The 123,663-nt window shown below is 42.8% G+C and overlaps 4 protein-coding genes across 6 annotated transcripts; 2 read left to right on the forward strand and 2 right to left on the reverse strand.

Moving 5' to 3' along the window:
* Window positions 1-3,065: 3,065 nt before the first annotated feature.
* LOC121553762 (TATA-binding protein-associated factor 172-like) lies at window positions 3,066-64,820 on the reverse strand. Of its 2 annotated transcripts, none has more exons than XM_045211523.1 (39): window positions 64,419-64,820; window positions 62,993-63,116; window positions 62,213-62,327; window positions 61,418-61,561; window positions 59,948-60,162; window positions 49,724-49,857; window positions 49,360-49,489; window positions 49,109-49,177; window positions 46,157-46,246; window positions 45,964-46,059; window positions 45,175-45,351; window positions 44,530-44,670; window positions 38,748-38,872; window positions 38,286-38,406; window positions 37,880-37,984; window positions 35,558-35,707; window positions 35,191-35,336; window positions 28,006-28,180; window positions 27,541-27,744; window positions 25,916-26,092; window positions 24,107-24,350; window positions 23,678-23,862; window positions 23,429-23,585; window positions 23,070-23,179; window positions 22,447-22,648; window positions 22,024-22,172; window positions 21,112-21,264; window positions 14,793-14,914; window positions 8,311-8,478; window positions 8,090-8,167; window positions 7,871-8,000; window positions 7,206-7,347; window positions 6,880-7,010; window positions 6,396-6,518; window positions 5,630-5,782; window positions 5,163-5,371; window positions 4,638-4,797; window positions 4,222-4,392; window positions 3,066-4,056 (listed from the first exon to the last, which is right to left on the reverse strand). In XM_045211523.1, exons 1-39 carry the CDS (start codon window positions 64,430-64,432, stop codon window positions 3,919-3,921), a joined length of 5,577 nt encoding a protein of 1,858 aa, XP_045067458.1. In that variant the 5' UTR covers window positions 64,433-64,820; the 3' UTR covers window positions 3,066-3,918. The 2 variants fall into 2 exon arrangements, with proteins under 2 accessions (XP_045067458.1, XP_041723073.2); XM_041867139.2 differs by having other exon boundaries at window positions 3,066-4,065.
* Window positions 64,821-65,369: 549 nt separating this feature from the next.
* Window positions 65,370-88,750, forward strand: LOC121553535 (protein CC2D2B). 2 transcript variants are annotated; one of them, XM_041866716.1, is made up of 34 exons: window positions 65,370-65,450; window positions 66,035-66,181; window positions 66,279-66,352; window positions 66,437-66,514; window positions 66,687-66,779; window positions 68,083-68,206; window positions 68,366-68,502; window positions 68,976-69,104; window positions 69,288-69,497; window positions 69,608-69,699; window positions 69,790-69,930; window positions 72,362-72,422; window positions 72,537-72,751; window positions 72,934-73,111; window positions 73,294-73,447; window positions 73,678-73,822; window positions 74,016-74,118; window positions 74,321-74,524; window positions 74,780-74,866; window positions 75,036-75,130; window positions 75,667-75,828; window positions 76,275-76,362; window positions 76,608-76,717; window positions 76,854-76,950; window positions 77,112-77,210; window positions 81,072-81,098; window positions 81,208-81,417; window positions 83,989-84,078; window positions 84,270-84,383; window positions 86,026-86,160; window positions 86,630-86,743; window positions 86,979-87,037; window positions 87,172-87,349; window positions 88,041-88,750. In XM_041866716.1, exons 2-34 carry the CDS (start codon window positions 66,121-66,123, stop codon window positions 88,263-88,265), a joined length of 4,089 nt encoding a protein of 1,362 aa, XP_041722650.1. In that variant the 5' UTR covers window positions 65,370-65,450; window positions 66,035-66,120; the 3' UTR covers window positions 88,266-88,750. The 2 variants fall into 2 exon arrangements, 1 of the variants encoding a protein (XP_041722650.1); XR_005997542.1 differs by lacking the exon at window positions 86,979-87,037 and having other exon boundaries at window positions 88,041-88,127.
* ccnj (cyclin J) lies at window positions 88,749-104,805 on the reverse strand. Its single transcript, XM_041866718.1, has 6 exons — window positions 104,642-104,805; window positions 103,656-103,746; window positions 98,368-98,578; window positions 97,959-98,258; window positions 90,122-90,281; window positions 88,749-89,830 (listed from the first exon to the last, which is right to left on the reverse strand). The coding sequence occupies exons 2-6, from the start codon at window positions 103,722-103,724 to the stop codon at window positions 89,482-89,484; spliced, it is 1,089 nt and encodes a 362-aa protein (XP_041722652.1). The 5' UTR covers window positions 103,725-103,746; window positions 104,642-104,805; the 3' UTR covers window positions 88,749-89,481.
* Window positions 104,806-112,165: 7,360 nt separating this feature from the next.
* Window positions 112,166-118,476, forward strand: LOC121553572 (zinc finger protein 518A-like). The gene is made up of 3 exons (XM_041866798.2): window positions 112,166-112,419; window positions 113,563-116,178; window positions 116,392-118,476. Exons 2-3 carry the CDS (start codon window positions 113,577-113,579, stop codon window positions 117,153-117,155), a joined length of 3,366 nt encoding a protein of 1,121 aa, XP_041722732.2. The 5' UTR covers window positions 112,166-112,419; window positions 113,563-113,576; the 3' UTR covers window positions 117,156-118,476.
* Window positions 118,477-123,663: the final 5,187 nt, after the last annotated feature.

Here is a 123,663-nt window from a genome sequence, read left to right on the forward strand (position 1 = left end):
CACCTTACTTTTCCCTTTTCTGTACTAGTAACAAGCAAATCTTATTAAACGTAGTTGTATGATGCTGTGAAACATTGTCGTCTTTTGCATGGCCTCCTTTTGCACCTCTTCTCCCATCCCTTGTATTTCCTCCTGGAATAAGGTGCTCGACTGTGTGTGACTGGAATGGAAAGATGTGAAGTGAGAAAAGAAACGTATCAAGATAACTATACTGAACAAAAATATAAATGCAACAATTTCAAAGATTTGATTGAGTTACAGTTCATTTAAGGAAATCCGTCAATTGAAATACATTTATTAGGCCATAATCTATGGTTTCACATGACTGGGCAGGGGTGCCACCATGGGTGGGCCTGGGAGGCAAATACGCTTTTTGTGCGAATGGAACATTTCTGGGATCATTTCAACATGGGACCAACACTGTTGCATTTATATTTTTGTTCAGTATAAATTCAATTTCTAAAGAATTATGTTACATTAGGATTACTGAAGCAATGTAGGCTTATCAGTATACTTCAAGTAAGAAGAGGGATTATGTTTAGGTCAATAGGGTTTTAGCAGCATTTACAATGTGCATGCAAGTTAAACCTTAGTTGTGCCTTTGTCACAAGCGTCTACTAATGTGATATGTTATATCACAAGTCTTAAAGGGTTGACCAACTTGCACTATTGTACTTGACAACTCTTCTTCCAAGCACTCCCTTTTCCATGTTTGTGCATGTTCAGTGATCCATAATCTATAACTGTCCCGCCATGCAGCAGAACCCATCATGCTACATATAAACTCAGCAAAAAAAGAAACATCCCTTTTTCAGGACCCTGTCTTTCAAAGATAATTTGTAAAAATCCAAATAACTTCACAGATCTTCATTGTAAAGGGTTTAAACACTTTAATATAATATGCCATTTAGCAGACGCTTTTCCCATGCTTGTTCAATGAACCATAAACAATTCATGAACATGCACCTGTGGAATTGTCGTTAAGACACTAACAGCGGTAGGCAATTAAGGTCACAGTTATGAAAACGTAGGACTCTAAAGAGGCCTTTCTACTGACTCTGAAAACCACCAAAAGAAAGATGCCCAGGGTCCCTGCTCATCTGCGTGAACGTGCCTTAGGCATGCTGCAAGGAGGCATGAGGACTGCAGATGTGGCCAGGGCAATAAATTGCAATGTCTGTACTGTGAGACGCCTAAGACAGCGCTACAGGGAGACAGGATGGACAGCTGATCATCCTCGCAGTAGCACACCACGTGTAACAACACCTGCACAGGATCGGTACATCCGAACATCACACCTGCGGGACAGGTACAGGATGGCAACAACAACTGCCCGAGTTACACCAGGAATGCACAATCCCTCCATCAGTGCTCAGACTGTCCGCGAGAGGCTGGACTGAGGGCTTGTAGGCCTGTTGTAAGGCAGGTCCTCACCAGACATCACCGGCAACAACGTCGCTTATGGGCACAAACCCACCGTCGCTGGACCAGACAGGACTGGCTGCTCTTCACTGAGTCGCGGTTTTGTCTCACCAGGGGTGATGATCGGATTCGCGTTTATCGTCGAAGGAATGAGTGTTATTCCGAGGCCTGTACTCTGGAACGGGATCGATTTGGAGGTGGAGGGTCTGTCACGGTCTGGTGCAGTGTGTCACAGCATCATCGGACCGAGCGTGGTACCCTTCCTGCAGTCTCATCCTGACATGACCCTCCAGCATGACAATGCCATACTGCTCGTTCTGTGCGTGATTTCCTGCAAGACAGGAATGTCAGTGTTCTGCCATGGCCAGCGAAGAGCCCGGATCTCAATCCCATTGAGCACATCTGGGACCTGTTGGATCGGAGGGTGAGGGCTAGGGTCATTCCCCCCAGAAATGTCCAGGAACTTGCAGGTGCCTTGGTGGAAAAGTGGGGTAACATCTCACAGCAAGAACTGGCAAATCTGGTGCATTCCATGAGGAGATGCACTACAGTACTTAATGCAGGTGGTGGCCAAACCAGATACTGACTTACTTTTGATTTTGACCCCCCCCTTTGTTCAGGGACACATTATTCAATTTATGTTAGTCACAGGTCTGTGGAACTTGTTCAGTTTATGTCTCAGTTGTTGAATCTTGTTATGTTCATACAAATATTTACACATGTTAAGTCTGCTGAAAATAAACGCAGTTGACAGTGAGAAGACGTTTCTTTTTTTGCTAAATTTAGGTGTCTGAGGAAAGGTACCACACCCAACCTGCTTCAACAGATAAATCATTGAGAAGTACAGCCTTATTCCCTTGCAGGTAAGGGGCTGATGCAGCAACTGAAGCCCTGTTTATACCTTATGACAAGCGTCCTTTTTCCTGATCTTGTCCACATTTTGACAGGTGTAGACGATTAAAATACATTGATCTGATCTTCATGACCCCCTCTGGATGTAGTCGGGATGCATTGTGTCTGGATATCTTACAAGCGTAGATGGATCTGGGCCCGGTTTCCCAAAAGCATCTTTGGGCTAAACTCATCGTTCGAACCGTCGTAGGAACATTGTTAAATCTCCGAGCTGTTTCCCAAAACCATTGTTACCAAAATTTCACTTGTTACTGCCTCAGACCACTCATGGAACAGCTAAGTGCGTCATTAGATGCTTTCTTGCACTTCCGCGTCACTTTCGTCAAGTTTGTATTTGCCCTCTAAAAAGTAAGGTTATGATGCAGATGATATGGCCTATGGTGCCTTTTGAGAGTAAAGGGAATCTGGATTCACAAGGTAGTTTGTTCTCCCTACCAGATGTGTAGCAGCAATGTGTCTGAAAGGTTTGGGAGTCAGTAGTTAATGTAAGCAATTGCACTAGTTTGCCCATCACCTGCTCAGACTAAAGCTCTACTATTACTGACAGTGTATAGTCATCTTTACTTTGTCCCGATAAACTGTTCATTCAGAGCTAATCTCAGTGCCATCATTCCTAAATGCAAGTACACACCCTCTACTGGCCATGTTCAAAGTTATAGACAGTGTTCTTCAATCAACATAGGAATGCAGTCTATGGGGACAACAGAGTACGCACAAAACAGGACGCCCACTGAAAGGTCTAGAATTTAATATAACTATCAGTTTAAACAAGAAGTAACAATTAAAGAAATATTTACAGGTCTGCATTTTCTTAAAACTCTGACAAGTCCCCTTGGGGGGCCAGTTTCAGTTTGGCCCCACGGTATAAGTCCCTGTGAGGCTGCTTCAGTGCAGTGCCATTTAGAGTAACATTTCACAAGGTTGGGGAGGAGCAGCACTGGCCATGGCCACAGCTTTTCCAATCCTGTGCCAGACCAGCCAACTGATCGATACAGAGTTCTATGTGGCGAGAAAGGTCAAGTGAATGTGCTTACACAGGACATGTGTGGGGGATGAGTCATCTATAGTCACAGGTATAAAACCCAAAACACCCCTACTAGCCGGTAGCAACAGTACAATCCAGTAACCAGCTATAAAGAGCCAGCACACTAGTGTGTGTGTGTGTGTTCCTATAGGATGGCTTACAACCATCCTTGCCCCCCCCCGTTCTTTCTTTCTTTCAGTCACACATCTTGTTTTTGGCTATAATGTCAATATAACACTGGTAGTCCTCTAAAAGTGGGTGTGGGAGTGCTTTAAGACTTCAGTTTAGAAGGCGGACCACCACAGGGCTGGAGTGGTCTCTGGGTAGTCCCAGCTTGCTGCTCCACTGTACAGGCAGTCTCAATGAGAGACTAGAGGACCCTGCTCCACTGTCCCCCTGGGACAGGAGGGCACACATGACTAAAGGTGGGAAGGCTGTCTAGTAAGTGGGCTTTGGGGTAGGAGAATACTGAGGGAGCCATAGGGATAACCAGCATCAGACGGGCAGATGGCACTGAACCCTGGATGGTTTAGTCTGGCTAGGTAAGAGGGGCTAGGAGGTTAGTGGAGCGAGTGCATGAAGCTGTCCAGGTTGTATTCGGTTTCGTACTGCTGCTGGTCCCACAGGTCCCCCAGGCCGTCCAGCACGTTCTTAATGGAGGCTTTCCCTCCGGAGGATGACGACTCACCCTTATCATCCTTACCATCCTAGACGGAGAGAGACAGGTTGGAGAGATCGAAACATGTAGAAGTAGAATGGCTAAGAAGACAAAGATAAATAAATAATGCACGTGTATGTGTGTGTGTGTGTGTGTGTGTGTGTGTGTGTGTGTGTGTGTGTGTATCCAAGTGAGTGCTACTGACCTTGTCCAGGGTGAAGAGGTTGAGGAGCTGGTCGGTGCCCATACTCTGCAGACTGGCGTTCTCCTGGCTGATGACCGTGTTGGCGATGCTCATCTTGAACTTCTGCAGGCCCATGATCTTCTCCTCCAGGGTGCCACGCGTGATCAGACGATACACGTTCACCACGCGTTTCTGCAAGAAGAGACACACCATTACAAAATGTGGCACTTCTCACTACGTTGACTGCCAACCGCCAAGCCTGTGCACGTTTGAGATGAACTACGTTGCAGTTGGATGAGTGATTCTGCGCCTCTGCTTACTCAAAACTGATCCACTCAAACATGCTATTGCCTGATTCCCACTATAGGGCTGAACCAAACCACACTGGCCTGGATATTTGATTTGACATTTGTGTCCATGCAGAGGCACTAGAGTACCTGTCCTATCCTGTGGGCGCGGTCCATGGCCTGTAGGTCTCTCATGGGGTTCCAGTCATGTTCCACAAACACCACCGTGTCGGCGCCGGTCAGGTTCAGACCCAGACCACCCACATGGGTGGTGAGCAGCAGCACATCAATGGAGGGGTCGTTGTTGAACCTGAGAGCGAGCGTGACGGAGCACAGTAGAGAGACAGCGACAGAAGGGCAGTGCCATTACATTCAGATGAGATTTGTGAGTGACATTTCAGCAAAGAACGCACTGACTGTGCCGGAGTCTGGTGCCCCTGACTACACATACACCCTGGTGACGTTGGTTCAAGCCTCAGCTCGGCCTACTATCTATGCCCAATACCGGTCCCTCAAACTACTTCCAAGTGGTCCCGTCATAAAAACAAATAACATGGAAGGAGTGCTGGCGTCACTACTAATGACAGTATTCCAGGCTTGATTGACACCAACGCCATTTATTTGCGTTGTCCCACACAGGACCCAAAGACTCCCTCCATGCTCCTCCCTTCTCACCTGGAGACGATGGCGTGGCGCTGGCCCGCCGGGACGCTGCCGTCCAGACGCAGGTAGGCGACGGTGGGCAGCTGGGGCTTGAGGAGGTCGTGCTCCACGATGTCCAGCATGCTCTTCAGCTGACAGAAGATCAGCACTCTGTGCGGGGCCACCACCGCCTCTGTGCCCTCCGCTGAGCCGCCGCTGCCCAGACCGCAGTCCAACAACAACTGGTCGAGGGGGAAGAAAAAAAGCTCAGTATAACAATTTACTCACTGGGTGTTTTTATCTGTAAGGGTTGAGTAGTATGGACCTCACTACTATCCCAATAACCGCCACTTCTGAAGCAGAGAAGATTGAGCGATAGTTATAGAATGGTACGTGAAGGCAGAGAGGGGATAGAGGTGGTGCGTGGCTGAGATTGGGTTTAGTGTAAGGACTGGGGAATGAGTGGCACCCAGAGGTGGGGTATAGGGGTAGAGTGGTACCTGTTTGAGGGCTGAGAGTTTGGGCGAGTGCTGGATGTCTCGGAGGCTGGAGTGTTGGGCTGCCAGCTGGTCTGTGATGCGCTTGTACTCTGGGTGCTGTGGCAGCAGTACCAGGCTTGGGTGGTTACACAGCTTCCTCAAGTACTGCAGAGCCTGGAGAGGGAAGAGGATGTAGATAACAAATTCCAAGTATGGTGTATACACACAAATGTATATTGTGTCCTATTTCACACATGTACGTTATACGCATGTGTGAATTGGAAATGTGTGCCGAGGCGGTGCAGCAGTCTAAGGCAGTGTTTCCCAAACTTGGTCCTTGGGCCCCCATAGGCGCATGTTTTGGTTTTTGCCCTAGCACTATAGACTGGATTCAAATAACTAACTCATCATCAAGCTTTGATTATTCCCCCGAGACACCCTCGGAGAGTGGGGTCACGGTCAGAGTCTGCCATTATCAACGGCGACCCTGGAGAAATTATGGTTAAGTTCCTTGCTCAAGTGCACAGACAGATTTTCCCCCTTGTCGGCTCTGGAATTCGAACTAGCAACCTTTCGGTCACTGACCCAACACTAACCGCTAGGCTACCTGCCGCCCTCTAGATATACCATATCAACCGGATCATGCATGACATATTGTTTCGATGCAGGTCACATGTGAGAAAAGTGGCAAAAAAAGGCCCCAGAGACAATCCCAAAACTAAAAAGAAAGCAGTTACATACATTGACGTGCGTCTGTGTCTGTGTGTGTGTGTGTGTGTGTGTGTACCTGGAACACGTGGCCCGTGGCCTTCAACTTGGGCTTCTCCTCCTCGTGGATGGAGGCTGTAGAGATGGTGTCCTCCACACTGACCTTGGCCCGGGACTTGGCAAAGTCCTCATACAGCTGAACCTGCAGACAGAGAGGGAGAGAGAGACGTGTGTTTGAGGGGATCAGTTTGAGCAAGGTAAGGCGCAGAATTGCTCATCTTAAATCATATAATGAGTAGTTATTATGTGATTTGTAGATCAGTGATTTCTGTCTGCAATGTAGTCAATCGCAAAATCGCACACAGATCAGGCTTTCATTTCATGGATTGTAACATGAACATTTGTTGCAGCAGCCTCAGATTTACTTGATATGGTGACTAGATATTGGAATAAACACAGGGTAGGCCATCACAAGACATAAGCTAATGCTGTCCTCTTCATATTAAAAGGCCATCTACATGACGTTATAACAGTGTTTCAGAGGTGGGTCCTCCATGGTGTACCTGTAGAGGGCTGAGGTTGCAGTAGTAGTCCTGGATGATCTTGGGGGGCAGGTCCTGCAGCACGTCCTTCTTCATTCTCCTCAAGAGGAAAGGCAGCACCTGGCGATGCAGCGCCTCCATGGCCAGCACCCCTGGAGTGGAGGAGCGCAACACCGTCGGCACAAGAAACAAAAACACAGTCAGATTTTTGTATTAATTTTTTTTGCCGTGAAAAATCAAGTGTCGCAATATCGTCAGACTGGTATTGTCACAACCCTAGTGACAAATGAACAAGACCCAGCTTCCGTGCACTCATTGTTAGGCCCTCGCGGAAAATCCGATCTTACCGGCCTCTTGCTCGCGTGACGAGCTCTTGGCGTCACGGCTGGCCAGGATGGGCTTGCCGTAGCGGGCAGCAAACTGGCGCTCTGTGCCCAGGAAGCCGGGCATGAGGAAGTCAAAGAGCGACCACAGCTCCAGAACATTATTCTGAGGAGAGGTGGTAGAGGGAGAGAAAGAAAGTGAGAGAGTTGTGTTAGACTGAAATAAATGCTGCGACTTGGAAGTGGTCTGACTGCTTGGACTGAACTCATCTATAAAAAGAAGTCTACAGCGGCAGACTGGACAATAGGCATTCACTGAATCTTAAGTACATCACCATTAATGTCACAGGCTTGGCATAATGTCCTTATTTCATTTCATCCACTAATACACCCATCAATGTAAAGACAATACTGCCAACCGCCCCACAGAGTGGAGGAACGAATCATTAGGCCAGAACAGATAAATGATTAGGCAACATTGATTTGATGCAGTGAGCACAGAACATTAACAGGCTCAAGAGGATCATGGTCTTACATTAAAGTTTAGTACAAAAGTGTCAAAACAAACACACACACTGCAACAGATGCATTCCACTGCAGATGCCTTTGTACATTTTAGTCCGTAAAAAAATGTGCAAAGTTTCACTCAGGAAAAAAGGCTCCTTATCGGCTGAAGAAAATGCCCCCACCTGGATGGGCGTTCCTGATAGGATGACTCGGAAGTTGGCTGCCAACTGCTTGATGGCCTTGGAGAGCTTGGTCTTCCCGTTCTTGATCACATGGCCCTCGTCAAGGATACAGTAGTTGAATTTTACATTCCTGAAAATGTAATATATTATTTATAAAATGACATCCACTATTCCAAATGAGAGATGGAGAAAACACATTTCATTTTTTTAAATAATCACCTAAAAAAGTCAATGTCGTTTCGTACAACATCGTACGAGGCAACTATTAGGTTGTGCTTTTTCACTTGATGCTGTAACCTGCAATAGAAAAAACAAGAACTCATGTATTATTTTAACCTCATAATAATTTAAACAAATGATGCTGTGTTCTCCTACGCAACCTCTCTGTGGTGGAATCACGTGTATGTTTGGGTGGGTAAGGGTCAGTCTAGGGGTCTTACCGTGCTCGCTCGTTGGGGGGTCCTGTGTAGTGCAGGGGGTTCAGGTACTCTTTGGTGCAGAACTTGCCCACCTCGTCCACCCAGTGGCCCGTCAGGGTGGGGGGGCACACCACCAGAGAGGGCAGGGGGGTGCTGTCTGCTGCCTTGGTCTTGGCATACTCCTGCGCCCTGCACACAATTAATATAACTCCTTCAACAACAGATGTGCTGACGGTGTATAGTTTAAAGTCAAAACAGTGGACACGTTCCAGGACGACTACATTGCAGTTGCCTGCCAGATTTCACAACGCCTGGATAGGTATTTAATCCAATCAAGCTTTATTTATATAGCACATTTCAGGCATGGATGCAACGTGCTTCACAGAAAAACAAAGGGAAAAAATAACTATTTACTACATACACCTTTTTTAAATGAAAGACTAAAAACCACCTTAATGAAAAGCAGCGCTAAAAAGGTGCGTTTTAAGATCCCTTTTAAATATGTCCACAGTTTCTGACCCCCTCAGGTTCTCTGGCAGACTATTCCAAAGGCTAGGGGCATAGTAACTAAAGGCTGCCTCTCCATGCCCTTGGCTTTGGGATAGTTAAAAGGCCAGTGCCAGAGGACCTGAGGGACCTACTGGGTACATAACTAAAAAGCATGTCTGACATGTATTGGGGTTCCACAAATGTGGATTGATTTAAAAACCAATAGAAGAATCTTAATTTATTCTACAACCTACAGGCAGCCAGTGCAGACACATTAAAACCGGTGTAATGTGTGCTCTCCATCTGGTCTTGGTCAGTACCGGTGCTGCAACATTCTGTATGTTTTGCAGTTGACCAATGGCTTTCTTGGGTTGACCAGACAGGAGAACATTACAGTAGTCAAGCCTGCTTGTAATTAAAGCTCTGTCGCAGCCGGCCGCGACCGGGAGACTCATGGGCGGCGCACAATTGGCCCAGCGTCGTCCAGGGTAGGGGAGGGAATGGCCGGCAGGGATGTAGCTCAGTTGATAGAGCATGGCGTTTGCAACGCCAGGGTTGTGGGTTCAATTCCCACAGGGGGCCAGTATAAAAAAATATATATATATATATATATATAATAATATGTATTCACTAACTGTAAGTCGCTCTGGATAAGAGCGTCTGCTAAATTACTTAAATGTAAAATGTAAATGAGTCTTTCTGTATCAGCCTGAGAGAGAAACGGCCGCAACTTGACAATGTTCCTCAGGTGGTAAAAAGCTATCTTGGTCACTCACACACGTGTGATTTGAAATAGAGTTCAGAATCTAAAGTTACACCTAGGTTTTTTACCTTTACTGTCCTGAATTAGAATGTGCGGCCAGATTCTCTCTCTATGCTTTGGCTCCAAGAATAAGTGCCTCGGTATTGTTTTGATTTAGCTGGAGGAGGTTGTGAGCCATCCAAGTATTTAAAATCACCAATACAGTCTAATAATTTATCTATGGAGCTAAAATCCACAGAAACTTAAATTTGTGTATCGTCTGCGTAGCAGTGGAAAGCAATGCTGTGCTTTCTTATAACGTTGCTAAGGGGTAACATACAGTGCATTCAGAAAGTATTCAGACCCCTTAACTTTTTCCACATTTTCTTACGTTACCTTATTCTAAAATGTATTAAATTATTTATTTGTATCAATCTACACACAAGACCCCATAATGACAACGTGAAAACAGGTTTAGAAATGTTTGCAAGTGTGTGTGTGTGTGTGTGTGTGTAATGTATACATACACAAAAAAAAAACTGAAATACCTTATTTACATAAGTATTCAGACCCTTTGCTATGAGACTCGAAATTGAACTCAGGTGCACCCTGTTTCCATTGATCATCCTTGATGTTTCTACAACTTGATTGGAGTCCACCTGTGGTGAATTAAATTGATTGGGCATGATTTGGAAAGGCACACACTTGTCTATATAAAGTCCCACAGTTGACAGTGCATGTCAGAGCAAAAACCAAGCCATGAGGTCGAAGGAATTGTCCGTAGAGCTCCGAGACAGGATTGTGTCGAGGCACAGATCTGGGGAATGGTACCAAAACATTTCTGCAGCATTGAAGGTCCCCAAGAACAGTGGCCTCCATCATTCTTAAATGGAAGACGTTTGGAACCACCAAGACTCTTCCTAGAGCTGGCCGCTGTTCTTGGGGACCTTCAATGCTGCAGAAATGTTTTGGTACCGTGGAAGTGACCAAGAACCGGATGGCCACTCTGACAGAGCTCCTCTGTGGAGATGGGAGAACCTTCCAGAAGGACAACCATCTCTGCAGCACTCCACCAAATCAGGCCTTTATGGTAGAGTGGCCAGACTGAAGCCACTGCCCAGTAAAAAAGGCACATGACAGCCCTCTTGGAGTTTGCCAAAAGGCACCTAAAGGACTCTCAGACCATGAGAAACAGGATTTTCTGGTCTGATGAAACCAAGATTGAACCCTTTGGCCTTAATGCCAAGTGTCACGTCTGGAGGAAATCTGGAACCATCCCTACGGTGAAGCATGGTGGTGGCAGCATCATGCTGTGGGGATGTTTTTCAGCGGCAGGGACTGGGAGACTAGTCAGGATCGAGGCAAAGATGAGCGGAGCAATGTACAGAGAGATCCTTGATGAAAACCTGCTCCAGAGCGCTCAGGACATCAGACTGGGGCGAAGGTTCACCTTCCAACAGGACAATGACCCTAAGCACACGGCAAAGACACTGCAGGAGTGGCTTCGGGACAAGCCTCAATGACCTTGAGTGGCCCAGCCAGAGCCCGGACCTGAACCCAATCTAACATCTCTGGAGAGACCACAAAATAGCTGTGCAGCGACGCTCCCCATCCAACATGACAGAGCTTGAGAGGCTCTGCAGAGAAGAATGGGAGAAACTCCCCAAATACAGGTGTGGCAAGCTTGTAGCGTCATACCAAAGACGACTCGAGGCTGTCGTCGCTGCCAAAGGTGCTTCAACAAAGTACTGAGTAAAGGGTCTGAATACTTACGTAAATGTGATATTTACGTTTTTCATAAATGTCTAAAAACCTGTTTTTGCTTTGTCATTATGGGGTATCGTGTGTAGATTCATGAGGGGAAAAAAACTACTTGATCTATTTTAGAATAAGGCTGTAACGTAACAAAATGTTAGAGGTCAAGGGATCTGAATACTTTCCGAATGCACTGTATATCAAAACTCATCAGGTCTTGCTTGACTGATACCCAGCCTAATGTTTGATCTTATCTCAAACTCATCACACTTAAGATGTGGAGGAAAGTTCAGAGACTTGCGGGGGTAGGATTTATCAGGCCATCAATGGTAGAGAAGAACACTCAAATTATTCTGATTATTAGTGATCAAGTTAGAAAAATGTACCCGTCTGGCATTTCTAATTGCCTTGGTATATATGCCAAGTTGCACTCTCAGAATATCATAATTGAACAGAAACTTTGACTTTCTCCACTTCCGCTCTGCAATTTCTTATTAATTGATTAGTTTCCTCACTCATCCAATGGGCTCTCTGTTTGGATGTGGCCTTTTTCAACCTTACTGGAGCTATGGCATCAATGGTTGCCCTTCATTTGCTATTAAAGTTAACTAAATCACCACAAGAGGAAAGCAGAATAGGTGATGGTGTATTGTTCATACACACAAAATCTGTAGCAACTTCAGAGGTAAGATAGCGTTTCTTAATAAGGTATTCAGTATTACTGGGCAGTGTAAGGGGCAACAAGGCAGTAAAAAATACACAGTGGTGATCAGATAAAGCAACATCAACAATAGAGGATATGTCAATAGAAAGCCTCTTGGTAATAACCAGGTCCAGAGTATGGCCACGGTTATGGGTGGGTCCAGTAGCATGTTGGATAATAATAATAAGCCATTTAGCAGACGCTTTTATCCAAAGCGACTTAGTCATATGTGCATACATTTTTACGTATGGGTGGTCCCGGGGATCGAACCAACTACCCTGGCATTACAAGCGCCATGCTCTACCAATTGAGCTACAGAGGACCACTTCAGAGGATAGAGCTCAAAAGATTCATCAATTCAATTGCCTTGGAGTCAGCCTCTGTCAACATGAATATTAAAATCACCCAACAATGATTTGATCATAGTTCAAGGACAATAGACTATAGTTCAAAGAAATCAGTAAATAAAGTGGGGGCAGTGCTTTGATGGCCAATGCAGGCTTATAGCCAGCACTGGTGGCTGACATTTAAACAGCAGAGCATGATGCTCAAAATACTTAGTCGCCAAACGACATGTCTTTACAGCTGAGAGCATTAGTAAAAATAGAGGCTGTCACCCCACCCTTTTCCCCTTTTCTGATAGAGTATGAAAAGCTGTAGTCGGGGGGGCTTCAGTAAGAGTAGCACTACAATCTGAAGCAGCCATGTTTCAGTGAGAAACATTTACATTTTAGTCATTTAGCAGACGCTCTTATCCTTACAGTTAAGTGAGTGCATACAGTTTTTAAAATATATATTTTTCATACTGGCCCCCCGTGGGAATCGAACGCACAACCCTGGCGTTGCAAGCGCCATGCTCTACCAACTGAGCTACACGGGGCCCAAAAACATGCAATCAACTTTGTGCTCTGTAATGAGGTCATTCACGAGAAAGGTTTTACTAGTGATTGCTCTAACATTTAAAAGCGGCATATTCAATGAGTGTGGGCCTCTCTGCCCCTGGGGCATCAGCCTCGAGGTAACCAATGGAACAACCACCAAATGATTAACGTTACAACCAGGTTTTCTGACAGTCTCCAATTTATCAGAATGGTAGGAGATGACAGTTTGTATAAACTCACTAGAAGGCAGCGTTAGAGGAACATAAATTAGGTTACTCACAATAACCATAGTGCCATTTCTATAGGAGTTGATATGGTTTCCAAGTCCTCTGTTGCTTATTCTGACAGGGAGGACTGGAGTACTACCAGACCCTGTCCATCAGTCTAAAACAGTTCGCGATATTGCTGGAAATAATCCTATAACCCCTGCGGTTAGGGTGAATCCAGTCTTTTAAAAGTGCTTGTTGCTCCCACAGCAAATCAAAGTTGTCACAAAAGGAGACATTCCTGTCCTTGCAAAGTTTCTTCAGGTACTCATTTAGGGCAACGAGTCGGCTGAAACGCTCCGAACCCCATCGATAGAACGGGAGGGGGCCAGAATTAATTATTCTCTTCCCTGTGCTAGCGAGGGTGTTACAATTTATTTTGTAGTACTCCCTCAGATCGCCTAAACGAAGGTAATTAAAACCTATGCGAGTGACGATGATGTCGAATAACAGCGTAGTTGGCCAGAACCGTAGGCAGGAGGGAGTTAATGTTATGGAAACAGGCTCCTGGGTCACCTTGGTCCACAGACTGTAGGCAGGCCAAAATCTCTCACCGTCGAGCTGCCCACAATGATGATGGTCGTGATGGAATCCGATGGTTAAGGAAGAGGGGGAGTGGGATGGGACTGCCTCAGGCAGGGGGGATGGAGACTTCGAGCCAGGCTAGCCTGATTCTTCGCACCAGCAACAGCGGATTGCGTCGGAAATCCCAGGAATGTGGTGGCTGGCCCGAGACCCTTCTGTCGTCTTGGGTCAGCAACCTGCTGAACTGTGGTGGCCATGTGGGAGGGTGCCACTGGGCGGCCACTGGCTGTTGGTATATTCCCATGATCCGTGCTGACTCCCGGGGCTGGTAGAACTGTCTCAAGCGGGGCAAAGCTGTTTGATAGCTGAATCGGATCTTCTCGGATAGATGAAGGGTGGCCAGACTGCCTCCCCGATCTCCTACGCCTTGCGAGATCCAGTCGCCCATGGGCCGCGGAGTTGAGCTTAACATCTGTCCGTTGGATTGGGACAGATCAACGCCGCCCGACTCAACGACAGCTTTGCTATAGGCATTTAAAACCGATTCGGTTTGCCTGGGCTACAGTAAGGTTGGTGTACTTAGAAAATAGGTCATCCTTTTCTCATAGCCAGAGGATCTCTTCCCTAAGCTGCTTGATGGTGGTGCATTTAGGGCAGACAAATCCCTGTCCAATTTTCAGTTCCACAATCTTGTGATTGTGTGGAAATCATCAAAACACCTAAAGCATTTGTGACCAGCCCTGGGAAAAAACACCAGTGGGCTTGCACTGCTAGCGTTAGCCTGCTCTGTTTTCATGACGGCTAGCAGCTAACTGCTACTTAAGAGGAATCCGGGACGCAAACTTGCAGTCCCAGTCGTAAAGGCTAAACGCATTGCAGAATCCAATAATAAAAATAAAAAACTAACTAGGATAAAGAAATATTTAATGAAAACGATTTCATAAAAAATGAACCGAGTGTAGACTGTAGACCGTTCTGTTGCGTGCTCTGAGGACGTCTGGTAACCACATATGCTATAGCAATCTGATGCTCGACTGCAGTCGATGACATGGCATGCAACCATTGGATGATGCAAACAGCGCAACTGCAATATAGTCGGCCTGGAACACGACCAGTGTGTGTGTGGTCATGCAGTTAAGTACCTGAGGTAGTGGTCCCCAGCAAGGATGCAGATGGACTGCAGGGTCTTGCCCAGGCCCATGTCGTCACACAGGATACCATGCAGCTTGTACTTGTTCAGGAAGGACAGCCAGTTCACTCCGTCCTGGAAAGATCAAAGTTATTGAAACGGTCCATCAAATTATTCATTTTAATAACCTTGTCAAACATTTTACATACTAGCTCTGGCAGAGAGGGACAACGATGTGATGCAAATGAGCTGTTGCACTGCATTTTATGCCACACCTTGTGAAGTGATGAGTGAAAGGGTTCATACACAAACATTGTCACTGTGCTGATATTTTGCGTATGACTACATCGCAGGCAGAATCACTGATCTACAAATCACTTTTCCATTAGAGAGAGATGGAGGTTGGGGACATAGCCCATCCATTTCACCACTTTAAAATGTGTTCTGTCCTAAAGCCATTTGTCAGCAGCAACCGCCCTCCCTGCAACATTTAAAGCAAACCCTATTTGTAGAGGCTGGCAGAAGACAATGAGACCGAAGATGAAGTGGAAAGTGCTGAATTGCTTGCAGAGTTCTTTAACTAGTTAGAGACAAGGCCATCCCTCATCCTTTAGTCCTGGAGCATATCTGAGGAGCAGTGGATGCCACACACATGCTTTCCAACCCTGTTCCTGGAGAGCTACTGTTCTGTAGATGTTCACTCCAACCCTAATCTACCGCTGCTGAATGCCTCTTGATTAGAGTTTAACCAAGAGGCATTCAGCCATGGCATTGTAAACACTCTTGTTTGGTTAGCTAGCTGCTAGCTAATGTTAGCATAACTAGCTAGCTCCTTCTGTGCAAATGATGTTTTTGCTGTTATCTAAAGAAACGCCCTGGAAATGTGTTTATGGTTGAACTTTATGTACGTTTTCCTTCAAAATTGTTGCTCAAAGCTACACGCATAATGGTTGTTTAAGCACCACAAGAGATAGACTGCTCTACACAGCTGCTAGCTGCTGAGACCGAGAGCACACTGCACAGCAGGGTTGTCACTAGTTACCACAGCCACAAAGTCAAAATTGGCTATATAGTAAAAATTCATGAAAACAAAAAATCCCTTTTTGGTCTTAATTTAAGGTTAGGGTTAGGCATAATGTTAGCAGTGTGGTTAAGGTTAGGGTTAAAATCAGATTAAGAAATTATAGCAAGGAGGTTGGCAGAGCCAAGCACGAGCTAGCGAGATCCTATTGGTGCGTTCTAGCATGCATCTGCATATTTCCGTTAGGGAACACCTCCTCCGTGAAGTGCACGTATACAAATATCGGTGAAATATTGGTCTCATTGTTCTATCTGTGGATAAGCCATAATTATTACTTTGTGCTTGTGGTAACTATGACAACCGCACAGCAGAGCTCGTTGTGTGTTGCGCTTAAAAGGGTCTGTGCAGAAACACTGACTTTCTGGTAAAGAAATTGAATTGTTTTAAGATGGTTATACCATGGATCCTTTAGCTATTTGACTTTGAATTTTAATGACCCCTTCAGGTATAAAAAAAATTATATATATTTTTAATAAAATAAAATATTGAATTTGGCCTACTACTATAGCCCATAGAAACGCATTGAATAACACATTCCTAAATGGCATAAAATAGTCAAAATAACTCATAAGGAATGCGATTTAAGCGTCTGTTCTATATCTAGGAGATATAAGAGAGCTCAGGAAATATTTTAGTTTTTTGGACACATATTTAACCCCTTATTTTTGTTGGCACAGAACTACCTCCATCCGTTTGTATGGGTTACCTTCAGACGAGTCCTGTGACACTTGTGGGGGTCGTAGAGCAAAACAGAGAACCCCATGACGTTTGTGAGAGTCCCCCCTTTCCATAGAGTCAAACCGTTCGGACACTACAGTTTGTGAGAAGACCGATTTTCGGGATGTCTCATGGTCTGACAAACACTGCTGTAGTTCTGCCACCTTCCATCGCAGATGTGGAAGGCCGACATCCCTAGCTCAAATATATATCTCTAGCTTAAACTGACGGATTTTGATGGGGATTTTTTTATTATTATGTTAAACAGGTGCGTCAATAGACTTAAGGATTAACCGATAGTCCCCACAAAATTATCGGTCTATAGGTTCATTTGTATAATTTTGTGGAATTAAATTGTGTCAGAATATAACAAATCTCGTCACTCAAAAAACTGGAACAGTGTTGGATACGACCAGAATTATTATTTTGACTAAAATTGTAATGTACAGTGAGTTTGAGTTAGAAAGTAGCTTGCGTAACGTCAACTAATGCTCAGTCTCTAGTCAGAGCGCGCTGCGAGCAGAAACCTGTTGCTAGGCAACTCAGACAGGCTGAAGCAGCCAGAGCAGGGTGCAATGGAGCAGAGACAGAAAGGAGAAGCATTCTAGTTGTTGCATGTTTAGATTTCCCCTCTTTCTACATTAACAGAGATATTCATCTCTGTCACATGAAACCATCTTTACATGGTCTGCTTCCTTACAGAAGTTGTACGTTCAATAATATGAGACGATCGGCTTCCTATTGTCCATGTTTTTAAAGCTCTTAATTTCCATTCCTTGTACCCATGCTAGGGTGTTAGGTCACGTGACAATCTTGACTGAGAATACTGCTGTTTCACTCTGGTGCTCACTTTATAAATCATATTTTGATCAACTGTGAATTTAAATAAATGTAAATCTTCCTTAATATGTTATGAATAATGTGTAAATGTCAATTGCTCCATCAGTGGGGCCAGAGCGGTTTTACGCTTCTTCTGACAACCACTTTTCGCGTTCTCCTGAAAATACTGCTTTCACATTCGTCCATTTTGGGAGGTGTTATCTTGTCCAATCATAAACGAGTTAAGTACCAACTCGAAGTATACAAGTTGACTGACGTCGAAGGAGGTTTGTAGAGAAAGCTAAAAAAATGCTTGAGTGAGAAGGAAGCAAGCTATTATCTACACTGTTTGACCATATAGATCAGATTCTTGGGAACATTTTGCTATGCTGCGGTCAAGATTTCATGCAATTTTACAATATCACCTTTGCTAGAGTAGCTATCAGGAAGGTTAGCCACCGCACACAGTTTTAGAGCAGGTGGGCAGAAGAAAAATAAGACGTTGAGTCAAATTACTGTTTCTGTTACAAGCACACTAAAACCCTAAAGGTATGACCTCTGGTTAGTACTGTAGCATATGTGTGTGACTAATTGCATTAGTAGGTCAAAATAAATAACTTAAGTGGAAAAATACTAATTGGTCAATGATTTATTGCATGCAACATGAAATGTATACATGTGCATACCGTAACACTTCAATTAATAGCCCAGGCTTTAATTTGCTTCAATCACTGGACACAACAGGCGCTTTCTAGAGACAGACTTCTATATTTCCTTAATGTACACAGCTTTTGTTCATTTGCATAGTTAATTGTTTATTTCCAGCATTCACTACCAGCATTTTAATCAATTTCTTCATTTCCTGCACTTATGTGTTATCATTTACACACTGTCACGTTTTTTTTTTGTCTTAGTATGCTTTAAAATAAAAAAAAATAAAAAGACAGAATAATTATCCTGACTGTGCATTTGTCAGTTCTTAATTTCACCACTAGACGGCGATCAGACGATTTCTTGGGGTCTGTATTCCCGAAGTTGTGTTTTTGTGCTTGCCAGTTAGCTAGCAGCCAAAAGCTAACAGTTACTTACTGCTGATAAAAATGGCTGATTGCCATAACTATTCCAAGTCACTACTGAATTATGTAATGTAACAAATTAAACATTCAACCTTGTAAACAATTAATGGTAACCTAATCAACATTTAATTTAGACAGGGCGTTTATTTAAAACAGGTGTTTATTTGCTGAAATGTGTGCCGTTGCCAGGCTACTGAAAAGGAACAGGTGGCTATTTGTGTTTAATTGAAGTTTCCCGGTATGTATACAGTGCATTCGGAAAGTATTCAGACCCATTGACTTTTTCCACATTTTACAGCCTTATTCTAAAATTGATTAAATACTTCCCTCAATCTACACACAATACCCCATAATGACAAAGTGAACTGGTTTTTAGAAATTTTTGCACAAGTATTCAGACCCATTGCTATGAGAAATTGAGCTCAGGTGCATCCTGTTTCCATTGATCATCCTTGAGATGTTTCTACAACTTGATTGGAGTCCACCTGTGGTTAATTCAATTGATTGGACATGATTTGGAAAGGCACACACCTGTCTATATAAAGATCCCACAGTTGACAGTGCATGTCAGAGCAAAAACCAAGCCATGAGTTCGAAGGAATTGTCCAAAGAGCTCAGAGACAGGATTGTGTCGAGGCACAGATCTGGGGAAGGCTACCAAAAAATGTCTGCAGCATTGAAGGTCCAAGAACACAGTGGCCTCCATTCTTAAATGGAAGAAGTTTGGAAGCACCAAGACTCTTCCTAGAGCTGGCTGCCCGGACAATCTGAGCAATTGGGGGAGAAGGGCCTTGGTCTGGGAGGTGACCAAGAACCCGATGGCTCCAGAGTTTCTCTGTGGAGATGGGAAAATCTTCCAGAAGGACAACCATCTCTGCAGCACCACCAATCAAGCCTTCATGGTAGAGTGGCCAGATGGAAGCCACTCCTCAGTAAAAGGCAGATGACAGCCCGCTTGCAGTTTGCCAAAAGGCACCTAAAGGACTCAGACCATGAGAAACAAGATTCTCTGGTCTGATGAAACACATATTTAACTCTTTGGCCTGAATGCCAAGCGTCACATCTGGAGGAAACCTGGCACCATCCCTATGGTGAAGCATGGTGGAGGCAGCATCTGGCTGTGGGGATGTTATTCAGCGGCAGGGACTGGGAGACTAGTCAGGATCGAGGGAAAGATGAACGGAGCAAAGTACAGACAGATCCTTGATGAAAACCTGCTCCAGAGCGCTCAGGACCTCAGACTGGAGCGAAGGACAACGCCCCTAAGCACACAGCCAAGATAACACAGGAGTGGCTTCGGGACAAGTCTCTGAATGTCCTTGAACCCGATCGAACATTTCTGGAGAGACCTGAAAATAGCTGCGCAGCGACGCTCCCCATCCAACCTGACAGAGCTTGAGAGGATCTGCAGAGAAGAATGGGAGAAACTCCCCAAATACAGGTGTGCCAAGCTTGTAGTGTCATACCCAAGAAGACTCGAGGCTGTAATCGCTGCCAAAGGTGCTTCAACAAAGTACTGGGTAAAGGGTCTGAATACTTACGTAAATGTGATATTTACGTTTTTCATAAATGTCTAAAAACCTGTTTTTGCTTTGTCATTATGGGGTATTGTGTGTAGGTTGATGAGGGAAAAAAACGATTGAATAAATTTTAGAATAAAGCTGTAACGTAACAATGTGGAAATAGTCAAGGGGTCTGAATACTTTCCAAATGCACTGTACATATTTAATTTTAACATGCTCATAATATGTATAACCCCTGAAAATGTCATGTTGATAGAACTTTCCTATCTTGAGATATTTTAGTTTCTGTATGTTAATCTGAATCTACCGGTGTCATTTTGGTGCCATTTTTGGAAAAGGCTTTGCCATTGACCGGTGCATTATCTCCTGCGACCTTTCGACCCAGAATTCGGTTACACAAATTGTAATATCTCAGCAATGGTAATGCCCACAGATATTAAACAAAGTGCACTGTGCTGAGAGTTGTATCATTTGGTATGCTCAGTTCAGCAATGCTATTTTACCCTCCTAACACCCTACCCATGCATAGTACTTTGTTGTCACCTCATTTTACTGTTTGGAACGAATGTAACCGTTTGTTAACCGATTAATGGAGGATGGTTTGTCGGCTGCAAAATTGACTGATATTTGCATCCCTACTTTAGCTGTAAGCTAGCTAGCAAAGTTAGCTTTATGTGAATGCTCAATGTTATTTTGCTAGCTACTAGCTAGCTAACGGTATCTTTCTTTGTGAAGTGCTCTAGCCTGTATGGACATTGCTTTTCCGAACTGTAAATTAATTTAGAGTTCAACATTTCTGCATTATTGAAGTGTGATAAATTATGTGCAGCATGAGTGGGTAGCAAGATCCAGCCTATAGGTTCCTCGATGAAAGGCTTAGTAGCAATGAGTGAGTTGTGCCGGCTGTAGCTTGCAGCAGTTTGACACAAGAGGCACAGTGCGCTCGCGCTATAAAGGGGATATCGGCTGCACCTATAGCCAAGGACTGTTAGCCGATAAGACTATGAAAGGGCTAATATCGGCCGAAAAATATCGGCCCGACCAATTGTTGGTAGAATTCTAACACCCACAAAATGTAAATGCACAAAGAAAAAAAAAGGCCATGTAAACACACACCTGCTGATACTTGCGGAGCTCAGCCTTGATGGGCACAGGGATCTTGTAGTTCTCCAACTTCCTGCTGTCCAGCAGCTGCTCCATGAAGTGACGCTCTCTGGCCTTCTGGCGAATCAGATCATCCGACATGGTGGGAGGATCCGGGATACCCGCCTGAAAAAATAAAAAGTTCAGACTCAAAACTCATACCTTTTTCACATCACTAAGCTGAACCAAGCCCAGCTGTACTTTGCTGGCCTGGTTTCACATCCACCATAGTTGCTGGAACCTTGCTGGAAATAATGAGAAAATAAAATATCTGAGCTCAATACAATTGGGGTCTGCATGATAGTGTGAAAAGGGTGTAAGACATCCAAACAAACATTACCAGCTGCAAAAGCCAAGCCTCCTAAATGTTTTATACGGGAGTCAACTGTGCGTGTCTCCGTATGGGAGGTAATTTGGCTGACATTGAGCCGTCCCGGTTCTGCAATGCGCCGATTTCATTACTCCCACTTAATCTTTCTGATTGAAGTGAACAAATAAACTGACAACACTTAACCGCTGACAGATGTCAATGTCGCCATCAATAAAAAATGCCCAACTTCATTAGAGCACACACACCCTCCAAATGACCATCACATAAAATACAGCCCCGCTATTCAGCATAGGAAAACAGTGAGATACTGCCCTCTACTGGGCAAAAGGCAAATAACCATATTGCACAGTAGGAAGTAACACTGCAGATAGCATGTATATGGCAGATATAGCGAGTGTTTGAAATCGACTACACTGCAGTCGGACTGCGCAGAATCACAGATCTACAAATTACCTGGCACCCAAAAAAGACTAAACTACACCCAAATAACTACTTGCTCAAACAAATCTCCTTAAAATATACTGACTGTGCTGTATTGTTGTGTGTGTGTTTACCTCAAGTGGCAGCAGGCGGATGAGGGTGGCGAAGCACTGCGTGGCCATGAAACGGACACTGTCACTGGGGTCACTCATGCGGCCCAGCACCGGCACCACCAGCAGCACAATGTACGGCACGATGTCCACATCCAACTGCTCCATCACACCTGGGGGGGTCAAGGGGTCAAGGACAACCAACCACACGACACCCACTCCCCTGGTTTCATTATTACACCCATTCTTTCAGTTACATCAGGTCTTGTGGGGTTATGGGTTCGATTCCCGCTGGGGTCACATATACAACAAATGCATTCATGCACTCAATGTACTGTTGGATAAAAGTGTCTACTCCATGGCATGTCATTTTTCTATCTTACATAAAAACATTGGTTGGTAGCCCATACATGGGAACATGTCTGACTGACATCGTATGAAGGATACAGGCCATGGCCTCGATGGCCCCCTCCTGCTTAGTGCCATCCTCGATGCACCCCAGCCAGGGCAGCACGCGCTCCAGGAACAGGTTCATGGTCTCCATGGTAGCGATCTTACTGAGCACGCCAACGCAGCGCGCCGCCATGTGACGCACGGCCGTGTACGGGTGCTGCAGACAGGTGAACAGGTGGGGCAGGTGCTCCAACAACTGAAACACACAGGGGAAGAACTTACTAGACAGACAATACACTCCAAAATCAAAGTGTCTGATGTTTTCATGTCAAAGTCCTCTGTTGAGATAAACACACGTACCAGGCCACATGGAGGTGTTTTGGATTGTGGCAGGTGATGTACATGCCACTATCCAAAACACCGCCACGTAATTTCCAGATACCGGTGCTCATCTTCACCATTAATTTGGGCTTGAGGCATATAGTTGGACCTACACAGCAGATGGTGAGGGATGTGGACTCATCTTGACCGACTACTTTTGAGGTTTGAAAACATTGGAGAAAGTTGTGTAATTTCCCTTTAAATGAAAGAGAGCTTTGAGAAGTCAATCTTTTACTGGGGTTTGGTAGATAGGGTGTTGGTGGTTCTACTAGTGAGACTCCTGCATGTTGTCTTACCAGAGGTTTGAGCTCGGGGGCCATGGCCCCAGCCGTGACCTCCAGCACCTGCAGAGAGTTGACCAGCTCCTGGGCCGCAGCATCCCCCCTCTCCAGCTGGAGCTTCCCATCTACAACACCACAGAGCAGAAATGCATCAATATCTCTTCATTGTTGACGACACACACAAGCGGTATATGAAGATGCCCATCTAGAAGTGGACAGCAAATAGCAATACATCTTGGTCATGTTCATTAGGCACCAAATGGACTGAAACTGGGAAGGGCTACCTTTCCTTGTCCAATAAGAAACGTTTGTTTTCAGTTACGGTGATCCCTAATGAAAATGACCCATATGATCTAATGAGTAGTGTAGCATACCGATGCCTTGGTTGTCCTCCACCACGGCCCTCAAAGGTCCCACCACAGACTCCCAGAGGTATGGCAGTGACCCCGTCAGCTCCTGGCCAAAGTGCCTGGCAACCGTTATCAGGGAGAACTCGGCCCCTCTTCTCTGGACGAGACATGGCTTTTTATTCTGAAACGGTCAAAAATAAACCATCTTCATCAAGAACAGTCAATACACAGGTAAATGTTCAGGTAAACGTTTGCTCCCTCTCAGTCACCCACCTCATCAGTGTCTGTGGTGATGGTGCTGCCGGGTGGCAGTTCAGTGGTGGGGGTCTTGGGGGTTTTGGGGGTAGGGCCCCTCTTGCTGGTGATGACGAATGCTGCCCTCTGGTGGCGGTACAGGGTGATGATGCCCTTAGTCTTATTGACCATGTGGTGCATGCATTCTTTCTCCGACATGCCAGCTAGGGGTGAGAGAGAAAGGAACAACAGAGTGAGTGTCAGAGGGTTCTATGTCAAATCTGTTTCTGGCAGCCACAACCTCGTTAGTGTTAATCTGGGTCATGTTCATAAGGCACCAAACGGAACAAATCTGACTGAAACAGGGAGGGACCATAAGATCTTCTCAATTTTGTCTACATTTCACTATGGTGTGCCCTAATGAACACGAACCAGGATTAAAACCTTGTTGTGTAACCCATCCCATACCTCTAGCAGTCTCCTGAATGGGGGGCACGGGGCAGGCCGCGGAGGGCGTGAGCAGGGGGTCCACACAGACCGACGAACACAGGTTCTTGACGATCTTGGAATTGGGACATGGCTGCCTACCAGCACACTGCTGCAGCAGCTTGGCGATGAAGGAGGCGGCGTAGCCCTGAACCAGGGTGTTCTCCTCCCGCTTAGCCGCCTCCATCAGCGGACGCACCACCGGGTTCAGCTTGTCTGGTAGCGCCTGCAGGTTGGGATGTGGGAAAATGAAAATGAGCGTTTGTTTCTTGGACAAGTCCAAATAGTCTGTTTGGTGCCTAATGAACACAACCCAGATTTAACGCTGTACATTTCAGTTTCCATATGACTCCATGTACTTCTCTGGCTAATATTGCTGATATCAATACTAATACTATGCATTTATACTGAACAAAAATATAAACGCAACAATTTCAAATATTTTACTGAGTTACAGTTCATATAAGGAAATCAGTTCAACTGAAATAAATAAATGAGTCCCTAATCTATGGATTTCACATGACTGGGCAGGGGCGCAACCATGGGTGGACCTGGGAGGGCATAGGCCCACCCACAGCGGGAGCCAGGCCAAGCCAATCAGAATGACTTTTTCCCCCACAAAAGGGCTTTATTACAGACAGAAATACTCCTCAGCACATTTCTGGGATTTTTTATTTCAGCTCTTGAAACATGGGGCCAACACTTTACATGTTGCGTTTATATTTTTGTTCAGTGTAAATGAGGATTAAAAATACATGAATACTGAATAAAACAGCAAATAGAGACAATGACCTAATCTGGAATGCCAAATAGGCCTTCAATTAAGAATATAATGCAAAACAATGCTTTGGCTAAACAGGTGAGCAGAGGGGGAAAAAAATACTTACAAAATGGTAAATCTACACTGAGTATTTTTATTTTATCTTTATTTAACTAGGCAAGTCAGTTAAGGACAAATTCTTATTTACAATGACGGCCTACACCGGCCAAACCCGGACGACGCTGGGCCAATTGTGCGCCACCCTATGGGACTCCCAATCATGGCCCGTTGTGATACAGCCTGGAATCGAACCAGGGGGTCTGTAGTGACGCCTCAAGCACTGAGATGCAGTGCCTTAGAACGCTGTGCCACTCGAGTATACCAAACATTAGGAACACTTTCCTAATATCGAGTTGTGCACCCCCCCTTTTGCCCTCAGAACAGCCTCAATTCGTCAGGGCATGGACTCTACAAGGTGTCGAAAGCGTTCCACAGGGATGCTGGCCCATGTTGACTCCAATGCTGCCCTCAGTTGTGTCAAGTTGGCTGGATGTCCTTTGTGTGGTGGACCAATCTATATTTACATTTTAGTCATTTCGCATGGGAAACTGTTGAGCGTGAAAAACCCAGCAGCGTTGCAATTCTTGACATAACCCGGTGCGCCTGGTACCTACTACCATACCCCGTTTAAAGGCACTTAAATCTTTGGTCTTGCCCATTCACTCTCTGAATGCCGAACATACACAATGTCTCAAGGCTTAAAAATCCTTCTTTAACTTGTCTCCTCCCCTTAAACTACACTGATTGAAGTGGATTTAAGTGACATCAATAAGGGATCATAGCTTTCACCTGGATAGTCTGTCATGGAAAGAGCAGGTGTTCTTAATATTTTGAACACAGTGTAATGTTTTAAAGTACAAAATATTTAAAACAATTTGAATAGGTGTCGATATCCGGAAAGCAAAGTATCGATAAAGAAATCAAGTTGCCAGTATCAGTCAGCAGTATTAGATGACGTTGGTGCGGACTACCTGCAGGTTGACCACGGCGCAGGCGGTAAACATGTGGACACGCAGGTGCAGCTGCTGCCACTCTACACCGGTCTCGCCCACCGTGGACTGGGCCTGCTGACGCTTGCTGTCCAGTGGCTGAAACTGTTTGGACTTCATATCCAGACCCACGGTGGACTCTGCGAAGATGGTGGTCACCTATGTATGGAGGGAATAGCAGAAGATGGAGAAGGTGAGTAATAACATTCCTAGGTTTGTCATCGTTCAATACAATTGAGTTTAGCCTCCATTAACCTCAATAGGGTCTATAGTTGAATTCCATTTCGGAGTTTAGGGAAATGGAACCGATAGAGAACGACAGATTCAGGGCAAATGGATCCGTTTACAAAACAATCATTCCATTACCAATGTTCCAACATAACAGATTAAAACCAGAGGTCCCAATAACACAGAATTCAGAGTTTTTCACGCAGATAAGATAAAACAGTAAATAATATATTGCTGTGTTTTTTTAACGCAGGCATTTTGTAAATCTAAAAATGGTTCTCATTGTTATTTCTGCTCGCTTCAGTCCATCAGTTGCACTTTTCCACTCGAATGAAAAATCTTGCTAGTCTTCAAACCAATAAAATTCCTGCATTCAGAAATGTGCTCTTGATCAGCAGACATTGCTCTGACTGACGTTGACTTTTCTCCGGTGGTTTTAGCAAGTTAAAATGCAAGATTAACTTCAAGCAAAACATTAGGAAATGACGCTGATGGTCATGCATCGTCTATGCAAAAGATACCGTGCTCTTTCATTGTTAGCTAATTTACTTATGCGTGGCTGCTAACCAAATAGCGTAGCACTTCTGTTGTCCTCTGAGGAAAACGAAGCTATATTCTCCCGAATGTTTAGTAGCATTAACGTTTAGAAAATGCAGGTTTCTGAAACCTAATGCAATCCCTGGAGAACATTAAATATTGAATCATAAACATGAGTAATGACTTCAGAGAGCTCAAAATGTATTCTGCTAAATGCTGCATTTAATCTGTGTTGAGAATGTATGTTATGAATCTATGAAGACTTAACTAACGTGGTAAAAACACGGGACTAGTACTCTTAGTATAAGCATCCTAAACTAGGATTGTTTTTTTCTCCCAGCATAGGAACAGTGACAGTTGAAGAGGACCAGAGAGAGTCAATATTAGTACACTACAAGTCTCAGCACACCCCTATGTTTCCGTGGCAGACGGGCACAGGGCCTTCTTCCCAGACAAGCGAACACACCACAGAGACAGCACAAAGCACTATAGTAATCTAACTTTGCGAAATGAGAGCATAAGGTGCCCCAGTTATGTTCTGTAAAATCAAACATGTCGAATATTATAAGTTATAGTAACTTGATCCCCACTGAGCTTAGACTGAACCATGGAGATGGAAAGTGGCCAGCAGGTGGCTCAGAGGTTAGAGAGGCGGACCTGTAGCCGGAGGATCGACGAATCGAATCCCGGAACAGGCAATAAAGAAACGCGGTCTGAACTGGCACGAGCAGAAAAATGACTGTTCTGACAAATAGACAATTTAAATCCACAATGTCATTGATTTGGCTGCCATTTCATCTCATAGGGATGCTACACAGATACAGTGTCAGTGTCGTCCTCACCAGTTCGTTGGCCTGGTCGATAGTGAACACGCTGCAGTTGAGGCGGTCGCGCACGTCGATCTGAGCGTCGGCCAGCAGGGCGATGAGCTGCTTACACTCGTTCTGCATGCGTGTGAAGGGAATGGCGATCTCATCATAGTACAGCTGCTCTGACAGGATGGCTAACAGGCGAGGCTGGACCATGGCTGACACCACCTGACACTCCTGGGGCGAGAGAGGGAGGAGGCAAGGTTTCATTTGACATTGGCCGGGATTCAATGAAACTACAGTTTGCTGATATCATGTTGGCTATCTACAGTCCACCTTGGACGTCGGCTCAAGCAGAAATTTTAAGTAAAATCGCCCTGCACAGGTAGTTTGTGTTTGTTTGAATCCCGGCCATAAAAGCCGCTCTAAAATAAATCCTGACAGAATTGTGGTGAACAAACAAAACAATCTGACGAACGAAAGAGACTGGGGCCTTACCTTCTGCACGGCGGCCCACTCACAGAGGACCAGGGCCACAGCGATGCGCTGCAGGGCAGACTTGGAGTTGAGGTGGAAGAGCAACAACTGGCCCAGAGACTCAGCCGGCCGGATGTCCTGGGAGGACGAGTTGAGCTGCGGGTCGCAAATGCACCTACACAGGGCCCCCAACAGTCTGAAGTAGAAAAATATTTTACAGGTTCATAATTTATGCAAATGTTGTAACTGGATTTGTCACAATTCCACCATAGTGTTTATTTTTTCCCTTGCCTTCTTTTGTCAAGAAAACAAGTTTCATACTGGTTAGTTCAATGAGGAAAACACGCTGGGATGTGTGAAACGTTTATCGCAGCCGCTGCTAAATCATTGCCACCACTCTCCAAATAATATGATTTAAAATTGTCTTTTTGAATAATTTATCATGATAGTAAAACGTTTTCAGTGTACACTTAAATTAATAAAGCCTGATATCAAGTATGTAGAAAAGCTATACATTTTTTTAATAACATCTTTGAGAACTAACAATCACCAAAATAAAAACCAGACAATCAGGGAGAACTTGTCATGGCATGGGGCCCCCATTGATTTTGTTATAAATGTTTGAGTCACTCAGATTAGCTTTAGGAACAGTGTTGTTCAATAAAATCCCAGGGAAAACACAATCAACATACCGTGCATTCGGGACGTATACAGACTCCTTGACTTTTTCCACACGTTAAAGCCTTATTCGAAAATGGGGATTAAATTGTCCCCCCCCCCCAATCAATCTACACATAATACCCCATAATGACAAAGCAAAAACAGGTTATTTGAAATTTTAGCAAATTTATTTAAAATGTAAAACTGAAATATCACATTTACATAAGTATTCAGACCTTTTACTCAGTCCTTTATTGAATCACCTTTGGCAGCGATTAGTCTCGAGTCGTCTTGGGTATGACGCTACAAGCTTGGCACACATTAATTTGGGGAGTTTCTCCCATTCTTCTCTGCAGATTCTCTCACACACACACACTCAGGTTGGATGGGGAGCGTTGCTGCACAGCTATTTTCAGGTCTCTCTAGAGATGTTCGATTGGGTTCAAGTCCGGGCTCTGGCTGGGCCACTCAAGGACATTCAGAGACTTGTCCCGAAGCTACTCCTACGTTTTATTGTGTGCTTAGGGTCGTTGTCCTGTTGGAAGGTGAACCATCGCCCCAGTCTGAGGTCCTGAGCAGGTTTTCATCAAGGATCTTTCTGTACTTTGCTCCATTAATCTTTCCTCTCGATCCTGACTAGTCTCCCAGTCCCTGCTGCTGAAAAACATCCCCACAACATGATGCTGCCACCACCATGCTTCACCGTAGGGATGGTGCCAGGTTTCCTCCAGGCGTGACACTTGGCATTCAGGCCAAATAGTTCAATCTTGGTTTCATCAGACCAGAGAATGTGGTTTCTCATGGTCTGAGTCCTTTAGGTGCCTTTTGGCAAACTCCAAGCGAGCTGTCATGTGCCTTTTACTAAAGGCGTGGCGTCCGTCTGGCCAGTCTACCATAAAGGCCTGATTGGTGGAGTGCTGCAGAGATGGATGTCCTTCTGGAAGGTTCTCCCATCTCAAGAGGAACTCTGGAGCTCTGTCAGTGACCATTGGGTTATTGGTCACCTCCCTGATCAAGGCCCTTCTCCCCTGATTGCTCAGTTTGGCTGGGTGGCCAGCTCAAGCCTCTTAAATGTAATGGCAAAATGTAGATTTCTGCCCAAATAGACATACCCAAAAATGACTGCTATTCATGTGTAATTACATGGTGGTAAAAAACGTGGTATATTCGGAAAGAAGACATCTGGGAGATGATGAGGAAATGATCAGAAGATAGATAGGATACATAGTTCAGAATACACAAGATCAAGCACACACAAAATAACCGTTTGTTTTATTTTGAAAGTCATCTTTCATTGACAAGCTAAATTCAGCAAAAAAAGAAAGGTTCCTTTTTCAGGACCCTGTCTTCCAAAGAATTCGTAATAATCCAAATAACTTCACAGATCTTCATTGTAAAGGGTTTAAACACTGTTTCCCATGCTTGTTCAATGAACCATAAACAATTAATGAACATGCACCTGTGGAATGGTCGTTAAGACACTAACAGCTTACAGACGGTAGGCAATTAAGGTCACAGTTATGAAAACTTAGGACACTAAAGAGGCCTTTCTACGGACTCTGAAAAACACCAAAAGAAAGATGCCCAGGATCCCTGCTCATCTGCGTGAACGTGCCTTAGGCATGCTGCAAGGAGACATAAGGACTGCAGATGTGGCCAGGGCAATAAATTGCAATGTTCGTACTGTGAGACGCCTAAGACAGCGCTACAAGGATACAGGACTGACAGCTGATCGTCCTCACAGTGGCAGACCACGTATAACACCTGCACAGGATCGGTACATCCGAACATCACACCTGCGGGACAGGTACAGGATGGCAACAACAACTGCCCGAGTTACACCAGGAATGCACAATCCCTCCATCAGTGCTCAGACTGTCCGCAATAAGCTGAGAGAGGCTGGACTGAGGGCTTGTAGGCCTGTTGTAAGGCAGGTCCTTACCAGACATCACCGGCAACAACGTCGCCTATGGGCACAAACCCACCGTCGCTGGACCAGACATGACTGGCAAAAAGTGCTCTTCACTGACGAGTCGCGGTTTTGTCTCACCCAGGGGTGATGGTCGGATTCGCGTTTATCGTCGAAGGAATGAGCGTTACACTGAGTACTCCTGTACTCTGGAGCGGGATTGATTTGGAGGTGGAGGGTCCGTCATGGTCTGGGGCGGTGTGTCACAGCATCATCGGACTGAGCTTGTTGTCATTGCAGGCAATCTCAACGCTGTGTGTTACAGAGAAGACATCCTCCTCCCTCATGTGGTACCCTTCCTGCAGGCTCATCTTGACATGACCCTCCAGCATGACAATGCCACCAGCCATACTGCTCGTTCTGTGCGTGATTTCCTGCAAGACAGGAATGTCAGTGTTCTGCCATGGCCAGCGAAGAGCCCGGATCTCAATCCCATTGAGCACGTCTAGGACCTGTTGGATCGGAGGGTGAGGGCTAGGGCCATTCCCCCAGAAATGTCTGGGAACTTGTAGGTGCCTAGGTGGAAGAGTGGGGTAACATCTCACAGCAAGAACTGGCAAATCTGGTGCAGTCCATGAGGAGGAGATGCACTGCAGTACTTAATGCAGCTTTTGACCCCTCCCTCCCTTCCCCTCCCCTTTGTTCAGGGACACATTATTCAATTTCTGTTAGTCACATGTCTGAGGCACCTGTTCAGTTTGTGTCTCAGTTGCTGAATCTTATGTTAAACGCAGTTGACAGTGAGAGGACGTTTATTTTTTTGCTGAGTTTATAAGTGAATTATTGACGACTAGAGCTGGAAACACTTCAGATGGCTTCCACAACATGTGAACAATATCAGGAAAATGGGATTGATAGACCTAACAACTAGAAATGGGCAGATGTTTTAGTAAGTGGTGTCAAGTGTGGTCACGGGACATTTCCTAGTGTTCCTAAACCTCTCCAAAGTGGCATATGTCTGTGAATTCCAGTGCTATTACATATTTGCAATCCCTAAATGCTATTTGTTCAGTATAAAAAACAATTTCTACCATATCAACCTCACAAACATTGTAGTGTTGTTATGGGTTATCAGGGTACATTCAAGTGTCCTTTCAACCTCTCCAAATTGTCAGAATGTGGTAATTGCACTGTTTTTGCACACTGGATGTGCCTAAAAGTGATTGTTCACTATAAAAACTAAATTTCTACAACACCAACCTCTCTCAAACATTGTGGTGGTGTCGTGGGACATACAGGGGATATCCAAGTGTTTTTTCAACCTCTCCAAAGTGCCTGAACGTTTAGCCTAGGCATATCCAATGTATTGGTCCCACATACAAATGAACTGTTCCCAAAAACAATATAAAAGCAACATATATTTTTATCTAGTTTTTTATGTATGTCTTATCAAACAAAATTGGTTACACACGTGTCCTTCACTAAAAAGGGTGAAAAAATAGAAATAAGCTGAACAATTTACAAATGGCATTAGTCTTCATTTACATCCCAGGTGTAGATGATTAGATTTCACTTTCACCATAGCTTGTGCATGTCGTGATAGTCTTTGAAGCAGTCCCTCTCTGCCAGGTAAACAAAAAGCGAACTGGCATTTCGGACAGAAGAACCGGCATTTCACCCTTTATTCCCCCCTGGGTTTTGGGTAATGCTTGCAGTTCTTCCTTTTGTCTTTTGGCATGTGTGTTGGATAGTGGCGCTCACCTTGAGTGGGGGGTCTTGTGATGGTTGTGAGGTTGCTTTGGTCCCCCAATTCAGCCATTTCCAACGCCAGCTGCTCTCGGAAGGCCAACTGGGAGAGAGGGGTTTGACCTTTTGCTTTGGCCATCTGCTTGTGGAGAATGAAAGCATTTACTGTAGCAATGTCCACAAAGTGGTAAAACAAAGTCTTATACCACTTCCTGGTCTTGTGGAGGACCTGGTAGTAGCCTATCAGAGCATCAGATAGGTCAACACCCCCTATGCTGGCATTGTAGTCCTTCACAGAAACTGGGACATTCTTCCTCACCCCCATTGGCATTTTTCACCCTCCTTGAGACATGGTTGTTATTGAATGCCTTATGCTGTGTTGTGAGCATGATTACTTCCCTAGTGTCCTTCCATTTCACAAAAAGCAGCTTGTTAGTCCTGATCCAACGTATGGTCCCCCTCTCTCCGGTCTTTGTCATGTGGTTTACCTTGGTCTTGGGGAAACCCATTCTGTTAGGACGAATTGTGCCACAAGCCCCCATTGTCTTTTTCAAGAGGTCTATGAAAAGCATTGGACTAGTATACAAATTGTCCATAAAGAGCTTGTAATCACTGCCAAGTAAGGGGAAGTCCATCAACTGCATGACAGTGTTATAACTAAGGCCCTTCCCAGTGGGTGTGATCGCCTTGCCTTCATAGATGAACAAGTTCCACGTGTAGGCAGAGGCTGAAACGACTAGCACAAAGAGCTTGTAGCCCCATTTGGTCGGCTTATTTTTCATATATTGCTTCAAGCCAATTCAAGCATGAGGCAACCATGCACTCATCTACAGATAGACTTTGAGCAGGCTGGAAGTAAGTTTTGCATGCCTCTACCATGTCATGATAAAAGGGGCTTGACTCTTGCAAGACGATCACACCCTGCAGTGCCCTTCTTCTGGTCATTCTCCTGATCCTTTTGTGGGTCACTCGTGAAGAGTACGGTTAACAGCCAAGAATCGGTTTTCACTCATGATGGAGGTGGGGAACTTGAACCGATAGAGTGGGGACTTGCTCCAGTTGTCAACTAGTCTTGATACCTTTACCAGTCCCATGTAAATCACCAAGGAAATGTAGTTGAGCATGTCACCCATGGTGACAGGTTTCCAGGACATCTTCCTTCCCCCCTGCTGCTTCTTGTCCCCATACTTGTTGGTATGACTAATTAGTGTTCCCAGTACAGAGGTGGTAAAGTAGAGCTGAAACAGCTGTAAGCGGGTGTATGTTTCATAATATAATTTAGAAGACGCTTTTGTCCAAAGCGACTTAGTCATGCGTGCATACATTCTTTTTAACGTATGGGTGGTCCTGGGGATCGAACCCACTACCCTGGCGTTACAAGCGCCATGCTCTACCAATTGAGCTACAGAGGACCGACTGGTCGTTTTGGTTTAAACCTAAATTGTTCTGGCTCCACATCATCTTCAAGGACCGTATGCCACCTGTCCTCAGTTTCATCTCCCTCTGTTGTGCTGCTTCCACTGCCTCTGCCTCTCCTCTGTAGAGGCCAAGATCTCCTCCCTGCCCCTGCACCTCCAGATGAACTGGCAGAGAGGGGAGTGGTGCCAGGGCCTGCAGTGGGGGTGGTTGAAGAGGAGTGGGGTGTTTGCGGAGTAGTGGATGTAGAACCATCAGACGGGGTGATTGACATAGCAGTGGGGGGTGAAGACCAGCGGGGCGAAATTGCTGGGGAGGGGTGGCTCCCAAACGTCATCATCCAAATCCTCCACTCTGTGGTGAATAAAATAAAGGGATATATTGTTGTAAGACACACAGAATTACAGTTGACTAAATCTACAAAACATTACTGTAAAGTAAAAACACCAAGCCTAAACTTTACCTGTACAGTGACTCACATCGGTGTGAAGCACACACACGATGCAAACTAACACTTTGCAGAGGTGAGAACCACAAAAACAATGGCCATGAGAGTTTAGTGGCCTCTCCAAAGTTACAAGGATGAAACTTAGAACAGCAAACTAATATGAAACACATAATTCCAAAGTAGTTATTTTCTAACATTGAAATTACTTGTTACATAGGCATATGTAAACTAAATCCAAAGCAACAAAAGCAGACAACTTATAAAATGAAATACATATAGTAAATTAGCTATATAAAGTGAATGAAAATAAATGTACTTACAGATCTAAAAGTGGATCCAATCCTTCCAGAAACCAATCTTTGTCGGCCGAGTCGAAATCGTCGTTGTCCAAATTGCTCCCCGATCCGACTCCAGTATTTTATTCAAAGCTTCTATGTCGGTATACTTATTCATGGTTGCTTTCTTTTTAGGTTCCTGTTCAATATTCATAGTTTTTCCCTTTACATTTTTTTATTGAGAAGCCATCTTTTATACTAAAGCGATTAAATTAAAGCGATGAAATCTGTTTACAATGTAATGTAGCGTGCTCAGTGAGTCTCGTCTGAGCCAGGTAGCAATAGTTCGCATTACGCATAAAAAGGTTCTAGGCCTTGCTTTGTCCCACCCAGGTCAACTGCATATCCCTGGAAAGCTTCTCATTGGCTACAAGACTGTCAAGGTGCCATAGTAGTCAACCCCCTGTGTAATGGATGCCTACAGCACGTAAGCAGGCAACATATTTTTGATGCACAAAGACAGTCACTCGGTGGACATTCAATGTTTTACATCGAAGTCATACATCATCAGATAACATTAGCAATAGGTTAGATTTGTTCCTACCAACCTAAGGATTAATTTGATACACCCCCCCTTTTAGTCTCTCAGGATCCAACCGCTGCCTTTTGTCCCAATTCTACCATTTAGTTATTTTTCTAAAATATCTCTAGGGATTAAAATTAGATGGAGAAATAGAAACAGGGAGACTAACTTGGCGGCCATGAGTCGAGCCCGTGTCACCACATAGTCCCGCGTCATTGGGTCCTCGGTCACAGTTTCTGTGCCGGCGATGTACTCCTGAACAGTCTCCTTCACCTGAACCAAGGCTCCCTGGCGAGGCTTCCCACCAGCCTTCTCCTGTCAAACGATATTAGAGAACATCTGCATCAGAAACCTGGGTTAAGTTCAGTGATTTTTTGTTGTTGTTGCCCAAAACGGACTGGTACCGTCAGAGGTTGTCCAATAAGAACAGTCACTTTTGTTTTCCATTGCAGAAAGTCTACAGTGTGCCCTAATGAACAGCGCCCTAGACTATTTCACATCATCATACCAGACAATATGAGTAACCATCCTCTCACCTTGCAGCGAGACTTGACTTCCAGCAGCATGTTGATGTCTATGGGGATGTGAGAGGCTTGCATCATCAGACAGAGCCAGGCACCCATCCAGGGACAGCTGGCTGCCACCACGTACTGCTGAGGGGCCTGGCGCAGCAGCTCTGTCCACACCTACAAGACACTCATTAAAAACAGCAGCCAGGATTTACGGTTGCAAAATCCCAGGAACTTCCAATAAATTCCCTGGTTTATTAAAAAATGTTGTGACGTCATTACGTCCCGCTGTTTTTATCGACACGATCGTTAAATGGAAATGCACCCAAGCAGGCAATAGTCGCATCAGTTTTCTATACGTCTACAAAAATAAAATAAAAATAAATAAAAAGATCACTGGACAAGTTAATGGAAACATGGCTAATGTCATATTACTAAATACTAAAATCCTGTCGAGACAATTGGAACCTGGGGATGATTAGGTGGCCATGATGGTATGAGGGCCAGATTGGGAATTTAGCCAGGACACTGGGGTTAACACCCCTACTCTTCCGATAAGTGCCATGGGATCTTTAGTGACCACAGAGAGTCAGGACACGTGTTTAACATCCCATCCTAAAGACGGCACCTTACACAGGGCAATGTCCCCAATCACTGCCCTGGGGCATTGGGATATAGATAGATATGAACCCTGTCTTTCAAAGATAATTAGTAAAAATCCAAATAACTTCACAGATCTTCATTGTAAAGGGTTTAAACACTGTTTCCCATGCTTGTTCAATGAACCATAAACAATTAATGAACATGCACCTGTGGAACGGTCGTTAAGACACGAACAGCTTGCAGACGGTAGGCAATTAAGGTCACAGATATGAAAACTTAAGACACTAAAAGAGGCCTTTCTACTGACTCTGAAAAACACCAAAAGAAAGATGCCCAGGATCCCTGCTCATCTGCGTGAACGTGCCTTAGGCATGCTGCAAGGAGGCATGAGGACTGCAGATGTGGCCAGGGCAATAAATTGCAGTGTCCGTACTGTGAGACCCCTAAGACAGTGCTACAGGGAGACAGGATTGACAGCTGATCGTCCTCGCAGTGGCAGACCACATGTAACAACACCTGCACAGGATCGGTACATCCGAACATCACACCTTCGAGAGAGGTACAGGATGGCAACAACAACTGCCCGAGTTACACCAAGAATGCACAATCCCTCCATCAGTGCTCAGACTGTCCACAATAGGCTGAGAGAGGCTGGACTGAGGGCTTGTAGGCCTGTTGTAAGGCAAGTCCTCACCAGACATCACCTGCAACAACGTCGCCTATGGGCACAAACCCACCGTCGCTGGACCAGACAGGACTGGCAAAAAAATGCTCTTCACTGACGAGTAGCGGTTTTGTCTCACCCAGGGGTGATGGTCGGATTCGCGTTTATCGTCGAAGGAATGAGGGTTACACCGAGGCCTGTACTCTGGAGCGGGATTGATTTGGATGTGGAGGGTCCATCATGGTCTGATGCAGTGTGTCACAGCATCATCGGACTGAGCTTGTTGTCATTGCAGGCAATCGCAATGCTGTACGTTACAGGGAAGACATCCTCCTCCCTCATGTGGTACCCTTCCTGCAGTCTCATCCTGACATGACCCTCCAGCATGACAATGCCACCAGCCATACTGCTCGTTCTGTGCGTGATTTCCTGCAAGACAGGAATGTCAGTGTTCTGCCATGGCCAGCGAAGAGCCCGGATCTCAATCCCATTGATCACGTCTGGGACCTGTTTGATCGGAGGGTGAGGGCTAGGGCCATTTCCCCCAGAAATGAACTGGCAAATCTGGTGCAGTACATGAGGAGGAGATGCACTGCAGTACCTAATGCAGCTGGTGATCCCCCCCCCCCCTCTGTTCAGGGACACATTATTCCATTTCTGTTAGTCACATGTCTGTGGAACTTGTTCAGTTTATGTCTCAGTTGTTGAATCTTGTTATGTTCATACAAATATTTACACATGTTAAGTTTGCTGAAAATAAACGCAGTTGACAGTGAGTGGACGTTTCTTTTTTTGCTAAAATTTATTTTAGGGGGACCAGAGGAAAGAGTGCCTCCTACTGGCCTTCCAACAGCATCTGATCTCCCATCGAGGGACCAACCCTGTTTAGCTTCAGAGGCAAGACAGCAGTGGGATGCATGGTGGTATACTGCTGGCAAATAGGATTCAATGTTTATTGATCTTTAGAAAACGTCTACTACATCTGCCGTTTCTATTACACATCAATCTTTCTTTGCAAAATTGCTTTTGTCTAATAAACCTGGGTCAATGGAAACCTGTCTAGTGTGGTGTGTGTCTCAAACCTTTTGGATGAGGTCCAGGATCTCCTGATTGCTCTCCAAGATGCAGGACTGGAAGATGTGTCGGAGCATGTCTTGCAGGACCTGGTTGAGCCATAATGCACAGCTCTGGAACAACACAAAACAGACTTCAGTTATGAAAACGAAGAGTTGTACTCATACATTAGCATTCCAAAAATTGGCCCAATCTCAAAATCGACTCCAAGACCCTAACGCCCCACGTGTGTTGTTGACCTGAGAGGATTCGATTGGTATAAGCAATATGGTTAAACCTCCACCTAGCCCATCAAGGGGCAAGGCAGAGCTATTACCTTAATGCTTACACCTATCAAAACCTCTCAGATCTACACTAGTGCATAGGGGTCTATTTAGGATTGGGCCATTGACATAGTTTTCTTTTAAAACCCACCTGGTCAGCTTTGGATAGTAGGGTGAAAAGGGTCTCTAGTGCGGCCCGTCTGACTGATGATATGGTGTGTCTAAGGAATGGCCAGACCCGAGGGACGAGGACCGTTAGGGACTGCTGCATGCTGGAGGGACAAAAGAGAGCATTGTTAGGCCTGTCAACCCTTGCAAAAGTTGTCCTCAGTACATGCAAAGCACACTAGACGTTTCATTGACAAAGGGAACTAAAAACAACAAATCTACACCTTGTTGTACTTAAAACAAAATAACCACAACAAAAAAAAACGTACTTGTTTGAACGTTTCTCAGCCATATAAAACACCATTGACTTTACAAGACATCTGCTCTTTACCACAACAATTGTTAGCAAAACTTTTTCTAACTGTAGATCTTCATCGGAATGTTCCTTCAAGTACATGATGAAGTGGGAGAGGTTATCTGTACAGACAGGAGAGGAGTCACTCACCTGCACTGTCGGACTTGGGGGTAAGTGAGCAGAGAGGACAGTAGGGTCATGATGCTGTTGGTGGAGGCAGTCAGGTCATCCAGCTCCAGGAGAGCGTCCCACAGGGAGTTCACTATGAACGGGACCTGAACAATACAGAGAAAAAAAACTGTTTTATGTAGATCATGACTGCAGAGACAACTGCTATGGTTCACACAGCACTGAATAAAACAGAGCAAATAAACTCAACCTGGGAAAACAAAAATGAGTGTTTCTTATTGCATACAGTGCCTTGCAAAAGTATTCACCCCCCTTGGCGTTTTGTCTATTTTGTTGCATTACAACCTGTAATTTAAATGGATTTTTATTTGGATTTCATGTAACAGACATACACAAAATAGTCCAAATTCGTGAAGTGCAATGAAAAAATGTATAACGGAAAAGTGGTGCGTACATATGTATTCACCCCCTTTGCTACGAAGCCACTAAATAAGATCTGGTGCAATCAATTACCTTCAGAAGTCACATAATTAGTTCAAGTCCACCTGATCTCAGTATACACACAGTTTTTCAACCACTCCACAAATGTCTTTTTAACAAACTATAGTTTTGTCAAGTCGGTTAGGACATCTAATTTGTGCATGACAAGTAATTTTTCCAACAATTGTATCACAATTACAGTGGGTCAGAAGTTGACTGTGCCTTTAAACAGCTTGGAAAATTCCAGAAAATGTCATGGCTTTAGAAGCTTCTGATACGCTAATTGACATCATTTGAGTCAATTGGAGGTGTACCTGTGGATGTATTTCAAGACCTACCTTCAAACTCAGTGCCTCTTTGCTTGACATCATGGGAAAATCAAAAGAAAATCAGCCAAGACCTCAGAAAAAGAATTGTAGACCTCCACAAGTCTGGTTCATCCTTGGGAGCAATTTCCAAATGCCTGAAGGTACCACGTTCATCTGTACAAACAATAGTACGCAAGTATAAACACCATGTGACCACGCAGCCGTCATACCGCTCAGGAAGGAGACGCGTTCTGTCTCCTAGAGATTAATGTACTTTGGTGCGAAAAGTGCAAATCAATCCCAGAACAACAGCAAAGGACCTTGTGAAGATGCTGGAGGAAACAGGTACAAAAGTATCTATTTCCACAGTAAAACAAGACCTATATCGACATAACCTGAAAGGCCGCTCAGCAAGGAAGAAGCCACTGCTCCAAAAACGCCATTAAAAAAGCCAGACTACGGTTTGCAACGGCACATGGGGACAAAGATCGTACTTTTTGGAGAAACGTCCTCTGGTCTGATGAAACAAAATAGAACTGCTTGGCCATAATGAACTTCGTTATGTTTGGAGGGAAAAGGGGAAGGCTTGCCAGCTGAAGAACACCATCCCAACCTTGAAGCACGGGGTGGCATCATCATGCTGTGGGGGTGCTTTGCGGCAGGAGGGACTGGTGCACTTCACAAAATAGATGGCATCATGACGAAGGAAAATGATGTGGATATATTGAAGCAACTTCTCAAGACAGTCAGGAAGTTAAAGCTTGGTTGCAAATGGGTCTTCCAAATGGACAATGACCCCAAGCATACTTCCAAACTTGTGGCAAAATGGATTAAGGACAACAAAGTCAAGGTATTGGAGTGGTCATCACAAAGCCCTGACCTCAATCCTATAGAAAATGTGTGGGCAGAACTGAAAAAGCAATGCTACCAAATACTAATTGAGTGTACAGTGAGGGAAAAAAGTATTTGATCCCCTGCTGATTTTGTACGTTTGCCCATTGACAAAGAAATGATCAGTCTATAATTTTAATGGTAGGTTTATTTGAACAGTGAGAGACAGAATTACAAAAAAATCCAGACAAACGCATGTCAAAAATGTTATAAATTGACTTGCATTTTAAATGAGGGAAATAAGTGTTTGACCCCTCTGCAAAACATGACTTAGTACTTGGTGGCAAAACCCTTGTTGGCAATCACAGAGGACAGACGTTTCTTGTAGTTGGCCACCAGGTTTGCACACATCTCAGGAGGGATTTTGTCCCACTCCTCTTTGCAGATCTTCTCCAAGTCATTAAGGTTTCGAGGGTGACGTTTGGCAACTCGAACCTTCAGCTCCCTCCACAGATTTTCTATGGGATTAAGGTCTGGAGACTGGCTAGGCCACTCCAGGACCTTAATGTGCTTCTTCTTGAGCCACTCCTTTGTTGCCTTGGCCGTATGTTTTGGGTCATTGTCATGCTGGAATACCCATCCACGACCCATTTTCAATGCCCTGGCTGAGGGAAGGAGGTTCTCACCCAAGATTTGACGGTACATGGCCCCATCCATCGTCCCTTTGATGCAGTGAAGTTGTCCTGTCCCCCCCAAGAATTGAACCCTGTGGCACCCCCATAGACTGCCATAGGTCCAGACAACAGGCCCTCCGATTTGACACATTGAACTCTATCTGAGAAGTAGTTGGTGAACCAGGCGAGGCAGTCATTTGAGAAACCAAGGCTATTTAGTCTGCCAATAAGAATGCGGTGGTTGACAGAGTCGAAAGCCTTGGCCAGGTCGATGAAGACGGCTGCACAGTACTGTCTATTATCGATCACGGTTATGATATCGTTTAGGACCTTGAGCGTGGCTGAGGTGCACCCATGACCAGCTTGGAAACCGGATTGCATAGCGGAGAAGGTACGGTGTGATTCGGGGGGTGGGGGGGGGGCATGGGCAAGTTGCAGCGGAGGGTGCAGAGCTGGTGGCCGGGGTAGTGGTAGCCAGGTGGAAAGCATGGCCAGCCGTAGCAAAATGCTTGTTGAAATTCTCGATTATTGTAGATTTATCAGTGGTGATAGTGTTTCCTAGCCTCAGTGCAGTGGGCAGCTGGGAGGAATTGCTCTTATTCTCCATGGACTTTACAGCGTCCCAAAACCTTTTGGAGTTAGTGCTACAGGATGCACATTTCTGTTTGAAAAAGCTAGCCTTTGCTTTCCTAACTGCTTGTGTATATTGGTTCCTAACTTCCCTGAAAGGTTGCATATTGCGGGGGCTATTCGATGCTAATGCAGTACGCCACAGAATGTTTTTGTGCTGGTCAAGGGCAGTCAAGTCTGAGGAGAACCAGGGGCTATATCTGTTCTTAGTTCTGAATTTTTTGAATGGGGCATGCTTATTTAAGATTGAGAGGAAAGCACTTTTAAAAGAACAACCAGGCATCCTCTACTGACGGAATGAGATCGATATCCAACCAGGATACCTGGGCCAGGTCAATTAGGAAGGCCTGCTCGCTAAAGTGTTTTAGGGAGCGTTTGACAGTGATGAGGGGTGGTCGTTTGACCGCGGACCTGTTACGGACGCAGGCAATAAGGCAGTGATTGCTGAGATCCTGGTTGAAGACAGCGGAGGTATATTTAGAGGGTAAGTTAGTCAGGATGATATCTATAAGGGTGCCCATGTTTACGGATTTAAAGGTTGTACCTGGTAGGTTCCTTGATAACTTGTGAGAGATTGAGGGCATCTAGTTTGGATTGTAGGATGGCCGGGGTGTTAAGCATATCCCAGTTTAGGTCACCAAGCAGTACGAACTCTGAGGATAGATGGGGGGCAATCAATTCACATATGGTGTCCAGGGCACAGCTGGGGACTGAGGGGAGTCTGTAGCAAGCGGCAACAGTGAGAGACTTATTTCTGGAAAGGTGGATTTTTAGAAGTAGAAGCTCAAACTGTTTGGGCACAGACCTGGATAGTATGATAGCCTGCAGAGCTCTATCTCTACAGTAGATTGCAACTCCGCCCCCTTTGGCAGTTCTATCTAGACAGAAAATGTTGTAGTTGGGGATGGACATTTCTGAATTTTTGGTGGCCTTCCTAAGCCAGGATTCAGACACTGCTAGAACATCAGGGTTGGTAGAGTGTGCTAACGCAGTGAATAACTCAAACTTAGGAAGGAGGCTTCTGATGTTAACATGCAAAAAAAACAATGCTTTTACGGTTACAGAAGTCAACAAATGATAGCTCCTGGGGAGTAGGAGTGATACTGGGGGCTGCAGGGCCTGGGTTAACCTCTACATCACCAGAGGAACAGAGGAGGACTAGAATAAGGATACGGCTATAGGCTTTAAGAACTGGTCTTCTAGTGCGTTGGGTACAGAGAGTAAAGAGGGCAGATTTCCGGGCGTTGTAGAATAGATTCAGGGCATTTGATACAGACAAGGATATGAGTACAGTGGAGGTAAACCTAAGCGTTGGGTAACAATGAAAGAGATAGCGTCACTGGACAGCAATATGAGTCAGAGAGCAGTTCGAATTGCTGCTACAGCACAGACTAGCAGGAAGCATGGCTGTTGTTTGCGTGTGCTAGCGGGCCGGGGTTAGCAGATGGATCATCGTGGTCGTCGCAACGGGAAGCCTGTTGAAACCACAGACGATTACGTCGGCAGACCAGTCGTGATGGATCGGCGGGGCTCCGTGTCGACTCTAGGAGGTCCCGTCCGGTTGACAGAGAGGTAGATAGCCGGGAGATGGGCCTGACACGAGGCTAGCTCAAGGCTGATTAGCCAACAACAACATCCATTTGGTTGCAGCTAGCTAGTTGCGATGATCCGGAGTTAAAGGTCCAGTGATTCCGGCAGAAAAACCGATATGTTCTGGGTCGATAACGCGCTGTGCAGACAGTGCAGACTGGCCGATAATAGTCCAGGCTAGAGCTGGCTGGTAGGTAGTGCAGGCCACAGACAATGGTGAAAAACTAGTTAGCTGCCTACTCTTGTCCGGTAGACAGAGCGGTAGATAGCCGGGATATGGGCCTGGCTCGAGGCTAGCTCAAGGCTAACTGGTGCTTGCTTCGGGGGCAGTGGTGATTAGCCAACAGCAACATCCATTCGGTTGCGGCTAGCTAGTTCCGATCCGGTGTTAATGTCCAGTGATTCAGTTATTCCGGCAGAAAATCCGATGTTCTGGGTGAAAACCGCTAACGGTGGCTAATAGCTAGTTAGCTGGCTAGCTAGTTTCAACTGGAGATTCTAGATAAAAGGTAAGTCAATAATAGAATCCGTTCCACATTGAGTGAGGCGGGTTGCAGGAAAGTATATTTAGTAGAAGGATGAAAAGTGAGATAGGGAAATATGTACGAAAAATACAAAAAACAGGCTATTTACACGGACACACACGACCGCACTGCTACGCCATCTTGGATGCAAAGTAGCTAGTAGTCTAGCTTACTGTTGGCGTTTTGAAATAGGAAACAACTGAACTAGGCCTATATGAGCTTGTTTCAGATCTGCATCCCTAAACTAATCCATCAAGTTAAGTCTGACTACTAGGCTACCATTTATTCAACATGCCTCGTTGACATTGGTGAACTGACTATTATCATGTCATTAGCAGCCTACTGTTGACATACAGCTATATCAAGAGGTCAGCTCAAGAACTGATTAATTAACATAGACTGTTAAAAGATTAGTAGGCCTAACATAACTGTTTGTTTCCATCCACGCAGTAGCACACACTGAACTACGATTAGTGCTATCCGGGATCAGAGAGCTAGAGATGCGTCAAAAACCAATGTGCCAACTAGAAGCCTATTTTTGCGTATTTGAGGGTAGTTTTTCGTACCAGCGTACTTCTACCTCAAATTGCGTGCATGGTGGGCAAAATGTGTGCAGGTTGGCAGGTCTGAAGAAGTATACAATGACAGCAAAGGCAAAGCCATGGGAGAGGCATGACTATGTGAGAGGTGAGGCTTGAGAGAGGCTAAAGGGCAGTTACGGTGACCAGATGTAAAGAGTGACTGTGGTGAGGAGCTCCTGTCTGACCTTGTTGGGGAGTAGCTGCACTAAGCCATCCACCACAGGGATGAGGGCCGAGGCCGCCACCGCTCTGACATCATCATCCAGGTCCTGTAGCCCCTCCGTGATGGCAGGGAGCACCCGTGGAAGCAGAGCGGATATCAGGTCCTGAGAGGAAAGGGGTGGGGGGGGGGGGGAGAAAGCAAGGGAGGGAGAAAGAAGGTTATAGAAAGACAATGAGTGTAGTCCAGGGATTCAGCCACAGGCCAATTTTTTTCTGGAGTGGCTGGTCGGGGCCCGGAACATAATTACTAATAATTTGTAGATTGCAAATTGACCATAAGAAGCCCAAACAGATAATATTTGACTAAACCATCATAATTTAAAACCTGAATGAAAATACTTTGGATTAGATTTCCAAAATTAAAATCACTTGGAGCCGATTTGCTGGTGTTTCTAGTCTTTACTGTCCCCCAATAAAACAAATCTAATATATATTATTATTTTTTGCTTAGAAAACTTGGGGGACCAAATAAATGAAACCGCGGGCCAAATTCGGCCAGTTGGGGAACCCTGGTCTAGTCTATACATGTATAAAACTGGATAACACACATCATGCATGGTGGGCAACAGAGGCAAGCAGACAGGACAGGAGCAGGTGGTTATTGGTACCTGTCGGACTGCCAGGCCATACTTGATGCCCAGAAGACCCCCGTGCCGGACCTCCCACTGGTCCTCCGTCAGCAGCTTCAGCAGGATGTCTACTGTCATGGCAACGGCGCAGTCAGTCATGTGGCGCAAGGCCACGCCCAGTGTCTGGGCACAGGTCTCTCTAACCGGTGCCACCACCTGACCAGAGAGTAGAGAGACAGCATGTTAGACATACAGCAAAGCCTGACTCGTAAGTGCCGTGAATAGGGTTGAACAATTCTGTAAACTCTTGCATTTTTTAAAACATTTATGCAATATTGTTACCTTACCCTAGAGCAGTGGTCACCAACCTTTGAGTAATTAGCTGATGTACGAAGGGCTATATAAAATAAAATTGATTGATTGATTAAAAAAATCTCATTAAAAAGATTGACATGACTTAACATAAGCCTATTCAACATTAACCAATTAAAAACAGTTCTGTAGCAATGAGGTTTGTGCAGTAGGCTATTGGCCCAATACATCACTGCATATTGGCCATGCTTGAATTGCTACAGAACTGCGCTACCCAGCGCTACGGCTGCTGAATCAAGTGCACCTACAACCAACAGCGCGAAACAAATACAAAAAATAGGAACGCAAAGCTTTTTCTTTTTACATTTACATTTGTTTAGTGATCGACTAGGAATTCCTTGGAGATCGACCGGTTGGTGACCACTGCCCCAGAGGGAGTAAATAATGAAGTCTTATTGAATTAAATTCAACCACCCCACTCAATAGCACGGTAGGGTGGTGTGCTACAAGACACACCTCATCAGAGACAAAATCTCCAAAACGGTCCAGAGCAAAGACACAGAGCAGCCGGATGACCACGTCCTCCAGCCACTCCTGGTGGTGCCGCGCCATCTGGAAAAGGTCAGACATCTATTGTGGTCAGATATATTATAGGTAAACTGAAATATTAATGTTTGGTTTGCATAGAGAGAAGAGTCAGATACAGTACCTGTTCTGCAGTGCATCCGACCAGCTTCCCTCCTCCAGCACCTTGAGACTTGAGGATCTCCCTGAGGCCTGTGCCTGCTCCGTGTCGAATCTGGACACACAGACAGAGCACTAGTAGCTGCACAGCTCATTTTAGTGTCAGTCTAAATGCTGCCCCTTACGTGTTTATACATTGGATCCTTATAGAACAATTACACTGAACAAAAATACAAAACGCAACATGTAAAGTGTTGGTCCCATGTTTCATGAGCTGAAATAAAAGATTCCAGAAATGTTCCATATGCACAAAAAGCTTTTCTCTCAAATTTTGTTTACTTCCCTGTTAGTGAGCATTTCTCCTTTGCCAAGATAATCCATCCACCTGACAGGTGTGGCATATCAAGAAGCTGATTAAACAGCATGATCTTTACACAGGTGCTCCTTGTGCTGGGGACAATAAAAGGCCATTCAAATGTGCAGTTGTCACAACACAAAGCCACAGATGTCAAGTTGAGGGAGCATGCAATTGGCATGCTGACCACAGGAATGTCCAAGAGAGCTGTTGACAGAGAATTTATTGTGAAATTTCTTTGCCATAAGCCTACGTTGTTTTAGAGAATTTGGCAGTACGTCCAACCGGCCTCACAACCGCAGACCACGTGTAACCACGCCAGCCCAGGACCTCCACATCCGGCTTCTTCACCTGCGGGATTGTCTGAGACCAGCCACCCGGACAGCTAATGAAATTGTGGGTTTTCACAACCGAAGAATTTCTGCAGAAACTGTCCGAAACCGTCTCAGGGAAGCTAATCTGCGTGCTTGTCGTCCTCACAAGTGTCTTGACCTGACTGCAGTTCAGCGTCGTAACCGACTTCAGTAGGCAAATGCTCACCTTCGATGGCCACTGGCGAAGTGTGCTCCCAGTTTCAACTGAGCCGGTCAGATGGCAGACAGCGTGTATTGCGTTGTGTGGGCGAGCGGTTTGCTGATGTCAACATTGTGAACAGAGTGCCACATGGTGGCGGTGGGGTTATGGTGCAGGCATAAGCTACGGACAACGAACACAATTGCATTTTATCGATGGCAATTTGAATGCACAGAGATACCGTGACGAGATCCTGAGGCCCCTTGTCGTGCCATCACCTCTTGTTTCAGCATGATAATGCAAGGGCCCATGTCACAAGGATCTGTACACAATTCATGGAAGCTGCATACTCAGACATGTCACCCATTGAGCATGTTTGGGATGCTCTGGATTGACAGTGTTCCAGTTCACGCCAATATCCAGCAACTTTGCACAGCCATTGAAGGAGTGGGACAACATTCCACAGGCCACAATCAACAGCCTGATCAAATCTATGCAAAGGAAATGTGTCGCGCTGCATGAGGCAAATGGTGGTCCACCAGATACTGACTGGTTTTCTGATCCACGCACCTACATTTAAAAAAAGATATCTGTGATCAAAAGATGCATATCTGTATTCCCAGTTATGTGAACCCAATAGATTAGGGCCTAATGAACTTATTTCAATTTACTGATTTCCTTATATGAACTATAAAAATCAGTAAAATCTTTGAAATTGTTGTGTTGTATGTAATGGCGACGGAGGGGATGGCTGCGTTTTACAGGCTCCTAACAAACTGTGCTATTCTTTGTGTTTTTTCGCATTGTTTGTAACTTATTTTGTACATAATGTTGCTGCTACGTCTCTTATGACCGAAAAGAGCTCCTGGACAAAGATTTGTTCTTTAATGAATCCGACGCGAAGGATATAGTGCTTCCGAGACCAGGCCCAAATCCCTGTCATTCGTGTGAAGAAAATACGGAAATACAGGGGGCGGAGATCGGGGTGCATTGTTAGAATTTGTCGGCGAGTGGGTAACCCGCCTCTACCATCCGTTCTACTGCCCAACGTGCAATCACTGGAAAATAAACTGGATTATCTCCATTTGAGACTATCCTACCAACGGGACATTAAAAACTAATATCTTATGTTTCACAAGTTGTGGCTGAATGACGAAACGGATAATATACAGTTGGCTGGGTTTTCCATGCATCGGCAGGACAGAACAGCTACATCCGGTAAGACAAGGGGTGTGTGTCTATTTGTCAATAACAGCTGGTGCGCGTTGTCTAATATAAAGGTAGTCTCGAGGTATTGCTCGCCTGAGGTAGAGTACCTCATGATAAGCTGTAGACCCACTATCTACCAAGAGAGTTCATCTATATTTTTCGTAGCCATCCATTTACCACCACAAACCGATGCTGGCACTAAGATCGCACTCAATGAGCTGTATAAGGCCATAAGCAAACAAGAAAATGCTCATCCAGAAGCGGTGCTCCTAGTGGCCAGGGACTTTAATGCAGACAAACATACATCCGTTTTACCTCATTTCTACCAGCGAAAAAAAATCTGACCATAATTCTATCCTCCTGATTCCTGCTTACAAGCAAAAACTAAAGCAGGAAGTTGTCAGATGACGCGGATACTACGCTGCAGGACTGTTTTGCTAGCACAGACTGGAATATGTTCCGTGATTCATCCAATGGCATTGAGGAGTATACCATCTCAGTCACTGGCTTCATCAATAAAGGGCATCGACGACGTCGTCCCCACAGTGACCATACGTACATACCCCAACCAGAAGCCATGGATTACAGGCAACATCCACACCGAGCTAAAGGCTAGAGCTGCCGCTTTCAAGGAGCGGGACACTAATCCAGACGCTTATAAGAAATCCCACTATGCCCTATGTTTATTTAGTAAATATTTTCTTAACTCCATTTCTTGAACTGCATTGTTGGTTAAGGGCTCTTAAGTAAGCATTTCACAGTAAGGTCTACACCTGTTGTGTTCGGCGCATGTGACAAATCAAATTTGATGTTGCGTTTATATTTTTGTTCAGTGTACATAAAGAGTTGTAGGATTACAGATGACTTGAACAGGTCTGCTAAGACTAGGAAGGTCATTACCTCCCATGAGGGGTTGAAGAGGTCGTTACAGAGTTCATCACAGAAGCTCTCCAGGGGCCACTCCTGGGTCTGGAAACAAAGCACAAGATGAATCAGAACTTCTCTTCAATGTTTGGACAAAGACACTGATTTTATAACTATCCAGTCTGTTTTTCAAACGCCTAGTAAATTGATTCTCAAGTTCTGTGTTAAATAGTTTACTTTGACCGTATTCTTTAAAGGAGCTTTATCCTTGCTGACCAATCTCTTACCTCTTCCAAGAGACTGGAGTTGTCTGGAACGTTATCAATTAAGACTTTATGCTCCGTTGCCGGTTGATCAATGACTACGTTAGTAGTTTTCCTGCGCTTCTCCTCAGGCTCCCCCTCAAAACTGTCATTACTGCAGGAAGAAAAATATTGATCTGTGATTTGATTTCCCAACGCAGTCTTCAAATGAAGAAAGACCTGCATTATACAATTCAAATGGAAACCAAAGAGCGAAACACCTGGGTCTTGTTCATTAGGGCAAACGTAAAATTTTGCATTTCTTATTGGACAAGCCTTCACCTTCCACTCAGTTACAGAACCTTTTGGTGCCTAATGAACACAAAGTTTTGGAAGAAATAGGTCATACCTTCTCTCGTTGGGATCCAGGTCTCTGGATCGTTGCTTTGCCACTAGCTTGGCCATCCTCTTAGCCTTGTTCTTCTGTCGGTTGCTCATGCCCGGTCGAAACTCTGAGTCTATTATCTCTGCTGCCTGCATGGGCTGAAAAAAGATAAATTACAATTGAAAATGAGTCTCTATTGATAGAACAACAAAACAATGTAAACTTACTTTCAGACAAAGTAATAAGCTACAAACATCTTAAGATGGGAGTCATTAATTTATCTGACCAAAGAGAGATTGTTCCTCAGACAGGGAGCATAACATTGTGTTTTCTTCTAACAGTGACAAATATTTATTAACAAAATGTGCACAGATGACATCCCTAAGTGAAGGCTCTGTCGTAGCCGGCCGTGACCGGGAGACCCATGCGGCGGCGCACAATTGGCCCAGCGTCGTCCAGGGTAGGGGAGGGAATGGCCGGCAGGGATGTAGCTCAGTTGGAAGAGCATGGCGTTTGCAATGCCAGGGTTGTGGGTTCGTTTCCCATGGGGGGCCAGTATGAAAAAATAAAATAATGTATGCACTCACTAACTGTAAGTCGCACTGGATAAGAGCGTCTGCTAAATGACTAAAATGTGAAAGACCGCACATAATGACTCGAACCCTTGCACGTTGAAAGGTGCAGGCCAGATAAGACATTGGGTGGATCAGGAACTCTGCCGTCTCTATCTACACTAATGAGATGAAGATTCCAAGGAAACAGTGTGAGCCTTTTCAAGTATGCGGATGACATGGCGGAGAGCAGCTTTGTGGAGAGCATCCTCACGTTCACTATGACAGTCTGGTATGGCAATCTGAATGTGAGGAGCAAAAGCAAACTGACCAAAATAGTAACACACAGCCAGGAAAGTAATTGGTCGACCACAGGCACAGTTGAGCAGTGTGCTCCACAACGCAACCAAAAGGAAGGCACTGGCTGTCGTTGGCGACCCCTCCCACACTCTACACCTCCAGTTCGAGAGGCTTCCCTCTGGCCGGCGCTTCAGAATGCTCAAGGCAAAGAAGAACGTGTTCAAACATTCATTCGTTCCTTGTGCGGTTGGACTACTAAAGGCAACATAAATTGTATCGGTATACAGTGCATTCGGAAAGTATTCAGACCCCTTGACTTTTTCCACATTTTGTTACGTTACAGCCTTATTCTAAAATTGATTCAATTGTTATTTTTCCCCCCTCGTCAATCCTTTGTGGTAGCACCTTTGGCAGCGATTACAGCCTCGAGTCTTCTTGGCTACAAGCTTGGCACACCTGTATTTGGGAAGTTTCTCCCATTCTTCTCTGCAGATCCTCTCAAGCTCTGTCAGGTTGGATGGGGAGCGTCGCTGTACAGCTATTTGCAGGTATCTCCAGAGATGTTCGATCAGGTTCAAGTCCGGGCTCTGGCTGGGCCACTCAAGGACATTCAGAGACTTGTCCCGAAGCCACTCCTGCGTTGTCTAGGCTGTGTGCTTAGGGTCGTTGTCCTTTTGGAAGTTGAACCTTCGCCCCAGTCTGAGGTCCTGAGTGCTCTGGAGCAGGTTTTCATCAAAGATCTCTCTGTACTTTGCTCCATTCATCTTTCCCTCGATTCTGACTAGTCTCCCTTTCCCAGCCGCAGAAAAACCTCCACACAGCATGACGCTGCCACCCCCATGCTTCACCGTAGGGATGGTGCCAGGTTTCCTCCAGACGTGATGCTTGGCATTCAGGCCAAAGAGTTCAATCTTGGTTTCATCAGACCAGAGAATCTGAGAGTCCTTTAGGTGCCTTTTGGCAAACTCCAAGCGGGCTGTCATGTGCCTTACTGAGGAGTGGCTTGCATCTAGCAACTACCATAAAGACCTGGTTGGTGGGGTGCTGCAGATATTTTTGTCCTTCTGGAAGGTTGTCCCATCTCCACAGAGGAACCAATCACATTTTATTTATAAACACTTTTTACATCAGCAGATGTCACAAAGTGCTCTACAGAAACTCAGCCTAAAACCCCAAACAGCAAGCAATGCAGATGTAGAAGCACGGTGGCTAGGAAAAACTCCCTAGATGAGCTCCATCAGAGTGACCATCGAGTTCTTGGTCACCTCCCTGACCAAGGCCCTTCTCCCCCAATTGCTCAGTTTTTCCAAACTTCTTCCATTTAAGAATGATGGATGCCACGGTGTTCTTAGACCTTCTACACTGCAGACATTTTTCCCCAGATCTGTGCCTCGACACAATCCTGTCTAGGAGCTCTACGGACAATGTCGAGTCGCATTATAAAGGGTCTGAATATTTATGTAAATAAGGAACAGTGGGGAAAAAAAGTATTTAGTCAGCCACCAATTGTGCAAGTTCTCCCACTTAAAAAGATGAGGCCTGTAATTTTCATCATAGGTACACGTCAACTATGACAGACAAATTGAGGAGAAAAAAAATCCAGAAAATCACATTGTAGGATTTGTAATGAATTTATTTGCAAATTATGGTGTAAAATAAGTATTTGGTCACCTACAAACAAGCAAGATTTCTGGCTCTCACAGACCTGTAAATTCTTTAAGAGGCTCCTCTGTCCTCCACTCGTTACCTGTATTAATGGCACCTGTTTGAACTTGTTATCAGTATAAAAGACACCTGTCCACAACCTCAAAAAGTCACACTCCAAACTCCACTATGGCCAAGACCAAAGAGCTGTCAAAGGACACCAGAAACAAAATTGTAGACCTGCACCAGGCTGGGGAGACTGAATCTGCAATAGGTAAGCAGCTTGGTTTGAAGAAATCAACTGTGGGAGCAATTATTAGGAAATGGAAGACATACAAGACCACTGATAATCTCCCTCGATCTGGGGCTCCACGCAAGATCTCACCCCGTGGGGTTAAAATGATCACAAGAACGGTGAGCAAAAATCCCAGAACCACACAGGGGGACCTAGTGAATGACCTGCAGAGAGCTGGGACCAAAGTAACAAAGCCTACCATCAGTAACACTACGCCACCAGGGACTCAAATCCTGCAGTGCCAGACGTGTCCCCCTGCTTAAGCCAGTACATGTCCAGGCCCGTCTGAAGTTTGCTAGAGTGCATTTGGATGATCCAGAAGAGGATTGGGAGAATGTCATATGGTCAGATGAAACCAAAATATAACTTTTTGGTAAAAACTCAACTCGTCGTGTTTGGAGGACAAAGAATGCCGAGTTGCATCCAAAGAACACCATACCTACTGTGAACCATGGGGGTGGAAACATCATGCTTTGGGGCTGTTTTTCTGCAAAGGAACCAGGACGACTGATCCGTGTAAAGGAAAGAATGAATGGGGCCATGTATCGTGAGATTTTGAGTGAAAACCTCCTTCCATCAGCAAGGGCATTGAAGATGAAACGTGGCTGGGTCTTTCAGCATGACAATGATCCCAAACACACCGCCGGGCAACGAAGGAGTGGCTTCGTAAGAAGCATTTCAAGGTCCTGGAGTGGCCTAGCCAGTCTCCAGATCTCAACCCCATAGAAAATCTTTGGAGGGAGTTGAAAGTCAGTGTTGCCCAGCGACAGCCCCAAAACATCACTGCTCTAGAGGAGATCTGCATGGAGGAATGGGCAAAAATACCAGCAACAGTGTGTGAAAACCTTGTGAAGACTTACAGAAAACATTTGACCTGTGTCATTGCCAACAAAGGGTATATAACAAAGTATTGAGAAACTTTTGTTATTGACCAAATACTTATTTTCCACCATAATTTGCAAATAAATTCATTTAAAATCCTACAATGTGATTTTCTGGATTTTCTTTTCTCATTTTGTCTGTCATAGTTGACGTGTACCTATGATGAAAATTACAGGCCTCTCTCATCTTTAAGTGGGAGAACTTGCACAATTGGTGGCTGACTAAATACTTTTTTCCCCACTGTATATCTACATATATTTTTGTATGTAATTATTTTTGCAAAATGTTCTAAAAACCTGTTTTTGCTTTGTCATTATGGGGATTTGTGTGTAGATTGATGAGATTTTTATTTGTTTATTTTAATCAATTTTAGAATAAGGCTGTAACGTAACAAAATGTGGAAAAGGAGAAGGGGTTTGAATACTTTCCGAATGCACTGTATATGCATCTCCTCATAAGAAACAAGTCTCCCATAAGGACCTATAAACTCTGCCCATTAGATTTTCCACAAATGATACTTTTTGTAAAACACTACTACTCTTCCTTTCTATATGATTTGATTACATTTCATAGACGCCTGGTCTTTCGTCATGAAACTTTGCACAATGATGTCACTTCGATTGACCACATGTTATTTTCGAAATGACGCATAATATTGTATACTACCCTCAAAGTACATTCTGGGTTCAAAACAAGAAGTCCTACAAACACAAGCTTAGTACTGATAGAAAAGTAAGAGCTGTGGGATTATGATAAAGGTGTCAGAAACAATGTCACCACTACAGAGCCCTACATTACAAGATGGTGCCGACAGACACTGTCACCCGGTTTCTAGATCCTTGCAAAGACGGTTTTGATCACGTGGACTGGGAAATGTTCTGGGTTGCCTCAGAATAGTATTGATGTATACACCGACTCAGTGACTGGGTTCATCAGGAAGTGCATAGAGGATGTTTTCCTACTCTGACGATTAGAATTTAACAAAACCAAAAACCGTGGCTAGATGGCAGCATTTGTGCAAAACTGAAAGCGCGAACCACCGCATTTAACCACGGAAAGGTGACTGGAAATATGGACGTGTACAAAGAGACCAGCAACGACCTCCGTAAGGCAATCAGAGGCTAAACGACAATACAGGGACAACGTGGAGTCGCAATTCAACGGCTCATTTGTGGAATTTCTTTCCTTCTTAATGCGTTTGAGCCAATCAGTTGTGTTGTGACAAGGTAGGGGGGTATACAGAAGATGGTCTTTTACCAAATAGGGCTAAGTCCATATTATGGCAAGAACAGCTCAAATAAGCAAAGAGAAACGACAGTCCATCATTACTTTAAGACATGAAGGTCAGTCAATTCGGAAAATGTCAAGAACTTTTAACGTTTCTTTAAGTGCAGTCGCAAACCAAGCGCTATGATGAAACCGGCTCTCATGAGGACCGCCACAGGAAAGGAAGACCCCGAGTTACCTCTGCTGCAGAGAGAGGTAGAGTTCATTAGAGTTAACTGCACCTCAGATTGCAGCCCAAATAAATGCTTCAGAGTTCAAGTAACAGACATCTCAACATCAACTGTTCAGACGAGACTGCGTGAAATCAGGCCTTCATGGTCAAATTGCTGCAAAGAAACCACTACTAAAGGACACCAATAAGAAGAAGAGACTTGCTTGAGCCAAGAAACAAGAGCAAATGGACATTAGACTGGTGGAAATCTGTCCTTTGGTCTGATGAGTCCAAATTTGAGATTTTTGGTTCCAACAGCAATGTCTTTGTGAGACGCAGAGTAGGTGAACGGATGATCTCCGCATGTATGGTTCCCACCATGAAGCATGGAGGAGGTGGTGTGATTTGCTGGTGACACCGTCTGTGATTTATTTAGAATTCAAGGCACACTTAAGCAGCATGGCTACCACAGCATTCTGCAGCGATATGCCATTCCATCTGGTTTGTGCTTAGTGGGACTATCATTTGTTTTTCAACAGGACAATAACCCAACACACCTCCAGGCTGTGTAAGGCCTATTTCATGGAGTGCTGCATCAGATGACCTCAACCCAATTGAGATGGTTTGGGATGAGTTGGACCGCAGAGTGAAGGAAAAGCAGCCAACAAGTGCTCAGCATATGTGGGAACTCCTTTAAGACCGTTGGAAAAGCATTCCTCATGAAGCTGGTTGAGAGAACGCCAAGAGTGTGCAAATCTGTCAAGGCAAAGGGTGGCTAGTTTGAAGAATCTCAAATATGTTTTCATTGGTTTAACACTTTTTTGGTTACTACATGATTCCATGTGTTATTTCATAGTTTTAATGTCTTCACTATTATTCTACAATGTAGAAAATAGAAATAAAAGAAAAGCCCTTGAATGAGTAGGTGTGTCCAAACTTTTTACTGGTACTGTATATTTTTTATACCTAATTTTTGCGCTCTAAACATTCGTAAATTCCCATAGGAACACAGACATTAAGAAGTGCAGGCCATGCTTTCATTTTTCATTTTTACATACATATGAGAATGTTGAAGTCTCTACCTATCCATTGATGTAAATACATCCCCTGTCGGATTCCCAGTTCATCAACTAGATCGCAGTAGGTGATCACATGACGTCTCTTGGCCACTTAAATCCAGTTGCGTCTGGTTTGAGTAGTTAGTCACTAGCTAGGTTTCCATTCAATTGGCGACCGAGTTTCATGTGAATATTCTAAAATCCGCATAAAAACAATATGCACATTTCCCACCAGACATGAGTTTTCATCCAGTTTACTTGTTGCGGATAAAAGGCTGTGCGTGATGATGTAGTGCACATAAAAATAACTTTTATGGTTAAATTCCAGGGAAATTTGTATTAATGTACCGAAACCTAAAATGGGATTATCCTATTTTCAACTCTACTGATGGTTTTCAAATCAAATTTTATTGGCCACATGCGCCGAATACAACATGTGTAGACATTACAGTGAAATGCTTACTTACAGCCCTTAACCAACAATGCATTTATTTTTTAATAAAAAAGTAAAATAAAACAAAAAAAAGCATTGAGAAAACACAGCAGAAGTAAAATAAAATAACAGTAGGGAGGCTATATACAGGGGGGGTACCGGTGCAGAGTCAATGTGCGGGGCACCGGCTAGTTGAGGTAATATGTACATGTGAGTAGAGTTAAAGTGACTATGCATAAATCATTAACAGAGTAGCAGCAGCGTAAAAAGATAGCAGAAAGAACAGTCTATGACTAGGGTGGCTGGAGTCTTTGACAATTTTGAGGGCCTTCCTCTGACACCGCCTGGTATAGAGGTCCTGGATGGCAGGAAGCTTGGCCCCAGTGATGTACTGGGCCGTACGCACTGCCCTCTGTCACTAAAAATGTTTTATATAGCAATGTTGCACGACATACCAAAACTTCTGTACTTTTCCGATACTAGAACATGAAAAACAGTTATGTACTAGAATGTTACATCTGTCAAATGTGTCTCATGGATCAACTCTGTCCATCAGTGCAGCCGAGGTCCCCCTTATAGTGCGAAAAGCACAGTGCCTGCTCCTCTTAGCCTGCAATGTGAGTCTGGGCTGCATCATGTTAGCTCCCCACTCATGCTGCACGGAAGTTAACACACTTGAATAATGCGACATGGCATGTAGACATTTTGAAACTGTTAATTACTGTTATTACATTGTAAAATAATGTCCATACAGGCTAGAACACTTTAAAATGCAAGAAGATACCGGTAGCTTCCAGTTTTGTAGGCTAACTTTTCTTGCTAGCTTACAGCTGAAGCTATCATCAATTCACTATCCTGGTAATTTGTGTGTGATATATGCAAACCATAATATGCTGATTTCAAAGCTGATGGCCACCAAAACCAATTTATTTTAAACTTTTTTTTTTTAAGTCGCTCTCTTACGTCTCTCCCAAAGATGATCTATTGCGTCAGCGAACTGACTCCGGGCCGTCCCCCTCTTGCCTCGTAAATTACATCATTACTGGTTCAAGAGACAGCGTGCACTTATCAAATAAGCTACTTCTATGCAAATGTATGTCCCAAATGGAAGGGAAACAGATTGTCATCTGTATCCTCATGAAAATCAGCCAAAACAAGCTCAATAACTCAATGCATGCACACACTCCTATTGAATATGCATTCACCTGTATTGTGGATAGGCCTAGGCTACATTTTGATTTACCCTGTTCATCAATAGAGATTTACCATTCAAATAAATGATCACCATTATGTAGTTAGATTGTTTTTACCAAAGTAAATTTGATTGTATGATTGATTCATTAATGCATACATGGCTATCTCTGAAAAATGTTGACGTAAATAATGTCAAACGTATTGATATTGAACTCAAAAGATGCCCAACGATTGAACAGAGCAGTAGCTGAGTTTCTGTCTGGATCAAGTGCCATTCTGTGACTTTGGTTAATATGCCTTCTTTTTTTGCAGCGGTATCGTTTTGGTATTGAGTATCGTGATGGTATCAAGAATTGTGAAACTAGACCTGGTATCGAAGTAAAAATTCTGGTTTGTCTTCTTTGCCTTTCTCCCATAATGCAGCTCATCTATTTTGACTGATTACGTAACTACGTATCGACCATTATATTTAGACCATTATGTTACTATCAGTATAGTCTAGCGAGACTATCAGTATAACTGTCCGTTCTCTGAGTTCGTTCTGACAGCCCGTCCATTGTGAGCTATCAAGTTGATTTCCTGCGAGAAAAAAAAAATACTTAATTGTTTCTCTCTCTCCCCCCCCTCTCATTAATCCATGCAACATAAATGTGAATAATTGTCACTCATCAGCCCAAGGGGGTCCTTGTTTCCTCAATGCCTCTCAAAGCTCATTGGAGGAGGTGGTCTGAGGGAGGGACCTTGGATCCTATCCTCCAGTGAGCTTTGAGAGGCATTGAGAAAATAGGGACGGAGGAAGCAAGGATTTGACGGCCAGTAACGTTTTCATACAGTCTATGAGCCAAAGCATGTTATGTAAGGACCTCCTCCAATGTCTTCCTACTGGACAACCCAGTCATAGTTGGACAAGTTACAGCATGCCCCCTCTGGCCTCTGTCCAAGTTTGGTTATACATAGCCAGGTAATGCCTGAAGGGTCAAAAATATACCTGGCAATGCTGTTTGGTGCTGAAAGAAGCACTAAGCTTCTAAGCCCAGCTTCACACACCGAGTATGGTTACATGCACACAATAATGTGATTATTGTGGATAGTCATAATATAACAGTTTGATTAAAACATTTACATGATTTGCGAGAACAACGATTTCCCTAATAATCCTGTTTATATGGACACATCTGAAATCAGGCTACCTGATGGCGCTCTGATAAATGCAGACAATCGCCAATCAAGATGAACGTTCTACCACTGCGACCATGGTATTTTTGGGAAGCATATTGGATTCCGAGGTCGGACATATAAAGTTTGTATGTGAAAACTACTTCTAAGACTCATACATTCATTCAGTCGTCCCGAACTCACTCCACTCGTGCTAAAGAGGGAGGCTCGCTCAGCTGGTGCTAGCACATGTGCAGATCAAATAAACAGCTGGAACGACGATTAAAAGGTGTTTACCGGTCCTAATAATTCAAAAAATTACTCAGAAAACCAGTTGTCCAAAATCGGCGTATGTTTCCTTCGATTTTGACCTTACGCCGATTATGATGAGCAGAGTGAGGTGTTTACATGACTATTGCCATAATCAGTTTAATATTGAATTATTACTGTGCATGTAAACGTACTCACAGTCTGCCACTGTCGTGACCAGGATGAACCTATACTTAGAAAGCTAAGTTAAGGGCCTCCCGAGTGGCGCAGCGGTCTAAGGCACTGCATCGTAGTGCTTGAGGCGTCACTACAGATCCGGGTTCGATCCCAGGCTGTGTCGCAGCCGGCCGTGACCGGGAGACCCATGAGGCGACGCACAATTGGCCCAGCTTCTTCCAGGTTAGGGGCAAGTTTGGCCGGTCGGGATGTCCTTGTCCCATCGCGCTCTAGCTACTCCTGTGTCGGGCCGGGCGCATGCACGCTGACAGGGTCACCAGTTGTACGGTGTTTCTTCCGACACATTGGTGCAGCTGGCTTACGGGTTAAGCGAGCAGTGCATCAAGAAGCAGTGAGGCTTGGCACGGTCGTGTTTTGGAGGACGCATGGCTCTCGACCTTCACCTCTCCCGAGTCCGTACAGGAGTTGCAGGGATGGGACAAGACTGTCACTACCAATTGGATATAACGAAATTGGGGAGAAAAAGGGGTAAAAAAAATTACAATAATAGAAAGCTAAGTTAATGGGAAAGGATAGTAGCCTGCACTTGATGTTACCCCGGGATGAGTTCAGTAGTGAGAAAATGCTTTGCATCAGGGAGGGATTACTTGGATTTATCCAATAAGAATTTATTTTCCGTTGCAAAATGTTCTACAATATTTTTTGTTGCATGGCCTAATGAACACAACCCTGTGCTTCATAGGATGCTGTTCAAAGTTGAAAGGAATTACTGACTCCATAACTTGGAGCTCAACATACAGCAGCAGTGTAAAGGAGGAGAGTTGGAAATGGTGGTAGTGTGACCTACTCACCACGTGGTTGCCGGTACTGGAGCAGGGTTCAGAGCCCTTCCCTCCCTGTCCCTGGGTCTTAGGGCCACTCAGCGTGCAGGTGTACTGGGTGTCCAGGTCCTCATCGTTGAACAGCTCCATCGTGTCCATGCCGATGGCGGCACCCATGTCCAGTCCAAGCTTCCTCTGCAGCAGCTTCCTCTGGCGGGCCAGACGCTCTTTAGGGTCCACCTCACCTGGCAGGGGAGATAATAGAGAGGGTATGGTGCTTGTAGAAAATACCAACTCTGGAGAAACTCCCATTTATGTAGAGAACACACGGACACTTACGGCTGGCTTCCCGGACACAGATTAAGCCCCTAGTCCTGGACTAAAAATCTCCATTGAATGCGTTTTAGACCAGGACTAATGTGTGTCCCCGAAAACCAGCCTTTAAGGTTAAATGAGCGCTTCATTCTGCATGTTCCTGTATTTAGGGGACGTAAGTAGGGAGGTAGACTGACAGGAAGGCAAGTGAACTAGAGATCAGAGTATTGATTAACAGCAGAGGTCAGGTAAACTGTACTTTCACAGGCTGCAGCCACAATATATCAGAGGCACAAAAGTCACTCTGGACTAGTGTAGCAAAGCACACAAACATTAACTGTGACAGGACCTTGAACATATGAAAGAGTAGTGAATACTAGGAGGACTACAGGAGGCTGGGGGAACAAAAAATAAATAAAAATGATTATGAAGTTGAGATAGAGAACAAAGATTGGAGCCGTTTGAATTCAAACTCGTCACTTGGATCATCACATCGTCATGGAAAAGCAAACGAGAGCATACAGATCCAAATGGTCTAAAGGAAAAATCATATGGGCCCTGGTCCAAAAAGAATGCTATATATAGGATTATGGTGCCATTTGGGAGAGATTCAGAATGCAACATTGAAACTAAATCCTGACACCCTACAGTGTCAAATAATTGTTTGGAGTCAGGCACAAGTTACACAACGAATGTCAATACAGCGGCTGACTCAATCCAAGCATCTGGCTACTTGTTCAACAGAAGCACAACCAGACATAGCCTATCCATGTGGTCACATATCTGATTCTCCCATAACATTCCTTCTAATTGGATAATAACAGACACAAACCAACCTATTAGGAGCCTCACTGAGCACAGGTGTTCGTAGGAGGAGTTAAGAGTTAAAAGGCAGATGTTTACCATTCTGGCGGTTGGGGGGTGAGAGAGACGTTGGCTGGGTGGGGTTGGGGGAATGGGATGGGAGGGTGGGGGTGGAGGCCTACTGCTTTAATGTTTTACTTTCCTGTTTATACTGAATGCATTACTTAAACTTTAAAATATGATCAAAATTATCAATACTTTGTAGTTATGTACCTTTTGTAATGTTTTCATTTTTTCCTCTTCTGAGTGGCAGCCCACATGTACAATGTATGAACTAATATGGAATATGACATGATAATATTGATAAGAAAAAATGCATACCAGACTTGTCATCTTGGACCTCAAACTCAGCACCGGCAGAACCCAGCAGAGAAGCACCATGTTTGAGCAGGCGGGAGATGTCGAAGCGGTAGAAACTCAACCGGTCAGAGGAGGAGTCTTCTGGGGAGAAGTCTGCACACGACTCTGGAAGAGAGAGACACGAATTCCATTTTAATCATTTCGCAGATGCTTTTATGCAGAGCGACTTACAGTTTGTGCATTCAAGATAGCTAGGTGGGACAACCATATACCACAGGCATAGAAAGAAAATTCTTCCTCAACGTAGCTATCAATAGAGTCAGAGCTAGAATGGGGGGGGTCAAGAAAAGGAAAAACTTGCACTTTACTTGCCAGTATCACTTGTTTATTTCAGCTTACATATCAGTCCCTCAGCCTTCGTCAGGGCTTTTTTTAAAGTACAAAATGAGGAAGCATGCATCTTGAGTGCTTGATTGCTGATGAAATGTCAAGGGTTTCATTTCGATGCGTGACATGAGCCCGAACCGCTTTAAAATGTGCCTGCCCACGCCTACACACTCAAGTGCCTCGTCACCTCCTGTCAATGGTTACTTAAGAGCAGTAGAGATGCAGCGCTAACATCCCAGTTACATAACAACACCTATCATTACACCCATTCCTGATGGCTAAAACAAAGCTATAGAGGCCGTTAAAGGTAATTTAAATGCTAATCCTTTGTGTAATGGCACGTTAAGGCTTTATTTGTTACCTGCTGTCAGGATTAACAAAATACAGGCAGTTGGCTGTGACTAACGTGGCAGGTTGAGGTTGGTTCACCTTCTTTGGGCTTGGGTGACGGGTTCCACTCTGGGATATTCTTCACAATGGCCTCCACTGCCTGACCCGCAGCGATACGCGTGTCCCAGTTTGGACTTCTCAGGTACGTCAACACCTGTAGGTTATGGGTAAGCGAGAAAACATAAGACTCATAGGATGTAACACATCTCAATCAAATAGGTGACAGGTCCCATGTGGCTCAGTTGGTAGAGCATGGCGCTTGCAACGCCATGGTTGTGGGTTCGATTCCTACGGGGAACCAATACGAAAAATTTATGAAAATGTATGAACTCACTACTGTAAGTCGCTCTGGATAAGAGCGTCTGCTAAATGACTAAAATGTAAAAATGTAAATCAGATGGTGGGAACTTATGCGCTATTCCAGGTCAAACAGTCCACTTCTTTAATAATCACTTCAACATTCCCTGAGGCAACAAAGACAATGGGCTCTGCAACAGTCTATGACCTTTACGGGCCACCAGTTAGATTTTTCCAGACAAGGTAAAGGGGGGGGTGGGGGTTTGCAAATCTGTATGGGTTTTTAAAGTATGGATGCCCTTTTGGCAGCACTGCAGGCAGATGGGTGGGGAGCTGACAACAATGTGGAATCCCTGGATCGTATTCATTATTGCACATCGTAGCAAAATGAAAAAAACATTTCTTAAGTTCAAGTAGTCTCTCCCTGTTTCAGTCTTCTTCCTTTTGGTGCCTAATAAATACAACCTTGATGTAGATAGGGACCTGACTGTGGGCACTGATGAGGACAAGCCCAGCACCCACCTTCGACAAAAGGTTGTTGAGCTCATGCGGGTGGAGTTTGACCACATCTCCCAGCTGTATGGCTGCAGCCTTCCTCGTCACCGGAGTAGTCCCAGTGTCAAGCAGGATGAATAGACGATCAAGCCTGGAGGACGAGAAAGAGTGGGAGAGAGAAAAACAAGTAGACCATAAAATAAGCTTATGCATGCATTGGTCTACATTGCATATGAGAAGAGACTTGTGAGAAGTTGCATTCATTTTTTTGCATTTCCAAATTTAACAAAAGGATATCAACTCCACGGAGCGGGAACTTGAACTTCTGCTTTGTGAAATAAGGTGTATATACACACTTCAGTTTTGCAGATTGCATTGTTCATGGCACTAGGGAGGGCACTTCAAATCCAAACCATTAAATGAGTTATGACATCAATCCATCGAACCTAGAGTATACTGTGCATATTACTACAGTTTGATACGAGTATTGAACACATCTCTGCTAAAAATAAAACCGAGGGCCATTAAAAATGGCAATGCTGTGCAGTGTGGCAAAATGCCCATCCCACTCAAAGTAAAACAAATCCAACATAATCTCTAGGCTACAGATTAATACAATTGTGGTTAAGCGATGTATACATATTTTTGGGATTAGGAATAGTTTAGGCATGGAGAGAAAAAGTATTTTCCCCTTTGAGCATTCAATGCAAATGATCAGGGTGGAGCATTTAGGATTTGTTATTCATTGTTATTGTACTACCAACTAGTTAATTTCATATCAAAAGGAGGATGTTCAGCAGATTTAATATACAATGTGCATATCATTAGAATTATAGTTTCATAAATTGGCTGGAGGGTAACTGTCAATGAATCATTGCATCCAGGTAGCATTCAGTCACCTCTGGTAGAGATATATATATATATATAATGCATTAGCTGAAGGCTTCAAATAGGCATCCTCTTGCGAGCCTGACTAGACAAACTCAGACACACGATTGCCCATTATATTATTTAGCCAACTAACTTACACATCAAATATGACACGAGGGAAACAAGCCACCGTACAATAACCATACATTTGGGAGACTAATCTCATCAAAATAATCTCTGGATGAAACACAAGAGCGATAATCTAATTTGCAAGATGACAGACTGGCACATTTGCAAGCAGATTGCACTTCAATTAACGGTTAGCTAAAAGTAACTTGTCTCGTTGAACATATTAGCAAGATCAATTGTATGCTATACAGGTCTGCTAGTAGCTAGCTAAAAATACATAACGTTAGCTAATTGGCAATAGCTGCTGTTTTGTAGATGCTAGCTAGCTCAGTAAAACTGGCTGGCTAAATAAAATAGCTAAAAAGCTAGCTACCGTTAATTTAGTTAGAGCTAACGTTAGCTAGTTATTACCACCATGCATTTTCATACTAGTTGGCTAGCTAGGGAATCTCACCTTGACACGGCCATGACGATTAATTGAATGCGTAAATGTGCTCTTTTGTGATCCGCATTTAACAGAAGCGATCATTTATTTAAAGTTATCCTCTTTACTTGACGCTAATCCAATGCGATAGCTAGCTAGCCTAGGCAAAGGAGGCCCTGGTGCGTCTCTCTTTAGTCACACAGCTCACCACCCGAAACCAGTCGAAATGAGTTCATCAAATCATGGCTTCAAAGTAGGTCCCTCTTGTCTCTTCAATAACTTCTTCCTAAGTTAATTGCCATTTATTAAACTTATATCACCTTAAACCTTGTATTAACCTTCAGCACTACTCCCAGATAAGTACTTTAATCTAATACAATTTAAAGAATAGTTTTGCTGTCCGCTAAAGGGAACCCAGGAGGCTGATTTTATATGAGGAGCCATCTTGCATTTATTCCTTCCTCCATAGCAGACGCCGGCTGATTGGTTAGAAGCCATTTCAGCGACCAATCAAAAAGAACATTAAAGAGGAAGGTAGGAAGATAAAAAAAAAATCCTGGCATGAAATATTTTTTTTTCCTTTTGAATTGACAAAAGCCCGCCCACGCACCTTTCATTCACCAGACAACCTTTACAATCAGGTCTGTACAATGCATTTACTCAATGGTGCAACTCAAACCATGGTGATAGCTTTGATAAAACTAATTTATTAACATAACTGTACATCAAAGCTCCATCACCAAGTATTTTAAACTTTCTTCAGAGTCACAAAGTTTAATATTTCAAGCTGCTAATTAAGCAAAACATTTTGAAAGTGTCTAGCTACATTTTATACATTATTGAAGTGTCCAGCTTGCTAAATTTGTAAATAAAAATAAAAATAAAAAATTCAGCAAGCAGCCAAATCTGGCGGTCGTAGCTGAGTTTCAGAACCAGGAGCTGACCAGTGCTGAAACTGCCAGCTCGTGCAAAGACGAGACAGTTGATTTAGCTGTGTGGCCACAGCTAGCTAACACAGTGGAGCAGTGAAATTATGGCGAAGAAATCTCATTCTTTTGTTGGGTACAGTAGCTATGTTGCATAAAAATAATAGCTAGTAGATAGATTTATGGTCAATCAGCTGCTATCTAGCTACAGTGAGGGAGCTGTCTAAAGCAAAGCCAATCAAGTTCTAGCTAGCTAACTTTGGCTGGCTAGCTATGCATTTGGCAGGAACCTAGCTAGCTAGCAAACTAGCTAACGTTACTAGTAGCTAGCTAGCTATGTTGAGGGAAAATATTATAATAACTAGCTAACCCCTTTCATCTGTGCTGAGAGTAACTAGCTAGTACTTATCAATTGGTTGTTATTTTCCTACACTTTCACTGATGGTATTATTAGTCTTTTCTCAGAGTTTGTTTGTTTGATCTAGTTTGTTTGTTTGTTCTAGTTTAGCTAAAGTATTTTGTTTATTTGATCTCATGTTTATTTGATCCCAGGGCTACCATGGACCATGCCATGGCATGGTGACCTGGCTGCCAGGTCTCACTAGACCATAAACATCATCATGATTATGATGAATCTCCTCCAGATGTAGCCTAACATGTGGTTCTAGGATATTCAACTGAATTTAATAAATGTATATCAAATTTTTGCTCAACTTCAAGGTGACGCTTGAGGAAATATGAGGCTTGTGGCTATAACTTGGCAATAGTGAAACAGTTCTGTATGACATATCCATTTGTTTGTGAGGATGACAGAGGAGAATAAGGAAAAGCTTCAGCTTCAAGATGGAGTACACATCCAAGAAAGGGGTATTGGCATACTGCTTTAAAAAAATCATTTTCAGTAGAGAATTGTGCATTTGATTGTTGTTGTGTTGTGTTTACTGACTCCGCTTGGTTTTGACAGTGATACAACATCCCCCTCATATCAGGCTCAGCAGAAGTCAAGAAAGAGGTAGACTCATGCTCCAGGAATACAAGGTGAGATAGTTTTTATTTCCACTAAAGCTATATCCACGATATGTGAAAAGGTTGATATTGTCATTCTTATGTTCCCTCATCTAGTTAAAAACCCTTCAAAGTAAAATCAATGTTGCAAGAGAAGTGAGAATAAAAGAACCTCAGAAGATTGCTGATAAGCAGGTAGGGAAAATACAGGTCTTGTCATTTGTGCATTATAGGCTAGAAGTCTGACCAGGGTATTGTGCCTGGCTTTCATCGTTTGGTTGTACTATTGATTTGATACATACTTACTTAAATGAGAGAGTGCATTTCTCTTATAATCTGGCCTGTCTTTGTACTATTTTATTTTAAGTCATGCTCAGAGGAAGAAGCCTATCGATTCTTCTGCCATGAATTTGATGAGTTGGAGAGGAATGGACCTACCACTGGAACACTCTCACAACAGGTAGCCCAACCATAGTGAAGAATATACATTTGGTGGAAAATGTACAAAGATAGCTGTGATCATAAATGTATTAAAGGCCCAGTGCAGTCAAAAACATGATTTTCCTGTGTTTCATATACACTGAGTACAGGGATGCTGGCCCATGTTGACTCCAATGCTTCCCACAGTTGTGTCAAGTTGGCTGGTTGTCCTTTGGGTGTTGGACCATTCTTGATATACACAGGAAACTGTTGAGCGTGAAAATAGTTAATTGACCAATAAGAAAGAGAGTTTCAAACATCTCTGCCAATAACAGCACATTTTCCCCTCCCCACTCAGACCACTCCCAGACAGTCCTAGCAAAATTCTTGCTTGAGAAATTGCTCTTTGCTAAGAAGCTATTTTTGTTTCTTTTTGACCATTTTAATTGAAAACAATCACAGTAGCTAGGTTTCCATACAATTGGTGACAGGTGTTCATGCAAATATTCAAAAATCAGCATAAAAACAATACGTGCATTTTCCCACCAGGATGGTGATGACGTAGTGCACATAAAATACCTTTAGCGGTTAAATTCCCATGTACCGAATAAAAAATCCAAGTTAAATGGGTTTTTATCGTATTTTCAACTCTACTGATGGTTTTCTCACAAAAAAAGATGGTGTTATATAGCGTGTGCCCACTCTGTTATTGGCACATGCACTCTAGCCAACAGCTCGCAGATACAGTGCAGGTAGCCCTATAGCCTACATTATGAGATTATTATGGACAAAAAAATGCATTTGTCAAACGGCAGCCAGGCATCGATGATTATGTCACCAGAATTAGACCCTCGATATTTATTGGAAGGCTCATCACCTTGCACTTTCACCACCCTGTGAAGTTCATCATAATTTAGGGAGGACCACACAACATGTCATCACGTAAACTCCAAGTTTACTTTGATATGATGGTTATTATATAAATATTTGCGCATAAAATTGTTTCCACCGACATTTCGAGCATTATACATTTTACCGACAAAAAGATCCCACCTTGGTTCGGGTATTTTGGAAAGTTTACCGACACATTTTCTGTTTCCATCAGGCCTGTCATTACATTTTTTAGCCGACATGTACTTTACTCCCATAAAATTGTTGGATGGAAACTTGGTTAGTAAGGTACTTAATTGTTCCCCAGAAATTATTTGATATTGAGATACAAACGGCTGCATTGGACCTGTAAAACATTTTGTCATTCACCTATGTAACTGTGTTATGAAGTTGCCGCCACAATATTAATGTGCAGCCATTATTGAAACATGTTTATTTTGTTTCCATAATAGAGTGGGATAGATACTGTCATCGATATTGAGAATGTGGATGAGTGTCATAATCCTCTTGTTCCTGGAGATATTGAGACCCTTGATGTAAATCCAGACCTTTTATTTGTGCCCAGTGATTTACCAGGTGATGTAGGCCTACAGCCTTTATATTATCATCTTGAGATGGAAAGGATATACCTAGTGTTGATGTTTAGTACCTAATTGTTGCTTTTGTTGTTATTATAACTGAATGTGAAGGAAATATAATTTTAAAGTGAGAATAATTAGATTAATCTGATGACAGTAAACCAAATGAGGATTATACCAAGGTATTTGAAGCCCCGTTTTCTGGAGGATGAAGGATTTTATGTCTGTGAGAGACCCCAAGTGCCGAGGAAGATGATGAACAAAATGGACAACCGGCTGATTGAAGAAGAAAAGGTATTGATTCATGTTAGATCGATAATAAGTACATTCCGTTACGTAATCACAATATTTTCCATTTTGTATTTCAGTATGTTTAGGGAGTAAAGGTTGACTTATATTGAGTGGTTACATAATGCATATTTGTAATAATTTAATCGCATCATATGAGCAGCCTTTTCACGGCTCTCTTTAGAATTATGGTTATGAAACATGTGTTACGCAATATCTAAAAAGAGCACAGGAATGAGGAGTATTCATGTTCACATTCAGATTTCAACAAATGGTGCCTTTTACCATTCAGGAAATATATGGAATCGGATCTAATGAAACATTTTATGCAATGCTTAGCTAAATGACTAAAATGTAAAATTGCTGATATAAAGGCACATTACATTTGATCTGGTTTTATCTACAGCAAAGTACCACGCTGACCTTTTTCTTGTGTAAGCAAAAGTGAGCAGAGATGCTGTCCATTTGTTGTTGTTCAGGGACAGTCCTGGTTTGGAGAGAATGGTTGCGTGATTGCTATTCCGGACCCAATCCAGAAGTATTGGCATTGTAAAGTAGATTTCCCATTCTCAAGCCAGTCTCCTTGTCTGACCACGGTGCACATGAGGGTGAGTCTGTCCTTGAGTGTACTATGTGTGATGTAAAATGTGTAATGTTGTACTGTCTTATGAGTGGAATGGCTTGTTACATATAAAGTCCCTCTTTTCAAAGACACTTGACCTAATTCCACCTGTCATTAATACCATGCTTGAAGCACCTACAGCAGTCAGTAACACCATGTCCCCTTACAGCCTGATAAACTGCGAAGTGCAGGATCTGTTGTCTCTAATGCAGAGGCCAGTGCAGGGCTGTGGCAGCTTGACCTGAACCTAGCCAGGCTGAATTTCACCCACCATCCCCTGTTCTGTACAGAGCATGTGTTGGCTCAGAGACTGTATGAGCTCTATGAGCGTTATGAAACCCGTGAGATGAAGGGTGCAACTACCTTTCTGCAGGAAAAGGTACAGCACTATTATTAGATTTACGATTTAAATCATTTGGGGAAAGTAATGCAGTCATACAGTAGTATATTGTTAATCTGAAGAAAAAAAAATGTACCTCACACTGGTAGCTAAGGGGACTGAAGAAGTCAGAAACAGCCTTGACCACCACTGATGAAACTGCTCCTGGCTCAAAGTTACGGAATCTGAGACAGGAAATACGGTGAGAGGGATTTCTGTTCTAAGAAATACGATTATTTACTGTACCTATATGTTTGTAAAGGTATTGCTGTAATGAATCTGCTCACTGCAGAAAGACCCATGTAGCACTGAAGAATGAGAGGCAGGCAGACATCTCTCTGGTGAGGAACATTGTTGCTGCTTGGAAGCGCATCAAAACCCTCAGGGCCAAGAACGGCTATGTGAGCACCACTGTGAAACTACAGCTGCATAAGTAAGCATCATTTGTATTGTTTTGACATACACTACCAGTCAAAAGTTTGCACACCTACTCATTCAAGGGTTTTTCTTTATTTTTACTATTTTCTACATTGTAGAATAATAGTGAAGACATCAAAACTATGAAATAACACTTATGGAATCATGTAGTAACCAAAAAAGTGTTAAACAAATCAAAATATATTTCAAATAGCCACCCTTTGCCTTGATGACAGCTTTGCACACTCTTGGCATCCTCTCTCAACCAGCTTCATGAGGAATGCATTTCAATTAACAGGTGTGCCTTCTTAAAAGTTAATTTGTTTGAGCAAATCAGTTGTGTTGTGACAAAGTAGGGGGGGGGGGTATACAGAAGATAGCCCTATTTGGTAAAAGACCAAGTCCATATTATGGCAAGAACAGCTCAAATAAGCAAAGAGAAACGACAGTCCATCATTACTTTAAGACATGAAAGTCAGTCAATTCGGAAAATGTCAAGAACTTTGAGGTTTCTTCAAGTGCAGTCGCAAAAACCATCAAGCGCTATGATGAAACTGGCTCGCATGAGGACCGCCACAGGAATGGAAGACCCAGAGTTGCCTCTGCTGCAGAGGATAAGTTCATAAGAGTTACCAGCCTCAGAAATTGCAGCCCAAATAAATGCTTCACAGAGTTCAAGTAACAGACACATCTCAACATCAACTGTTCAGAGGAGAACGTGTGAATCAGGCCTTCATGGTCAAATTGCTGCAAAGAAGCCACTACTAAAGGACACCAATAAGAAGAAGAGACTTGCTTGGGCCAAGAAACACGAGCAATGGACATTAGACCGGTGGAAATTTGTCCTTTGGCTTGGAGTCCAAATTTGAGATTTTTGGTTCCAACCGCTGTGTCTTTGTGAGAAGTGGTGTGGGTGAACGGATGATCTCCGCATGTGTATTTCCCACCGTAAAGCATGGAGGAGGAGGTGTTATGGTGTGGGGGTGCTTTACTGGTGACACTGTCTGTGATTTATTTATAATTCAAGGCACACTTAACCAGCATGGCTACCACAGCATTCTGCAGCGATACACCATCACATCTGGTTTGGGCTTAGTGGGACTACCATTTGTTTTTCAACAGGACAATGACCCAACACACCTGCAGGCTGTGTAAGGGCTATTTTACCAAGAAGGAGAGTGATGGAGTGCTGCATCAAATGACCTGGCCTCCGCAATCCCCCGACCTCAACCAAATTGAGATGGTTTGGGATGAGTCGGACAGCAGAGTGAAGGAAAAGCAGCCAACAAGTGCTCAGCATATGTGGGAACTCCTTCAAGACTGTGGGAAAAGCATTCCAGGTGAAGCTGTTTGAGAGAATGCCAAGGGTGTGCAAAGCTGTCAACAAGGCAAAGGGTGGCTATTTGAAGAATTTCCAATATAATATATATTCTGATTTGTTTAACACTTTTTTAGTTACTACATGATTCTATATGTGTTATTTCATAGTTTTGATGTCATCACTATTATTCTACAATGTATAAAATAGTAAAAAATAAAGAAAAACACTTGAATGAGTAGGTGTGTCCAAACTTTTGACTGGTACTGTAGGATAGGCCTATATATACTGTACGTGCAAATTCTGGCCATAAACGTTCATGTAAGTCTTCGGTCATATCACATGAACAACACACATCGAGCCTCGTTATTGTTATTTTATTGTGTTACTATGTCCTTTTTTTTAAATTTAGCAAATATTTTTCTTAATTTTGTAACTCTGCATTGTTGGGAATGGGCTCGTAAGTAAGCATTTAATGGTCAAATCTACATCTGTTGTATTCCGTGGATGTAACCAATCAAATTAGATTTTGATTTGATTCATATTACTTCACCCTCACATTGACTTTTAAAGTCATTGCAAAGCATACAGGGTTTATCATCTTAAAGTAGGCTATTCATGTGTTCAGCATTTAGGATAGGGCAGTTGTTACCATAGAGATACTAGAGAACGCATCTCCTGTCTTTACAATGGCTGCTTCTGTGGCAGAGCCATTTAAGGCTACATCAATTTGAAAGTGTTCCATTTCTTTTACTTCTATGAGTGTTATGACAGTTCGTAATGAAACTGAAAAGGTGCATACTATCACTTAGTGTGTTGTAGTGGGTATAGTCTGAACAGGGATAAAGCCAAGGTTGGTGATTTACTGCCACTTGCAGTTATGGAATGTTTGCTCAGGAGTATAATCCATTGGCTGATCCCTCCTGCTGACCTGGATGGAATTCTGTGAACCTTGCTTAACCCATAGCAAGTTCCATCCATTTGACGAATGGCCCTCAGTGGCACTGCCAATGATACCAAAAAATATTTGGGTCAAGTGTGCCCTCTATCCAACTCTATGGTTGTAACCGGGAAGTATTTAGAAAGCAGTGCAATTGATCTTTTTCATTGAAACTAATCTCATTCACAGAGTGAAGGCCAGGATCACCGACAGCGCGACAAACAGAACTGGGACAGATGAGCACATGAAAGCAAGCGTCTTCTCTCTTGACAATCTCTTAACATAACTGTTATTAATAAACTATAGCAGTACTGTTTGTAATAACCTTTGTTGCATTGTTTTTCGCGTAAACATCATATTGCAGGCAAGGCTCTACACAGATGGAGACGTAACGATCAAGCAGCACTACCTGTGTAGGGAGCTGAAGGAGCATAAAGAAGAGGAGATATACATCCCTCCAGTTCCAGGACAAGAAGAGGAGACGTTTACTGATTCTGTCAACCAGAAGGCAGATCAGTTAGATCTAGTTCCTGTTCTTACTATGTGTGGTGTGGTCACTCCAACCTCTAGCTGTCCTCCGTAAGATTCTCTTCAGAAACATTTAAGCTAGTTGTTGTTTATCCATTCACTGGAAATGTTTGTTTTTAAGACTACCCAGTTGAGAGTGGACATGGCACTTACTTTGGCACTGACTGATATATGATCATGTATTTTGATGTTATCGATGTATTCAATTTGTTCATATTTTATTTATTTTACAGTGATGAGAAGGTTAGAAGATATGAACTGGCCAACCACAAAGTATCAGTGAACATATTCTATAATGGAAAGCATGTGTCTACCTCCGAGCCGTCCACGTTCGACAGTGACTTCAGAGTTCAAATTCAACAGATGTTCAACATGCAGATAATACACAGCCCAGAGAACATTATGCTTGAGGTGTGTTTCTCTTGCTGTCAATAATATTGTTAATTAGTTTTTTGCTTTTGAGAGATGCTATATTCTTACATTTTTCCAGTAACACTTAATGTGAAGGTACACTTTATAACGAATGTGTTTCAATGGGCTTATAAGTAGTTTATAAACTGTTAATTATTTGTTTTGTAAATTCACTATTCCAGATTTGTGAGACGGTGAAACACAAGAGCACTGTTGTGGCCAAAATATATGTGCCCATACCAGACAGGAACATGCTCTCTAGCAACGCTACAATGGAGAGGTCAGAGTTCAGCAGTGACAGAACCATCAAGGCCTACTACGCTGGTGTTGGGAGCAGTGAGTAACGTTGTAGCTATGGTTTGTGATTATTTGGAAGATGTGATATTTAGCATAGGTGAAATTGCCACGGGATGTGGGGACATGTAACACTTGATATTTAGTGATGAGCTATCCTGTGAAAGTCTATTAAAAAAGTTATGGTAATGTAGCTCACTATGTGTTTTTTTATTGTTGTATGAGGATAATGTCAACCCAGGTCTTTAGTGACAAAGCAATGGTCTTTTTAGATGTCCCATTCAAACTAGAGAAGGAGGATACTGAGGTGTGCCTCATGACCTCTGGGAGGCTGATGTATGTTGTCTCCTGGGCTGTGGATGAGAGTGGCTTTCCCATGGCGCCCACTGCCCCACCACACAGACCCAGCTTCACCAGGTGAGTCTGAACAACACCTGACTGACTTCCACAAGGTTGGCCTTCTTCGCACGCACACACACACATACATGCTCACACGCACGCAGGCTCGCACATACACACACACCTCTGTTTGTCTGTTACCTTATGAATTGAAGGCTTTTCTTAAGGCTGTCTTGCAATAGAAACCCTAACCATGTTACATTGTCTGTAGACCAATGGTCAGCGGTCCCAATGCGAGTAGGCTTGAATGGATCAGGGACCTTCAGTGTGACCCCAACCACCCTTCTAACACAGAACTCACAGAACTCCTTAGGGTGAGTGTTAACACTAGACTCAGAACCTCCACTTGTATTCTATCAAAATAAACCCAATGTTGTGTGGTTGATACAAAACATTCAGTGGTTGCCATGGATTCGAATCAGGAAACAGCTGGAGTGCTGAAACATGAAAGCTTGCCCGGAGCACTTGGTTTGAAGTGGACGTTTGAAGTAGCATCTCATATTGTTTGACCAATAGGAGGCCTGTGAGCAGAGAGACAGAGCCACGGGTCACTTCCGCCTACATGCCCTGGAGGAGGAGTTTGACTTCACCACCGAGGAGCAGCTGGAGAAGTCCAGACGCTTTGGTCTCCTGCAGCTGCGGAGCTCTCATGCTGTGGACGTCAGCCTCTCCAAACCCATCCCTCTCCACGACAGAGACATTACTGAAGCCATGTTCGCTGTAATGCCCTTTTCATTATTAGCCTGGTTCCAGATTAGTTTGTGCTGTCTTGCCAATTCCTACAGCATGGTCATTGTCATGCCAATGTTTGGCTATACACAGCATGAACAGATCTGAGACCAGAGTAGACTACTTCCTCATCCCTATATTCTGCAATGTTTTGGCTTGGTTTCATAAATAGTTTCATACAGGTACATACTTTACTCTCTTCATGCAATAACTTTGTGAGACTTTTGTTGCTTTGTTGTTTCTCAGGATTATGATGCATCCCCAAGTCTGTTCCTTATGGATGAAGACCCTATCACAATGCAGAGAGCACGCTCTATCCACTACATCCAAAAGGTACTCTTCTTCCTTCTCTAGATTCTTTCATCTGTAATTAGCATTTGATCATGTATGTCTGTGTTCACAGCTTACTCATATGATATGTTTGATATATGAACACGGGCTAACGAGTAGCAATTAAGGCATGTAATTTTCGATTGTCATGTGAGCTGTAATTGTTTTTTAGGCGTTGAATTTGGCACGAACGAAACTGTTGAACATCAAGAGGAAATACAAGTTCTCTGATATAGTCACTGAGTACCAAGAGGCAGATACAGTGATGTGAGTGTCAAGACTCTTTTTCTCCTTCACACCTCTCCGCATACAAATGGTGTTGCTGTACAGCCCACAAACCACGTCATAAAGACATCTAAAAGTATCTTTAGCTCTTGAGGCTTCTGCGAAATGGCAGACATAATAATAATTGAGTAGGTGCTTCTATTTGTCCTTTTCAATGTGTTTTTTTTGCATATCCCATTCTCCCTGAGACACCCTCGGAGAGCGGGGTTGTCACAGCCAGGGTCTGCCATTCAACAGCCACCCTTGAGCAATTAGGGTTAAATACCTTACTCAAAGGCACATCGACAGATTTTTCACCTTGTCAGCTCTGGGATTTGAACTAGCAACCTTTCGGTTACTGGCACAACGCTCTAATTGCTAGGCTACCTGCCACCAGGCTACATGATGATACATGTCTCTATGTTTTGCTCGGACACTTCTAGAATCCTAGCCTGGAATCCAAACTGGTATGCTTTGTTTCACCATTGAAATGGAGCATATCCATTTGGATTGCAGGCTAACACTCTCCACCCCATCAGGGAGTTCGACTGGGACATGTTCAGACTGAAGCGACCTCTCCGGCCTCAGCGTGTGAAGACGAAGATCATTCCTACCTGCTCCCTCTCAGACGGGGACCTGAGGATCCGTGTTGCCATCAACAATGCCCAGGCCTTGCCTGTTCGCCAGGAGGCTTTCCTCAAGTATTGATCCAAGTTCTACCCATCCTACTACTTTTACAACTACAGCTTCTAACGTCAAACCTATGCTATTACTATAACAAATACCTCTACGTCTACTATCATCACTTTACAGTACACCCAACCCAATACTACTTATACTATTAGCTGAACATATTCTCTATATCTACAAAATAGTTGGCAACAACCCCACAATGGCAGATACTTCAGCTTCTCATGCCTGCAGCTATCCTTATCCTAATATAATTCTCACTGTACAATGCGTGATGCAACGGTCCTCTTATCCAATTCTAGCAAAGATAATTTTTTTAAACTGAATTTCCTCCCCACTTGACAACCATGCTCATAGAGAACATAGTCAAAAATAGACACTACTTTATATTTCCTTGACAACGCAGGTCCATCTGTGTGGAAGCAGATCTAAGGAGTTGTGTTTTGTGTACCTTTAGGGAGATTCACGCAAGAGGCTCCTGCTGTGGTCTGACTAGCAGCAGCAGACACAACATGACAAGCAGCTCAGAAAAGGCTGTTCTACAGGTAAATTGGTAGAGGTAGCACATATTTGGTGATAAAATATCACAGATAGAGAGGTGATCAGTGTCAACAGCATATTGTATATTGAAACAGAATTCAGATTGCATTGACAGTCAGATACTACATTCACTTATTTTCCTGATAGCTTTTTTTGTCATATAGGCCACTGACATGACATGCTGTATATATGGCAATATGCTTATGTAGGTTCATAACAGTAGGTTGAGTTTGTCCCATGGTTGTGCCAGGCTCAGGTTCAGCCCTTCGTTGAGGTTAGGTTTCAGGAGACAACGTATGAGAGCAGCATAGAACAGGGACCCAACCCATGCTGGAGGGAAGAGTTCACCCTGGAGTTTAAGTACTGTCCTAATTCACTTTTAATTCCATCTCCAACTGGTTCAACAAGTGAATACTGTACATCCTTACACATATACCAGTACTGTTCATGCTAATAAAAGAAAGTTTCAGAAATGTAAAATGTAATGTTCTCTCAGATCCTTAGGGGGTGATTATAGCCACGCAGCCCTTTCCAAAGTACAAGACAACATTGTCATAAACGTGTTTGATGAGATGTCGTTTCAAGTCATTGAGGTACTGTAAGCCTCAACTATGCAAGTACAATCACTGTTCAAAGGCCACTTCAAATCACAGAGTGAACCGGAAATCAACATTCTGTCTGTCCGTCTCCGTCTCCATCTCTCCCTTACTCTCTTTTTTTCTGTCATCTTTCATCTCACCTGTGTGAAACCCAGAGCAGTTCTCTGAGAGGCTGTGGCACCCAGGTGTTCTCTGGCAGACAGTGGCTGGGCTCAGTCACCTTACCCTTCAGATCTCTGCTGCAGCAATCCAAGGTACTGTTCCGCACACACACCTTCAGGTTCTGCACCAGCCTGATAAAAGGATTTAAAGTCTGTCAGCTTTGTCCAACTTGGCCTAGTAATGTTGGTAAGCTGCTGTGGTTGCTTACTGTGTGTAATAGAAACAAAGAAAGGCACAGTGATGCCGAATCGTTGGTTGTTTACCCAATAAATTACTGGGAGTTTATACATAGGGTGTGATACTCTCTTTGTTTTCATAGCTTCCAGTTTATTCACCGTTAGTCAGCACCTCTATACTAAATAATGTTCTCTGGGTGGGCGCCAGCTCATGCTTTTTGTCTTCTCTGCAATCTTAGAAAAAAGGTGCTATGTAGAACCATATAGGGTTCTTTGGCTTGTCTCCATATGGGAACCCTTTTTGGTGGTAGGTAGAATCCTCTGCAGAGGGTTCTACCCAGAACCCTCTATGAAGGGTTCTTCATAGAACCCTTTGTAAATGGTTCTACTTAGAACCCTCTATGAAGGGTTCTTCCTAGAACCCTCTATAAATGGTTCTACCAATAACCCTTTTATCATCTAAAGGTTCTTCCTAGAACCCTCTATGAAGGGTTCTACCGATAACACTTTTATCTTTGAAGGGTTCTTACTAATTTTAGAACCTTGTATGAACGGTTCCACCAGCTTTACTATTACATTCTTTATGACAATACATTACATATCATAAGTCCTTTCTTCGAGGGCCTAGTTATACCCTAACCCAGTTGTGATAGGAAACTCCTGGTTTTAAAGACCACATCAGGACTGCAAGTCACATTATGCTGGCTTGCAAAGTGATGTGTAATTCCTATTGGAATCCCGCAACCTGCATTGAGAATGACTGCCAGGATAGGGAAGATTGGTTAATGAGTCTACCTAAATCATCTAAACTGGAACAACCATCTCAGTAACAGGTGCAAAAAGTCCAACTACTAACAGATTGGATTAGTTTAGAAAAATGTATGTTATTTGTCTTTGTGTAGCACAATATGAATCAACCAATCAATGTGCATGCAAAAACACAGATATTGAAACAAACAGTTCTGAAAATCAACCTGCAATAGAGCATGTTGAGAAATATTCTACACAGAGTAAAAATGACACAATCACACTAAACTCTGGTTATTAACACCAACTCTGCGGTTATTTTACACCACTTAGTGTTAAGTGGGGGCGGCAGGTAGCTTAGTGGTTAAGAGCGTTGTGCCAGTACCCGAAAGGTCGCTGGTTCTAATCCCCGAGCCGACTAGGTGAAAAATCTGTCGATGTGCCCTTGAGCAAGGCACTTAACCCTAATTGCTCCTGTAAGTCGCTCTGGATAAGAGCGTCTGCTAAATGACTAAAATGTAAATGTAAGTTAATTTAACTCCTGAATCAACACTATGTACACTGAAAAATCAACACTAGGTAAAACTGGTCAATTTGCTGTGTACCATACAATACATTGCTGGTTCACTCATAGTCCCTTCTGTTGTCCTACTCTCTGCTCAATAAATCACAGAAAATACTCATTTGAAAGACAGAAAATCATGGCAAAGATATCAACTATATCAGGACTGTATATGTAAAATGATTAAGGTACAAGATACATGCACAAATATTCCCATATACAGTGGGGGAAAAAAGTATTTAGTCAGCCACCAATTGTGCAAGTTCTCCCACTTAAAAAGATGAGAGAGGCCTGTAATTTTCATCATAGGTACAAATTGAGGGGAAAAAATCCAGAAAATCACATTGTAGGATTTTTTATGAATTTATTTGCAAATTATGGTGGAAAATAAGTATTTGGTCACCTACAAACAAGCAAGATTTCTGGCTCTCACAGACCTGTAACTTATTATTTAAGAGGCTCCTCTGTCCTCCACTCGTTACCTGTATTAATGGCACCTGTTTGAACTTGTTATCAGTATAAAAGACACCTGTCCACAACCTCAAACAGTCACACTCCAAACTCCACTATGGCCAAGACCAAAGAGCTGTCAAAGGACACCAGAAACAAAATTGTAGACCTGCACCAGGCTGGGAAGACTGAATCTGCAATAGGTAAGCAGCTTGGTTTGAAGAAATCAACTGTGGGAGCAATTATTAGGAAATGGAAGACATACAAGACCACTGATAATCTCCCTCGATCTGGGGCTCCACGCTAGATCTCACCCCGTGGGGTCAAAATGATCACAAGAACGGTGAGCAAAAATCCCAGAACCACACGGGGGGACCTAGTGAATGACCTGCAGAGAGCTGGGACCAATGTAACAAAGCCTACCATCAGTAACACACTACGCCGCCAGGGACTCAAATCCTGCAGTGCCAGACGTGTCCCCCTGCTTAAGCCAGTACATGTCCAGGCCCGTCTGAAGTTTGCTAGAGTGCATTTGGATGATCCAGAAGAGGATTGGGAGAATGTCATATGGTCAGATGAAACCAAAATATAACTTTTTGGTAAAAACTCAACTCGTCGTGTTTGGAGGACAAAGAATGCCGAGTTGCATCCAAAGAACACCATACCTACTGTGAAGCATGGGGGTGGAAACATCATGCTTTGGGGCTGTTTTTTCTGCAAAGGGACCAGGACGACTGATCCGTGTAAAGGAAAAAAATGAATGGGGCCATGTATCGTGAGATTTTGAGTGAAAACCTCCTTCCATCAGCAAGGGCATTGAAGATGAAACGTGGCTGGGTCTTTCAGCATGACAATGATCCCAAACACACCGCCCTGGCAACGAAGGAGTGGCTTCGTAAGAAGCATTTCAAGGTCCTGGAGTGGCCTAGCCAGTCTCCAGATCTCAACCCCATAGAAAATCTTTGGAGGGAGTTGAATGTCCTTGTTGCCCAGCGACAGCCCCAAAACATCACTGCTCTAGAGGAGATCTGCATGGAGGAATGGGCCAAAATACCAGCAACAGTGTGTGAAGACCTTGTGAAGACTTACAGAAAACGTTTGACCTGTGTCATTGCCAACAAAGGGTATATAGCAAAGTATTGAGAAACTTTTGTTATTGACCAAATACTTATTTTCCACCATAATTTGCAAATAAATTCATAAAAATCCTACAATGTGATTTTCTGGAGAAAAAAAATCTCATTCTGTCTGTCATAGTTGACGTGTACCTATGATGAAAATTACAGGCCTCTCTCATCTTTTTAAGTGGGAGAACTTGCACAATTGGTGGCTGACTAAATACTTTTTTCCCCACTGTAGGTATAGTTTAAAACAGTCTACTAAAAGTTTAAACACTGAGTTAAACAGTAATGCTCAGGCACTATTTAAAAGAAAGGGTTCTTCAGATGAAAACGGTTCTTGGTAGAAACCTATCCCTCTGCAAAGAATCCTTTTGGAACCCTTTTATCTAACAGTGGCATATCAGCAGTCAATTTGCCCATATCTTATATTTTGATAGGTGTATGAGAAACTGACCATCTGTACCCCACCGACCCTATTGGGCTACACATGGACAGGGGAAGATATGGTCAATGACCAGGGCATAGAGATACCCGCGACAAGAAATACCAGTTTCATTAATGTCTTCATCACTTTGGATCCAGCCATCTCTCTGAGTGATGACCAGATGGCAAAGGCAAATTATTTTAATGTTTAATACTGTTTAATATTAAAGAGGTACTATGTTTTAAAACCTCTTTGCCTTCAACTAAAAACACTTCATTGTTGTTATTTGATTTAGACTTTTGCAGTGGAAGATATTGATCGATAAGATATGGAATATAATTATTTTAAATCAGCATCCATTATCTTGATGTGCTTATGTTTAATGTCATGACTACTGTGATTGATAAGCAATTGTACAACTGTATAAGAACACACATCCATGGAAATGTACTATTTGCCCTATTCACATTTAGGATGGTGACCAGAAGCCCCTTTGGCTGGTGAGTATCAGTCCAATTTTGTATTGCTTATCCTAACTGATGAGTCATCCTTTTCCATGTACTGCTGTGGCTCCTACTGAATTCTGTGTTTGTATCTGTCTCCACATAGCTTTCCACAGACGAGGATGAGGACTTGCTGGACTTGACCTATGAGTATGAGAAGCAGTGTAAGGTGGCAGCAGGCCGGGTGAAGAAGCGAGTCATAACCACAGTGATAAACAGTGAGGGGAAGTTTGTCCTGGCACACCGGTTCTTCAAGCCACTTCCTCCTCCACAGGAAGTTGTACTGGACACCCCCGACAATAGCATGTCTGTTCTAGTAAGGCTCCAACATAACTAGATCTGGGTTCAAATACTATTTGAAATCTTTCAAATACTGAGCGTTTGCTTTAGTCTGCCTGGAGTGCCAGATGGGTGGGGTTTTCCGTTTTTGTAACTTTTATAGACAAGCTCAATCAACCCTAGCGAAAGTATTTCAAATTATTTAAAATAGTATTTGAACACAGGTCTGACTATAACATCACTATCATTAGAACGATTAAACCCATAACGTTCATGTCTAAAATATATTTGGTGTAGTTTACAGGCCCAAAAGTGAGTCATTAGCACATTAGTCAAAACATTTAGTTGAATCATTACACAAAATTGGTTTGGATGTACTAACATTTTCCAGCTAAAGACATAAACAACATGGAATCGTATGAAAGCACAGTTGTATTCATGCTTTGGAAGTTGTACTTATTTGGAGTTGTTTGGATGGAACTCAGTTAATTTGTTTATATGCATTATATTAAAGGGCAATTCCGCCACTTTTCAACCTCATATTCATCATCTCCAGCGCCAAACCAGTGTCAAAATATGTGAAAACAGCATGTTGCTATGATCTGTGGTTAAAAAGATAAGGGCCTAAAAAAATGCTTCTCTGTGACATCAAAGGGTAGGATAGATTAAAAGTAACAAATAGTGATTTTCAAAACCTGCAATGAGTTTCTAGCCCAAGGGAGGGTATTATGTTGCTCCCCATGTCACCGCGAATCTCATAGTGTTTGAAAATCTGTTTTTAAAATGTTTTAACGTTTGATGATGTCAATGGGTAGAACTTTTTAAATGTATATTTATTTCCTAAGAAAAATAGAATTGTGCCGTTTTCACATACAGTGGGGAGAACAAGTATTTGATACACTGCCGATTTTGCAGGTTTTCCTACTTACAAAGCATGTAGAGGTCTGTAATTTTTATCATAGGTACACTTCAACTGTGAGAGACGGAATCTAAAACAAAAATCCAGAAAATCACATTGTATGATTTTTAAGTAATTCATTTGCATTTTATTGCATGACATAAGTATTTGATCACCTACCAACCAGAAAGAATTCTGGCTCTCACAGACCTGTTAGTTTTTCTTTAAGAAGCCCTCCTGTTCTCCACTCATTACCTGTATTAACTGCACCTGTTTGAACTCGTTACCTGTATAAAAGACACCTGTCCACACACTCAATCAAACAGACTCCAACCTCTCCACAATGGCCAAGACCAGAGAGCTGTGTAAGGACATCAGGGATAAAATTGTAGACCTGCACAAGGCTGGGATGGGCTACAGGACAATAGGCAAGCAGCTTGGTGAGAAGGCAACAACTGTTGGCGCAATTATTAGAAAATGGAAGATGTTCAAGATGACGGTCAATCACCCTCGATCTGGGGCTCCATGCAAGATCTCAACACGTGGGGCACCAATGATCATGAGGAAGGTGAGGGATCAGCCCAGAACTACACGGCAGGACCTGGTCAATGACCTGAAGAGAGCTGGGACTACAGTCTCAAAGAAAACCATTAGTAACACACTACGCCGTCATGGATTAAAATCCTGCAGCGCACGCAAGGTCCCCCTGCTCAAGCCAGCGCATGTCCAGGCCCGTCTGAAGTTTGCCAATGACCATCTGGATGATCCAGAGGAGGAATGGGAGAAGGTCATGTGGTCTGATGAGACAAAAATATAGCTTTTTGGTCTAAACTCCACTCACCGTGTTTTGGAGGAAGAAGAAGGATGAGTACAACCCCAAGAACACCATCCCAACTGTGAAGCATGGAGGTGAAAACATCATTCTTTGGGGATGCTTTTCTGCAGAGGGGACAGGACGACTGCACAGTATTGAGGGGAGGATGGATGGGGCCATGTATCGCGAGATCTTGGCCAACAACCTCCTTCCCTCAGTAAGAGCATTGAAGATGGGTCGTGGCTGGGTCTTCCAGCATGACAACGACCCGAAACACACAGCCAGGGCAACTAAGGAGTGCCTCCGTAAGAAGCATCTCAAGGTCCTGGAGTGGCCTAGCCAGTCTCCAGACCTGAACCCAATAGAAAATCTTTGGAGGGAGCTGAAAGTCCGTATTGCCCAGCGACAGCCCCGAAACCTGAAGGATCTGGAGAAGGTCTGTATGGAGGAGTGGGCCAAAATCCCTGCTGCAGTGTGTGCAAACCTGGTCAAGACCTACAGGAAACGTATGATCTCTGTAATTGCAAACAAAGGTTTCTGTACCAAATATTAAGTTCTGCTTTTCTGATGTATCAAATACTTATGTCATGCAATAAAATGCAAATGAATTACTTAAAAATCATACAATGTGATTTTCTGGATGTTTGTTTTAGATTCAGTCTCTCACAGTTGAAGTGTACATATGATAAAAATTACAGACCTCTACATGCTTTGTAAGTAGGAAAACCTGCAAAATCGGCAGTGTATCAAATACTTGTTCTCCCCACTGTATGTTGACACAGGTATTGTGCTGGAGATAATGAAAATGCGGTTGGAAAGTAGTGGAGTTGCCCTTTAATTGATTTAAATTGGCATTATGTTGTGCTCTTAATTTTTTTAAACTCTGTATAACCCAGGAGAGGGTGGCAGCCTTTGTGTCCCTGATTCCCACCTTGTCCTTCCCATCTGACGTTGGTGACAGTGGGGACATGTGGCTCACCTCAGAGGTAAACAAACAGACCATGTTGTAGAATTAACATTTTGTTTCACAGAGCCAAGAATTAAAACATCACTTATGTTCAGCAGATATTAAATACCAAGAAAAATACTAGTAATTATCAACATAGTTTGATCAGCTTGTTGTTAACCCAGTGGTGCTTTTTCATTCCTTATTGTACACCTTTGCTATACACAATAGCAATGCTTGGAGCTGGCTATGGGAAACGATGTCAGTTTGGCAGTTCTGCTGTGCAACTTCTTTCATGACCTGAAGTTGAATGGGTGGCTTCTCGTGGGAACATCTGTCATAGAGGTAACAATTGACATGTCCTGTTTAATGTCCATTGCCTTCAAAAAGTATTCACACCCCTTGACTTTGTCCACATTTTGTTGTGTTACAAGGTGGGATTAAAATGGATTTGTCATTATTTGTCAATGATCTACACAAATTCTAACATTTGAAAAAAAAAAACACTAATATATCTTGATTACATAAGTATTCAACCCCCTGAGTCAATACATGTTAGAATCACCTTTGGCAGCGATTAAAGCGGTTAGTCTTTCTGGGTAAATCTCTAAGCGCTTTGCACACCTGGATTGTACAATATTTGCACATTATTATTTTTAATGTCAAGTTGGTTGTTGATCATTGCTAGACAGCCATTTTCAAGTCTTGCCATTGATTTTCAAGCCGATTTAAGTCAAAACTGTAACTAGGCCACTCAGGAACATTCCATGTTGTCTTGGTAAGCAACTCCAGAGTATATTTGGCCTTGTGTTTTAGGTTATTGTCCTGCTGAAAGGTGAATTTGTCTCCCAGTGTCTGTTGGAAAGCAGACTGAACCAGGTTTTCCTCTAGGATTTTGCCTGTGCTTAGCTCTATTCTGTTTATTTTTATCCTAAAAAACTACCTAGTCCTTGCCGACGACAAGCATACCCAGAACATGATGCAACCACCACCATGCTTGAAAATATGAAGAATGGTACTCAGGGATGTGTTGTGTTGGATTTGCCCCAAACCTAACGCTTTGTATTCAGGCCATAAAGTTAATTTCTTTACCAAACAGGATGCATGTTTTGGAATATTTTTATTCTGTACAGGCTTCCTTCTTTTCACTCTGTCATTTAGGTTAGTATTGTGGAGTAACTACAATGTTCTTGATCCATCCTCAGTTTTCTCCTATCACAGCCACAAACTATTTTAACGTCACCATTCGCCTAATGGTGAAATCCCTGAGCGGTTTCCTTCCTCTCGGGCAACTGAGTTAGGAAGGACACCTGTATCTTTGTTGTGACTGGGTGTATTGATACACCATCCGAAGTGTAATTAATAACTTCACCATGGTCAAAGGGATATTCAATGTCTGCTTTTTAAAATGTCTACCCATCTACCAATAGGTGCCCTTCTTTGCGAAGCATTGGAAAACCTCCCTTCTCTTTGTGGTTGAATCTGTGTTTGAAATTCACTGCTCGACTGAGGGACCTTACAGATAACTGTATGTGTGGGGTACAGAGATGAGGTAGTCATTCAAAAATAATGTTAAACACACAGTGAGTCCATGCAACTTATGTGCATTGTTTAAGACGTTTTCTGTTATGTGCCCTAATGAACACGACCCTGCTCTCGTACAATGGGGAGGTTGTGATAATTTATCAAAATTAAAACTAAAAACATAATTTCACTTTGACATTATGGGGTATTGTGTGTAGGCCAGTGACACAAAATCTCAACTTAATCCATTTAAAATTCAGGCTGTAATACAACAAAATATGGAAAAAGTCAAGTGGTGTGAATACTTTCTGAAGGCACTGTATACATAAAACAACACAATGCACTCCCATCCAAATCAATGTATTTGCAAGTCAGCTGAGAAAATAGACTACACCTTTAGTGCAATGTATTTAATTGTATTCATTGAGGGCAACACAGTAGCATTCATGTTTTGTTTTTTCAGGGAGAGACCACGTATGTCCTTACTCAGGAGAACACTTGGTTTGTGTTGTGGAACCCCAGAGATGGGAAGCACTACCAGTCATACGACTCCTTCTGTCCTCTAAAGACTGTCGACTGTCTGGTCAATGGTGAAAATGTAAGCTTGGAGTCCATAGACATGGATACCCTCCGTTTAATTTGATGTATTATGTCATCCACTCAGATGTTGTGTATTTGAGTTTAGTCAAAGCAGAGGTGGTCAAATCAATAACTCCCTGTCCCAAAGTCCACTTCCCAACTGCTGTTCCTTGTCCCGGCACATGCTGTTTATTATGCTATTGTTTACTATGCTACTGCGTTGTACCAGTTATTCAATGTTACATTTATGTAACAGTGTCATGAGACTGTGTTGTGACCTACAATCACTGTCAGTGATTGATACTGCTACATCATTATATGACCAACACGTGCATTCTATGCAAGTCTTGTTCACCAGGCGTGTGGTGCGCTAAAACTGTTGAAAATGATTATTGTCTTCAGCCGCTATCTTGACTGTCTTAAAGTTTTTAGGTGACATGTCCATTGACCATAAATGTCATGTGCTTGATCTGACTGATGTCTCTCAGGTGTGGTTCCATCTCCAACCAACAAGAAAGATGCCCATCACTTTTGACGTATCAAATAATGCCACATGGAAACCCTTATTCCCCAAAGGATTCAACTCTGACAAATCCTCAATGGTATCTTGAACTTAGTGTTTTGCTACTGTAGTGTTTTTGACAAAACATAAAATGTAAGATACGGTTCCAAACATAAGAGCCGTAGGTTTTCCTCATTGAGAATTAGTGACATCTAGTGAATAGAAGTGAAATATTTGAAAGTAGGTCATATTTGAAGAACATAACTTATTACTTATATTGAGTCAACTACGCACAGGAAATAAAACTGCCCAAGGCTAACTGTAAAATATTTCAGCCAACAGAAATTAAATACCATCCCTCTCAAATAGATCTGGTCAATCTCCTTCAAAGAAGGTATGTTAATACGATTCGATATTTAATTAAGGCTATGCATTGCTTTTATCTTAAATGAAATAATTGTCCTGTATTTCACGCTATGGTCTTATCGGTCCCATCCATTAATTAGTGAATTTCATTCTTCAACACAGGATGGAGATGAAACTGAAGAGTTGTGTGATGGACTGGAGAAGCCCCCACCCTACGCGCTGGAGCCCCCGCTGTGCAGTTATGTTCTCCGAGGTCATGCAGAAGCTTGAGAGGAACCCAGCCCCTGACACACTAGAGCTAGAGATAGACAGGGTCCTGGACACCATGAAGGATTACAAGGTGAAATAGGCCCACCCGTAACGCTCTTTAATATGAAAGGGGAATCAGAGTGGATAGTGTTCATTAGGGACCAAATGGACTGAAACAGGAAGGGACTACCTGGACGTTTTCTGTTGTGTGTCCTGATGAACAACCCTGCTCTCGTACAATGGGGAGGGTGTGATGTTTGGGATTGTCCTTACATTTGATAGAAAACATGCAGGCCTTGAGATAATAAAATAGGTGGATACTGTTGTAAGACTTGCTACATGACTGATGAGTGACCATTATTGGGTATACAATCAGAAAAAAATTATTGAAAAAGGAAGATTAACATAAAGTGTTTCCCCTACAATTTGTTTCAGCAGCAGTGGCAAAGGTAGTGGGGGAAGGTCACTTCTAGTGACATTAAAAAGGACAGTCTACTCCAAAATGAATGAAAATTGACACCATCTGAAATATAGTTTTCCCTTTAAAAGCATTATAACCTGTAGCCCAACTGATGCAGCATAGCGGCTTTAAATAAATAAGCTGAAAAAGCATGGGCTGCCCATCTGCATTTACATAATTGAAAAACTCCAATAGACTCAATGCATAAAACGCTACTTACTACAAATATTAGTTGTAATTTGACTCTGATCTTGAAAGCGCATCTTGGCAGAAATATAAAAATAAACTATGTAAAGGGAAACACTGATTAACTGTTTTTTAGGTGACTGGCTTTCCCATTCATATGGCCTACCAAGACATGAGCACAGTGATCGAGGCGGTCTACAACACCAGAATCCACAGCACTGAGATCCCTGGGACAGAGTTTGCTCTCTCCACATACATCCACCCATACCCCAACCACATCCTGTCAGTGTGGATATTCCTGGCAACACTGGTCAAACACCAGCATGGAGTGTTCTATGTTCCTTCAGTACACGAGCACTGAGACACCCTGGTTGTGTTCTTAGGCACCAAATGGAAGAAAACTGACTGAAACAGGGAGGGACTACCTGGAACCCTTTTTGGTTTGTTTTTTTGCATGCCCTAATGAACAAAACCTCTGCCTTTCAGGGTCAGCGTTTCTTAGTAGCTACTACTGTGGGAAAGGAATGCAGAATGAGTCAGACCAAGAGATAATCCACAAACCTGTACATAGTAAATTAATGGAAATACTGTACAATAAAGTTGTCTATAGATATGCCAGCAACAAAAACCTATATTTGTTAAACCCTTGATTAGCACATAATCTGGTATTCTTTGAAGTTCACAATGTGGTTTGTGAAATGTTTTAGGTAATATTTGTAGGTGTTTTGTGTTGATGGTATGCATAAAGGCTTGTAGGCCAATTGATATACATACTGCATACTTTACTGGCATAAACAGTATGCCAACAATATGATGTGTTATTAAAAATAAACCAGAAGAAAAGTACAACTGACATGCATTTTATTTAAAAGTACCATCTTAGACGTGCACAGCACTCACTGCCATTCCGCATACATAGGAAGGCGTTAACATGACACATTCCCTCCAAATTAGTGCTCGAAATACAAAACAAGAATGCAAAATATACTTACTGAATATTGCGGAGAACACTGTACAAGAGCAAAGGTGCGGGTAGCCAACATTAACATTTGAGGTAGTTTATGGCAGAGTGATGCGTGGTCCTCTATCAAACTACCATATCTTACTACAAGCTGAAAGTAATCCCTCAAGTTCAATACTGATACAAGATTCCCATTATTACTCATGGTGGAAGGGAACAGAAAGATAATATACATTCAATGCTTCTGAGGTAGCTTAGCTTAAATAAATGCAGCACAGTCTTGTCTATAGTGCAATTAAATTATAACTAAATGCAGAGTGTTGGGAAACCAACCCTTTGCACATGACAAACATGCTTGGTGATAACTCAATCATATTGGTTTAAAAAAAAAAAAGAAAAAGAAAAAAACCACCTTTGGCAGGTTAGCAATTATATTGCACATTTGTGGAATCATATATTGCACATCTTACCATAGAAGAAAGTGCTTAATATCATCATAACTTCTCAATTAAAACATGCCTGGTCCTGCTAATTAGTCTAATCCAAAGAGACATCCTACCTATCCAGTCGCTCGCACTTTTACTCCTCATACTGCTCTACCTTGGAGATTCATCCATCACCTATCAAAACAAGGAGCAGCACAGGTATAGTGCATATTGACCTGGTAGGCTCTGCTTGGAATGTTAGCCTTGCCATCCAGAGCAGCAGAGATGGTCTGGGGGTGGCTGTGTGGTGGGGCACCAGGGCCCTGCAGGGTGGCAGATATGTAGGAGGCCGGGCCGTGGCCTGGGGCTAGGGAAGGCTGGAGGGCCTGCTGAGGGTACTGGATGCTGGACTGGTGCAGGTACTGAGGAGGCATGGTGGTGGTTGTCTGGCAAGGGGTATGGTACCCAGTCTGGCCCGGCTGCTGCCCGGGTGGCTGGCACGTCTGCTTGTTGGCCTCCTTCACGTCGCTGTCATGAGCACTGCCAAAGAAAGACCAAAAGTGACCTTCAAAACGACTAACCCATCAAGCCTGCAGCACATTTCTACAACCACGTTACTAAGATTATGGCAAGAGTTGACTATTCTCTCAGGTTGCATCAAGGTCATTACGCACCAAACATACTTAAAAGAGGGGGACTCCCTGGACTTGGCTGGCCAATTTTTAAAACATAATTTTCCGTTGCGAAACGTTTTTGATAAGGTGTGCCCTAATAAAACACGGTCCCTGGTGTTAAGCAGGCAAGAGAGCCCAGCTGAGGACAGACACTCACATTAGCATTTTCTCTACACAGGGGACAAGGTGATCCCAGCTGTATGCGGTGAGGCGCTGAAGCTGAGGAGGCCAGGAAGGGGACAGGTGCAGGATGATGCGAGAAGCTGCCACACAGGCAGCTGCCACCAGTGAGGGGGCGAACCTCAGAAACGCATGATCTGGAATAATAGCAAGTCATTACTCATCACCATGTATTGCACCAGAATATTGTGCAACAAGCCTAGCTGAGTCTTTCAACTGCAGGCTTTAAGTGCAAAAGGTGACGTTATGCTCTCTTAAAATCATATTTTCAGAAGGCAAACACTGGTTCGAAAAACCTTGAAATACCAGTTATATGATTTACGAAAAAAATATGTGGATCCCCATTAGCTGTTGAAACATAGATATAAAACATGACATTAATGGACAAGCACAGCAACACAAATTAAAACTAAGTACACATCAACTAAAGAACACCACGAGAAAATAAAGAAACATTTAGAAATTAGCAACACTAAATCTCAAATGCTTTGGTATGTAGACACTTGTCTGTTGTAGCTAAATAATACAGTTACAGAATACAGTGTGGGTGTATAGATCAGGGCTCTCCAATCCTGTTCCTGGACAGCTCCTGTACAGTTGGGGTCAAACGTTTTGAGAATGACACAAATATTAATTTTCACAAAGTCAGCTGCCTCATGATGGCAATTTCCATATACTCCAGAATGTTATGAAGAGTGATCAGATGAATTGCAAAGTCCCTCTTTGCCATGTTAAATGAACTTAATCCCAAAAAAATACATTTCCACTGCATTTCAGCCCTGCCACAAAAGGACCAGCTGACATCATGTCAGTGATACTCTCGTTAACACAGGTGAGAGTGTTGACGAGGACAAGGCTGGAGATCACTCTGTCATGCTGATTGAGTTAGAATACCAGTCTGTAAGCTTTAAAAGGAGGGTGGTGCTTGAAATCATTGTTCTTCCTCTGTTAACCATGGTTACCTGCAAGGAAACACGTGCCGTCATCATTGCTTTGCACAAAAAGGGCTTCACAGGCAAGGATATTGCTGCGAGTAAGATTGCACCTAAATCAACCATTTATTGGATCATCAAGAACTTCAAGGAGAGAGGTTCAATTGTTGTGAAGAAGGCGTCAGGGCGGCGCCCAAGAAAGTCCAGCAAGAACCAGGACCATCTCCTAAAGTTGATTCAGCTGCGGGATCGGGGCACCACCAGTGCAGAGCTTGCTCTGTAATTGCAGCAGGCAGGTGTGAGTGCATCTGCATACACAGTGATGCAAATACTTTTGGAGGATGGCCTTGTGTCAAGAAGGGCAGCAAAGTAGCCACTTCTCTCCAGGAAAAACATCAGGGACAGACTGATATTCTGCAAAAGGTACAGGGATTGGACTGCTGAGGACTGGGGTAAAGTCATTTTCTCTGATGAATCCCCTTTCTGATTGTTTGGGGCATCCGGAAAACACCTTGTCCGGAGAAGACAAGGTGAGCGCTACCATCAGTCCTGTGTCATGCCAACAGTAAAGCATCCTGAGACCATTCATGTGTGGGGTTGCTTCTCAGCCAAGGGAGTGGGCTCACTCACAATTTTGCCTAAGAACACAGCCATGAATAAAGAATGGTACCAACACATCCTCCGCGAGCAACTTCTTCCAACCATCCAAGAACAGTTTGGTGACGAACAATGCCTTTTCCAGCATGATGGAGCACCTTGCCATAAGGCAAAAGTGATAACTAAGTGGCTCAGGGAACAAAACGTCAACATTTTGGATCCATGGCCAGGAAACTCCCCAGACCTTAATCCCATTGAGAACTTGTGGTCGATCCTCAAGAGGCAAGTGGACAAACAAAAACCCACAAATTCTGTAAAACTCAAAGCATTGATTATGCAAGAATGGGCTGCCATCAGTCAGGATGTGACCCAGAAATTAATTGAAAGCATGCCAGGGCGGATTGCAGAGGTCTTGAAAAAGAAGGGTCAACACTGCAAATATTGCATAAACTTAATGTAATTGTCAATAAAAGCCTTTGACACTTATGGAATGCTTGTAATTATACTTCAGTATACCATAGTAACATCTGACAAAAATCTCTCATAACACTGAAGCAGCGAACTTTGTGAAGACCAATACTTATGTCATTCTCAAAACATTTGACCACGACTGTAGAGAGATCCTGGATGAAATCCTACTCCAGAGCATTCAGGACCTCAGAGACTAGGGTGAAAGTTAACCTTCCAACAGGACAATGACCCTAAGCACACATCCAAGACAATGCAGGAGTGGCTTCTGGACAAGTCTCTGAATGTCCTTGAGTGGCCCAGCCAGAGCCTGGACTTCAACATCTCTGGAGAGACCTGAAAATAGTTGTGCAGTAATGATCCCTATCCAACCTGACAGCACTTGAGAGGATCTGCAGAGAAAAATGGAAGAAACTCCCCAAATACAGGTGTGCCAAGCTTGTAGTCATACCGAAGACGACTCGAGGCTGTAATCACTGCCAAAGGTGCTTCAACAAAGTACTGAGTAAAGGGTCTGAATACCTATGTAAATGCGATATTTTGTTTTTTATTTGTAATACATTTGCTAAAATGTTTGCTTTGTCATATGGGGTATTGTGTGTAGATTGATGAGGGGAAAACATTATTTATTTCATTTTAGAATAAGGCTCTAACAAAATGTGGAAAAAGTCAAGGTGTCTGAATACTTTCCGAATGCACTGTATAAGCCTCCATTTGCGCGCAGGCCAGGTAGCCTAGGCCTACTTCTATGTGTAATCAGGTGTGCATCCTTACTCAACATTGACAGGAGCCCTTCAAACAAAACACAATTAATAAATTGACAACTTGTAAATGGAATGAAATAAACAAAAACTTGTTTCTCACAAGTGTTGCCTAGGTTGTGCGCACTGCAATGAGAACTGTAAAATACTAATAATATATTGAATGCATTAACAGAAATTACAGTAACCAAATAAACTTTGAAGATTAGACATGGGAATTAACGGTAACTGTATTTCTGGCCATCCCTGTGGCCTCCGCAATGGATTAGTCCACTGAGACAGGCATCAATCAAGACATGTGCCATGAAACATATTTATTTTTTATAGCAACTGCTCTACAAAAAAATAAATAAAAAATGCGTCAACCAACAGCCTATCGACCAAACAATCGACTAAATGGGGTCCGCCATCATTTCCCCACCTCTCCCACACTAACTTTTGAAAATTACAATGCTTTTCTTTCATTATTAGGTATTTTATGCATGAATATGATGGCTCAGTTTGTTGGCATTTATTTCATGCCTAATTTTGCCAATGAAATCGCTAAATAATTAAATGTTAAAATAATTGCCAATGTCTAAAGGATTTGTGATGAATAAGCCATCTGATTCAATGAAAGATGGAGTTGAATTTGTCTTTCTTGCCATAATTTCATTTAAAGTACTCCAAAGGTTTTTTCAATCATACATCCATCATTTAATTTATCTTGGTTTCTTAATACAATTTATTATTGGTTGTTGAGTTTAGTCACAATTTCTCAATTTACAATGTCTGCCAATCAGATGTGGAGACATCCTTACTTGGCTCTCCTTTGCATCATTTCTCTAAACAATACAGCTTTTAAATTCCTCAACAATCCAGGGGGGTTTAACAGTTTTAGCATTCAGTTTCTTAATAGGTGCATGCTTATTGATAACTGGAAGAAACTATTTCATAAATGCATCAACTGCAGCATCTGGATGCTCCTCATTACACACATCAAACCAACAAATCTTCAACATAGGAATCACTAGAACATCTTCTGTATGATCTCTTACACACTATTTTAGGCCCAGCCTTTGGAACCTTGGCTTTTCTGGATATAGCCACTACATCCAATGGGTGTGGATACAGCTTTAGAACAAAGTGCTGCAGCATTAGTAAAGATATGATCAAATCACTTGGACGATGTAGTTCCTGTACTCTTTGTAAACACTCTGGCAGGTTGATTGATAACCTGAGTCAGATTACAGGCACCGGTTACAGTAAGAAGCTTCCTATTGAGCGGATTGCTTGATGAAAACCAGTAATCAGGTCACCCAGAAAATAGACCTCTATTAGCATCACACATTATCAAGCATGTCACACATACAGTTGAAGTCGGAAGTTTACACACACTTAGGTTGGAGTCATTAAAACTTGTTTTAAAACCAATACACACATTTCCTGTTAACAAACTATAGTTTTGGCAAGTCGGTTAGGACATCTACTTTATGCATGACACAAGTCTTTTTTCCAACAATTGTTTACAGACAGATTATTTCACTGTATCACAATTCCAGTGGGTCAGAAGTTTACATACACTAAGTTGACTGTGCCATTAAACAGCTTGGAAAAGTCCAGAAAATGATGTCATGGCTTTAGAAGCTTCTGATAGGCTAATTGACATCATTTGAGTCAATTGGAGGTGTACCTGTGGATGTATTTCAAGGCCTACCTTCAAACTCAGTGCCTCTTTGCTTGACATCACGGGAAAATCAAAAGAAATCAGCCAAGACCCCAGAAAAAAAATTGTAGACCTCCACAAGTCTGGTTCATCCTTGGGAGCAATTCATCCGTACAAACAATAGTACGCAAGTATAAACACCATGGGACCACGCAGCCATCATACCGCTCAGGGAGGAGACGCGTTCTGTCTCCTAGAGATGAACGTACTTTGGTGCGAAAAGTGCAAATCAATCCCAGAACAACAGCAAAGGACCTTGTGAAGATGCTGAAGGACAAAAGTATCTATATCCACAGTAAAACGAGTCCTATATTGACATAACCTGAAAGGCCACTCAGCAAGGAAGAAGCCACTGCTCCAAAACCACCATAACAAAGCCAGACTACGGTTTGCAACTGCACATGGTGACAAAGATCGTACTTTTTGGAGAAATGTCCTTTGGTCTGATGAAACAAAAATATAACTGTTTGCCGATAATGACCGTCGTTATGTTTGGAGGAAAAGGGGGTAATCAAATCAAATTTTATTGGCCACATGCGCCGAATACAACATGTGTAGACATTACAGTGAAATGCTTACTTACAGCCCTTAACCAACAATGCATTTATTTTTTTTAACAAAAGTAAAATAAAACAAAAAAAGGTGTTGAGAAAAAAAAGAGCAGAAGTAAAATAAAATAATTGTAGGGAGGCTATATACAGGGGGGTACCGGTGCAGAGTCAATGTGTGGGGGCACCGGCTAGTTGAGGTAATATGTACATGGGTAGAGTTAAAGTGACTATGCATGAATAATTAACAGTAAAAGATGGGGTGGGGTTAGGGGGGCAGTGCAAATAGTCCGGGTAGCCATGATTAGCTGTTCAGGAGTCTTATGGCTTGGGGGTAGAAGCTGTTGAGAAGTCTTTTGGACCTAGACTTGGCACTCCGGTCCCGCTTGCCGTGCGGTAGCAGAGAGAACAGTCTATGACTAGGGTGGCTGGAGTCTTTGACAATTTTGAGGGCCTTCCTCTGACACCGCCTGGTATAGAGGTCCTGGATGGCAGGAAGCTTGGCCCCAGTGATGTACTGGGCCATACGCACTACCCTCTGTAGTGCCTTGCAGTCGGAGGCCGAGCAGTTGCCATACCAGGCGGTGATGCAACCAGTCAGGATGCTCTCGATGGTGCAGCAGTATAACTTTTTGAGGATCTGAGGACCCATGCCAAATCTTTTCAGTCTCCTGAGGGGGAATAGGCTTTGTCGTGACCTCTTCACGATTGTCTTGGAGTGTTTGGACCATGATAGTTCGTTGGTGATGTGGACACCAAGGAACTTGAAGCGCTCAACCTGTTCCACTACAGCCCCGTCGATGAGAATGGGGGTGTGCTCAGTCCTCTTTTTTTCCCCTGTAGTCCACAATAATCTCCTTTGTCTTGGTCACGTTGAGGGAGAGGTTGTTATCCTGGCACCACACGGCCAGGTCTCTGAGCTCCTCCCTATAGGCTGTCTCATCGTTGTCAGTGATCAGGCCTACCACTGTTGTGTCGTCGGCTAACTTAATGATGGTGTTGGAGTCGTGCCTGGCCATGCAGTCATGGGTGAACAGGGAGTACAGGAGGGGACTGAGCACGCATCCCTGAGGGGCCCCCGTGTTGAGGATCAGTGTGGCAGATGTGTTGTTACCTACCCTTACCACCTGGGGGCGGCCCGTCAGGAAGTCCAGGATCCAGTTGCAGAGGGAGGTGTTTAGTCCCAGGATCCTTAGCTTATGATGAGCTTTGAGGGCACTATGGTGTTGAATGCTGAGCTGTAGTCAATGAAAGGCATTCTCACGTAGGTGTTCCTCTTGTCCAGGTGGGAAAGGGCAGTGTGGAGTGCAATAGAGATTGCATCATCTGTGGATCTGTTGGGGCGGTATGCAAATTGAGCGGGGTCTAGGGTTTCTGGGATAATGGTGTTGATGTGAGCCATGACCAGCCTTTCAAAGCACTTCATGGCAACAGACGTCAGTGCTACGGGTCGGTAGTCATTTAGGCAGGTTATCTTAGTGTCCTTGGGCACAGGGACTATGGTGGTCTGCTTGAAACATGTTGGTATTATAGACTCAGTCAGGGACATGTTGAAAATCTCAGTGAAGACACTTACCAGTTGGTCAGCACATGCTCGAAGTACACGTCCTGGTAATCCGTCTGGCCCTGCGGCCTTGTGAATGTTGACCTGCTTAAAAGTCTTACTCACATTAGCTACGGAGAGAGTGTTCTCATAGTCATCCGGAACAGCTGGTGCTCTCATGCATGCTTCAGTGTTGCTTGCCTCAAAGCGAGCATAGAAGTGGTTTAGCTCGTCTGGAAGTCTGGTGTCACTGGGCAGCTCGCGGCTGTGCTTCCCTTTGTAACTTGCAAGCTGAAGAACACCATCCCAACCGTGAAGCACAGGGGTGGCAGCATCATGCTGTGGGGGTGCTTTGCTGCAGGAGGGACTGGTGCACTTCACAAAATAGATGGCATTATGAGGAAGGACATTTATGTGGATATATTGAAGCAACATCTCAAGACATCAGTCAGGAAGTTCAAGCTTGGTCGCATATGGGTCTTCCAAATGGACAATGACCCCAAGCATACTTCCAAAGTTGTGGCAAAATGGCTTAAGGACAACAAAGTCAAGGTATTGGAGTGGCCATCACACAGCCCTGACCTCAATCCTATAGAAAATGTGTGGGAAGAACTGAGAAAGCGTGTGCGAGCAAGGAGGCCTACAAACCTGACTCAGTTACACCAGCTCTGTCAGGAGGAATGGGCCAAAATTCACCCAACTTATTGTGGGAAGCTTGTGGAGGCTACCCGAAACGTTTGACCCAAGTTAAACAATTTAAAGGCAATGCTACCAAATACTAATTGAGTGTATGTAAACGTATGACCCACTGGGAATGTGATGTAAGAAATAAAAGCTGAAATATATCATTCTCTCTACTATTATTCTGACATTTCACATTCTTAAAATAAAGTGGTGATCCTAACTGACCTAAGACAGGAAATGTTTACTAGTTTGAGTTTAAATGTATTTGGCTAAGGTGTATGTAAACTTCCGACTTCAACTGTATTATCCAGATACTGACTTAACACTTGGTGGCCTAGAGCAGCACCCTAAAAGAAAACGTTAGATGAGGCAGAGGTGAACCTGCAACCATAACACTTCAACAACAGTAGACATGAGATCCTCGCTAACCTTTACAGGAATATGGCTCGGAATATATGCAGCAACACCTCCTCCATAGACATTCCTGTCTCTTCTGTAGATGTTATATCCCTGTATTGCTACTGCTGTATCAAATGAATTATCTAAGTGAAGCAGCAACAGATAACTTCCACTTGCCTTGAAGGGAGACCTCCAGGAAGTAGTCAGCATACTTTGTCATGTAGAGCACAGTCTTCTCCAGGCATGCCATGGGCCAGCCATCATGGAGGTCTGCGTCGTTGACAGCGATGGACAGGTAGTACTCTATGAAGTGTGCAGCTGTGGGCAGGTACAAGTTCCACTGGAAGGTCTCCAGCAGGAGGAGCTCCATGTGCAGCAGTCCCTGCTTGGTCAGCACCAGGTTCATGGAGCTCATGCAGCCCAGGCTGTTAAGAGTCTCCAGCTTAGGAACCCGGTCCTCTCTCTCCTCAAACTTACCTGCAGAGGGGGGGGGGAAATAATCACATTATGAGTTTATAGGCTAGGTGGACCACAGCAATTGGAAGTTTGGCCAAGCAGAGGCTTGCAAGGAAGCAGTCAAACTTACTAGCCAAAAGCAAGCAGGAGAGTGCGACCATGTGAAGCTGTTGCACCGTTATATCATAGCGGTCCATGAAAAGGTCCAGCAAGTAGACGGCAAGGTGTCTGGCTGCTGGGCACAGCCGGTAGCGATTGCTTACGATAGCTATGAGGTCTGCAAAGTAGCGCCTGAGGTTGAGCTGGGGGGACTGGCCTTTGTAGGAGGGCAACTTGATTTCCTGAAAAAAAGTGCATGTCATGTTACGTTATAAGATATGTAATCTTGGACACCCAGATCTAAAATCCTGCGTAATTGCTTCAGATGCTCTATTAAAAAGGTCTGGGGGGAGATGTATGAGAAAGGATACTAAACAAGACTAGTGAAGTCCCCACCTTCCTAAATAGAAACTCTCAGACCGTTTCAGGTAAGTCTATGGGCCAGATGTCCCCTCCCCTTCAAACATTCCAAAGATGCACAAGCACCTACGGAATTGTGACTGTCCAATTGATCAGTGACGAAAAATCAGGGCACCGGAACCAAGTTTCTTGTTAGTCGTCGCATCCAACAGTCTGTTGAGACGCTCCGATACCATTTATGTTACGTTCTGTCCACGAGAGATTATGTCCGCATTTTAACTGTTGGAATCATATAAATAAAATGTGTATTGCGATTCACTTTCGTCTGCACCTCCCTCGACTTCACTCCTCAACTTTTGTCTGCAGTCGGTTGCTTTAGCCTTACCACTCAAACGTGCCCAATATCAAATAATTTCTAAGTAGCAATTAAGCACCTTACTGTGATCGTTTTCAATTAAAATGGTCAAAAATAAACAAATTCCTTCTTAGTAGTGTTGCACAGTATACCGAAACTTCTGTACTTTTTCGATACTATAACATGAAAAACTGTTAGATATTAGAATGAGTTACTTTCGTTACTTCTGCCAAATGTGTCCCCTTATAGCGCGAGTGCACCATTCATGCCTGTCGCCTGCTCCACTTACTCATTGCTAGAGCACTGGGAGTCTAGACTGCAACATGTTAGCTCTTCACTCATGCTGCATAGAAGTTGCTGATTGTCACCAGAAACTTTATTAATTCACTTAAAAGCTGCAATATGTAAATTTTTGGGCGACCTGACCAAATTCCAATACAAATGTGACAGATCTCTCATTGAAAGCTAGTCTAAGAAGCGGTAGATCTGTTCTACGTGCGCTATTTCTATGCTTCCCGTTCTTAAGTTTAGTTTTTGCGTCTTACTTTCAGTTTTGTACAACAGCTTCAAAAAACTGAAAATATAATAGTTTTGGTTATTGAAAATATATATTTCACAGCAGTTAAGATGGTACAATAATTCTCTACACTATATATTACTTGTTTTTTCATCAACTGAAATTAGGAGAACTTAGAATTTTAGCAACCAGGAAATGGCTTTGCAATTTCTGCATATTGCACTATTAAATCGTCTCTCCATCACATTCAACGATTACAGAGGTATAATAAGAACTGGAGACTGTGTCCAAGATGTCCAGCCATTGTTTTCAATGTAATCTACTCACGTTTGCATTCGCTGATTCATGGACCATCTATATCTGGTTTGCATCCGGTTTATACAGACCAACATCACATGCATCTTAGCCCTTGGTGCGCACAGGGAGCAGAGCGAGCAGCGAAGTCATCACTTCATCCAAAAACAGACTTTGGATGAATATAAACAAAAAATATATAAACGCAACAATTTCAAAGATTTTACTGAGTTTCAGTTCATTTAAGGAAATCAATCAATTGAAATATATTATATGGATTTCACAACTGAGAAAAAAGGTAGGGGCGTGGATCAGAAAACCAGTCAGTATCTGGTGTGATCACCATTTGCCTCATGCAGCACGACAACTGCTTCACAGTGTTGATCAGGCTGTTGATTGTGGCCTGAGGAATGTAGTCCCACTCTTCAATGTCTGTGTGAAGTTGCTGGATATTGGCCGGAACTGGAACATGCTGTCGTACGCGGCGATCCAGAGCATCCCAAACATGCTCAATGGGTAACATCTGGTGAGTATGCAGGCCATGAAGAACTGGGACATTTTCAGCTTCCAGCAATTGTGTACAGATCCTTGCATTATCATGCTGAAACATGAGGTGATGGCGGCGGATGAATGGCACGACAATGGGCCTCAGGATCTCGTCAAGGTATCTCTGTATTGAAATTGCCATCAATAAAACGCAATCGTGTTTGTTGTCCATAGCTTATGCCTGCCCATACCATGACCCCATTGCCACCGTGGGGCACTCTGTTGACAACGTTGACATCAGCAAACCGCTCGCCCACACAACACCATACATGCTGTCTGCCATCTGCCTGGTACAGTTGAAACCGGGATTCATTCGTGAAGAGCACACTTCTCCAGCGTGCTAGTGGCCATCGAAGGTCAGCATTTGCCCACTGAAGTCGGTTACGACGCCGAACTGCAGTCAGGTCAAGACCCTGGTGAGGATGACATCATTACTGGGTTTTATAAAAAGTAGAGACTGCTACTTCACCGCAAATGTTGTTGTTGATCAGTACAATAAAATAAGTCCCAAATGGAAGGGAAACAGATTGTCATCTATAGCCACATGAAATCAGCGAAAACAAGCTCAATAAATTCAATGCATGCACACACTCCTATTGAATATGCATTGACTTGTATTGTGAATAGGCCACCTAGACTACATCTTGATTTACCTAGTTTATCAATAGAGATTTACCATTCAAATACATTATTACCATTGTTATGTAATTAGATTGTTTTTACTAAAGTCTAATTAATTGTATGATTGTATATTTGCTTTATTAATGCATACAGGACTGTCTCTGAAAAATTGACATCAAATTTAAAATGTAGTGATATTGAATTCAAAAGATGTCCAACGATTGAACAGAGCAGTAGCTGAGTTTGTCTGGATTAAGTGCCATTCTGTGACTTAGTATAATACTCATTTTTTTGCCGTGGTATCGAGTATCGTGATACTAAACCTGGTATTGAAGTCAAAATTCTGGTATCGTGACAACACTACTTTACATTTGATATTTTAGCCATTTAGCAAACACTCTTATCTTAAGCTAGCTAGGTGGAATAACCACATCACAGTCATAATAAGTGCATTTTTCTAGGAGAGGGTGAGGAGGGGGTGTGAAGGGGGTTGCTGTGAGATTTCTCAAGCAAGAATTTTGCTAAGACTGTTTGGGAGTGGTCTGAGTGGGGACGGGAAAACTGAAAACTAGCTGTTATTGGCAGAGGTTAGGAATTGTCTTATTTGTCTATTAACTAATTTACTCCCTGGTGATGTCACAGAGGTCTTTTCAAACAGCTCTTACACAAAAAGGGCATTAACATAACTTTCACAATTTCACAGTATTATTCCAACCTCAGCGTGGGTGGATATATATACACAGTTGAAGTCGGAAGTTTACATACAATTAGGTCGGAGTCATTAAAACTTGTTTTTCAACCACTCCACAAATTTCTGTTTAACAAACTATAGTTTTGGCAAGTCGGTTAGGAAATCTACTTTATGCATGACACAAGTAATTTTTCCAACAATTGTTTACAGACAGATTATTTCACTGTATCACAATTCCACTGGGTCAGAAGCTTACATACAAAGTTGACTGTGCCTTTAAACAGCTTGGAAAATTCCAGAAAATGATGTCCTGGCTTTAGAAGCTTCTGATAGGCTAATTGACATCATTTGAGTCAATTGGAGGTGTACCTGTGGATGTATTTCAAGGCCTACCTTCAAACTCAGTGCCTCTTTGCTTGCCATCATGGGAAAACCAAAAGAAATCAGCCAAGACCTCAGAAAGAAGATTGTAGACCTCCACAAGTTTGGTTCATCCTTGGGAGCAATTCCAAAGGCCTGAAGGTACCACGTTCATCTGTACAAAACAATAGTGCGCAAGTATAAACACCTGGGACCACGCAGCCGTCATACCGCTCAGGAAGGAGACGCATTCTGTCTCCTAGAGATTAACGTACTTTGGTGCGAAAAGTGCAAATCAATCCCAGAACAACAGCAACGGACCTTGTGAAGATGTTGAAGGAAACAGGTACAAAAGTATCTATATCCACAGTAAAACGAGTCCTATATCGATATAACCTGAAAGGCCGCTTAACAAGGAAGAAGCCATTGCTCCAAAACCGCCATTAAAAAAGCCAGACTACGGTTGCACATGGGCACAAAGATCGTACTTTTTGGAGAATTGTCCTCTGGTCTGATGAAACAAAAATAGAACTGTTTGGCTATAATGACCATAGTTATGTTTGGAGGAAAAAGGGGGTAACTTGCAAGCCGAAGAACACCATCCCAACCGCAAGCACGGGGGTGGCAGCATCATGCTGTGGTGGTGCTTTGCTGCAGGAGGGACTGGTGCACTTCACAAAATAGATGGCATCATGAGGAAGGAAAATGATGTGGATATATTGAAGCAACATCTCAAGACATCAGTCAGGAAGTTAAAGCTTGGTCGCAAATGGGTCTTCCAAATGGACAATGACCCCAAGCATACTTCCAAAGCTGTGGCAAAATGGCTTAAGGACAACAAAGTCAAGGTATTGGAGTGGCCATCACAAAGCCCTGACCTCAATCCTATAGAAAATGTGTGGGAAGAACTGAGAAAGCGTGTGCGAGCAAGGAGGCCTACAAACCTGACTCAGTTACACCAGCTCTGTCAGGAGGAATGGGCCAAAATTCACCCAACTTATTGTGGGAAGCTTGTGGAAGGCTACCTGAAACATTTGACCCAAGTTAAACAATTTAAAGGCAATACACTCAATTAGTATTTTGTAGCATGTAAACTTCTGACCCACTGTGAATGTGATGTAAGAAATAAAAGCTGAAATAAATAATTATCTACTATTGTTCTGACATTTCACATTCTTAAAATAAAGTGGTGATCCTAATGGACCTCAAACAGGGAATTTTTACTAGGATTAAATGTCAGGAATTATGAAAAACTGAATTTAAATGTATTTGGCTAAGGTGTATGTAAACTTCCGACTTCAACTGTGTGTGTGTGTGTTTATATATATATATATATATATATATATATATATATATATATATATATATATATATATATATATATATATATATATATATATATATATATACATATACACACACACACGACAATCACATTTTTGACTTCACTATGATCAGCCATGTATTGTAGGCCTGTGTTAATAGAATATATCAGGTCACCAGCTCTCACTTTGGGAATATTACACTAATGTAGGCAGTTATTGCCTCCACTTTGAAATATGACAGCATACTTACTTTGTAGCGCAGAGCCTGGTATATATCTCCAGCAAGTTGTCCTTTCCACCATTGGCCCTCAAGCTCCATTTAATCGAACTTGTAGGAATTTCTTGAGGCACAAATTGTACAGTCTAAAGATGGTAATCTCAAAACTTATGACAACAGTTGAATATTCTGCATAGCTGAAATTCCAGCAGTGAACAAAGATTGTCTTATTTTCCCTCCGCATTTTCAATGAAAAGGTCAAGTACAGCCATTGTCATCTCAATATCAAATAATTTCTGGGTAACAATGAAGTACCTTACTGTGATTGTTGTCAATTAAAAAATGGTCCAAAAAAAAAACTAAAATACCTTCTTAGCAAAGAGCTATTTTTTCAAGGAATACATTTTGCTAAGGACAATCAGGGAGTGGTCTGAGTGGCGAGGGGAAAACTGAAAACTAGCTGTTATTGGCAGAGATGTTTGGAATTCTCTCTTATTGGTCTATTTACTAATTTACCAGGCAGGACAAAACTCCATCCCACCAAAACAGTCTTTCAAAAACAGCTCGTACATTATCATAATTTGCACAATTTCATAGCAACATTCCAACCTCAGTGAAGAAATATATATAAAACACAGGAAAATCACATTTGACTGCACTGGGCCTTTAAGAGAAATTAAGGTTAGAAAACGCAAATATTAGCCAAACCAATAGTAGCTATTCAGCAATTCAGGACACACTCACCAAGCCAATTAATGACCTGGCGGCCGTAACAGTGTAGACAAAACCGCTGTGTGTAACATGATATCATTTGTGCAAACGCAACTACGGAGGAAGTAATATACTAACTGCTACAAATTCACACACATTTGACAAACCTCAACATTGATTTCAAGATGATCAGCTTGAGGTGACTATTGGCTACTATCCTACATAAAAATGACGTGTTGAGTCAAATAGCTATTTAACATACGGCCAAAAGTTTCAGACAAACCAATCCCCAACGACTCCAGACTTACCCCTACACGCCACACTTAAAAGCGTAGTACAACTATAAAGCTGACTTTTGCTCAAGAAACTCGATATAGCCGTGAGTTTTCCAGTTGACATAAAGTTATGATTCTTCCATTGTTGAAGATACTCGAGTCAGTCGATGGCAGCTCAGCTCAGGCATGTGAGCAGTCCCAAGAGTGGTGCTGCAATGGGAACTCATGATAAAACGTTCTCAAAGCACTGCTGCCAATTGAAACTCACCTTACACACCAGAGACATCCAATCACTGGCCGGGATTCATAGACGTCAACAGGGATAACGTTTTGGTCACGGTTAGTGCAATCCGGGATTCCTTGGAACGTCCATATCTAACCTTAACCCTTAACCTAACCTTAACCATAACCTAACCCTTACCTAACCCTAAAATGAACCCTTACCTTAACCATTTTACATTTCAACTTCAATGGGGTAGGGACCTCCCAAGGATCTGTGATAGGATGGGCCTTTTGGTCACAACTGAGTCCGAAATTGCGGGAAGAAACCCCTAAATAACGGATCATGTCTGCGAAATAACTCACAGTATTGTGAATTAGAATCAGATCTGGAAATAATTATTTTTCTGGAATTACCTAACGTTTTCACTATATCTTTTACTAACCTGATATAATTATGAAATTCCTTCTAATACAACGTAGCCTTTAATATTTCTATAACTCTTACTCTAAAGTAGGCGGTGCAAGTTATTTTGAATAAAGAAAGCTACCCCATGAGTATAATCTGCTATTACATCAGAACAGGACATTTTTCCTGTTCTTTTTTCCATTTCAGAATAAATAAACTTAATGTGTGAAATGAATGGCTAGAAAGTAATGTATACTGAACAAAAATATAAAAGCAACATGCAACAACTTCAAAGATTCGAATGAATTACAGTTCATATAAGGAAATATGTCAATTGAAATGCATTCATTAGGCCCTAATTTATGGATTTCACATGACTGGGAATACAAATACAGTATGCATCTGTTGGTCACAGAAATTAAAAGATAGGGGCGTGGATCAGAAAACCAGTCAGTATCTGGTGTGACCACCATTTGCCTCATGCAGCGTGACACATCTCCTTCACATAGAGTTGATCAGGCTGTTGATTGTGGCCTGTGGAATGTAGTCCCACTCTTTTTCAATGGCTGTGCGAAGTTGCTGGATATTGGAACGTGCTGTCGTACACGTCAATCCAGTGCATCCTGAACATGCTCAATGGGTGATATGTCTGGTGAGTATGCAGGCCATGGAAGAACTGGGACATTTTCAGCTGCATGCTGAAAATGCTGAAACATGAAACATGAGGTGATGGCGGCAGATGAATGGCACGACAATGGGCCTCAGGATCTCATCACGGTATCTCTGTGCATTCAAATTGCCATCGATAAAATGCAATTGTGTTCATTGTCCGTAGCTTTTGCCTGCCTATAACAAACCGCTCGCCCACACAACGCCATACACGTCGTCTGCAGTTGTGAGGCCGGTTGGACATACTGACAAATTCTCTAAAACGACGTTGGAGGTTGATTATGGTAGAGAAATTAACATTAAATTTTCTGGCAACAGCTCTGATGGACATTTGTGCAGTCAGCATGCCAATTGCACGTTCCCTCAAAACTGGAGACATCTGTGGTATTGTGTTGTGTGACAAAACTGCACATTTTAATGGCCTTTTATTGTCCCCAGCACAAGGTGCACCTGTGTAATGATCATGCTGTTTAATAAGCTTCTTGACATGCCACACCTGTCAGGTGGATGGATTATCTTGGCAAAGGAGAAATGCTGACTAATAGGGATGTAAACAAATTTGTGCACAAAATCTGAGAGAAATAAGCTTTTTGTGCACATAATCTGAGAGAAATAAGCTTTTTGTGCGTATGGAAAATTTCTGGGATCTTTTATTTCAGCTCATGAAACATGGGACCAACACTTTACATGTTGCGTTTTATATTTTTCTTCAGTATAGTAATCCACCCAAAACAGTAAACATGCATTGATAATAACCAATGATAGGTGGCGACATCAACCACTTATGAGCATTTAGTGCTTTTTACTTCCAAAAAAACAGATGAAGATTGTCTCCCACAATGATTTGCTTCCGACTTCAAGTTGCAGTTGGTGAGGAGCAAAAATGTCAAGTCGACTGCGTTCAAAAGTTCATGACCTTAGATCACATGGTTGTTGTAAAGGTCATTCAGTGGACACACAGTCGCAAGTCTGAACATTTTTATACCCATAATGCAACAAACATTGAAAGGTGGTAACCAACGTTGGTCAACGTCTTGACAAAAGTGATCCTCTCGAACACGCCCATTGTAAATTCATGTCTCCCATTCAAATACAAAAAAGCTAACAACCGGAGTTGCTTCAGCTGGAAGGCCTAAGAGTGTTTGTCACTTGTGTACATTGGAGCAGATATGTAGTGTCCTACGTTCATGATCTGGTGGATTTACAAAGCAGTATAGGAGGAATCAGTTTAGGCTTAGGTCAGAACCAGACACCTCTGAGTGTGCATCGTGCAGTGTTGGAGAGCGACTCTCCATTTGAGCTGATCTGTAATCATGACCCGCTAGCACCTCCCCCGTTCAGAGGGGAATGAGGCAATCTCACAGAGTTACACACAAGGATACTTTATTTACATACAACAGACATCGAATGGAAATGGTGGGAATGGTAGTGTTTTTTAAACATGCCCAGCACACCATCCCACAGAGATATGATTGAGATATTACTGTGTAGGACAGAGGTGAGCTTTGCTATTCTCTCTGCCACTGCTTGGAGGAGACTGCAGAGATCTGAGTGTGACCATAGAGATCCTGTTACTTGTCAAATTTACAACTTATCTAAGTACTTGTTGCATTAACAACTTGTCTAAATCCTATCATCAAACGAGTTCAGCCAGTGTTGGCTGTGGATTGACTGCATTGTTTGAATGGAATGTTGGCATATTGGCAGTTAATTCGAAAAATGTATGGAATCGTTCATCTAAAACTGTCTGGCTAGACCACTCCAGGACCTTAATGTGCCTCTTCTTGAGCCACTCCTTTGTTGCCTTGGCCGTATGTTTTGGGTCATTGTCATGCTGGAATACCCATCCACGACCCATTTTCAATGCCCTGGCTGAGGGAAGGAGGTTCTCACCCAAGATTTGACAGTACATGGCCCCGTCCATCGTCCCTTTGATGCGGTGAAGTTGTCCTGTCCCCTTAGCAGAAAAACACCCCCAAAGCATAATGTTTCCACCTCCATGTTTGATGGTGGGGATGGTGTTCTTGGGGTCATAGGCAGCATTTCCTCCTCCTCCAAACACGACGAGTTGAGTTGATGCCAAAGAGCTCGATTTTGGTCTCATCTGACCACAACACTTTCACCCAGTTCTCCTCTGAATCATTCAAATGTTCATGGGCAAACTTCAGACGGGCCTGTATATGTGCTTTCTTGAGCAGGGGGACCTTGCGGGCGCTGCAGAATTTCAGTCCTTCACGGCGTAGTGTGTTACCAATTGTTTTCTTGGTGACTATGGTCCCAGCTGCCTTGAGATCATTGACAAGATCCTCCCGTGTAGTTCTGGGCTGATTCCTCACCGTTCTCATGATCATTGCAACTCCACGAGGTGAGATCTTGCATGGAGCCCCAGGCCGAGGGAGATTGACAGTTATTTTGTGTTTCTTCCATTTGCGAATAATCGCACCAACTGTTGTCACCTTCTCACCAGGCTGCTTGGCGATGGTCTTGTAGCCCATTCCAGCCTTGTGTAGGTCTACAATCTTGTCCCTGACATCCTTGGAGAGCAATTTGGTCTTGGCCATGGTGGAGAGTTTGGAATCTGATTGATTGCTTCTGTGGACAGGTGTCTTTTATACAGGTAACAAGCTGAGATTAGGATCACTTCCTTTAAGAGTGTGCTCCTAATCTCAGCTCGTTACCTGTATAAAAGACACCTGGGAGCCAGAAATCTTTCTGATTGAGAGGGGGTCAAATACTTATTTCCCTCATTAAAATGCAAATCAATTTATAACATTTTTGACATGCGTTTTTCTGGATTTTTTTGTTGTTATTCTGTCTCTCACTGTTCAAATAAACCTACCATTAAAATTATAGACTGATCATTTCTTTGTCAGTGGGCAAACGTACAAAATCAGCAGGGTATCAAATACTTTTTTCCCTCACTGTAGCTAACAAACATACAGTGCAGTGAAAAAGTATTTGCCCCCTTTCTCTGTTTTTTGCATATTTTGGATTTTGAATGTTATCAGATCTTCAACCAAAACCTAATATTAGATAAAGGGAACCTAAGTGAACAAAAAAACACAACAATTACATACTTATTTCATTTATTTCATAAACAAAGTTATGCAACACCCAATGCCCCTGTGTGAAAAACGAATAGCCTCCTTACACTCAATAACTGGTTGTGCCACCTTTAGCAGCAATTACTTCAACCAAAAGCTTCCTGTAGTTGTTGATCAGTCTCTCACGTTGCTGTGGAGGAATTGTGGCCCATTCTTCCATGCAGAACTGCTTAACTCAGCGACATTTGTGGGTTTTCAAGCATGAACTGCTCGTTTCAAGTCCTGCCACAACATCTCGATTGGGTTCATGTCCATTCTAGTATTCTAATTCCTAATTCTATGAGTATGACCTGCAGAGCCAGAAGGATGGGCTGATGTCTGGCCCCCTAGCAACAGCCCCTAGTGACCAACCAGTGGCCATTGTCATAGATGTGAAGGGCCAGTTTATGACCCCCTAGCCTGCTAGGCTCCTGCCGGGGGAGGGACGTCTACTGAAGAGTCAGAACGTTTGTGTCTCTGAAAGAGGGCTGTAGACATGTGCAAGTGCAATGGTCAGGTGTGAGTGTAAGGGTATTTTCTTTAGTGCTGCCACTTCCCTGCATGTAGAGAGCATGTCTTAGGCTGGACACAGTGGTTGTCTGGATCGTTAGTCCCCATTGACTGGTGTTCACCCGTGTTCCCATTATCAAACAGTTGGGAGAAAAAGCTGCTTTTAAGTGTTGACAGATAAAAGGCTGTAGATCTTCCGAGTGACAACAGAGTGACAAGAGTATTCATATGTGTACTGATAATTAGGAGTACAAAACTAGGGTATTTGGTGCAGTGTGTGGGATGGTGTTAGAGTCACCGGCAGGGAATTTGTAACATGCAGTGGCTCATGAGATTTAAAGGGCTACTGCACTTCCTGATTTGGTCTCGTTTTAGATTTGGTTCATTAAGAAATGCTTGCGGCCATGGCTAAATTCATACGTGAGTTGGTTTCGGGGTGTGGTTTGATGTGGGTGTCTCGTGTGTGTTCGCAGGTGGGAAGAGTTAGCCAAATGATTTAGCCAATTAGCTTCAGCTGGCTCCTGTGCACCCGTGGCAAAATTGGTTTGACTTTGGATAGCCTATCTCTGGGGATAGTTAGGGACCGTTAATAAATTACACAATGTAAATCTGACAATATTTTAATGTTGCACAACTTTTTGTTGTCTCATTAAATGCTTTCAATATTTCAGTATTGTTCACACCGTCTTAAGCCTCATCCCCACCCATCTCTTTAAGAATTAAATGAAATTTTGGCGCTAGCAGACTTGATATCAGCCCCACAGACCTCCTGAAAGCAAAAAATACAAGAACATTTTCAATAAATATGCATGTGTTTGTCCGATTTGGACACAGATTATACCAAACGAACGGGCTGCTCAATTCGCATCGGTTGGTGTAGGCCTATTGTTTGTCCATGTCCGACAGAGGGGGCCAACACTACAAGTGAAATTAATGTAAGTAATGTAAGTACCACAAACATTTTGAGATTTTTGGGGGAGAATCCATGTACTTTCTTGCACCATCTGTTTGAAACATTATATGGAAAGGATTCAAAGGGTGAAAAGAAAAGTTAATTTACATTTAAAATGTGAATACATTTTTTATTTGATACTCAATATTATTTTTTAGAAAAAACATATTTCTATGATGTATTTGAGGCTGTGCCAATTGAGTAAGTCTCACAGAAATATGGAGCAGTCCACTGTATTCTACAGCTCTCCAGCTTTCTGTGGATATAAAGGTTTACTAGTCTTCATGGCCCTCTTTATATTGACTTTTATCCAGCATAGCAAATACAGTATAGGCGAAAAATCTCTCCAAGGTGGTCAGCTGAATTAAAAAGAGAGGGACAACAATGTTACAGGCGAAAACCCAGAACAGGCTATGAGACTTCTCGAAAACCTGCTGAGTTATTTCGGTAACACTTGCACATATAATGCATCATGGTTATTATGCACTGTAAGACTTGTCTTAAGCATGTTTTACCCCTTATAAAGTCTTATTATAATTTCATAATTATCCTCACAAAATAACACTTATTTTGAGTCAATTTAAAATGTCCTACATAGAGACAACTTATTATAAACCTTAGGGTATTATAAGACATTATAACTCCTCCTACATGTTTGTAACAAATAATAAAGCATTACTATAGGATTTAGGTAAAGTATTACCATCATTTCAAGCAGCTAAATTAATGTATTCACAGATTTCAAAGGAGGACTGTTGAAAAGACTTAAATTAGCGCTGTATCCCAAACATGTCTTTAACCCAAATCCCTGATCTGTTAGTCCAACCCCTTTTCCATTGCCCATAGCAGCAAAGGACATGGGCACGTACCCTCCTGCTTCCTCCATCCAGAAGCTCTAGTCTCTCATGTAACTTTATCAGCAGGCTTCTATGGTCTGATTGAGGCACCATCCCACCCCTGACACCAGTGTAGCAAAGAGGCAATCTGCGACTGCTACATCAGTTTTTTGAATTTTAAATGAATGATACATACCCATTGATTATTGAAGAATATTACTTATAAATGCCTCATGACCTTAGTTAACTGTCGTACCTCATCAGAACCCAAAATATAAGCTTGTTTAACTCCATTGTTTGTAAATAATGCAATTGTAAACAAACACAGTATAGCCTCAAAACATGGTTGACACTATAATGTTGATATCCTGGATGGTCTGTCCTTGCATCCATAGCTCTGTCTATGATTTTGAGAGTGGTTACATTTCTCCAGGTCCATCCCTCAGCTTTTTCCCAAAAAGTGCCACTTTGTTATTATTTGAACTGCAGATTGATTGTCCCTTTAAGGTGGTCAAAAGGGGATTATGCAATTCCTTGCTTATTAACAAATATATTACCCAAAAAGACTATCACATACAAGTGAACATTTACCGAGCATTATTTACCTTAAATTGTATTATTATTATTATTATTATTATTATTTTAAAGGGTGCAATCTCCCCCCCAAAAATGTTTTGCATAATAATATTTTCACGGAAAGCACAAAACACCAGGAAGAGATGGGCCATATCACCCTGTTCAGTGAACAGTAGGCTATTTGGAGAGAAAAAGGAAGTGTAGCCTAATTTTGTTAAGACTCCCTCGAACAGTAATAACACTGGTATAAACTAATGGAGGGCACGTGTCTCAAAGTTACAGTAAAAAAATGACTATATCGACTCGCGATATAATAAAACACGCTTGGATAGTCTACTTCAGCCGTATCTCTGTCATGTAGGCTAAAAGCGGTACATGATCCATTATTCATCCGTTCTGGCACTCTGCTGAAGAGCTCTCCTGTGCGTAATCCCCGGATGAAGCTGTCATGGCTGCCATTCGCTGAGCTGTCAAACCTACAAAAGAAATGAAAAAACCAACCGAAGTCTCGAATTATACATCGACGTTGTCCAATTGTATCGGAGCTGTACTCTGCGGTAAATATATTTCGGTTCAGATACATTGATGATATTAACTTTTTGTCATGCATTTTTTCTTTCCACTTTCTCACATGAGCTGTTTATGTATATTTCATTCAAATCAATAAACTGCCATGTCAGCCAGCGGTTCAAAAGCTCATACTTCACAGTAAATGTTTTACAAGGCAGTGAGGCAAAGGTGATGATGAGTGATGGTCAAAGCAAAATATGAATCGCTTTTAAACAATACATTCACGCGTTTGTTTGTTACATGTTAATGAAGCTTCTCAGTCAGTTTGTTTTGTTCAAGCCGAACAGCACAACATAAATGGCTGACAGCTTTGATCTAATGCAAAGCTAACAGTAACATTCTGTAATAACCTTTCTTTAGCGGCAAGCAACCAATTTAGCGTTGAATATTTTCTTCTACTGAGACCCATTGGGAACAGGTGGGCTTGTTTACCTATTTCAAATGCAAGTTTGGTCAGATTTGGTCAATTGTAGCAAGTCCTTTGGTCAGTCACATTGAGAAACTTGCATGGCACACCATTTGAGTAAACGATAGGCTAATTGAGTTATACATTTCCCCTATAGTAAATAGTCTCAAATGTAATTAGGCTACATTGAATCTGCAACAGGTGGATCAGGATGACCCATGATGTGGGTTGTGAGATCATGCACTACACTGGCAATTAGTCACGCAGGTAGGCTACAGAGTAGTTTTGAATTGAGAATATTGCTAGTTACTAGCCTTATAGTGAAGACTAAGGTTTTTCATTTTGCATTTATTGACTGTGGTAAGAACAAAGGCAAACATAACACAATTCTAGTTGACATAATTGATTACAGATCAGGATAATTTGATGACCATTTCAAACATATATCCTAATATATTATTTTCTCAGGTCCGGTCTCTGTGTGGGCTGTACACTGTAGATTCTGAGTGAACATTTGCATATGATCTTTGATGGTTGCCAGTTTACAGACCAGGATATTGTTGAGTTTGGTGAAAATGTTTTGTGCTATTTAGGCATCTTCTTTCAAAAATATGAAGCCAAGTTAAATCAATATTGTTGACTGTTTATGTGAAAATGTTTTTGTCTATAATGAATTGCTGGCTTGCAAATCAATTGTCGATTGTTTCTTTTAAATCTGTTACAGAGGCCTGAATTGACATGGATCCAGCGCATGCTGAATTAGATGTCCCTGCTGGAGGTAATAGTAAAGTTGTCGATGATGAGGACAAAAATTGGCACAAACGACTCCGTCTCAGGAAAGCTGCCGTTCAGCCCCCAACTATGCAAAGTGAAGATAAGCATTGGCCAAATAAGATGGGGGACAAGGAGAAAAGCACAGAGCAGAGGTATTTGAAGAAGACACCCCTTAAAGCACAAAAGAGTCAACATGTGACAAAGGTTTATGGAAATATACTCAGGTTTAGATGTTTTGAATGCAAAGGCAGCACAGAATTCAGCCCTAATGACTTACTGAGGCACTTTCAGGAAACTCACCCAGGAAGCCAACCAATCTTTCCTTGTGACATTTGCAGTTTTATTACACAGGAATTCTCCCGCCTTCAAGTTCACCAATTAGGCCACAGAGACACTTTTGTCAGCTGCAACATATGCAATGACAATGTCCAGCGCACTCTCTTGCAGCTCACCACACATTTAAACATGCACCACAGCTTGAATGGCCACTACTCTTGCGAGAAGTGCAAGTTCTCCACAAGAGATGTAGGAGTATTTTTGGAGCACATGTATCTACATAACATGATGCCGCAAGCAGGTGGCATGGCTGATAATTCAAATCCTGCTGACCCGGATTTGCAGAGACATCTCATGGCCAAAACAGCACAATTCCCCTTCAGTTGTCAGTTCTGTGACTATAAAGCGCTTCGAAAAGATATCATCACAAAGCACATGGCCACCATCCATGGTAAAGAGACTAGCCAAAAAAACAAGCTGAAAATGAAAGAGTTTGGTCCTAAAACAGTAGATAACTCATCCCCAAGACTGAAGCACACAGTGACAAGGAGTACAGTGAGGGAAAATAACTGGATGTCACAAGGCTGTCTTTCTCTGTCGGGGGAAGGATTCCTGGATAAATATTGCAGATTGTCAAATCCAGAGAGGGCTTTGGAGGAGACCCAGCAATTTTTAGAGAAGTCTGTTGCTGCTGAAGCTCTTAAGACTGTACTTTCAAATGTACCCAAAGCCATGACTTCCTTTTCAAACTCTGACAACTGCATGATATCCAACCCTGGATTCCCAAACACAGGCAAGGACCTCACTGTCCTCATGCTCAAAAACAAGATTTCAGTTCCTCCGAATGGCACTACTGAAGCAATTGGTTTAAAAATGGTGGAAGGCAAAAAACATTTGGTTCTCAAGGTTACACCATCAACAAAGCAAGAGACCACTGACACAACAAAGACGTCATTGTGTGTCACTGAGCAGGAATCAGAGAAGATTGCTTCTCAAACTAGTGCTGGGGACTCTAATGCAAATGGATGCGAATCAAATTCAATTATCCCTCCAAAGACCAAGCCACCCAGTTGGCCAGGATCATTCTTGACACAAAATGATGTTGCCACTATTTCAACCCTAAATGAGTTAGTAAAATATGATCAAATTCAAGAAAATAGAGAGAACCAGGAAACAAGGGTTGGCCAAGTGCACAGAAACAATGCAGAACCCAAAGATGTGAATCACTGTGAAGATACGGCAGATGAAATCAAAATGTCAAAGTTGCCAAAGGAGAAAAGTAAAAAGGAGCAAAAATCCTTTCCTGAAGCTCTGCGCTCTTCCAATACTATGGGGGACAAAAAAAGGGTGCGAAAGAAAGTGGTCGGCCCTAAAACTGTAGAGAAAAAATCATCACCAGCATTAAAGCTCCTCCTGAAGAAGAACCCAGTTAAGGAAATGCAGTGGATGTCACAAGGTCCTCTTCCCCTGTTAGGGGGAGGTTTGCTGAATGATTGCCACAGTCTAGAGCACCCACAGAAAACTTTGGAGAAGACACAGCAATTTCTTAAAAGAGCACTGTCAACTGAAAATGGCAAAAAGAAACAGTCCAAATGTCCCAAGACTGACCAGAAACACAACTCCAATGTGGTCACCAGGTCATCAAAGTCAGAGGGAGGCCTTATTCAAAACCCTGGACATTTCAGCCCCAGAGGTAACAACCTTAGTGCCCTCATGGTAAAAAACAAGATTTCAGTTCCTCCCAATTGCATTACAGAGGCCATTGGTTTAAGAATGGTGGATGGCAAAAAACATTTGGTTCTCAAGGTTACACCATCAGCAAAGCAAGAGACCTCTGACAAAACAGAGGCATCCTTGCATTCCATTGAGACTAAAGAAGACAACACCGCATCTAAAACTTGCACTATGAGCCAGAACAGTTTAGTCGTTGTCGATAAAAGCCAGCCAAATTTGAAAATCGCTCCAAGCACCCCAACAAACAGTAGCCTAGAATATCATTTCGAAAATGTGGAGCTTCCAAACACTGTCAGTTCTGAAAACACAGGAGGAATGAACAATGGCATGGATTCTCATGTCCTGGATGGCCAAGATTGTTCAAGGGTAGGCCTACCTCATGTATCTAATGGAGCCAAATCAGCTGGAAATCATTTGGGCCAGATGACGGAGGAGAAGTTGGAAGGAGAAGCTGTGAACTATAACCAGCCTGACCTGGAAGGGGTTGGACCTACAGAAGCTCAGGTCATCATGATGTCTCCCTCCCCCATACTCCATTTCCTTACTTCCCCACAAGGTAATCAAAACTATCTTACTGAAATTAATAAAACTTGATTTGTTAAATGTATTTCCAAATATTTACTTCTCATTACCTGTCATGCATGATTCTGTCCATGCCACTCTATGCTTTCCTGACAGACAATAAATGGAGTCAACATTCTTGTATCAGTTTACTTCTCTTTTTTATTGGACTAATTGTGCTTTGTTCTCTTTTTGAATATTTCAACAGGTATAAAAAACTTGTCAGAGAATCCGGTCAACACTCCAGACGTTTGTTTTCAGGACTTTCCCCCCAATACCACGCTAAGAGATGTAGGAGAACAGGAGGGCTTTGACAGGATATGCCTCTCACCACAGAAAAATGAACAGACAGTTAGAGGGAAGAGGCAGAGCGAGCTATCTACAGAAGACTCCCCTGAGCCCCGCTCAAAAGCCTTCCGGAAAGTTGTGGGAGAAGAAGAGGCCTCACCAGCAGCGGTGCATCACCGGGAGCCAGGCCCTAGAGATGTGGAGAGGACCCTGAAGCTATTGCCATTAAGTCTCACTCAACTCATTACACGTCCAAGGGGAGACCAGCCTGTTGTAGTGCTAAATCACCCAGACACAGACATTCACGAGGTCACAAATATCATGGAAACAGTCCACAGGTACAAAGGAGAGGTCCAAAAAGTAGTGCTGTCTCGAAAAACAGTGAAGGCCCTTGCAGCCATGGGTTGTGATATGTTTAGGGCAAATGCCCCAGCGAATGAACGTGGGTGGCCTGAGAGCAGAGTGAAAGAGAGATTCATCTTGAAAATGAAGCTGAAAAAGATGAGCAGAAAGAAGTACAAAGTGGTGAATGCAATCTCACACAGCACTGAGCCGCCATTAAGATTTAGCTGCTGGTTTTGTGGCCGAGTCTTCAGTGATCAGGAGGTCTGGATTGGCCATGGCCAGCGCCATCTGATGGAATCTACTAGAGAGTGGGATAGGCTGGAAAGTGAAAAGTCATAAATGTCACCTACACTGGATACAAAGTTGAGAAAGGTGCTCCTGTACAAAAGCAATGGACAGAAAAGATGATAGATGGAAATGATCTTAATTTCACTGTCTTATTAGAGAAATAATGTTGATAATAATGACTTAATAAGTGTCCAAAATCAATATAACTTAATGTGAGTTCTTCCAAAATACAGGCCTCTAATAATAGGGCTCTAGTCATTTGTGCATTTTCCGTTGCTCAACTCGAAGTATTTAATTTGAAACCCACTTATTTTTCAGTGCTATCATCATTTTAGATTGGAAGCAATCTATTTGTTGTTTCAGTTATGTCTAGCCAAGATGCAATGCTATTTAAGTTGACCTAAGTGCACTGTCATAAGGAATCTTTCACAGAACACTGTAATAAGGACACAAATTAGCACACCCTCAGAAGCTCTAAACATGAAAATGTAATGTTATACGGGTATGCATAGTGTGTGTGGTAAGAGTATTCATTTGGGAGGGGATGGCAGATTTCCTTTGTTACTAGGCTATACCAACATTGTTTAAAAAGCTATTTTATTTGACGTTTTATTTCTGATTTTTTTTTTTTGTGATTGGCCATAGAAAAGAGTGAATGTGTTTGTTTTGTTTGTATGCATATAGTACTTAAGAAAAATATTAATGGTTTCAAATATAGTATTACACCTGTGTGGGGCTCATTTTGTTAAGTTAGTCTGCGATAGTAGCAGGAGTAGTCTAAAGAATATACCTTTTTATAATATTGTGTAGGATGGTTGACTGATGGCATTTGTGCATATAACAATGCTGGTTTTACATGCAACAAATATTGTTTTTCTGAAAGAAATTCCTATTGTGACTTGAAATGATAATCTGTTTTTTAATTGCACTGTGAACGGACAGTGAATATTTATTTCCATTACTTCACTTTATGAATCTTATCACAGTCTTGATACATGTTATTGCATGTATCCTTATGTTCTGATGATATCACAGTATCCATGGCAAGGGCTCCTTTTACAGTAGTTAGTCAGCCCAGGACCATTGATCAAGGCCCAAATCACAAATACACGTAGCACATCTTTCTGAGCACACTTTCTTCTTGCACACTTCAGCATTAGTCACCCATCATTTATTTCTTCAGATCAACAGAAAATAACTGGTTTGTAGTAGTATTGAGAAGTCAGAGAAATAAGTAAAATTCTGACCTAGAAAACATTTGTTTTTCACCAAGTGCCTGACCTTTTTTGTTACACAATGAATATGTATTTATCTTGATACACCTGGTAGCATTATGTGTTGAACAGATCAATAAATACGAATAGTTTGACAATATATGTGTGATTCTTGAACATGTGCAGGTGTAGGATCTTAGTTTTTCTCGATTGCTAAGACACTTTAAATTAAACTGGGGTCCACTTGATCTCCATCATAACCTAATGAGCACAATAGTATTATTTTTTTGCAAAACTGTAAGTAATTTCTCATTGCTTTCACACACAATGCAAATGCTAAGCACATTTTTGCAAAGCAGTAAACACAACTCTCTACAAAAGACCCTAAACTCAGTTGAGTAAATTATGACAAACAAAATTATACATTTGGTCATAGCTGATACAAATTACTCCCATGAATGTGAACCTGTGCAAAACTTCTTTGCAAAATTGTTCAATCAGCAATCAGTCCTTATTCATGCCTAAAAGATGTCACCTGTTTGCAAGAATGGACCAAGTAAGAGGCTGAGGGCAAGGACAAATGAGAGGTAGAGGGGCCCATAGAGGAAGATAGTTCAGCTCTCAGTTAAAATGGATAAAGGTAAAATAAAGCCTTTCTGGATATTCATGGTCTTTGGTAAAAATCATTTTAGGAAAAAAGAATACAGCCCCTGCTGTGATAATGTTTACTTGCCTTTTATAGTGCATACTATAATTATAGTATCAACAAATGGCCCAGACAGTTAGTATTTTTTGGGCCATTCTGTAACGATTGATTGATATAACTTTTCATTAGATGACAAGTTGTATGTTTTGATGGAGGTAGTTGATTTTGTGTCATGTATTTAATGTTTTGAGAGTTTTAATGCATTTTGCAAATGAAATGTGTAATTTTGGCCAACGTGTTTCAGTTTGGGGCTGCGTGTTAATTGTTTTGAAAAAGTGAATTATGTTTGAACAAATGTGCTCACGCAATTGAGAAACTGTCATTTGACCTGTATTGTCACAACAAAATAATCCTGCAGCAACAGGATTTAAGCTTTTAGTCCATAATGTTGCTTGATTGGTGGGTAGGCTATTAGCTGGCCAAAATTAGCAGCGTTACAGTTCTTGACACATTCAAACCAGTGCGCCTGGCACCTACTACCATACCCTGTTCAAAGGCACTTAAACATTTGTCTTTCCCATTCACCCTCTGAATGGCACACGTACACAATCAATGTCTCAATTGTTTAAAGGCTTAAAAATCCTTCTTTAACCTGTCTCCTACCCTTCATCTACACTGATTGACATGGATTTAACAGGTGACATCAATAAGGAATCATAGCTTTCACCTGGATTCACCTGGTCAGTCTATGTCATGGAATAAGTTCCTAATGTTTTGTACAGTCAGTGTATAACTGTGTGTTAGTGCGGGTTTTCATTGAATTTATGTAAATCAGTAAGGTTTTCTATCCTCATATACCATTCATACTTACTGTATTATATATACTACTACACAGAACAAAAATATAAACGAAACATGTTAAGTGTTGGTCCCAAGTTTCATGAGATTTCTTTCAAATTTTGGCCACAAATTTCTTTACATCCCTGTTACTGAGCATTTCTCCTTTGCCAAGATAATCCATCCACCTGACAGGTGTGGCATATCAAGAAGCTGATTAAACAGAATGATAATTACACAGGTGCACCTTGTGCTGGGGACAATAAAATGCCACCCTAAAATGTGCAGTCTTGTCACACAACACAATGCCACAGCTGCAATTGGCATGCTGATTGCAGGAATGTCCACCAGAGCTGTTGCCAGAGAATTTAATGTTAATTTCTCTACCATAAGCCGCCTCCAACAACGTCGTTTTAGACGTTGGGACCTCAACATCCGGCTTCTTCACCTGCATGATTGTCTGAGACTAGCCACCCGGACAGCTGACGAAACTGTGTGTTTGCACAACCAAAGTATTTCTGCACAAACTGTCAGAAACCGTCTCAGGGAAGCTCATCTGCGAGCTCATCGTCCTCAACAGGGTCTTGACCTGACTGCAGTTCGGCGTCGTAACCGACTTCAGTGGGCAAAGGCTCACCTTCGATGGCCACTGGCACGCTGGAGAAGTGTGTTCTTCACAGATTAATCCCAGTTTCAACTGTACTGGGCAGATGGCAGACAGTGTGTATGGCGTCGTGTGGGCGAGAGGTTTGCCCCATGGTGGCTGTTAGGTTATGGTATGGGCAGGCATAAGCTACGGACAACGAACACGTTTGCTTTTTTTATTTTGTTTTATTTTTACTCTCTAACCCTACCACCCCTCCCCTAATTGGAGTAAACTAATGAACAACAACGCTTAGGCCTCTACTTCCAGCTTATACATACTATATAATTTCATGGAGACAGTCTATTTTACAATAGTTCTATTTTGTTTGTTTTACTTCCTCTACCTTCAACCTCTCCCATCTATTTCTGATGTCCATCCGGTTTGATTTCTATTTGCCATATCTTTCAAACTGTGATCTTTCACAAAGGTTCTTAACCTATAACCTATTTACATTTTACGTTTTACGGACACAGTATGTTTTACATTAGTTATCTTGTTGTTATTAGTTGTTATTATTCCCAACCTTCAGCTCCATTCATTTTGCAATCTATATGGCACGGCTGTCAATTTCTTGGTCCTTAAATGAAACTGGTATACTTTTTTATTCATCACAATTTAATGCAGGGCTGACAGACAAGTTCCTTACTTTTCCCCTCTTTCACTTTCCTCTTCCATTTTTGCGGTAATGCTACAATTAGTTGGTTGTAGTTTTGGGTAGAGCAGACATTTCCATATGTTTTTGTTAGCTGCATGTGCGACATAACTCCACCAGTCCTACCTATGATATCATTTACGAAGATTATACCTTTTTACATTTTTTTTTCAAAAAATAATGTTTTTTTTAATCAATACGTATATTTGAGTTTAACCACAATATTTGTTGCATTATTTGTTCTGTCCTTTCCGGTGGATTAAATTGAAATTGTAACCAACTTTCTATGGCTTGTTTTAAAAATAGCGATATTTGGGAGATGATTTCCTTTTCAAATAACTGAAAGTGAGAGGTTGTAATCTGAATAAAGGGAAAAATTCCATTTTTGAACATAGGGTGAGACATTCTTACTAATTTGCTAGAGAACCAGTTCGGATTGAAGTACAACTTTTGTATGACTGAAGCCTTTAGTGAGAGGGCTAATGCTTTAATATTTAATAACTTCTGCCCTCTGAATTCATATACCTTTTTAATTCTATGCGCTATACATTTTGCTCTAATTTTTGCATCACAACACTGAAGTGTAAGGGGCCTCCAATTTATTTTATGGACTGGATCTTTATATTTCCCACTTGTATCCTGTTTCAGTAATAATGAAATCAGACCTTCTTGTTGAGTGTCTGATAATCTACCATTTACAGTTGAAGTCGGAAGTTTACATACACTTAGGTTGGAGTCATTAAAACTCGTTTTTCAACCACTCCACAAATTTCTTGTTAACAAATTATAGTTTTGGCAAGTCGGTTAGGACATCTACTTTGTGCATGACACAAGTAATTTTTCCAACAATTGTTTACAAACAGATTATTTCACTTATAATTCACTGTATCACAATTCCAGTGGGTCAGAGGTTTACATACACTAAGTTGACTGTGCCTTTAAACAGCTTGGAAAATTCCAGAAAATTATGTCATGGCTTTTGAAGCTTCTGATAGGCTAATTTACATCATTTGAGTCAATTGGAGGTGTACCTGTGGATGTATTTCAAGGCCTACCTTCAAACTCAGTGCCTCTTTGATTGACATCATGGGAAAATCTAAAGAAATCAGCCAAGACCTCAGAAAAAATATTGTAGACCTCCACAAGTCTGGTTCATCCTTGGGAGCAATTTCCAAATGCTTGAAGGTACCACGTTCATCTGTACAAACAATAGTACACAAGTATAAACACCATGGGACCACGCAGCCGTCATACCGCTCAGGAAGGAGACGCATTCTGTCTCCTAGAGATGAACGTACGTTGGTGCGAAAAGTGCAAATCAATCCCAGAACAACAGCAAAGGACCTTGTGAAGATGCTGGAGGAAACAGGTAATAAAGTATCTATATCCACAGGAAAACGAGTCCTATATCGACATAACCTGAAAGGCCGCTCAGCAAGGAAGAAGCCACTGCTCCAAAACCACCATAAAAAAAGCCAGACTACGGTTTGCAACTGCACATGGGGACGAAGATCGTACTTTTTGGAGAAATGTCCTATGGTCTGATGAAACAAAAATAGAACTGTTTGGCCATAATGACCATTGTTATGTTTGGAGGAAAAAGGGGTGGCTTGCAAGCCGAACAACACCATCCCAACCGTGAAGCATGGGGGTGGCAGCATCATGCTGTGGGGGTGCTTTGCTGCAGGAGGGACTGGTGCACTTCACAAAATAGATTCCATCATGAGGAAGGAAAATTATGTGGATATATTGAAGCAGCATCTCAAGACATCAGTCAGGAAGTTAAAGCTTGGTCACAAATGGGTCTTCCAAATGGACAATGACCCCAAGCATACTTCCAAAGTTGTGCCAAAATGGCTTAAGGACAACAAAGTCAAGGTATTGGAGTGGCCATCACAAAGCCCTGACCTCAATCCTATAGAACATTTGTGGGCAGAACTGAAAAAGCGTGTGCGAGCAAGGAGGCCTACAAACCTGACTCAGTTACACCAGCTCTGTCAGGAGGAATGGGCCAAAATTCACCCAACTTATTGTGGGAAGCTTGTGGAGGCTACCCGAAACGTTTGACCCAAGTTAAACAATTTAAAGGCAATGCTACCAAATACTAATTGAGTGTATGTAAACTTCTGACCCACTGGGAATGTGATGAAAGAAATAAAAGCTGAAATAAATCATTCTCTCTACTATTATTCTGACATTTCACATTCTTAAAATAAAGTGGTGATCCTAACTGACCTAAGACAGGGAATTTTTACTAGGATTAAATGTCAGGAATTGTGAAAAACTGAGTTTAAATGTATTTGGCTAGGGTGTATGTAAACTTCTGACTTCAACTGTATATATATTTTCAAAGAAGCGTGGATCATCATTATTTGGTCCGTAAAGGTGTCACGTCTCCTCCCGTTGCTCCACTCCGGCGCTCTGATTCGCCGGTCTACTGAGCCACCGGTCTGAGCGCACCACCTCGGCAACACTGGAATGGAAACCCAACGCACCCTAATCACCTCCAGCGCACCTGCATCTCATCATCTCATCACCACCCCTATTTAGCACTGGACTGTTCT

Source organism: Coregonus clupeaformis, chromosome 37 (assembly GCF_020615455.1).
Source record: "Coregonus clupeaformis isolate EN_2021a chromosome 37, ASM2061545v1, whole genome shotgun sequence".
NCBI lineage: Eukaryota > Metazoa > Chordata > Actinopteri > Salmoniformes > Salmonidae > Coregonus > Coregonus clupeaformis.

What these genes read in the sequence shown, in the direction of transcription:
- LOC121553762 (XM_041867139.2), bottom strand. An exon ending in TCTTCAACCCCTCATGGGAG is followed by an intron (nt 46,247 to 49,108) that starts GTAATGACCTTC and finishes CTGTGTGTCCAG; the next exon opens with ATTCGACACGGAGCAGGCAC. An exon ending in CCCCAAGTCCGACAGTGCAG is followed by an intron (nt 38,407 to 38,747) that starts GTGAGTGACTCC and finishes TTGTCCCTCCAG; the next exon opens with CATGCAGCAGTCCCTAACGG.
- LOC121553535 (XM_041866716.1), top strand. Translation starts at nt 66,121, where the DNA reads ATGACAGAGGAGAATAAGGAAAAGCTTCAGCTTCAAGATGGAGTACAC. An exon ending in CTATCCACTACATCCAAAAG is followed by an intron (nt 74,867 to 75,035) that starts GTACTCTTCTTC and finishes ATTGTTTTTTAG; the next exon opens with GCGTTGAATTTGGCACGAAC. An exon ending in ACCAGAAGCCCCTTTGGCTG is followed by an intron (nt 81,099 to 81,207) that starts GTGAGTATCAGT and finishes GTCTCCACATAG; the next exon opens with CTTTCCACAGACGAGGATGA.
- ccnj (XM_041866718.1), bottom strand. Translation starts at nt 103,724, where the DNA reads ATGGAGCTTGAGGGCCAATGGTGGAAAGGACAACTTGCTGGAGATATA. An exon ending in CTCCTGCTTGCTTTTGGCTA is followed by an intron (nt 98,259 to 98,367) that starts GTAAGTTTGACT and finishes CCCCCTCTGCAG; the next exon opens with GTAAGTTTGAGGAGAGAGAG. An exon ending in TGTGTAGAGAAAATGCTAAT is followed by an intron (nt 89,831 to 90,121) that starts GTGAGTGTCTGT and finishes TTTCTTTGGCAG; the next exon opens with TGCTCATGACAGCGACGTGA.
- LOC121553572 (XM_041866798.2), top strand. Translation starts at nt 113,577, where the DNA reads ATGGATCCAGCGCATGCTGAATTAGATGTCCCTGCTGGAGGTAATAGT. An exon ending in TTTCCTTACTTCCCCACAAG is followed by an intron (nt 116,179 to 116,391) that starts GTAATCAAAACT and finishes ATATTTCAACAG; the next exon opens with GTATAAAAAACTTGTCAGAG.